General features: G+C 49.7%; 4 protein-coding genes and 1 long non-coding RNA gene across 10 annotated transcripts in view; 3 read left to right on the forward strand and 2 right to left on the reverse strand.

The window, feature by feature from the left end:
- Positions 1-19,004: 19,004 nt before the first annotated feature.
- Positions 19,005-86,401, forward strand: Slc9a8 (solute carrier family 9 member A8). Of its 4 annotated transcripts, none has more exons than XM_075963131.1 (16): positions 19,009-19,290; positions 21,708-21,886; positions 34,692-34,772; positions 38,401-38,459; positions 39,232-39,315; positions 41,216-41,317; positions 42,263-42,297; positions 46,740-46,883; positions 65,562-65,700; positions 67,777-67,882; positions 73,717-73,833; positions 76,014-76,096; positions 77,919-78,030; positions 80,669-80,889; positions 82,685-82,831; positions 83,419-86,401. In XM_075963131.1, the coding sequence occupies exons 1-16, from the start codon at positions 19,265-19,267 to the stop codon at positions 83,524-83,526; spliced, it is 1,743 nt and encodes a 580-aa protein (XP_075819246.1). In that variant the 5' UTR covers positions 19,009-19,264; the 3' UTR covers positions 83,527-86,401. The 4 variants fall into 4 exon arrangements, with proteins under 4 accessions (XP_075819247.1, XP_075819246.1, XP_075819248.1 ...); XM_075963134.1 differs by having other exon boundaries at positions 19,267-19,363; XM_075963132.1 differs by lacking the exon at positions 46,740-46,883 and having other exon boundaries at positions 19,005-19,290.
- Positions 64,086-79,992, reverse strand: LOC142844537 (uncharacterized). The gene is made up of 4 exons (XR_012909738.1): positions 79,905-79,992; positions 68,664-68,802; positions 64,491-67,631; positions 64,086-64,413 (listed from the first exon to the last, which is right to left on the reverse strand). It is a non-coding gene; the product is annotated as an uncharacterized LOC142844537 (long non-coding RNA).
- A 4,607-nt stretch (positions 86,402-91,008) lies between the features above and the next one.
- Spata2 (spermatogenesis associated 2) lies at positions 91,009-102,186 on the reverse strand. Of its 3 annotated transcripts, none has more exons than XM_075963135.1 (3): positions 101,909-102,186; positions 94,760-95,194; positions 91,009-94,148 (listed from the first exon to the last, which is right to left on the reverse strand). In XM_075963135.1, exons 2-3 carry the CDS (start codon positions 95,075-95,077, stop codon positions 92,934-92,936), a joined length of 1,533 nt encoding a protein of 510 aa, XP_075819250.1. In that variant the 5' UTR covers positions 95,078-95,194; positions 101,909-102,186; the 3' UTR covers positions 91,009-92,933. The 3 variants fall into 3 exon arrangements, with proteins under 3 accessions (XP_075819250.1, XP_075819251.1, XP_075819252.1); XM_075963136.1 differs by lacking the exon at positions 101,909-102,186 and adding an exon at positions 101,347-101,554; XM_075963137.1 differs by lacking the exon at positions 101,909-102,186 and adding an exon at positions 95,544-95,623.
- An 11,406-nt stretch (positions 102,187-113,592) lies between these two features.
- Positions 113,593-128,174, forward strand: Rnf114 (ring finger protein 114). The gene is made up of 6 exons (XM_075963138.1): positions 113,593-113,761; positions 118,004-118,154; positions 121,769-121,875; positions 122,428-122,542; positions 124,389-124,496; positions 126,646-128,174. Exons 1-6 carry the CDS (start codon positions 113,619-113,621, stop codon positions 126,709-126,711), a joined length of 690 nt encoding a protein of 229 aa, XP_075819253.1. The 5' UTR covers positions 113,593-113,618; the 3' UTR covers positions 126,712-128,174.
- Positions 128,175-141,298: 13,124 nt separating this feature from the next.
- Positions 141,299-141,341, forward strand: part of Snai1 (snail family transcriptional repressor 1) — a 4,273-nt gene continuing 4,230 nt past the window's right edge. Inside the window, exon 1 of the mRNA XM_075963139.1 lies at positions 141,299-141,341. This exon is cut by the window's right edge and continues 131 nt beyond it. The gene's annotated coding sequence lies outside the window, so the exon portion shown is untranslated.

Consider the following 141,341-nt stretch of genomic DNA (forward strand, 5'->3'; position numbering starts at 1 on the left):
CAGCAGATCATGGTCACCATTAACCCCCTCTCTTGAAATGAATGCACTGTGCTCTCCTATCCCGCCCCGTTCCCTGGCCAGCTGGACCCACTCGGATGCAGAGTGCTGTGTGACATCAGAAAGGTGATATTCCCTTTCTGGACCTGGGGCGATATCAGCCTGTGCAGCTATATGAAGCTTGGGTCTGGGCCACCGTCCCTGGGCTGGGAGGGGAGGTCACACTCTGCTCGCAGGCTCACCACCCAGGAGTCACTCCTTGTTCTTCCGACATTTACAGAGTGCCTGCTGTGCACAGGTACTGCAGTCAGCTCAGGGGACATTGCAGGAAACAGAGCCAATGAACGACCAGGCAGCCAGTAAGCAGGTGAGCCACGAAGGAGCAGAAGGGGTGGCCATCGGTCACCGGTCCAGAGAGGGCAGGTGGCAGAGAAGACGCAGAGGTGAGGGATTTCTTCATATTGTCATCACCCTTGAAGGCCATGACAGTTCTACCTCAGCCTGCTGATGAAGGCGCTCTCGTCACCAGGTTTCTCCTGATCTCATTGTTGGGTCTGGGGCCCCTCAAGTTATCACACAGAGTCTGCCAAATCTCAGGAGATGGGGCTCCTCCTGTCCCCCAGACAAGGACAGAGAGGCCCAGAGAGGTGAGGTGAACAGCCAATGGTCACACAGCCAGGAAGTAGCAGTCAGGAATTGGGTGGGAGAAGAAGGGTGACCAATGCCAGGTGGGTGTCCCAAAGCCACTCCTGGAAGGCACCAGGCAGGCACCAGGCAGGGCTTGGATGGGGTCAGCTGGACAGAGCTGGGTGGAGAGCCAGCTGGGACCAAAGCCTTAGCAGCCACAGGTTATGGCCCTTGGGCCCCAGATAGGGTGACAGCCACACCCAGGCTCAGAACTGGCCATGCCTCCTGCTGGAACATGAAATACTCAGATTAGAGACTCAAAATAGAACGCACCAAGCCTGGGGTGCCTGGTCTAAGGGAAGGGCCAAGTCAAGTCCTTCGAGCCTGGGGCTATGGGCTAGAGGTTCTCGAGTACCCTGAGTCAGAACTGGGTCTCCCTGGTGCCATTCTCCTGATAAGACTCCCAAGATGTCAGCGCCTTTCATGATGAAACCAGCTCCTCAGACAGTTGTGTGGCCTCTGGTACAACCTCTACGAGACTCAAGAGCCATTATCTGCCATGGTCTTGTCCAGTCCCTCAGTCATCTTACAAGCTTGTCTGGGAGCTGATTAGGAACCTGGACTCATTAGAGAGCAAAACAGACCCCAAACTGTGCCCTGGCAGAGAGGTCAAACCTACAGGGAGGGTACCAGGGATACCGAGCACCTGTGGTGGAGGGGACCAACCAGGAAACGGAACACAGAGATAGCTCCAAAGGAGTTCAGGGAAAGTTTTACCCACAGAGACCAAGACAAGGAGGGGAGAGTGCACCCGAGGGAAGACTGTTCTGTGTGACTGCATCAGCCGTGACTGGAAGTTTTGAAGGACACTGGAGGGGGAAGCACAGGGATGGCAGGAGAGGGCTAAGGAAAGATCTAGAGTCATTCATGGTTCAGGGATCTCTAAGATACTGGGAAACGCAGATATTTACATTCTAATTCGTAACAGCAGCAAAATTACGATTATGAAATAGCAACGAAAATAATATTATGGTTGGCGGTCACCACAGCATGAGGAACTGTATTAAAGGGTCGCAGCACTAGGAAGGTTGAGAACCACTGGCTCATGGCAAGGGTGTCTGTGGGTTGGCAGGGCTCCCTCCCACCCTCAGCTTCCTGGAACTCACAGGAGATCAAGTTAGCAGTCCAGACTGGAACCCACAACTCCCGCCCAGCCACGAAACCCTTCTGGGAAAGTTGCTACAGGTGTTAGGAAACCATGAGGAATGTAAGCCTCCAGGCCGGGATGGACAGCGCCCAAGGACTCAGGGGGTCAGCACCAGACCACTGCCTGCCCACATGTGGAATCTCTCAACCTGTTGACCAGGGTAAACGGTGTTCCTAGCCGTGGAGTGGGGAGGAGGGACTTCCCGTGCCCCACCCCAGTTCACACTCTTTACGGAGCAGCTACCCTGTGTGCATTGCCAGCACCTCCCCGGGGCCACAGGTACCACACAGCCCCACACACACATTGCACAAGAGGGGGCTGACTTGTCCCGTAGCACATATACACCAGGGGAGGGGAGATGCGCCTGCAAGAGCAGCAGAGAGTGGGCAGACAGCGTGCAGGACTGGCTCAGGGACAAGCAGGCATCCCTCATTCCCATTACTTACAGGGCAACCGGGCCTGTGCTGGGAGGTGGGTGTGCAGCCTAGAGCAAAACAGCCGGATCCCCCACCTGTGCCACAGCTGCATTCCAGAGGAGGGAGACAGAAGAGAAACTAGATAAACAAGAGGGTAACTTCTAGAAAGTTCTAGGTAGGAGGCAAGAGGGGTTGGTCAGGAAGGGCCTCTGTGAACTGTGACCTGGAACAGAGAAGATTGTGGATGGAGCTGGGGAGCAGAACGTGCTAAGGTCCTGGGGCAACATAGTGGGGTGTTGCAGGGGTGAGGCTAGTGTGGTTGTGAGAGGAAAGATAGATGTGAGAGGGGTTGGGGACAGAGCTGGGGTGCACAGCCTTACAGCCTCTGAAGTCGTTCTGCTGAGAGAGTTGGAGCCCTGCAGGGTTCTGTGGAAACCCTGTCCTGGAAGAGCAAGAGCAAAGGCAGAAGGACCTGCTGCAGACAGCAGTGGTGGACAGCGTGGGCCGAGAGACCCAGGCACTTGGATGAGCCTAGTGGTGGGGCTTGTGGGGAGAAGGAATGGAAACCCAGGTGTGAGGTCCCAGTCCTCCTGTGGCAGGCTGACTCTGTCCCCAGGCGCCTCTGGAAACAGGTCTCAGATGAGGAAGTAGGGTCTTTGCCAAAAACTCCACTTTTGCCAGTAGGGAGTCTCATAGCCCACACCCTCAGGCAGAAGTATTTAAGACAGAGGCAAACACTGCCCATTGGGCACCCCACCATCCCTGGCTTCTTGGTTTCTAGGGTGCCTTCTGCCTCTCTTCTCCACACTGCTATGTCATCGCCTTGGACCCTCTGACCCCAAAACACAAACTCCAGCTGGAAACGGAGCAGATGGGGAAACTGAGGCCTTGAGAGGACACTGTACCCCGTGATGGCCCCAGAAAGCATTGAGTCTTCCCTCTGACTTTCCTGATGTCTAGGACAGTGTTCACCCAGAAACACAGTAACCTTCAGGGGTACAGCCCAACTGTGATTGGTCCACCCTTGGGCAGATTACTCTACCCTGGGGCCTCAGTTTCCTCATCTGAGAAAAGGGGTCGTGTTGAATGATGCTCCACAGGGCATTTGCAGAGATGGGACACCGGGATTTGTGGTGAGGTTTGACCTGAAACCCAGGAGCTCTTCACTCACGCCATCCATAAGGCTGCAGTGTGGTTAAGGCTCCCTTGTGGCTGCCTAGCCTTAGACTTCATTTGGGACAGTCTGTGGCAGGAAAGACCCCCCAAACTCTTGTTCACGGCTGCCTAAACCTCAGGGCCATAGAGAAGTAAAAGACGGAGGAGGTGGCCAAGGCCAGGCCTGTGAGATAACTCCGAGCCTTGACTGTACCCATCCTCCGAGGCCACTGCCTGTCCACAAAAGGGATGCCACATCTTGCACAACACAGGAAGTGGGGCCTGGACCTCATGTCCACCCAGCTGCAGACAGGACAGTCAAGGGAAGCCCCCACCAGGCTTCCTGTGTGCTGAGCACATTGGAGAGAAAGCAGAAGTGGATTGTAGGGTCACAGGGCAATCCCGGCAGCACCTTCCCCTCCCTAGCCAACTGCTCCATCTGCCTGTCCTTGACTCAGGGGTCCTGGGTTCAAATACCAGCTCTGTCACTTACCAGCAGTGTGATTCTAAATGCCACAGCTCATACACACACTGTGGCTATAATCTTCCTTTCAAAGCCTCAGATAATTGTTACCTGTTATGCTTGAAGATGTTAAAGTACCTTAGGAGAGGGTAAACTGAGGCCCTACTGGATGAGTAGACATAAACAGGAGACCCTTGAGACCCCATCCTTGCTCCCAGGCCCACATCAGGCCTTACTAATCAATGAGGATCCCATTTCCCAGGAGTCCTGATGCAGACTCAGCAAGGCTTAACACCACACTCCAGCGCTACCAGCAGGGACAGCATAGCATCTGTAAACCGGATCTGCTCGCTCCAGTGGTGACAAAGTGGATGGAGCCGGACACTGGGCCTCGAGACCCTGGTACAGGCAGCTGGCCGACCCCTTCCTGCCTGACCATCTCCCTGGGACCAGGATCCTCAGGGTTACTTCCTCAGGGCAGAAGTGGTTCAGTGGCAGGCAGGGGTTCAGGCCATAGTGAGCTTGGGGTGGGGAGGCAGCAGCTGCTCCAGGGATGGGGTCCAGGGCTGACCCTAGAGATGCTGCAGGCTCCTTGGCAGTGCCAGGGAAAGTCCGCTGACCCACAGCCTCAGCCAGTGGTGCGAGAGGAAAGCAGATAGGAAAACAGAGCATGGCCCCTCGCCAGCTCTGGCCCTGTGCCTGTGTTGATGGCTGTCTCCCGAGTCCATGCCTGGACATCTGTGCTTATCTCCAGTCTGCCTCCCTGCTGTCCCCTGTCCCCACACACTGCCAGGGGGCCATGGGTACAAACTCCTTAACTGCTCCTCCGACCCTCCCCAAGTCTCCTAAGGGTCCCTTCCATCTCTCTCTCTCTCTCTCTCTCTCTCTCTCTCTCTCTCTCTCTCTCTCTCTCTCTCTCACACACACACACACACACACACACACACACTGCACTGTACCCTTGCTGGTCCCTCTCCCTGCAGCACACTGCTTCCTCGGAGTCTCTCCTGAGACACTGGCCGCCACCCTCCCCATGAGCCTCCGTGTCTGAAGTTATCATTGTGTGATGTGGGCCCACCGCAGACAGCAGAAAGCACATTGTTCAGGTGGTGTGTGGAACAACAGTCCTTAGAAACCGTGACTCCATGGTCCCTAAGACACCCCTGAGGAGGGGACTCAGCATGTTTAGCAGGTGGTGGTGTCAGGTAAAGAAATGCTGTGCCTTCTGGGGAGGGAGAAACACACACACACACACACACGCACACACATGCACACACACATGCATATGCACACACGCGCACGCACATGCACACACACGCACATGCACACAGCACACACACATACACACTCGAGCACACACACTCACACACGCGCACACACACTCACACATGCGCACACACGCACACACATGCACACACACTCAAAGCTTCTGTTTGTCTTGTTTGTCTTTTAAATCACAGTTTTATTTATTAGGCGGAGGGCGCATGCACACCACAGCAGGCATGTGGAGTCAGAGGACAACCTGCAAGAGTTGGTTCTCTCCTCCCACCATGTGGGTCCCGGGGATTGAACTCGGGTCCTGAGGCTTGGCAGCCAGCACCTTCCATCCATTGAGTCTTTTTGAGGACTTTGGGTTGGATTAGTTAGGTCTCAGCCAGGCTGACCTCAAACTCATAATCCTCCTGCCTCAGTCTTTCCAGTATTGGGATTACAGGCCTGTGCCACTACACCTGACTAGACACAATTTATTTTATTTTATTGCTTTATTTTGAGACAGAATCTGACACGATAGCTGAGACTAAGTTCCAGACACAACTGTGCCAAACCAATTCAAATTTGACCAGATCCAGGTGCAATTAAAATATATAAGTAATAATTATTCTTTTATTATACATTATTTATTTTATATAATTATATATAGTATATACTATATATAATTATATACACACACATATATATGACAAGGTCAGCCAACCTTGTCAGATGGATAAACTGAGTCTGGGATCTTCCCAGGGTACCACCCATTTCCTCGCACCCAGAGAAAAAGGGAAGGAGGCATTGGTCAGCCAGGAAGAGTCTGGGCTGGGAATGGACAGGGTGGGGATGGATAGAGGCCCTGTTTCCATTTAACCACAGCCCTGGGACTGTCCCAAAAGGGAAGCAAAAGCTGCTTGTCCTCATGTCCTGAGCTCCGAGGGGGAGGGCTGTGTACCTGGGGTCTGGGGAGGCTGCAGTCACAGGGCCTCCTAGCTGCTCTTCCTCTGCTGCGTCCACCACAGAACTCTTGCTATGCTGAGGGCCCTTGTTCCCTCTTTCCCATACATCTAGCTCTGCTCACTGATCTGCTCTCAGCTCAGCCCCTTCCTGGCCTCCCTAAACTCCCAGCCTCCTCCCCATCCCTGTCACCTGTCATCCTGAACTGACCCCCCCACCCCCGGGAAGGAATCATCAGCTGACCAGACTACGTCATGAACACTGGCTGAGTGAGTGAGTGAGTGAGTGAGTGAGTGAGTGAGTGGAGGAGGAATAGAATATACAAGTCACCCCTCCCTGCCCCATAGCCCATTCTGGCCTTCATCTCTGCCCTGCCACCCTGGTGGGTGCCCTGTTTCTACAAGGCCACCTCTGTCACTCACTCCTGGTTTCAAATGCCTCCCCCCTCACCTCTCAGCCCATCCTGTCTGGATAGATAGAAGGACAGGTTCCAGTCAGGTATCTGGGAGGTTCCAGGCGTTGTTGCCTTTGCAGATTTGGGACTCCCCTCCAACCCACTCAGGACACTCCACCACCCTCAGACAGTGTTCTGATCCCCTGACCCACACACTTGCATTCTGGCACAAAGCAACACCCAGATCTCTGTAGGAGCTCACTCAGGGTAGACAGGGCCAGGAGCCCACAGGAGCCAACACCTAGATCCTCAGGTCCCAGCACAGTAGTGGTCTTCAGATTCCTTAGCTGGATGCTTTTATTCTCCTGGAAAGAAAAACAACAACAACAAAAACAAAAACCCTGCACCAACCTCAGTTTTGGGGAGTTTTCCTTTTCAGCAGGTTATATCTGATCAAATGAAAGTCATTTGTTAGAAGAAAAAGTCATTTGATGGAAGAGAAAAGAGGAGAGGGAGAAAGGAGAGGGAAGAGGAGAGGTGTTCTAACATTGTAGAAATAAGGAACTCACTCCCTCAGGTCACTGACCTGCTCACTCTCCCCAAACACTCCAACCTCAGCCTTCCCATCCCACCTTCTCTATATAGTCATGGGATCATTTTGAAGAGATCAGCATTTGCTGTTGTGTTGGAGGAGGCTACTTGTTGGTTCCTGGCTGCTCAGCCCCAAAATAATGACACAGTAACCATATTATTTAAATCACTGGTTGGCCCATTAACTCTAGCTTCTTATTGGCTAACTCTTAAATCTTAGTTTAACCCATCTCCACTAATCTGTGCATCACCACGAGGTTGTGGCCTACCAGCAAAGTTTCAGTGTGTCTGTCTCCGGCGGCTCCATGGCTTCTCTGACTCTGCCCTTCTTCTTCCCAGCATTCAGTTTTCCCTGCCTAGCTCTGTTTACCCTATCAGGTCAAGCCAGTTTCTTTATTCATTAACCAATAAAAGCAACACATAGACAGAAGGACCTCCCACACCATTATTGTGACTGTAGAAACGACCACCTCAGCTGAGTCCCAGGGCAAGCCTCTGCTGCATATGCAATTCTGCATATTTCTCTCTGGTCCTTAGTTAACAACTGTTTTACTCCCCTCTAACTTCTCTGCCTTAATCTGCAGTGTTGGTTACCAGTTCAATTCCATATTCTATCAATATCATGCCCTTTAACTGATTTCCAAGGAATTCTCCCATCCGCCATTCTGGGATCTCCCCACACTATCATCTAGGATTCTCTCTAGTGCTGGCTTTTGTTGCAGAATATTATTTTAACTGTGTAAAGGTGTGTTACATTTGCTTATGGTACATTTGTTTAATTATGTAAAGGTGTGTTGCATTTGTTCTACCTTGCCTGCCTAAGGCACCTGATTGGTCACTAGCTAGGCAATAGAAGGATAGCTGGGCAGACGGGCAGAGAGAAGCAGGAGTAGGAGACATCTAGGCTGGGATAATAAGAGAAGAGAGAATGAGGAAGAAAGAGAGGGACACGCCCAGGGCCAGAAGCCAAGCAGCTGCCAGGAAGACGTGAGGAAATAGGAAAGTAAGATACACAGAATTGTTGGGCAGTGGTGGCACACGCCTTTAATCCCAGCACCTGGGAGACAGAGGCAGGGGGATCTCTGTGAGTTAGAGGCCAACAGGGTCTACAGAGCGAGTTCCAGGACAGGCTCCAAAGCTACAAATAAGCCCTGACTCAAAGAAAAAAAAAGTAAAAATCCCTGAGGCTAAATGTAGACAGATAAGAAGAAACAGATTAAAACAAGAGTTAAGAAAGGCTGAATTCATAACTAATAAGTCTCCATGTCATGATTTGGGAGCTGGTTTGGAGACCCAAAAGAAAGCCTACTCAAAGCTTTCCTTTGCTTGGTCACGTGTCTCATTCTTCCTTGCTTGATACACCCCCCTCTCATGGTAGCACAGCCTTTACCACCCTGAGAAAGAGTGTAAATAAGGTAGGCAGTCTGAGATTTTCAGATCTGAGAATGGTTTTAAATTACATCTATTTGTTTATGGATGGGGTTCATGTGTCATGGCACAAGCATGAGGTCAGGGGACAACTGGGTAGAGTGTTCTCTCCTTTCTTTACGTGGGTCCAGGATCTGACTCAGGCCTCCTGACTCAGGCCTCCAGGCTCCCGCATGAGTCATTTTGGATCTGGCCTGTGTTTCTCTGCCTCCTGAGTGCTGGCTTCCAGGACTCACCCATCTCTCTCAGTGTGGAGCCTCTATTCTCTGTTCTCTCTAGAAGACCACGGGGTCTTTGTTCTGAGCTCAAGTTTCACAGTGATGCATCTTGGCTGGACCAGAAAACCAGCTTCTTAAATAGACTTATTTCTTTGTTTTATACTTTGTCCCCATAGGTCCCCACCCTTCAGCTTTACTTCCAGAGGCCCCTGGTGCATCTCTAAGTCTTTTAGAACTTTGATTTATGGGTGCTGTTTGTTTTGTTTCATTTGATTTTATTTTTCTGAGACAAGGTTTGTTTGTGTACTAGTCCTGGCTGTCCTGGAACTCACTCTGTAGACTAGGCTAGCCTTGAATTCACAGATCCACCCTCCCAAGTGCTGACATTAAAGGCGTGCGTGACCACCACCCAGCCTGTCTGAAATTTTTTTAAAAGATTTGGGGGACTGAAAGATGGTTCAGTGGTTAAAAGCACTGGATATTCTTGCAGAGGACCCAGATTCAATTCCCATGACCTCCATGGGCACCAGATATGCAGGTGAAGCATTCATGTACACAAAACAAATAACAACCTTCTATTCAGACTTTTCTTATAAAAATTATTGACTTGTGTGGGTGTAATTTACGTGTGTGTGTGTGTGTGTGTGTGTGAGAGAGAGAGAACTACAGCTCATATGTGGATAGTCATGTGTGGATGTCGGAAGACAACTTGAGAGAGTAGGTTCTTGCTTTTCACCATGTGAGTCTCTGGGATTGAACTCAGGTCCTCAGACTTGCTAACAAGCACCTTGACCAACTTATATTATAGTAACGGCACAGTTTAAGTTTTAGACTAGGCAGGCAAGCAGGAAGTACCGTATATACCATAGTAATGGCGCAGCTCAAGTTTTAAGAAGCACTTAGCATTTTAAAAAGCACTCCTGGACAGTAAATAATTACAGATATGCAATAAAGACAAGTTCAGATGATTCATAGTGATGGATAAGTCTTTAAAGAGAGAGAGTACAGATAGTCATAAATTAAAAGTAAAGAAAAATAAGCCATGCAAAAATGGAAAATTCAGAGTCTGAATTATGTGTATTGTGTTATCTTTGAATTTTTTGACTGTGAAGGAGCTAAATACAGAGAGACATATCATTGTACAGACTGTTAAACTAAACCAGCATATATACTTTAAAGGTATTTTGTCTTCAAAATATGGACTAGGTATATGTTGCTTTGGAAAAGAGGTTTTTCTTTTATTTCCACAGAGGATGAGACCTTGTGGAATGCTTCCAGATTAATATTGTTTGGTGGATCAAGATCCCCTTAAAGGTTGCCCTGACCACCCCTCAAAAAATTATTTCGCCCAATAAACAGCAGGAAGTAGTTTGGACAGAATTACGCCCTTATCCCAAATATTATCTATAAATGTTTCTTTACATTTAAAGGGGGATATACTACAGAGATTTGCATTGGTATGGATCTTGGTTTATTGATAAAAATTTAAGGTCAATTTTGTTATATGTATATTTCTGCTTTTGATTAAGGTATCATGTCTGTGTAGCTCATTTAAAAATGTAATGTATAATTAAGAAATCTAGACTAATAGATAATCATCTATAATAGCCAAAGCTTATAGTTATATTAGTTAAATTTTCTAGATGTACAGAGATGTATTTCAGATAGATAGGTATTCTTCAAACCTTTCAAAGACTACAGAATATGGCATTTAAAATGTTTTAAGAATTTAAGATTTATCATGACAATGAAATACATATGCTCCTGGCAGCACCAATTACTTCAAGAGGAAGATGGGCATTGAAGAGGCTCTTTATGGTGCTGGTTAACCATTTGGACAAGAAACTGCTCTTGCCTGGATGGCATGATGAACTAGACATGCAGGACCTGCAGAGAAATGACTGCTGAACTTGCCAAAAGGTGAGGTGATCCTTCGGGGTTCCTGCTTCATGAAAGACTCTGCAAGACATTCTGCAGAACACAGAAGAAAGTGATTGACAAACAGGTGGACTTGTCTTTAAATTTTCCTGCTTCTTGGAAAAGTCTGCTAGATACTATGGGCCTGTGGGCTGAATATGGATGCCCCAATGGTACAGAAGAACTCTGGGTGACTGTCCAGGTAACAAGATGTCTCTGTCATTCCTAGAGTTTTGGAGTTGCTTACAATGTACTTTCTGTTTACTTAGGTAATATTATAACCTTTTAGAGTCTTTGATGGAGTTGAAGAATTTATAATTATAGTTCTAGTTTTCCTTAGTTATGATAAAAGATAAAGTAGATATAAATATTGTAACTGTAATTCTTGTTTGATACATGTTTAGTTTTGTGTAATTTTACTATGTTAAAGTTAAAACCTTCCTTTTTATTTAAACAGAAAAGAGGAGGTGATGTGGGAGTCCCCTCTGTGTGCTGTGATTACCATTAATGAATAAAGAAACTGCTATGGACCTACAGCAAGGCAGAACTTAGCTAGGTGGGGAAAGCTAGGTTGAATGCTGGGAGAAAGAAGAGCAGAGTCAGAGAGAAGCCATGGAGCCGCTGCCAGAGTCAGACATGCCGAAACTTTGCCTGTAAGCCACTGCCACCTGGCCATACACAGATTAATAGAAATGGGTTAAATTAATATGTAAGAATTAGCCAATAAGAACCTAGAGCTAATGGGTCAAGCAGTGATTTAATTAATACAGTTTCTGTGTGATTATTTTGGGGGTCTGTGCAGCTGGGAAACAAACAAGCGGCCAAGTGACCTCCTCCTACACCTACTGAATCATCTAACCAGCCCAAAATACTGGCAGTGAATATATATTTTTTGATACCATGTAGCCCTGTTGGGCTTGGCATTTGCTACGTAGACTAGGCTGGCCTGGAACACACAAAGATCTGCCTGTGTCTGGTCTCCTAATGCTGGAATGGAACATGTGTGCCATCACATCTTGTGCTGGACTTTCCCCCCTGCTACTAGTGGATTGAGCCTAAGACCTCCTGAGTGCTAGGCAAGAGCTCTACTACAGAGCTATATCCTCCAGTTCAAGCCTTTCAATGCTTAAAGGTTTTAGCAGAAGCCAGCTGATCCGTTGGCATTTGCATATTGTGAAGTTGAGGCTATGCCCCACAGGGTGCCAGGCCCCAAATCCCACAGTACTTCCTGCCAGCTCTTTAGAGACAAGTCTCAGCATGAACAATCAGGGAGGGCTTTCCAGAGGTGGCGACCTTTCAACTGAGACAACAAAGGCTTAATGACAAGGAGGGGAACATTAAAGGCCACGCAGAGAACACGGGCAAGAGCTTGCCCTGTAACCGGACAGCACAGACAGCAGCCTTCCAGGGAGGGATGTCAGGGCCGCAGGCTAGTGCTCTGTGGTTGTGCTGTGGCCTCTGCAGCTGAGAAACAGGACCTGGTGCCAGGACTGGCTGTGCTCCTTTTTGGTTTTTCAGGACAGGGTTTCTCTGTGTAACAGTTCTAGCTGTCCTGGAACTAGCATTGTAGACCAGGCTGACTTCGAACTCACAGGGATCCACCTGCCTCTGCCTCCCAAGTGCTGGGATTAAAGACGTGCGCCACCACCGCACCAGCCCAGCTCCAGCTGTGCTCTTTAACACTAACCTCAGCCTGGCACAGCACACGCTCAAGTTCAAAGACTCTATTTGCCTCCCTGGGGAAATAACCCAGGAATAGGTGACAAGAGCCTTGGCATTTACACATGAGCCAGAGGGCAGGTGCAGAGCAGCCCCAGGGTTGGCTGAGGTTGGTGTTAGGCCCAGCAGAGGCGTGGCTGGGTGGCCTCTGGCTGCAGGCTCTGTAAGGGCAGTGGGCGGGTAGGGAGGGTAGTGGGTGGGGAGGGAGGGTAGTGGGTGGGGAGGGAGGGCCGCCCGCAGGGAATTACAGTTAGGTCTCTGCCACTAGAAGAGTGACCTCGTGCCCACAGTTGACAAGTGTGACCTGTTAAGAGACCCAGTCTCCACCCAGGCAAACTAAGGCAGTCTGGAGCAGCAAAATTCTGTCAAAACCAGACTGTACCAGAATCCTAATCACAACAGTAGCTCGCTGTGTGACAGCAGGTTTGGCTTCTTTGCGACTTTTGGATATTTTACTATCTGCTGGGATGACGCATAAGGAATTAAGGAAACCATAAAGAAGACCACACCTACAGGAAGGACTAGGTGTCAAACTGGCCCATCTTAACCACTGTGTCAGTGTGTTTTTGACCACAGTCCTAAGAGACCTTGGCGGTTGGAGGGCTGGTTCAGCCACTAGGCCCAAACTAGACTTTAGTCTGCACTAGGAGGCCACTCGTTCCTGTCACCTCCACCCTGTCACCCTGCCATCACTAGCTCTGTGTGGGTCACTGCACAAGGCTCCTGGTTCAGGGCTGCCACCCTAAGTCCCACCAACCCCAGTCAACTCTCCCCAAGCAGCTAACATTTTTCTTCTCTTTCAAAGAAAACCCTCTAAGTTCGAGACCAGCCTGGTCTACAAGAGCTAGTTCCAGGACAGGCTCCAAAACCACAGAGAAACCCTGTCTCGAAAAAAAAAAAAAAAAAAAAAACCAAACAAAAAAAACCCTCTATGACTTTTTTTTTTTTTTTTGAGACTGAGTCTCTGTCCTGGAACTCACTAGGTAGACCAGGCTGGCCTTGAACTCACAAAGATCTGCTTGCTTCTGCCTTGAAAGCGCTGGGTCTAAAAAGCATGTGCCATCACACCTGGCTGACTTATTTTAAATTTTTTATTTACAGTATGCATGTACATGGGTGCGGGGGTCAGAGGACAACTCTGTGGAGCTGGCTCCCCTTCCACCTTTTCGCTATTGACGATCAAATGCAGGCTGCCATCTTGCTGGGAAGCACCTTTTGCTGCCGAGCCTTCTCCCAGGCAGGCCCCTTGCTTCACTTCCTAACACACCCAGGATAAACTTATTTGCATTTATTCTGTGAGGATGGAAAGAAGGCTCAGCGGTTAAGAGCACTTGTTGCTTTCTCAGAGGACCTGGGTTCAATTCCCAGCACCCGAATAGTGGATCACAACCGTCCATTGCTCCAGTTTCAGGGAACCTGAAGTCCTGACTTCTGGAGGGAACAGATTTGGCTACGTAAGCTTGGCTGGCCTGGAGAACTGGATACTTACAGCAGGTAGACCTTGAATTTATATTGATCTGCCTTCTGAGTAGTAGATCCAGGGCCCAACACCCATACCCTCCCCCCTTTCTAGACAGGGTCTTGCTATACTGGCCAGATTGGCCTCAAAGTTCAGAGTGCTGGGATTAGAGAGGTAGAGGCTATCTTACTACTGGTGGCCTTAGAGTATACCCGAGACACAAGGCAGTTCTATACTGCCTCCTGCAGTTCTTTCTAGAGATTTCTTATCAGGTAAATCTAGGAAGAATTCCTTTTCTCTTTTGGAGACAGGGTCTCACACAACCCAGACTGGCCTCCAGCTCACTAACCATCAGGGAAAGACCTTTGACCCTCTGACTTTTCTGCCTCAGTCTCCCCAGGGCGAGGCCTTGATCAAACCCAGGGCTTCACACACTTCGGCAAACATTCTACCAACTGACCTATAATCTCAGTCCCAAGATTCAGAAGAAAAAAGCAAAACAAAACCACATTTATCTATCTGTCAGAGGTATACAGGCACACACAGCACACGTACAGAGGTTAAAGAACAAAGGTTTCTTTCCGTCCACCATGTGGGTCCCAGGGAAGAAACTCAGGTCCTCGGGCTTGGTAGCAGGTGCGTTCAACCCACTGAGTCAACCTGCCAGCCTGGCCCCAGGATTTTTGACTCAGCCCCAGAATTTCAAGATGAGTATGATGACGTTTCTTTTGACATTTCTGTGTGTGCACTCTCCCATGTGTAGGTCAGAGGTCAGCTTTCAGGAATCAGTTCTCCTCTGAAGGGCCTGGCATCCAACACTTACCTGCTAAGCCATTTCATTGTCCCCTTAGAGGTTTTTCTTCACACACACACACACACACGGGTTTAAGAAAGACATCCAGGAACAAGCAATGTTGGCACATACTTGGGAGGCAGAGGCAAGCAGATATCTGAGCTTCAGGCCAGCCTGGTCTACAGAGAAAATTCCAGAACAGCCAGAACTACACAGAGAAATTATGCTTTGAAAAACCAAAACTAAAAAAAAAAAATCAAAAAAAGAGAAAAGAGCCGGGCGGTGGTGGCGCACGCCTTTAATCCCAGCACTTGGGAGGCAGAGGCAGGCGGATCTCTGGGAGTTCGAGGCCAGCCTGGTCTACAAGAGCTAGTTCCAGGACAGGCACCAAAGCTACAGAGAAACCCTGTTTCGAAAAACAAAAAAAAAGAAAAAAGAAAAGAAAGCAAAGTGTCTAGGAAGGGGTAAGGCCCACCTGAAAGTGTGTGAAAAGTGTGGGTTTGGGCTTCTCCAGAGAGCTGGCTGTCTTTACAAAAACTAGCTACCTGGCTTTGGTGGCTTCTAAAGTCAGGGCTCACAGGGTGGCTAAGGAATTTCTTGGGTGGAGAACATCAATCATAGGGTGGTTGGTTCCTGACGTGCCAAGGACAGGATTGTAGCTGATTAGGTAAAACCCTCCTTCCCAAGGGCTGCACGGGAAATTCAAGTGCTTTCAAGGTACTTTTGGGAGAGTCCCAGAAAATGTGAGTAGGAAGTGAGGCCATAGTTACTGTAGTCTATGCTCAAGCCTTAAGAACGCTTTGCTGCGGTGGGCTGCAGAGGGCTCATGGCTTTAGCTAGCAAGCTAGAGCCACTACTGTGCATGCCAAGCCTGAAGACTTGAGTTCAGTACCTCGAATCCACATAAAGGTGGGGGAGGAGAGGCTCCACGAAGGTGTCCTCTGCTGGGAATGGAACCTAGGTTCTCTGGAACAGGAGTCAATGTTCTCAACCACTGAGCCAACTCTTCAGTCTCCGTTATTTATAAATTTTCCTATTTATGTGTATGGGTGTTTTGCCTGCATATATACCTGTATGTTACGTACATGCAGGGCCTGCAGAGGCCAGAAGGCAATGCTGAATCTCCCAGAACTAGAGTTACAGCTCTAAGTGGTGCTAGGATTGGAAGCCAGGTCCTCTGGAAGAGCAGCCAGTGCTCTTATCCACGGAGTAATCTCGAAGCCCTTATTTATTATTATTACTTCTTCTTCTTCTCCTCTTCCTCCTCCTCCTCCTCCTCCTCCTCCTCCTTCTTGTGAGCCACCATGTGGTTGCTGGGAATTGAACTCAAGACAATGCTCTTAACCGCTGAGCCATCTCTCCAGCCCCCTTTTTTGTTTGTTTGGTTTTTTTAGATTTATTTATTTATTATGTACACAGTGTTCAGCCTCCATGTCCAGGCCAGAAGAGGGCGCCAGATCTCATTACAGATGGCTGTGAGCCACCATGTGGGTTGCTGGGAATTGAACTCAGGACCTCTGGAAGAGCAGTCAGTGGTCTTAACCTCTGAGCCATCTCTCCAGCCCCCCCTTTTTTGGTTTTTCAAGACAGGGTTTATCTGTGTAACAGTCCTTGCTGTCCTGGAACTCACTCTGTAGACCAGGCTGGCCTCAAACTCAAAGATCTGCCTGTCACTATCTCCCAAATGCTGGGATTAACAATGCGTACCACTGCCCAGCTGGCTTACTGTCTTTTAAAATTCCTTGTAAAAATTACATATATTCTTTCTTTTTTCTTTTTAAGATTTATTATGTATAGTGTTCTGCCTGCATGTATGTCTGTGGGCCAGAAGAGGGCACCAAACCTCATGATGGATGGTTGTGAGATACCACGTGGTTGCTGGGAATTGAACTCAGGACCTCTAGAAAAGAAACCAACGCCTTTAACCACTGAGTCATCTCTCCAGCCCTAGTCAGGGTTTCTTTTGCTGGGATGAAACACTATGATCAAAGCAACTTAGGGAGGAAAGGGTTAATTTGGCTTACACTTCCACATTACTGTTCATCATCCAAGGAAGTCAGGGCAGGAGGTGATGTAGAGGCCATGGACGGGTGCTGCTTACCGGCTTGCTGAGCCATCTTACAGAACTCAGGACCACCAGCACAGGGATGGCGTCACCTACAGTGATTTGAAAAATGCCCTACAGCTGGATCTTACTGAGGCATTTTCTCAAATGAGCTTCCCTCCTCTCAGATGCCTCTAGCTTATTTGGCGTAAGACTAGCCAGCCCAGTGTGAGTGCGGACATGTGTCATACCACGCGTGTGGAGGGCAGAGGACAGTTTGCAGGGGTCAGCTCTCTCCTTTACCATGAGTGTCAAAGGAACTGAGTTAAGGTCACGAGGCAGTCCTATTTTTAACATTTACCTTTGAAAATGTCCTATGTGGGAGGCCTTCTTGGCAAACATTAATTGTGCTAGAATTCTTAGCATCGGTGGGAGGCTTCAATTACACTCTGCATGGCCTTCCCGGGCCCATTTAATTTTCTTTATTTTGCCTAATATCTGTGTATCTTGTTCCTTGAGCCTCGACTTCAGAACACCTAAGGATACAGCAGGTCTCTTCTCAGAACTCAGGCATGTTAGCTCAGCAGAGACCACCTACCCACCTTGCCTTAGGCTCCATCCCTGCACCACAATAGACAGACGGCTGCCTGAGTTGAAGGGGGCTCTCACACTCAAATCCCAACTGCTCAGAGGCTGAGGAAGAAGGATCATTTTTGGAGGAGGGGGACAGAGCAATTATTTATTATGGTTCATTAAACTTTAAGGGGGAAAGGACTACTACTCAGGGTGGGAGAGGCTCTGGAGACCCAATACTGAGAAGGTCCCTTAAAGACCTCGGCAGTGCCAGGCCAGCTTGGGCAATATAAACGTTGCAGCTCAGATGGAAAGGGATCCTGGCAGTCAGGAGCCAAGGAATACTCAGTGCTATAGCTCAGATGGACAAGTATTCTGGCAGTGGGGGGCCAGGGAATACTGAGTGTTACAGCTTGGGTGGAAGAGTATTCTGGCAGTCAGGGCTCAGTAAGCATAGCCGGTTACAGCCCTGCTCTAGGTAGGGAAAGGCTTCCCCGGTGTAACAGCTCTGCTCTGGCAGGACAGGGCTTCCCCAGTGAAGTTGTTACAGCTCGGCTCTGTAGCAACACTGCTCTGCTAGGAGAGGGTCCCCCAGTGAAAGTGTGCAAGAGATTTATTGGGAGGGAAGAACCAGGAGACTGGCTGCCTTTTCCAGGGTAGAAGAGCAGCTGCAAACTGAACAGGCACAGGGCTTATATAGGGCTTCTTAGGAGGAGTTTTCCCAGGGAGAAGAGGAATTGGTTAGTTTAGTTGGTCGGGGCAAAGATGGCTGATTTCAGAGCCAAACTGTGTTTCTTTCACTGGCCTTTTTAAAGCTTTTCGGCTCCAGTTTTGGGGCCAGGGCATATTTCCTTCACTGACTCTGTTCCTAGGGCCAACGTGTGTTTCTTTGGCACAGGTTTCAGGGTCAGGGCGTGTTTCTTTGGTTCTGGGTTCAGGACTAAAGCATTTCTTTCACTGGCTTGGGTTTCAGAGTCAGGGTGTGTTTCTTTTACTGGTTCTGGTTTCAGGGCCAAGGTGGGTTTCTTTGGCTAGCCCTTTCCCCCTACAGTCAACAGAGTAAGGCTGTCACAGAAATTAAAGTTACCCGTGTTTAAAGCCCAGTGGGTAAAGCATTTACTGGGAAAGCATAAACGCTGGAGTTCATATCCCAAACGCCCACATAAAAGCCAAGCAGAGCTGCTGTCAATTGTAACTCTAGGGCTAGAGAGACCCAGAATGGAGGGAGGATCAGTAAGTTGCTGACCAGCCAGTATATCAGATCTCCAGCTTCAGTGCAGGTGGAGACTCTGTCTCATAAATTAAGACGGAGCACGAGCAAGGAAGACGTCTGACAACAATCTCGGGCCTCCTAATGCACCCACACACCTCACACACAGGTTAGTAAGAATTATTGGGTGGTGAGATAGAACAATGAGTAAAGGTGCTTGCTGCCAAGCCTCACTACCAGAGTTCATTATCAAGGACCCACATGGTGGAAGGCGAAAATCAAAGCCCTCAAGATGTCCTGGATCTCCCTATTTACACAAAAACCACACAAACCAATGAACCAACGTAGGGGTTGGTGAATGCCCAGCCCGTACATCCCCTGCACTCACTTTTACACTAGGGATGTTCCAAAAGCCCTCTGCTTGTTCCTCCCATAGCTGGGGAAACTGAAGTTGACACAGGACGCGCCCCTTGGCACAGCCTGCCCGGATGCCCACAAAGTCCGTCCCCCTCTATTCTTAGCCCTGTGAATTCCAAGCGGGGAGGACGGTTTTGCTCACAGCTGAGTCACCGGGATCTCAGAAGAGTTTCCCCCACGTCCTTCCCGCCCGGTGACCGGAAAAAGCCGGACAGTTCAGGGGCCAGATCGTCACATGGCTCGGAAGGAACAGGCGTAGAGAAAACCCCCGAGATCGTCCCACTCTTGGGCCACCGAGACGACGGGGCAGAGGGTCTCCCTGGGCGGCTAAGCCCCGCCTCCGCCCGCAGCGGAAGCCGGAAGCAGCCGCAGGCCCCGCTAGCCCCGCGGCGTCCAACTCGGTAGTCTCGGAGGCTCGCAGGATGGGGGAGAAGATGGCGGAGGAGGAGTGAGTGCGCTGCTCCGGGTGGCGGAGGCGGCAGGGCCGGGCCGGCGGGCGACAACGGGCCTCGGGCGCCCGGGTAGAGTGGCTCTGGCCCAGCCGGCCGGGGTCGGCGGGGGGCGGGATGAGGACTCGGGCCCTGCGGCCTCCCCGAGGTCATACATCGGCCTCCGCGCGCAGGCCTGTAGCGTAGCCGGGCGGAAGCGCGAACACAGATCCCGCTCCCAGTTTCCGGTTATCTGAGGTGCCCCAGGCGCTCCTCCTCCAGGAAGTCCTCCCACTGCCACACAAGCGGCTCGCGTCCTCCTTAACCATCTGCAGCTTCAGTGTTGATGTCTGTCCCCAGACTGTTTCATTCATTCATTAGCTGCTGGTTGTCCCCTCCGCTCGCCTTTGGGCGCCAGGAGCTGCCCGCAGGGAGCGGCCGTTCTGCTGTCGTGGGAGGCTTTGTGTATGCAAGGTGTTTTCCTACCGTGCCAAATGTTTGGAAGGAAAATGTGTAGTGTGAGGGGCGGGGAGTCAGCCCTGGAAGAAAAATATCTTGTGACCCAAACCTTGAGTCCCCAGGAGAGATAGGTGGGTGACAAGTTCCCAAGCCTGAACCAAGAAAGGGCTGTCGTTCCGTGAGTCCCCAGTCCTCATCTCAGGCAGGAAAGAAAAGGGAGAGGGCCAGTACTTTGGAGTGAGGCCCTGGCCGCTGGTTGACAGTGTAGAGAGCATCTTTCATAACTAGGTGAGCTTCCCCTCTCTGAGCATGTGCCGCTGTTAGTCCATCTTCCTGCTTGGCAGGCTCTTGCGGTATGTTACAAATTCCGTCTTTGGAATGAGCTCCTGAAAATGAACAAGGAACCCCTCTAAATGATACTGAACTTGTACTGGGATCATTAATTTCAGGTATCTCTTGGCCAGTCAGGTACCAAGTCATAAACTCACTTACTGTGTATGCGTGCTGTCCCAGATGCCAAAGTAGGCCTTGGCCGTTCAAGACTAAAGAGATAATGTGGGGTCGAATGGTTCAAAGTGTGTGTTTGAAGCTTGGTCAGTTATGGAGTCTCTAGAGATCTGCTGTGTGACTGGATGCTGGACTGAAGCCATGCTCGGTGGATACCACCTGTTACACTCCCAACTGGGCCACTACTGCTTTCCAAGGAGAGCAAGGACTGAAGCCTTGGGTAGCGTGCAGTTTGCCAGAGCTGGCAACCCGAGCCTTCTGACATTTGAGAAGGGTTTGGCAGGGTAGGTTAGGGCACTCTGAGCACAACAGCTGGGCAAACTCAGGTGACTTTTTCAGTTTATGGACATAATCCCAGAAGGACTGGGATCTAAATTGTAGAGCCTTGCCGGCCACACACAAGGTCCTGGGTTCAAGCCCGAGTAACATACAGAATCCAGCAGAAATGTGACTAGCACAGGAAAGGTTCCCAGTAAATAGTGTAGAACCTGGGGTGTGGGAGACCCCAGTCCCACTCTGGGAAACTGTTTTGTTTTTCCTTTTTGAGACTGTCTCATGTAGCCCACAGGGCTGATCCTCAGCTCACTGTGTGTATCATCACTGTGTAGCCCAAGGAGCCCTTGGCCTTGAACTCCTAACTTTCCCGCCTGTCTCCCAAGTGCAGGGATTGCAAGCATTGGGTTGCCATACCCTGCTACCCTCACTAAGTTCAAAGGACAGACAGCATTTCTTCTTTTGTGTTGTTATTTTTATTGGAAAGAAAGGGGCCTACTGAGGATTGACCTGTAGGGCCTGGTGCATGCTGAGCGAGCCCTCTACGGCCAAGCTGTTCTTAGTCATGTATTTGAGATGGTTTCAGTACGCAGCAAACTTGTTATCCTCTGCTGGTATTACAGGCGGGTGCCACTGTGCCATTTCCTCCTTTACTTATTTTGAGAAAGGGTCTCACCAAGTTTCTTAGGCTGACATTGAACTCACTACCCCCTGCAGATTTTTAACTTGTGGTCCTCCTGCCTAACTGACTGTTTGGTAACCTTAGGCTCAGCATTTTTGATTTGTTAGGGTTTCATGTTGCCCAAGCTGGTCTTTTAGCTGAAAATGACCTCAAACTCTTGATCTTTCTCCTCTTCCTACTGAGTACTGGGATTATAGGCCTGTGCCACACACACCTGGTTTGTACAGTACTGGGAATCAAACCCAGGGCCTCATTGCCAGCCCTACCAGCTGATCTACATCCCTGGCCTAGACCCAGCCTTTGCATTTCTTTCTCCACAGGCCTGACCCCCTTCTTCCTGACCTCTGGATGACCAAGGTCAAAGATGCTAGAGGTCACTGGCTGGGGCGTTTGTAGGCAGGGCTTCTCTCCCTCTTGGAGACCTGCCTGTAGTTTGTACCCTCAGGGCTTTGCTCTGTCCTCAGTCAGTCAAGATGTGATTTGATCCCCTGACTCCCACTTGTGTGCTTCCAACAGGTTCTCCAACACAACCCATGAAAGCTTCAACTTCACCCTTCACACCACCCTGGGTGTCACCACGAGGCTGGTGCTCCCGACACCTGCCAAACCCATCCTTCCGGTGCAGACAGGGGAGCAGGCCCAGCAGGAGGAACAGTCGAGTGGCATGACCATTTTCTTCAGCCTTCTCGTCCTAGGTGAGCACGCCCAGGGCTCTTAGTTACCTGCCACATCAGAGGTCTAGCAGTTCTGAAAACCTTTAGTGCAATGGCTTAGCTTTTGAGAAAAAGAAAATTTTAAGACAGGATCTCTCTATGTAAAGCCCTTGTTGTCCTAGAGCTTTCTTTGTAGACCAGGCAAGCCTCAAACTCACAGAGATCCTCCCGCCTCTGCCTCCAATGTGTTGGGATTACAGGTGTGCGCCACCATCCTGGCCATGAAAGAGCTTTTGATCTGGACAGGGGTGGTGGCTTGCATTTGTAATCCCTTGCTGGGATGGCAAAGACAGGAAGATCCCTTAGGGTTGTTGGCTAGTCAGTCTACTTGAATCAGTAAGCCCCAGGCTGGTTGGAGACCCTGTTTCAAAGAAGGTGGGAAGCATTTCTGAAGATAATCCCCAACATCTCTTCTAGCTTCTACCAGAAAAATTTACATTGTGAATCAGAATGTCATGCCCAAGTTTCTGGTTCCCAAATAAATTCACGGAGCCTGATTTCCGATGCAAATTACATGAGGGTTTTTAATAATATTCAAACTTAAATTTGGACCAATACCTTTCCAGCACCCCAGCGTGGTGGGTGCAGAAAGTGTGGCAGGGAGCCCTGGGAGGGTAGAACTTTTAAAGGGGAAATGTCATAATCAGGGGAGTTCATGTCTTGTTGTCTTGGGACTGGGTAAGGAGTACATAGGATAAGGTAGTTAGTTTCTGAACCCATTGCAGACCACGGTATCTTCAAGGACAGGATGCCTCCCAAGAACATCTGAACTTTATTAAATTTTATGGCCTGCTCCCTATCTTCTTAATTGGCCATTTTTAGGGTATCTGTTCAAATTTCTGATATGGCAGCACATTTCTGGAACAGATCACCCACCCCCCAGCTCGTTATATGGCTTAAGATGAAGCCCCTTCTTTAAAATGGACTTTGCAAACTCAGGTCCTCACAAGAACAGTAACAAAATTACAGTTATGAAATAGCAATGAAAATAATTTTATGGTTGGGGGTCAGCACATGAGAAACTGTATTGAAAAGGTCCCAGCGTTAGGAAGGTTGAGAAGCACTGCTTAGATTATCTCAGGGATAAGGAAAAGGCTTAGGAAATGTGACACAAGCCTGTGCTCTGCCAGGCAGTGATGCTGCCGCATTTCCTGCTCTGCCTTTCTTTTTTTGCACATTTTTGGAGACAGGGTCTCAGGATGCTCAGGCTAGTCAGTCTTTACCTCCCAGTGCTACGATTATGGAGGTGTACCACCACCCCAGCCTTATTTAACATCTGCTCTTCTTTGGTAATACCAGAGTCATCTTTTGGGTTATACATTTCCAGGAGAGCAGAAGGCAGAACTGGGTTTTTAGTATTTCCTGAGACAGGATCTCTGCCAGTTCAGGCTGGCCTCAAACTTTGTACCTTAGAGTAACTGACCTTGAGCTTCTGATCCTCCTGCTTCTGCCTTCCTGTTGCTAGGATCGCAGGTTACCATCATACCCCGTTTGAGCATTTCTCTGATGCTTGCTAGGACTAGGTCTTGAAGACAAATGCATTTTTTTCTGTATTTACATTCATACTGTAGTAAATAGTCAACTGAACATCATAGTAATGACTGACTGATGTTTTGTTTTTGTGAGGCTCAGGCTGGCCTCAAACTCCCCACTGTCCACCTGCCTTTTCCTTCCCAGGGTTGGCTCACAGGTGGGCAGACGCCACCACACCCTGGCTTTTGTGACACTCCTGGAACAGCAAACTTTTTATCAGATTAAGAAATCTTTAATGTCTGAAATTTTCTTTGCAGGTGTTGATCAATGGTCGCAGTTAGAGGCTTTGAGAGACCTGCCAGAAAGGACTTTTGCAGCCCCTTTGTTGTGGAGGGTGCTGCGCGGGGGATGATGAAGGTCACTTTCAAGGTGTGGAACACTTAAGCTTAGTTTGACTGGAGACCACCTTAGCTTGTAGCTGCTAATCCCCCTGGGGGCAGAAAGGACTGCAAGGTACTCAGAGGCTCCAGGTTCTCTTGGCTTCTTGTTTGTTTGTTTGTTTGAGACTGGGTCTCACTGTATAGCTTTACCTGGCCTGGAACTCCTAGACGTAGCTACCTCTGCCTTCCCAGGTGCTAGGATTAAAAGTGTCTGCCACCTTGCCAGGCTCCAAGGATGATTTTGAACTCCTGCTCCTCTTTGCCTTCACCTCTCTGGACCACTGCAATGTGGCACTACACCTCACTCAAAGGTATGGGTTTTCCTGTGTCCCTGTGTTATCGCCATCCATTCCTGATTAGCTATCTGGACAAACAAAGTCAACCTGATAAGGGGAAACTATTAATTAGTGACTGAAGAACTTGCTAACCCTAGTGTCCTAGTGTTTTCTAGACCTTGGGAACCCCGTTCTGGCCACACAGCTCCCACTTTTGTTTCTATTTGAGAGAAGTCATTAGAATTGTAACTTGGTGTTCTTTAAGTTTGTCACAGCAGTCCACCATGGCCCCTGAGCTGAGAAGGAAGGCTTTACCTTGAATTTAACCCTGCCTGAGCTTTGGCGACAGGGAACAGTGACTCAGTTAACATTTAACTCTGGCTGGCACAAGTGGTCTAGTTAGTGAGTCCTCACCAAGTGTTCTGGGCAGGAAGGTGCAGGAGCTGGTTAGCACCAAATAGATGTGACTGAACACCAATCCCTGAGCTGCCTCAGAATCTTGTCAATCCCAGAACTTGATCAAGATCAGACCACAAAAAGCACACCTGAGTAAATCATTATAACTTTAGGAATTTAGAAACCGTAACGATCAAATAACATGTTAAGTCCTACTTCCCCTAACTTTGTTCATGACTTTATCCTTATCAGTTATTTTTCACTCTCATGGCAAAAATCGTACAAAAATTTATCCTGACCCAAAATATCTTGAAGGTCTGCTGTTGCCTCATTAATGTAGGGAGAATAAAATTAAATAAATCATCTTGGAGGTCTGTTGTTGCCTCCTTAGTCTGAAAAAGGAGACGCAGTGATATCCAGAGGGCTTTATTGGTGTTGCTTTAGTTGGTGTATACCATGCGGTCACCTTAACCAAGATAATAGTGAAGTCCCATAGCATGCCCTCTCTTTAACCTTAGTGATGACAGCTGCTGCACACATGGGTGCTTCCTTCCTGGTGAGGTCATCAGTCAGGGTGGCGGCAGGCCATGGTGCTGTTTACTCTATGGTGAGCCCATCAGGAACTGCCTCTTTTTCTTTTTTAAAAACATCTATTTTCCTAAACAAGAATTGAATCCAAGTTCCATAGAAGCATGCTGTAGCAAATTAAGATTACCTATGTATAGTTTTTTTTTCTTTTAACCATCAACTGTTTCTTTTACAAGTTTGAAGCTAACTTAGTTAAAGAGTTTACAGTTCTTTTAAACCACACCCCAGTGAATTACAAATCCTGGGATATAGAAGTTTATACTTTAGCAAAAGTTTTAGAGATATTGGGAGTGTATTCAGAGAGTTAGAGCTAGGAAACAGAAATGAGAAAAGGGCTGAAACGAGCAGCAGCAGCTCCTGCTGGGAATAGACTACTTCTTACTGTTTCAACATAGGGTGTTTGCCTCTGCTGCTCTGTTTGGCTCTCCTCCCTGTCACAGAGTTAGATGGCCAGCCTGACCAGGACAGAGACTTTGTGTTGGGTCCATGGGAGTTGTGGAAAGATAGGGACAGACCACCAAAGTCTAATAATCTATCTGTATGTATGCCTGCAGGCCAGAAGAGGGCACCAGACCCCATTACAGATGGTTGTGAGCCACCATGTGATTGCTGGGAATTGAACTCAAGACCTTTGGAAGAGCAGGCAATGCTCTTAACCTCTGAGCCACCTCTCCAGCCCAGTCTAATAATCTAGAAGCAAACTTTATTCCAGGAAAAAAATAATTAAAAAATAAATCTCCATGGGGCACAAAAAGCTTATCAGCTAGCTGAGACCACAGCCAGAGATGGACTTGTAAGGCTGTGGCAAGACCAGTTTCTGAACTCCTTTTATAGCAAGCATTAGGCAATAACAAAAGAATTTTTACAATCTCAAGGTAAAACTCAGTTACAAATTGCCCTTCTTTGCATTTTCCATTAACAGAGCTTTTCAGTTAAACTAGTGTTTGTACTTAATCTATTGTCTTCCCTGGCATTCCTTGATAGTGTTTACCAAGGCTCTACACTTCCCCTGACACTGCCAGTTTCGCAAAGCAGGGAAGGGTATGGGACAATATAAAACCAAAAAGTCAAAAGTCATATACATCCCATCATTTAAAAGTTAACTCAGCTCACATCAATTTATGGTCATGAGTGGCTGGGGGCGGGGTATCTAAAGGCAGAACCAACCTAAGTTTGCAGAGGGCTGCTTCAGCCTTACAAATAGAGCTATGGGTTGTAAAGCAGAGTAATCCACTATTAGTAGTTAATCCTTAAGCTGCTGAGAAGGCTGCTGATGCTCTTATTCTCCTAGCTTACAACTTGAGACTTATTTATTTCTACTTATTTTGGGGATCTACATTTTTTTATTCTTATTCTTGGACTCTTCACTTTGGAAGAAAAACAAGCATGCTTGGGTCTGGAGAGGGGGGCCAAATCTGAGCTCCAGAGTCTGCCTTTTTAATAAAGTAGAACAGCACGTGGCAATTGTTAATATCATCCATATCCAAAGACATTTGAATCCCTACAAACAGAATTCAGTGATGAATGAGGTAGAGACTAGATCAGAGAGCAGAGAAGGGATTCTTTCTTGTGTGTGGCAGAAGTTGTGAGAATCTGAAATTGAGCGTGCCATATTTTGGCCATTGAGATTGATTATTTAGTTTACACTGAGGCCAGCCTTTCACAATACAACAGCAGGCTGAATTCAAGGAGGGATAGAGAATAGAGGTGGTGAGGAGTCATGAGGCTACTTCTGAATGGGAAGAGCTTGTGGTTAGAGGCAGGAGCAAGCTGAAAAAAAGAGAAGACATCCTTTGGAAGCAGAGTGAGGAGGAGGTGGGAGAGAGTTAGGGGAAGGGTCACAAGCAGGAACTCTGCCAGAGTGGGGAATCCAATATTGTACGGCCTGGGATGGCAGAGAGAAGCTGCCTGATTACCTGCACAGCTCTATGGGGTAAGCTCCAGGAGCCAAGAGAGAGAGAGACAGCGGGTTCCAGCAAGCCAGGGAGAGGGCCAAGACGGAACAGACTGCTCCTAGTGTGAGGCAAGGAGAGACAGTTAGCCGTGGTATAAAGGTCCCTGGGTCAGTCCTAGGTTTCAACACCAAATAGAACTGATGGTGCAGAGAAACTACTAGACTGCTCTGCTGGTAGAAAGGTTTATTGGGGATCAAATTGCTAAAACCAGTGGGCAGGGGTGCAGAGAGAAGAGTAAATTGTAGAAAGGCAAACATGTTATGTCAGGTGGGGATCTGACCTAATACAGGGTGTTGGGATTCACTAGAACTAGATGCCTTTGCTAGAGGTCATTGACCTTTTGGGGGAAGATTAAGGGAGCTTCTTGGAGGACTAAGGGTAGTTTCTGACAACCAGGAACCCAGTTTAGGGATCTGCTTTTCTGGTAAACAGAAACCTGCTTAAAGGCTTGTTTACCAGGTAACAATCCTTCTGTTTACCCAGCCAAAGTTCTTGTATAAACTGACATGACCACTCCTTAGTGTGCTTAAGAAGGGGGTTTATTGTAGATATAAGAGAACAGCCAGAGGCTTCTGGAAGAGTCCAGAGCAGAGGGAAAGTGAAATACAAACATGGCCAGGGCTATCTGAGAGAGGGAGCATAGTGGGGGATAGGAATAGAGAAAACATAGAAAAACATGGGCAGAGCATAAAGAGAAAGTAAGCGTGGAAGGGTTATAAGGAGAATGAGTAGCTGGGGAGAGGGAAGCCTATGAGCTGGAGAGAGTTTTGGGTATGATGAGAGCGGTGAGAAGGACTAGGGTGCTAGCATGGGTTGAAATGTGTAGCAGGTACTTGAGATACTGAGGGAGCATGGGGGCTGTGCACTTTGATATACTAGTAGGTGGGAAGTGACTCCTTTGGTAGATGGGCAAAGTTTAGTTCCTGAGGAATGCTGGTTTTTATCTAACCACCAGAAATGCTCCTGTAGTCCCTGTTGAGCTTACTGGACTGCCTTTTGGAGTTATGGGAATTGGAGTTTCCTTTGGATCTAAAGAACCCCAAATCATTGGTGTTTATCACACCCATAGTGTTGCTATTCCTTTATCTGTACCATGGCCAGCTCTCAAATAACAATAGGAAATTTAATTATGAATGCTTGACCTTAGCTTAGTTTCTAACTAGGTCTTTTTTGTTTGTTTGTTTGTTTATTTGTTTGTTTGGTTTGGTTTGTTGTTTTGTTTTGCTTTTCAAGACAGGGTTTCTCTGTAGCTTTGGAGCCTGTCCTGGAACTAGCTCTGTAAACCAGGTTGTCCTCAAACTCACAGAGATCCACATGCTTCTGCCTCCTGAGTGCTGGGATTAAAGGCATGCACACCTGTCGATTGCCTTGGCGGGCTACTTAGTCTAGGGTTAGTAGCCCGCCTGGCAGTTCAGTTATTCCAGGGTCACGGAGAGGCACTACCTGGAAGATATGGGCTAGGAGAAAGGAAGAAGGCCATGCAAAGTTTGTCAGAGCCTCCGTTTATTAGGGACGAGATACAACTTTTTATAGGGTAAGGAGTTGGGGGATGGGCACAGGGGCCTGGTCTCTTGCCACGTGGTTCACGTTGGTCACATGGTCCGAGTTGGTCACATAGGCAGGAGGTTATCTTCAGTCAAGTCACTGTAGGCCTGGAAGTTGACACACCTAGCTCCCTAGATAGTTTGGAATGTGGGGTGGGTTCCGCTAACAGATAGCTCTCATTAACAGCCAATTTGGGTGTGGGGTAGGCTTTGTCAATAGAACGATTCCTAACACAATTATGGGTGTGGGGTTCTCTGCAGACTCCCCAGGGTGATGGTTCCTGTAATGATTTTAGGAGGAAATTGGCTCCTGACACACACCACTGCTTGGCCCTAACCAGTTTTTTTTTTTAAGATTTATTTATTTATTTTGTTTACAGTGTTCTGTTTGCATGTGTGCCCGCAGGCCAGAAGAGGGTACCAGATTTCATTACAGATGGTTGTGAGCCACCATGTGGTTGCTGGGTATTGAACTCAGGGCCTCTGGAAGAACTATCAGTGCTCTTAACCTCTGAGCCATCTCTCCAGCCCCCCTAACCAGTTTTTATAATTAAACCATTTATATTAATCTGTGTCCTGCTTTGTGGCTCAGTTACCTCATTGCCGCACTACCCACCCTGCTTTCTCTGCATTTGGCTTGTGTGTCTGCCTTTCTCCTCCTAGAGTTCTCTCTGTCCCCAGAAGTCCTGCCTAACCTTTTCTTGCCTAACTGTTGGCCATTTAGCTCTTTATTAAACCAATCAGAAGGCGCTTTAGGCAGAAACACATCATTACAGTGTATACAAATATTCTACAACAATCTCGACCATCTACTTCTACAAAACAGTCATCACCCAAGGAGAAATCTCAGTCCAGGCTATGGCTAGCTATGATGTGATGTTCCCTTTTCTGGCAGCCAGCACATTGATCATGCTGTCTTGGGAGTTGCCAGATGAGTTAGCTCTTATAAGTGGAACTGAACTACATCTTGATCTTCAGGTAACAGGAAGTGAACTGTGACATTGGATGTAGCTTGAGCATAGGATACCTAAAAGCCCACCTCCACCAGTGACACACTTCCTCCAACAAGACTATGCCTCCTAATAGTGTCATTCTGTTTGGGGGCCATTTTCTTTCAAACCACTGTCTGATTTCCGTGTGTACCCCCTGCATGTTTGCATACAGACAAACAGACAGATTATAAGCAGCAGAGACCTCCATTCTCATCTAGTGTTTTAGTGGTTCCTGTGCTTATTTGGCTCTGGCTCAGCAAGAGAGTGCAGGATTTTCTAATCATTCTAATTGTTAATTTGACACTTCTAATTCTAGGTGTCAAACCCAGGACAAACAGGACAGAAATAACATATCTAAGCAGACCTGGCCGGCAGGTTCTCCCAGCATTCTTGCAGCCCTACCTGTTGCAGAGTATGGATAACATACAACTCCCCCTCCTGCCTCCGTAGCCCAGAGGCTTTTCCCTCCATAATCCAGACGTTTTGGTTACCACCTCTTTTTGTGACTTATAGCCTCCTGGCTGCTACACCTGGTTCTCCTCTCCCACTCCTTCACCCCTTTCCTCACATGGGCTAGCTCAGTCTACTTATGATCACTTTGGACTCTCCAACTTGGTATCTGACTGTGGCTATTGTTGTAATCTGCTGGCCTGGTCTGTTACCTGGGTACCCTGGACCTTTAAGAGACAGCTCTGCCCACTTCCAACCTCCCCTACCCTTTGCCAAGGCAAGCTGTCTCCCACCTCCTCTCCAGTCCCCACCCTCTCCCTCTCCCTCTCCCTTCCTTCTCTCTCTCTCTCTCTTTCTCTCTGTCTGCCCTTCTTCTGTAGAGGCAGCTTCTACCTCTCTCCTCCCCCCTTTTCCCCTTACTCTTCCCTTTCCCCTCCATAACCCACTAAATAAACTCTATACCCAAATTCTCTTGGGTTATACACCTCCACCCCTCATGGCACCACTCGTGGTCCCACTTCTTTAAAAATGATAACAATGTTCTTCCTTTCATTTGTAATAAACTTTCTCCTCCATGGTACTTAGGAACAGTCATATCCTTTTCTTTCCTTTTTATTTTTTTTTTCATTCACTAACTAGGTTAAATATTTACAGTGAAACAACATCACAAATTGATAGCTTACAGTGCAGAAGGAAAAGAGGACCAGACTTCTGAATTGACAGTGTTTTCTTTGGCCATCTGGTACTTTTTGATGGGATTGAAGAAACCAAAGTTGTCAGTACAAACTCTGAGGGTGGTCTGTTAGCAGCTCCGCACAGTCAGAGCTTCCCTCTCTCTCTCTCTCTCTCTCTCTCTCAATTTGTGTGTGTGCGTGTATTTTATGTGTGTGTTTGGGGTATGAGTGCAGTGTGTGCATATCTGTATATACTCACATGCCTGTGGAAGATGGAAGTCCATTACAGGTGTCTTCCTCAACTGCTCTCACTGACAGGTCTCTTGGGGACCCTGGAGCTCACTGGCACAGCCAGGCTGGTAGGAGTCCCAGGGACACTTCTGTTTTCACTTCCCCAGTGCTGGGATTGCAGAGATGTGTACCAGCTCGGCTCTGAGCTCAACTCATGCTTATGTGGCAAGCACTTCACCCACTTCCTTACCCCATTTGAACATTTTCTTTTAACAATTATTTTCGCCCGGTGGTAGTAGCACATACTTTTAATCCCAGCACTCGGGAGAGATAGGCGGATCACTGTGAGTTCAAGGCCAGCCTGGTCTACAGAGCTAATTACAGGACAGGCTCCAAAGATACAGAGAAACCCTGTCTCGATCCGCCCCCCACCCAAAAAAAAGTATATTTCTAGGAGCTGGAGAGATGCTTCAGTGGTTAAGAGCGTTGACTGTTCCTTCAGAGGACTTGGGTTCAACTCCCAACACCCACATGGCAGCTTATAACTGTCTATAACTCCAGTTTCAGGTGATCTGACACCTTCACACAGATATACATACAGGCAAATAAGTGCACATAAAATAAAAATAAATTAAAAAAAATATTTCTAGAGGTGAGCATGGTAACAACTCTCTGTAATCCCAATACTTGAGCATCTGCAGCAGGACACTGCTATGAGTTCAAGACCATGGCTAGCCTTAGTCATGTCATAAGACCCTGCTGGTGCTGTTCTGTGGATAGCGAGCTGAGGTGTGGCCTGTGGCTGGAGAGCCATGCACACTAGCATCTGAACCATGAAGTGACATTTAGAGTGGTGCAAATGCACGAAAGTGGGGTTTGGGGCCAGGAGTTTTTATTATTTTTATTAGTGTGTTTGTGCTTATACATATGTGAAAGTTAGAAGATGACTTTCAGGAGTTGGTTTCTCATCAAAAAATGTTGTTGAACAAGTATCCCCGATCCCCCCAACCATCTCTCTGGCTTTTCTCCTGCCCCCTAAGATGAGGTGTTTCATTGTGCAGCCCTGACTGTCCTCACTATGTAAAACAGTCTGGTTTTGAACTCAGAGATCCACTTGCCTCTGTCTCCAGGAGAGCTGCGATTAAAGGTGTATGTGACCATACCCAGTGTGTGTGTGTGTGTTTTAAGGCTGGGTCTTGCCATATGACCTGTTGTATTATTTAGTCAGGGAATGTAGATTAGTTGATTAAGATCTTGCCTAGCACACAAAGCCCTGGGTTCAGTCCCTAGCATAAACTGGGCACCTATAATCTCAACACTAAGAAGGTAGAGGCAAAAATATCAGAAATTGGTAGTCCTGTCCAGACACCTAAGAAGCAAGATGTGACCTGTCCTGCTGAAAAAGGAAATAAGATGCTGTGGATTCATTCTGAGTTTAAAAAAAAAAAATCAGGTTTGATCGAGGAAGACCACCTGAGAAATCTCTGGTAGGAACAGATGGCCCAGATGTCTGAGTTCTACATCCAGAACAGATTCAAGACTGCTGCCTGAGATGATGAAGACTCATAGGATACTCCAGTCAGGACTTGATCATAATTCTAAATTTTCTTTAGGTCCCCATTAAGATTATCAGCGCAGCCGGGCGGTGGTGGCGCACGCCTTTAATCCCAGCACTCGGGAGGCAGAAGCAGGCGGATCTCTGTGAGTTTGAGACCAGCCTGGTCTACAAGAGCTAGTTCCAGAACAGGCTCCAAAACCACAGAGAAACCCTGTCTGAAAACCCAAAAATAAAAAGATTATCAGTGCCCCCAACCAGCAGGAAGTAGCCTGGAAAACTATGCCCACATTCCCAAAAAATGGACTATGGATATTTTCCTTTGTTTAAAAAAAAAAAAAGAGGGGGAAGTGGTGTAGGACAATCCTGTATTCTGTCAATTATGTTTTGGATGAACGCTGATTGGTCAGTAGCCAGGCAGGAAGTATGGGTGGGACAACCAGACAGAAAGTAGAGGCGGGTCAATGAGAACAGTTCTGGGAAGGAGGAGGCCCATTCCTCCGCAGTCCTGTCCAGACACCTAAGAAGCAGGATGTGACCTGCCTCCCTGAAAAAGGTACTGAGCCATGTGGCTAACATAGATAAGAATAATGAGCTGATATAAGTTATAAGAGCTAATACAAAGCCTGAGCTAATGGGCCAATCAGTTTATAACTTAAAAAAAAATCAGAAATTGATGGTCATCCTCCCATACTCCTGTACATAACAAATATAGCAGCATAGGCTATCTGAGACCAAGGCTTAAAATACAACAACAAAACTAGGTGGTGGTGGTGCATGCCTTTAATCTCCCAGCAGATGCAGGGATCTCTGAGTTCGAGGCCAGCCTTGTGTACACAGTGAGTTCCAGGATAACCAAGGCTACACAGAGAAAATCTGTCTTGAAAATCAAAAAAAAAAAAAAAAACCCAAAAAAACAACAACTCAGCAACAAAAAGAAGAAAGCAGGACATCTATTATAATCAGGAAAATGTGAACCTTTTTAAGTGGCTGTCAAATGCTAGGTGGTGGTGGCACAGCCTTTAATCCCAGCACTTGGGAGGCAGAGATAGGTGGGTCTCTTGAGTTCGAGGCCAGCAGGTCTACAGAGCAAGTTTCAGGAGAGACTCCAAAGCTACGGAGAAACCCTGTCTCAAAAAACACTCCCCCCCCCCCAAATGGCTGTCAAAGCTATAACTTTCTAAAAATCTGTTATTAGAGGGCCTGCAAGGTAGCTCAGCAGGTAGAGACACTCGCCACACAAGCCTGGTGACCCGAGTTCCATCCTGAGAACCCATGTAAAGCTCCAAGGAGAGGGCTGTAGCCAGAGCTATACCTTCTGTGTTATGCCCCACAGTTATTTTAGAAATAAGTGCTATCCACCTTTAGCCCCAGGAGACAGAGGCAGGCAGAGCTCTATTAGTTTGAAGCCAGCCTGGTCAGACAAATGAGGGCTATATAGTGAGACCCTGTCCCCCCCCAAAAAAATCAGCCGGGCGGTGGTAGCGCACGCCTTTAATCCCAGCACTCAGGAGGCAGAGGCAGGCGGATCTCTGTGAGTTCGAGACCAGCCTGGTCTATAAGAGCTAGTTCCAGGACAGGCTCCAAAACCACAGAGAAACCCTGTCTCGAAAAACCAAAAAAAAAAAAAAAAATCAAAAACATATATGTATACACACACACAAACCATTTGTGGGACTGGAGATGGCTCAGTGGTTAAGAGCATTTCTTGCAAAGGACTGAAGTTCAAATTCCCAGCACCCACACAATGGCTCACAGTGACTTCTAACTTCAGTTCTAGGGGATCTAGTGCCCTCTTCTGGCCTCCATTGGGAATTGCGTTCACATGGCGCACATACATACATGTAGGCACTCACATGTATACACAAAATAAAGATCATGCATGCGTGTGTATATATGCAGCAAATGTACACTCAGAGGTCTGAAAGAAATCTGAGACAGACCTCAGAAGGAGAGAGTCTCTCCTGCGTGTTGGTCATGGTAATCAAACTCTGGTTGTCAGGTTTATCAGAAATGCCTTTGTCTGCTGAGCCATCTCACAGACTCTACAAGTAGTCTATTGTTGTTTAAAAAAAAAAAAGGAAGAAGACACTAAAAATATGACCACTGGTCATTGTTTGTTTGCCAAATGTCTGTTTGCTGACATTTAGCAAGCCCTGAGCTTGCTGTCTCTTACCTGATGGGGCTTTTACACAGTTCTTGTGCCTCTCACAGCCATCTGCATCATCCTGGTGCACCTGCTGATCCGGTACCGACTGCACTTCCTGCCTGAGAGTGTGGCTGTCGTTTCTCTAGGTAAGTGATACTGGCAGTCCAGAACACTGCACTGGTACACAATAACACTCTTTCTCTTGGGGTCACCTTTCCACAGTTCACCACAGGGCCTTAGAGTCCATTTTACAATGTGTGTTGGGGGCAGGGAGGAATCTGAGAGGGGTGCCGACCCCCTAAAGATGATGGAAAAGCCATCTTTCTGTGGCCTACTGCTTCTCACCTGACAGTGTCCTGCTCCACTAAGTTGGCTGGCTTTAGCTTGCAAAGTCACAGTTAGAGCTAGAAGGACCCCGGCCTTACAGCTGGCTAATGGCTCCTGTAGACCAGAGCCTCCCTCCCTTTCTGGGGCATTTCAGAAAGGGGTTAAAAAGCTGCTTCAGGGAGTGGACAGTTTCCTGAATAGCTGGGGTGTTTTGTTTTGTTTTTTCTTTTTGGTTTTTTGAAACAGGGTTTCTTTGTAGTTTTGGAGGCCTGTTCTTTTAGACCAGGCTGGCCTTGAACTCTCAGAGATTCACTTGCCTGTGCCTCCTGAGTGCTGGGATTAAAGGCATGTGCCGCCACAGCCTGGCTTTTCCTGAATAGTTTTACCAGTTATTAAGAATAAATATTAGTGGACTGGCGAGGTGGCTTAGCAGTTAAGAGCATAGGCTTCTCTTCCGCAGGATCTGGATTCAATTCCCAGTACCCACATGGCAGCTCAGAACTGCCTGCTACTCTAGTTCTAGGAGATTTGCCATCCTCTTCTGGCCTCTTAGAACACTGCACACAGGTGATGCACAGACATATGTGAGGACAAAACACTTGTTTGCCCAATAAAAATAAATAAATGTTCAGCTGGGCGCACACCTTCAATCCTAACACTTAGGAAGCAGAGGCAGGCAGGTCTATATTGGTTCAAGAGCTGCCTGGTCTATGTATCAAGTTATAGGACAGTTAGGGCTACATAGAGGGTTACCCTGTCTGGGGTGGGGGAAAAGAGCAAAAATTGGTTTAGCAGTTAATAGCATTGGCTGCTTTTACAGAAGGCCTGGATTCAGTTCCCAGCACTTATATGGTAGCTCATAACCATCCAGGGAACCTGATGCCCTTAGACAACAGACATGCTTGTGGTACAGACATATATGCAGACAAAACACACATAAAATTAAAAAAAAAGAATCTTTTAAAAAATTAAAAATTAGGGACAAGAGAGATGTCTCAGTGGTTAAGAACACTTGCTGCTTTTTTTGGGGCACACAGTTGAGTTCCCAACACCCACATCATGTGGTTCAGAGCTGGCTGTGACTTCAGTGGGTCCAGTACCTACTTGTAGGCATATGCACACATAGGTATACAGACAGACTGTTAAGTGTGGGTGCTATGACTCCTGACTCCGGCACTGGCCCTCAGGCTCTCGGCAGACATGGCTGCCTGGCAAGAGCCTTTGCCACTTGTTTTGTTCCTGGAAATAAAACTATCTTGTACGTGGTTTTTGCTGCTGGGAACTGAATCCAGGGCACCACAGGCAGGTGTATGCTCTCCCACTAAGCAGTATTCCCACCCACCTTTGGTTTTTTGAGGTAGGTTTTCTCTGTGTAACCCTGATTGTCTTGGCACTCCCTCTGTAGACCAGGCTGGCTCCAAACTCAGAGATCTGCCAGCCTCTGCCTCCTATGTGCTAGGATTAAAGGTGTGCGCCAATGGAATCCTCATTTTGATCAGGCATCTTGCCATGGTGCCCAAGGAGGAAGGAGGTGCTCAGATAGTTTTAGTCCTGGCTATCATGATATCACATGTTTCTTTGCTCTGATTGGTTGAGGGGATAAGACAGTCGGGCCAAAGGGACGTGTTCCAGGGTGGTGGGGTTTGGTTCTCCTTCCTGGTAGAAGTGAGAGAAGTTAGCACCCCCTTTCTTTGGGATGTGATGCCTGGAACACTGTAGTCATCTTGCAATTACAGGGCGCAAAGACAAAAGCCAGAATACTGAGTCTGTCCAATGGGACAGATGGGAAGGCTGGAGTCTTGGTTTATTGTTGTCTTGAACTGACAGCCCTCTGTAACCTGGGGCTGGTGAGACGGTTCAGTGGGTAAAAGTGCTTGCTGCTAGGCCTTCAGCCTGAGTTTAATCCTCAGCTTGCACACGGGGTAGAAGGAAACAACTGACTTCTTCAAGTTGTCCTCTGAGCTCCACTATAGCACGGATGCCACTCCTCCATAAAATATATTAACTAATTTTTAAATGATGGGAAATGGACTTCTCCAGCTGGAGCATGGTGTCACATATGTTGAGGTGGCTCCTTCAGGACTGTCTGACTCTTGTGCCAAAAACAACTCCAAGGAGGCTGAAAGGAAGCAGACATGTTCCCTTGGGTATATGTGGCCTTAATCACTTAGCGCATATTGGCCTTTTGTGTTAAGAGGACCTCCATCCACACTTAAAAGCACTTCCCCTTCCACTTTCCTGTGCTTTGAGCGAAGGCCTAGCTGTCTTTTTACTTGCTCCAGAAAACAGTTCCAGTTGTACATCCTTAAGAGGGTTCCTTGGTCCTGGTTCAGAGCTGTCTGGCTGTCCCTGTGTTTAGGAGCAGAGCTGACTCAAAGACAGCAGCATCACCAAAGCCTACCCCAGCATGGGCTGCAGCTTAGCAGGTACAGCTGGCATTTCCAGGCAGCTCAGCTGATCTCTGCTCCTTCCAGACAGCTCACAGCTGCTGGAAGAGAGAGGGAAAGGCAGGCTTTTTAAAGGGGAATGGCCCCTGGTAGAAGGCCCCATATCTAAGAGAATATATGGGTAACATATGGACTTGATAATTTTGCTTTGTTTGTTTGTTTTTCCAGACAAAATCTCACTTTGTAGCCCAGGCTGTCCTGGAACTCTCTATGTAGACCAGGCTGGCCTCAAATTCACAGAGATACATCTGCTTCTGCCTCCTGAGGTGGGATTAAAGGTGTGCATCACTGTTGCCCGTGTGTTTTTTAAAAAAATAAGAGGGCACAAAGTTGAATAGCATTGCAGAAAATAAAGAAAAACAAACAAACAAAAATCAGAGGTAGAAGGATCAGGATTCAAGGCTCTCCTAGCTACAGTTTGAGGCCGGTTTCTAAACCAGCTTGTGCTCACCTCTACCTGCCTTCCACTGTAAACCACACCCAACAGTTGTTTGTGTGCCCTTGCTGCTGTGCCACGTCAGGTCAGAGGACAGCTTCTGGGAGTCGGTGTCTTTGTAGCAGTGAGTCCTGGGTTAGAACTCACATCATCAGGCTTTACCAGCTGAGCCCCTCCACCCCACCCCCATTTGTGAACGACAGGACTAAGACTAAGCAGTGTAGGATGGGCCTGGCCTATAACCTTCTGCTGTTTTCCGTTGAAACTGGATGGTCTTGAGAGGGTGACCAGCTGTGAGCCCTCACACCTGGCATAGCAGTGACAAGAGTTTTCTTCTCCCCACGTATCTTAAATTTTGCCGTGGTGTGTTTGCCTGAGACATAAGTGGGAAACTCGGTGATTTACCCCACTTCCTGGCAATTCCTGTTCTTATTCTCAGACCCGGACCTGCAGAGCTCTAGGACAGCCTGCTCTAGTGGGTACCACCCAGTCTAGGGCACTGCCCAGTCCAGCCAGGCAACCTTAGGCTGTATTTCTACTCAACTTTGCTTTTTTCCCTTCTAGGTATTCTCATGGGAGCAGTTATAAAAATTATAGAGTTTAAAAAGCTGGCAAATTGGAAGGTAGGTTTGACATAATCACAGCTCTGCTTGTCATTGTGTGTGTGGATGCATGAGCACTTGTGTGGAGACCAGAGGCCAATAGTCTTGGGTGTCACATGTTCCTCTGATGCTGTCCACCTTATTTTTTGAGAAAGGTCTCTCCTGGCCTAGAACTCATTATGTAGGCCAGGTGGGAAGGCCATGAAACTAGAAACCATCATGTCTCTGCATCCCTGGTGCTGGGATTCCAAGCATGCATCTATCTTTATTTTGCCTAATTGCCGGGGATAGAGATTCTTCTGTCTCCTGAGTGCTGAGATTAAAGGAGTTGCCACCAGACTTGGCCTGGTTTATTTCTTTCAAAACAGGGTCTCTCTATATCCAGGAATTGTCGATCTTCCTGCCTCAGCCTCCCAAGTAACTGGGACTACAGGTGAATGCCATGGACCCTACTGGGCGATCATTCGTTTAATGTGGTGCTGAGGATGGAACTCAGGGCCTTGAGCATGCTAAGCATGGACTTCACCACTGAGCTGTACCCCTATAGCCTATATTTGTTTTTCTAAGTTGATTAGATGCAGATGAAGTCGGGTACTCCAGGGGCAGAACCTAGTACTGTAGCCTGAGCTACAGATTAAGGTGCTTGTGAATACTTAGGGTTTGAAAAGACCCAAGGGGGTGTGGGTGGAGAGATGACTGTGGTTAAGAATACTTGCTCTATTGTGGGGACTGATAGCTAGGTCTCATGGTTATGCACTCGCACTCCTGAGCGTCTCCCTTTTTGACTTCATAGGAAGAAGAAATGTTTCGCCCCAACATGTTTTTCCTTCTCTTGCTCCCACCCATCATCTTTGAGTCAGGATATTCACTGCACAAGGTAAGGTTCACCTGGAGCTTAGGTGGGGGTGGGGTGCTCCTTCGAGTTCAGTAACTTTAACCGCAGTGAACCCTCGTGCCTGGGGAAGAACTGACTGACATGCTGATCCTTCACACAGTCTGAGCTTCTGGGGCAGCAGTTTGAAGGTTGGCGGCCATGACAGGGTGCAGCAGGCTACAGGAGCAGAAGGCCCACCCCCCCTTTTTTTTTTTTTGAGATAAGATCTCACTGTGTGGTCCTGGTTAGCCTGGACCTCACTTTGTCTCTGCTGCCTGGGTGGTAGGATTAAAAGCCACAGTACATCCTCTTAACTTTAAACCATTTCTACTCCCACCCCCACCCCAGAGGCTACTCTTGAAGTAAACCTGACCCTAGTAACAAGGAGCAGAAGTCTTGGTCACTGAAACCCTTGATGCCTCCTAAGTGGAGCCTGTGAGGGTCTAATAGCTTCATTTCCTTCTTGTGTGGAAATGTCGGAACTTCCATGCTGCCAGAACTGAAATACTTTCTCTTTTATGGTTTAGGTTCTTTAGAGTTAGGGTCTCACGTAGCCCAGGCAGGCCTGGCACTTTCCATGCGGCTGAGAATGACCTTGCACTTCTGATCCTCCTGCTTACACCTCCCAGGTGCTAGGATTACAGGCATATGTCCCAGCACCTGGTGTGTGCAGTGCTGGGGTAACCCAAGGCTTCATGCATGCGAGGCAAGCACTTTACAGTTTAGCCCTGCCCCAGCCGAGACTTCTGCCTATTTCATGCTGCTAATACAGCATAAAGGTCTTTCTGACTGAGTGAAAGTGAGGGCATGGCCCCTCCTAGGTATGGTTAAGGAGAAGGCCTTTAAATATGAGGGAGAGGACAGCCAGAGGCATCAAGAAAGGTCCAGACCGACCATGACTAGCAGAATAGACAGGGTCACGAGAGGAGAGAAAAAGGGGGAGCGAGAGAGGGGCAAGCTGATCAAGGGAGATCCAAGAGCAGAGCCCAGAGCCTGTAGCCAAATGGCTGAAGAAAGAGAAGTGGGGGGAGGGAAGGGGAGCTCAGGGACGGGGTGAGAAGTGCTGGGAGGAGCCTGTAACAGGTGTTTGTGATGCTGAAGAGCCTGGCAGTCAGCTTCTGCTTTGATGTGGTAATAGGCACTCAGCCTTTGTCCCAGGTTTCTTTGGTACCTAACACTGACTATTGTTCTGATCTTTGAGTTTAGGTGACTTCAGAATGCACCTTTTAATTGAATAAAAGAAAACTGTGATAGTGTGGATTTATTCTTTCCACACCTGTGAATTGAGCATCATCCATATGACTGATGTCATTGTTCCTCCTGAACCTTCAGCCCTTTCAGAAAGGCACTTGTCAGTCAGCTTTACATAAGTGAGCGCTGCAGTGCAGCTGGCATTGAAAGAACACAGCCAGATCCCTTATGAGAGCCAGTGGAGGTGGGGGGGGGGGGAGCAGGCCCAGGGAAGACTGCTCTGCAGGAGGTTTCAGGGCACACCCCTGTGACTGGGACCCAGGCAACAGGCATGCTGATTCAGGAAGGCACAAGCCTTCCCAGGTTCAGCTAGGGTTGGGGCTCACTGGCATCTCAAGTGCAAGTGGCAATCAAGGCAGAGGCAGCACCATCAGACTGAGCTTTTGCAGATTACTCTGGAAGCAGTACACAGTAGAGGAAAAGGGACTGGGAACAGGTGAGACTGGTTAGCTCTTGCCTTGGGTCAGGATAAGGGACCTGTGAGACAGGGAAGCCGGGAGACGGTGGCAGGGATTCCAGCCAGCAGGGCAGGCAGAGGTGCCCTGACCTTTGTAGGAGAGTCCATCCTTGGAGAAGGCACAGTTGGGAAAAGGCTATTTTGGCTTCCCTGGCTCACCAGTTGGCCTCTTGTCCCTCTGTTCCCCCTTCCCAGGGGAACTTCTTTCAGAACATCGGCTCCATCACCCTCTTTGCTGTCTTTGGAACGGCTATCTCTGCTTTTGTAGTAGGTGGAGGAATTTACTTTCTGGGTCAGGTAAGCAAAGCACCCCGATGACCTTGAAGATCTTCTATTGGAGGGTAGTGCAGGGTGGGGCAGGAGCTGCCTGGTAGTGTGTGCCCTCCTTGGAAGAAGTCCCCGCTCATGCATGTGTCTAGGGCATCTGGAATTGAGGGGACTGTAGTCACCCCCAGATACTTGATTCTACTTGCAAACCAGTCTTTTCCATTGGAATGCCATGAAGCAGAGTAGTGTGCAGTCCTGCACCCTGAAATGATACAATGGCAGTTGTGTTCTCAGGGCAACTGCAGTAGGGCCGAAAGCTGTTCTTGGGTGAATATTTGCCTTTAAACCAGAGCTGGCTATGAATCTGTTCTCTCAGTTCCCAGGATGCTCCTTGCCGTTGTGAGCCCTTCAATGAGGCAGCAGCCCAGGCTTTGGGCTTCACATTAGTTTACTTCAGCTAGAACGAAAGCCTCGGAAGGTGGCACTCAGACCTTCACGGTGTGTGCTGTGCAGCACCCGTTTTTGTGTCGTGTACAGAAAGCGGAGCCACCCGGTGCTGAGAACAGACCAAGCTGAGGATACAGCGGATTGCTGTCCATGTGGCTGCTGTTTCTCTTGGTAGCCACAGCCTATTCCTGCTGACTGTGTTACCTTCATGGCTGACTCAACAGCCAAGATCAAGTGTGCCGTGCAGCTTTCCTAGATGTTTGCCTTCTCTGTGTTCCCTCGGGGTCAAGGGAAGCCCCCTTTCGAGCAGAGAATCATAGCTGCCAGGCTAGAAGAAGGAGAATTGTGCCCATCTTTGGGTCTAGGTGCCCATGTATGCTCACAGCAGCCCTTTGGGGTTTCCTTTCAGTGGGGACTGAAGATAATGTCCTTATTAGTTGATAAGAAAGCACTGATGGACATTTTCTTGGCTGTTCTCCAGGGAATTTTTTTGTGTGTGTCTGTGTGTTTGTGTGTTTTATTTTACAGGCTGATGTAATCTTTAAACTCAACATGACAGACAGGTAAATCTTTCACACTGTAATTTTTTCATGCAACTGCTGTTCAGGCCTGGGACATTTTTTGCACGTGGCTTCCTGGGTGTGGTCCTTTCCTCTCTTCCCTCTGCCTGACTTGCCATTGTTTTCAGTATAGAATTTATTCTGAATTAATTATCTCTGAAATGAATCAAAATTATATTGAGACTTTTGAAGATCCCTGGTCACAACATGGTTGATTGAAATGATTGATCTCTTTGGAGGGAATGACTGGCCAGTTAACTACCCACCCGTATCCCAGTCACATCATATACTCTGTCCTTCCATTAGGAATTGTCTTCAGAGCTGGGAATGTATGTATAGCTCAGTGGCAGAGCCCTGGCCTGCCACTTATGAGGCCCTGGGTTTAGTCCCCAACACTGTAAAAGCAAACAAACAAAACCCTCAGTTTTCTTTATAGCCATTGTGGAAGGAGGTTGCCTTCCTAATAAGTATGGAATGGGAGAGAGTGACTCTGGAATTCCCACCAGGACTAGTGGAAGCAGGTAGTCTGGCCTTGGGATGGACGTCTTCTCAGTCTGAAGCCACTCCAGAAGACACTGCAGTGACCTTCTGCTCAGGAGGCTCTTAAAATCTTCTTAACCCGCTCAGGGAGCAGCAGCTTGGGCAGCCGCATCCCAGAAGACACCAGATCTAGAGTTCCAGAAGGACCCTAGCTCAGTGCAGTTGAGAAGTCTGGATTGTGCCTTGCCCTGTGTCCCTGTGTCCACTCTTAGCACCTATCAGTGGCCGAGTGGGGAGCTGAGGAAGAAAGCCAAGTAGTCAGTTCTAGATCATTCCTGTGAACTGAGAATGTCAGACTTTAGCTACAGTGTAGCACCCTGGACCAGAGCCTCAGAACCTGTTCATAGAAATGAGCCACTGATAACAAGCTTGGTCCCCAGTGCCCATCCTTCACCTACCCTAGGCAGGAGAATTGGAGCTTTTGTTGTTTAAAAAAAGAAAAAGTATTCCTTGTTTGTTTGTGACAAGGTCTTATTCTATAGCCCAGGTTGCTCTGGAACTCAATATGTAGCCCAGGCTGGCCCCCAAACTTGAGGCAGTCCTCATGCCTTAGCCTTCCAAATGTCGGGATTACAGAGGAGTGAGCAGCCCAGAAAGTTTGATACATAGCCAAGCAGCCGGAATCACCTTCCTACAGGAGGAGCCTGAAGTACAGTAGAACCAGGCCCTGGTATTTTCTAGGTGTGCTGGAAAGGAAAGGAAAGGGAAGGGAAAAGGAAAGGAAAGGACCAGAACACTCTTGGCATTAAGGAAGGTGTGGGCTCTGCCTGCTTTTGGGGATACTTGTGAAGAAGCAGTGTTGATCATTGTCTAGAATGAAGTTAAAGCCAGAAGTTGGACATTTGGGTGGAGAGACAAAAGCAATACTTTTGGCTGAGTGGGTAGACCTCCAGCCAGCCTCCCCCTGTGCAGATGCGCCCCTTTCTGTTGGACGCTCTGTGCATTGGATAGAGACTGCTGTATAGGACCGCAGAACTTTAACAGAGGGAAGTGACCAGGGTAATGGAGGTCTGATGGTGGCCACAGCCTACTGCAAGGGACAGCACTCCTCAGCTCCTCCTGATCGCCATGTGGACACATGGCCTGCAGTTACTAAATGTTTAAAAAGTTTTTTGGGGGCTGGAGAGACGGCTCAGAGGTTAAGAGCACTGACTGCTCTTCCAGAGGTCCTGAGTTCAATTCCCAGCAACCATATGGTGGCTCACAGCCATCGGTAGTGAGATCTGATGCCCTCTTCTGGGCTGCAGGCATATATGCCAGAACACTATATACATAATAAATAGATAAATCTTTTTTTTTAAAATAGTTTTTCTGTGCTGGGGGTAGAACCCAGGACCTCATGTGCTAGGCAGGTGCTACATGTATGTGCTGCTGCTCTGCTTTACAGAACCTTTAGAACGGACATAGTGACCATGCCTTTAATCCCGGCACTCCAGAGAGGTAGATTTCTGCGAATTTGCAGCCAGTCTAATCAGAGAGTTCCAGGATAGCCAGAGCTGTTATACAGAGAAACCCTGTCTTGGGGAAAAAAATAATATAAACAAACAAACAAGCAAATAAATAAATAAATATACTTATTAGCCAAAAGGAAGTCAGTTTCTGTCTGTCTCTCTCTCCCCCCCCTCCCCTTCTTCTTCCCCCTCTCTCCTTCCTTTCTTCCTTTCCCTCTCCTTCCCCCTCTCTCTCCTTTCCCCCCACACACAGATAAACATACACAGAGTGTGGATTTTAGAAAGCCAAGTTATAGGTGTTTCCCGGGACTTTTCCAATTTTGTTTTTGTTGGCTTCTTTTTTTAGGTGGTTTTTGATGTTGTCATGTAGAGCATCATGTAGCCCAGACTGACCTCAAACCTTCTGTGTAGCTAAGGATTACCTTGAATTTCTGATCAAGTGCTGGGATTATAAATGTATGCCACCATACCTTGCTTCAGTTTTACTGTTTGCTTTTTGAGACAGAACACCCCACTATGTAGCCCTGGCTGACCTAGAAGTCACTTTATACTTCAGGCTGGCCTTGAACTGGAACTTATGGAGGAGGTTCGCTGCCTCTGTCTGGCATTAATGTTGTGCCACGCCCAGCCCATTGCTCCAGTTTTTGAGTGTTGACAACACCACAGACCCACAGGCTGCTTGTCTCACCTCTGCTATTCTGAGAATACAGCCATGGCTCATGGTATGGGCCCGGCCACAGATATCTCTGCTGGCGAGAGTTAGCCGTTAGTAGATGGCAGCAGCTCTCCAGCTTGTCCCCGCTCCTCCCCAAGTCTCACCCGTCCATCTTTCCATGTTTGGTTGGTGTCACTAACTCTGAGGGAGAGAATAAAAGAGCATGGTTTTAGCTTGAGCCAGTTGCTTGAAGCCTTTCGAGGACTGGGTCCTAACGGTGGATGTGGAACCACTGCTGGCCAGACCCAGGCCTTTTGAGGCCTCGGGGCTCATGGTCAACCCTTACCAACTGAGTTCCCTGCAAGCACCACTGTCCTGTGCTGGCTTTTCCACAAGGCATGGCCCCAGTTTTGTATTCTGAAGAATATGACTCAAACATCGAGACCCTGTGTAGTGAGCACCTGCACCTACAGCTCCTCCTGGCCTTCATCTCCAGGATCTGTGTTAGCGCTCCCTCTGTCCATCCCTCCCCAGCCATGCCTGTGGGCCCTGATCCCAGAGTTCTGGTTAAGAGGCTGCAGTAACTAACAAAGTACCTTGGGCAGGCATCTCTCTGTGTACCTGCAACCCAGTAGGAATGAAGTTCACATCAAAAATGGTTGTTGGCTCATAGGGCTGAAGTGTCTCAAGCATGATGGCCCTAGCCCAGCACCCTCCAGGACACTCTCCTCTCAGGGGTCTCAGACCAGCTCTCCACTCACTGGTGTCCACCTCACGTGGAGCACAGACAGCTCCAGGCACTCTTCACTTAGGGTCAGTCCGCTCCTAGTGACCTGGCAAAACTGGTCCAACCTTGTGCACTGTACCCACTCCCTAGAAAGTGAGAAGACAGCACCCAGAGGCTGTGGGTGTTGGGCAGTAAGACCAGAGACTGTGTCTAATGCACTTCATACAAGACTCCTGCAGAGCACAGCCCACTGTGGCCTCCTTTGACACAGTTGAGCTATTCATCTTCCTTGATGTCCCTGTGGGTGATATCTCCCAAGTGCTGGGGTTACAAATGTGTACCCTCAGCTGTTTTGTGATGCTTGGGATCAAACCGAGGGCCTCCAGCATGCTTAGCAAGCACTGTAACCCAGTCAACATTGTGCTTCCTAAGTTGACCTGGGCCTTGCTTATTGCTACACCCTCCCTCAAGGCCAGAGGCACTGGCTCTGAGCTAGACAATCAGTGGTGAAGGGCTTGGGGCCAGATCCCACATGCTAAGGAAATGTTAACTGGTGAGCCCTAAGGGCTGAAAACCTGGTCGGCGGATGACCAGTATTTGGGCATTGGACCTTATAATCAAGCGCTACCTGTGAAACCTGAGGGCCCAACTTCCAGTCAGCAGCCCGGGCTGCATCCTCTGGTGGCTGCTTGCTTTGGGCACCTTCTTGGATATTGCAAATCTAAGTGGAGGCTGATCTTGGGCACAATTGGCACAGTTGACCTGGTGGTAGAACAGCGGTCAAAGCCTACTGTTTATATGATTTTCTGGCTGAGAAAGCTGGGCAGTGTGTGCTAGGGTAAGCAGTCTTCTGGACAGCGTTGGCCAGAACAGAGTACAGCACTGCTGCTGGGATGCAGGCACTCTCAGCACTGTGTCTAAGCTTCCCCGCTCCTGTGCTAGGCAGGGGTCGGTGGGAAAGCCCACCCTCTCTCCTGGCCCTTCAGCTGCCGTCTCAGCATCACGTCCAGAGCGCATCTGTGTGGACCCAGCACCATGCTTTACAGAATCTGCCTTGCTTTTCTCCTTGCAGTTTTGCATTTGGCTCCCTGATATCTGCGGTTGACCCAGTAGCCACTATCGCAATTTTCAATGCACTGCACGTGGACCCTGTGCTCAACATGCTGGTGTTTGGAGAAAGCATTCTCAACGATGCAGTCTCCATTGTCCTAACCAAGTAAGTAGGAGAGAGTGGAAGGTCCCAGCACCACTCTGACGCCAGTACAGAGGTTAGTCCCATGTGATCGGCTCTCTACTGCCTCTGCATCGACTGTGTCTCAGCCAGGCTGCTGAAGGGAGGTGTGTCTGTGTTTCTCAGCATCCTGGAAGGGCTTCTCAGAGGTGACATCCCAGGTTGTACCTCATAGCCTCTTTTGCAGTAGGTCTGTGGTATGCTCCCTTGATGACCAGTAGCAGCCAAGTGAGGGATTAGTGTTCAGGCAGCATTGCTGAAGTAGTGAATGCCATGTGGGCCAATGTTGCGGGCTTGCTCAACCCTGTAAGAGGCCGTGGTGCCATGTCCAGCTCCATAGAGACCAACAGCTTACAGAGGGCAGAAGTGGAGTTCCAAGTGATTGTGAACTGCAGTGTGGGTGCTGAGAATCAAACCAGAATCCTCTAACTGCTGAGCCATCTGTTCAGCTTCCTCCAGCTGTGAGATAAAGTCTCATGTAGCCCAGGCTAGCCTCAGATTGACTATGTAGCCAAGGATGACTGTGACCTGCTGTTCCTCCTGCCTCCACCTCTCATGTGCCAGGATAAGAGTCCTGCTCCACCACATGAGGTTGAAAAATGAAAGTTTTCATTTTCCCGGGGTTGCTGCCTTTGTTGGAATCTGAGATCTGACATGTTGCAAGGCAAAGCACAGGTTTTCCTGTTGACTCCACCCAGCCATGTGACTCTCTGCCTCTCTGAGCTCCCCAACAGATTATATCCCTCGTTATAATGTGATGGCAATATGGCCTTGGCCTCACCTTGAACTGAAGGACTGACTAGGTGGGTAAATGCAACGCCCGCCATTTGAGAGGCAGCCAGCTCCTCTAGCCCTGCCCTGTTCTTATGAAGTCACCTCTTCACCAGTTGCTGCAGGCAGGACTTGCCAAGCAGTGCTCAGGTACAGGAAGTCCTCCTCCTACCTTAAAACAGAGCCAGACGTCAGAATGTTCTGTTATTCTAAGGCTAATACATATTCCTCATAAAAAGGTAGAAAATGTTGGCACACAGTTATTATCCTTAAAGTGGAGGTAAGAGGGTAGAGAGTTCAAAGTCACTGGGCTTAGTGACTCACACCTCTAGTCTTAGCACTCGGGGGCAGAGGCAGACAGATCTCTGAGTTCGAGGCCAGCCTGATCTACTGAGTAAGTTCCAGGACAGCCAGGCTATACTGAGAAACACAGTCTCAAAATAAAATAAAACAAAAACTGTCTAGGGTATCATCATTTCCTGTACTGTCATGTCACCACTGCCCTCTCACTGTCCTCTCACTGTCCTCTCACTGTCCTCACTGTCCTCACTCTCCTCTCACTGTCCTCTCACTGTCCTCTCACTGTCCTCTCACTGTCCTCTCACTGTCCTCTCACTGTCCTCACTGTCCTCTCACTGTCCTCACTGTCCTCTCACTGTCCTCTCACTGTCATCTCACTGTCCTCTCACTGTCCTCTCACTGTCCTCACTGTCCTCTCACTGTCCTCTCACTGTCCTCACTGTCCTCTCACTGTCCTCACTGTCCTCTCACTGTCCTCTCACTGTCCTCTCACTGTCCTCTCACTGTCCTCACTGTCCTCTCACTGTCCTCACTCTCCTCTCACTGTCCTCTCACTGTCCTCTCACTGTCCTCTCACTGTCCTCTCACTGTCCTCACTGTCCTCTCACTGTCCTCACTGTCCTCTCACTGTCCTCACTGTCCTCTCACTGTCCTCTCACTGTCCTCACTGTCCTCTCACTGTCCTCTCACTGTCCTCTCACTGTCCTCTCACTGTCCTCACTGTCCTCTCACTGTCCTCTCACTGTCCTCTCACTGTCCTCACTGTCCTCTCACTGTCCTCACTGTCCTCTCACTGTCCTCACTGTCCTCTCACTGTCCTCACTGTCCTCTCACTGTCCTCTCACTGTCCTCTCACTGTCCTCTCACTGTCCTCTCACTGTCCTCACTGTCCTCACTGTCCTCTCACTGTCCTCTCACTGTCCTCACTGTCCTCACTGTCCTCTCACTGTTCTCACTGTCCTCACTGTCCTCTCACTGTCCTCACTGTCCTCACTGTCCTCTCACTGTCCTCACTGTCCTCACTGTCCTCACTGTCCTCTCACTGTCCTCACTGTCCTCTCACTGTCCTCACTGTCCTCACTGTCCTCACTGTCCTCACTGTCCTCACTGTCCTCTCACTGTCCTCACTGTCCTCACTGTCCTCTCACTGTCCTCACTGTCCTCTCACTGTCCTCACTGTCCTCACTGTCCTCACTGTCCTCACTGTCCTCTCACTGTCCTCACTGTCCTCTCACTGTCCTCACTGTCCTCACTGTCCTCTCACTGTCCTCACTGTCCTCTCACTGTCCTCACTGTCCTCTCACTGTCCTCTCACTGTCCTCACTGTCCTCTCACTGTCCTCACTGTCCTCTCACTGTCCTCTCACTGTCCTCACTGTCCTCTCACTGTCCTCACTGTCCTCTCACTGTCCTCTCACTGTCCTCACTGTCCTCTCACTGTCCTCACTGTCCTCTCACTGTCCTCTCACTGTCCTCACTGTCCTCTCACTGTCCTCACTGTCCTCTCACTGTCCTCACTGTCCTCACTGTCCTCTCACTGTCCTCACTGTCCTCTCACTGTCCTCACTGTCCTCTCACTGTCCTCTCACTGTCCTCACTGTCCTCTCACTGTCCTCACTGTCCTCTCACTGTCCTCTCACTGTCCTCACTGTCCTCTCACTGTCCTCACTGTCCTCTCACTGTCCTCTCACTGTCCTCACTGTCCTCACTGTCCTCACTGTCCTCACTGTCCTCTCACTGTCCTCACTGTCCTCTCACTGTCCTCACTGTCCTCACTGTCCTCTCACTGTCCTCACTGTCCTCTCACTGTCCTCTCACTGTCCTCACTGTCCTCACTGTCCTCTCACTGTCCTCTCACTGTCCTCACTGTCCTCTCACTGTCCTCACTGTCCTCACTGTCCTCACTGTCCTCTCACTGTCCTCACTGTCCTCTCACTGTCCTCACTGTCCTCACTGTCCTCACTGTCCTCTCACTGTCCTCTCACTGTCCTCACTGTCCTCACTGTCCTCTCACTGTCCTCTCACTGTCCTCACTGTCCTCTCACTGTCCTCACTGTCCTCTCACTGTCCTCTCACTGTCCTCACTGTCCTCACTGTCCTCTCACTGTCCTCACTGTCCTCTCACTGTCCTCACTGTCCTCTCACTGTCCTCTCACTGTCCTCACTGTCCTCTCACTGTCCTCTCACTGTCATCTCACTGTCCTCTCACTGTCCTCTCACTGTCCTCACTGTCCTCTCACTGTCCTCTCACTGTCCTCTCACTGTCCTCACTGTCCTCTCACTGTCCTCTCACTGTCCTCTCACTGTCCTCTCACTGTCCTCTCACTGTCCTCTCACTGTCCTCACTGTCCTCACTGTCCTCTCACTGTCCTCACTGTCCTCTCACTGTCCTCTCACTGTCCTCTCACTGTCCTCTCACTGTCCTCACTGTCCTCACTGTCCTCTCACTGTCCTCTCACTGTCCTCTCACTGTCCTCTCACTGTCCTCACTGTCCTCTCACTGTCCTCTCACTCTCCTCTCACTGTCCTCTCACTCTCCTCTCACTGTCCTCTCACTGTCCTCTCACTGTCCTCTCACTGTCCTCTCACTGTCCTCTCACTGTCCTCTCACTGTCCTCTCACTGTCCTCACTGTCCTCTCACTGTCCTCACTGTCCTCTCACTGTCCTCTCACTGTCCTCTCACTGTCCTCTCACTGTCATCTCACTGTCCTCTCACTGTCCTCTCACTGTCCTCTCACTGTCCTCACTGTCCTCTCACTGTCCTCACTGTCCTCTCACTGTCCTCACTGTCCTCTCACTGTCCTCTCACTGTCCTCTCACTGTCCTCTCACTGTCCTCACTGTCCTCTCACTGTCCTCACTCTCCTCTCACTGTCCTCTCACTGTCCTCTCACTGTCCTCTCACTGTCCTCTCACTGTCCTCACTGTCCTCTCACTGTCCTCACTGTCCTCTCACTGTCCTCACTGTCCTCTCACTGTCCTCTCACTGTCCTCACTGTCCTCTCACTGTCCTCTCACTGTCCTCTCACTGTCCTCTCACTGTCCTCACTGTCCTCTCACTGTCCTCTCACTGTCCTCTCACTGTCCTCACTGTCCTCTCACTGTCCTCACTGTCCTCTCACTGTCCTCACTGTCCTCAAACTGTCCTCACTGTCCTCTCACTGTCCTCTCACTGTCCTCTCACTGTCCTCTCACTGTCCTCTCACTGTCCTCACTGTCCTCACTGTCCTCTCACTGTCCTCTCACTGTCCTCACTGTCCTCACTGTCCTCTCACTGTTCTCACTGTCCTCACTGTCCTCTCACTGTCCTCACTGTCCTCACTGTCCTCTCACTGTCCTCACTGTCCTCACTGTCCTCACTGTCCTCTCACTGTCCTCACTGTCCTCTCACTGTCCTCACTGTCCTCACTGTCCTCACTGTCCTCACTGTCCTCACTGTCCTCTCACTGTCCTCTCACTGTCCTCACTGTCCTCACTGTCCTCTCACTGTCCTCACTGTCCTCTCACTGTCCTCACTGTCCTCACTGTCCTCACTGTCCTCTCACTGTCCTCACTGTCCTCTCACTGTCCTCACTGTCCTCACTGTCCTCTCACTGTCCTCACTGTCCTCTCACTGTCCTCACTGTCCTCTCACTGTCCTCTCACTGTCCTCACTGTCCTCACTGTCCTCTCACTGTCCTCTCACTGTCCTCACTGTCCTCACTGTCCTCACTGTCCTCACTGTCCTCTCACTGTCCTCACTGTCCTCTCACTGTCCTCACTGTCCTCACTGTCCTCTCACTGTCCTCACTGTCCTCTCACTGTCCTCTCACTGTCCTCACTGTCCTCACTGTCCTCTCACTGTCCTCTCACTGTCCTCACTGTCCTCTCACTGTCCTCACTGTCCTCACTGTCCTCACTGTCCTCTCACTGTCCTCACTGTCCTCTCACTGTCCTCACTGTCCTCACTGTCCTCTCACTGTCCTCACTGTCCTCTCACTGTCCTCACTGTCCTCTCACTGTCCTCTCACTGTCCTCACTGTCCTCACTGTCCTCTCACTGTCCTCACTGTCCTCTCACTGTCCTCACTGTCCTCTCACTGTCCTCTCACTGTCCTCACTGTCCTCTCACTGTCCTCTCACTGTCATCTCACTGTCCTCTCACTGTCCTCTCACTGTCCTCACTGTCCTCTCACTGTCCTCTCACTGTCCTCTCACTGTCCTCACTGTCCTCTCACTGTCCTCTCACTGTCCTCTCACTGTCCTCTCACTGTCCTCTCACTGTCCTCTCACTGTCCTCACTGTCCTCACTGTCCTCTCACTGTCCTCACTGTCCTCTCACTGTCCTCTCACTGTCCTCTCACTGTCCTCTCACTGTCCTCTCACTGTCCTCACTGTCCTCTCACTGTCCTCTCACTGTCCTCTCATTGTCCTCACTGTCCTCTCACTGTCCTCACTGTCCTCTCACTGTCCTCTCACTGTCCTCACTGTCATCTCACTGTCCTCTCACTGTCCTCACTGTCCTCTCACTGTCCTCACTGTCCTCTCACTGTCCTCTCACTGTCCTCACTGTCCTCTCACTGTCCTCTCACTGTCCTCACTGTCCTCTCACTGTCCTCTCACTGTCCTCACTGTCCTCACTGTCCTCACTGTCCTCACTGTCCTCTCACTGTCCTCTCACTGTCCTCACTGTCCTCACTGTCCTCACTGTCCTCTCACTGTCCTCTCACTGTCCCCTCACTGTCCTCTCACTGTCCTCACTGTCCTCACTGTCCTCACTGTCCTCTCACTGTCCTCACTGTCCTCTCACTGTCCTCACTGTCCTCTCACTGTCCTCTCACTGTCCTCACTGTCATCTCACTGTCCTCTCACTGTCCTCACTGTCCTCTCACTGTCCTCACTGTCCTCTCACTGTCCTCTCACTGTCCTCACTGTCCTCTCACTGTCCTCTCACTGTCCTCACTGTCCTCTCACTGTCCTCTCACTGTCCTCACTGTCATCACACTGTCCTCTCACTGTCCTCTCACTGTCCTCTCACTGTCCTCTCACTGTCCTCACTGTCCTCACTGTCCTCTCACTGTCCTCTCACTGTCCTCACTGTCCTCTCACTGTCCTCACTGTCCTCTCACTGTCCTCTCACTGTCCTCACTGTCCTCACTGTCCTCACTGTCCTCTCACTGTCTTCTCACTGTCCTCTCACTGTCCTCTCACTGTCCTCACTGTCCTCACTGTCCTCTCACTGTCCTCACTGTCATCTCACTGTCCTCTCACTGTCCTCTCACTGTCCTCTCACTGTCCTCACTGTCCTCACTGTCCTCACTGTCATCTCACTGTCCTCTCACTGTCCTCTCACTGTCCTCACTGTCCTCTCACTGTCCTCACTGTCCTCTCACTGTCCTCACTCTCCTCTCACTGTCCTCACTGTCCTCTCACTGTCCTCACTGTCCTCTCACTGTCCTCACTGTCCTCTCACTGTCCTCTCACTGTCCTCACTGTCCTCTCACTGTCCTCTCACTGTCCTCTCACTGTCCTCACTGTCCTCTCACTGTCCTCTCACTGTCCTCTCACTGTCCTCACTGTCCTCTCACTGTCCTCACTGTCCTCACTGTCCTCTCACTGTCCTCACTGTCCTCTCACTGTCCTCACTGTCCTCTCACTGTCCTCTCACTGTCCTCACTGTCCTCTCACTGTCCTCACTGTCATCTCACTGTCCTCTCACTGTCCTCTCACTGTCCTCACTGTCCTCTCACTGTCCTCACTGTCCTCTCACTGTCCTCTCACTGTCCTCACTGTCCTCTCACTGTCCTCTCACTGTCCTCTCACTGTCCTCACTGTCCTCTCACTGTCCTCACTGTCCTCACTGTCCTCTCACTGTCCTCTCACTGTCCTCACTGTCCTCTCACTGTCCTCTCACTGTCCTCACTGTCATCTCACTGTCCTCTCACTGTCCTCTCACTGTCCTCACTGTCCTCTCACTGTCCTCACTGTCCTCTCACTGTCCTCACTGTCCTCTCACTGTCCTCACTGTCCTCTCACTGTCCTCTCACTGTCCTCACTGTCCTCTCACTGTCCTCTCACTGTCCTCTCACTGTCCTCACTGTCCTCACTGTCCTCTCACTGTCCTCACTGTCCTCTCACTGTCCTCACTGTCCTCTCACTGTCCTCACTGTCCTCACTGTCCTCTCACTGTCCTCACTGTCCTCTCACTGTCCTCACTGTCATCTCACTCTCCTCTCACTGTCCTCTCACTGTCCTCTCACTGTCCTCTCACTGTCCTCTCACTGTCCTCTCACTCTCCTCTCACTGTCCTCTCACTCTCCTCTCACTGTCCTCTCACTGTCCTCTCACTGTCCTCTCACTCTCCTCTCACTGTCCTCTCACTGTCCTCACTGTCATCTCACTGTCCTCTCACTGTCCTCACTGTCCTCTCACTGTCCTCACTGTCATCACTGTCCTCACTGTCCTCTCACTGTCCTCTCACTGTCCTCACTGTCATCTCACTGTCCTCTCACTGTCCTCTCACTGTCCTCTCACTGTCCTCACTGTCCTCTCACTGTCCTCACTGTCCTCTCACTGTCCTCTCACTGCCCTCTCACTGTCCTCACTGTCCTCTCACTGTCCTCACTGTCCTCACTGTCCTCTCACTGTCCTCTCACTGTCCTCACTGTCCTCACTGTCCTCACTGTCCTCTCACTGTCCTCACTGTCCTCTCACTGTCCTCACTGTCCTCTCACTGTCCTCTCACTGTCCTCTCACTGTCCTCTCACTGTCCTCACTGTCCTCTCACTGTCCTCTCTGTCCTCTCACTGTCCTCACTGTCCTCACTGTCCTCACTGTCCTCTCACTGTCCTCTCACTGTCCTCACTGTCCTCACTGTCCTCTCACTGTCCTCACTGTCCTCTCACTGTCCTCACTGTCCTCACTGTCCTCACTGTCCTCTCACTGTCCTCACTGTCATCTCACTGTCCTCTCACTGTCCTCTCACTGTCCTCTCACTGTCCTCACTGTCCTCTCACTGTCCTCTCACTGCCCTCTCACTGTCCTCACTGTCCTCTCACTGTCCTCTCACTGCCCTCTCACTGTCCTCACTGTCCTCTCACTGTCCTCTCACTGTCCTCACTGTCCTCTCACTGTCCTCACTGTCCTCTCACTGTCCTCTCACTGCCCTCTCACTGTCCTCACTGTCCTCTCACTGTCCTCTCACTGTCCTCTCACTGTCCTCTCACTGTCCTCTCACTGTCCTCTCACTGTCCTCACTGTCCTCTCACTGTCCTCTCACTGTCCTCTCACTGTCCTCTCACTGTCCTCTCACTGTCCTCACTGTCCACTCACTGTCCTCTCACTGTCCTCTCACTGTCCTCACTGTCATCTCACTGTCCTCTCACTGTCCTCTCACTGTCCTCACTGTCCTCTCACTGTCCTCTCACTGCCCTCTCACTGTCCTCACTGTCCTCTCACTGTCCTCTCACTGTCCTCTCACTGTCCTCTCACTGTCCTCACTGTCCTCTCACTGTCCTCACTGTCCTCTCACTGTCCTCACTGTCCTCTCACTGTCCTCTCACTGTCCTCTCACTGTCCTCTCACTCTCCTCTCACTGTCCTCTCACTGTTCTCTCACTCTCCTCTCACTGTCCTCTCACTGTCCTCACTGTCCTCACTGTCCTCACTGTCCTCTCACTGTCCTCTCACTGTCCTCTCACTCTCCTCTCACTGTCCTCTCACTGTCCTCTCACTGTCCTCTCACTGTCCTCTCACTGTCCTCTCACTCTCCTCTCACTGTCCTCTCACTGTCCTCTCACTGTCCTCTCACTGTCCTCTCACTCTCCTCTCACTGTCCTCTCACTGTCCTCTCACTGTCCTCTCACTGTCCTCACTGTCCTCACTGTCCTCTCACTGTCCTCTCACTGTCCTCTCACTCTCCTCTCACTGTCCTCTCACTGTCCTCTCACTGTCCTCTCACTGTCCTCTCACTGTCCTCTCACTCTCCTCTCACTGTCCTCTCACTCTCCTCTCACTGTCCTCTCACTGTCCTCTCACTGTCCTCTCACTGTCCTCTCACTGTCCTCACTGTCCTCACTGTCTTCTCACTGTCCTCTCACTGTCCTCACTGTCCTCTCACTGTCCTCTCACTGTCCTCTCACTGTCCTCACTGTCATCTCACTGTCCTCTCACTGTCCTCTCACTCTCCTCTCACTCTCCTCTCACTCTCCTCTCACTGTCCTCACTGTCCTCACTGTCCTCACTGTCCTCTCACTGTCCTCTCACTGTCCTCTCACTGTCCTCTCACTGCCCTCTCACTGTCCTCTCACTGTCCTCACTGTCCTCACTGTCCTCTCACTGTCCTCTCACTGCCCTCTCACTGTCCTCACTGTCCTCACTGTCCTCTCACTGTCCTCACTGTCCTCTCACTGTCCTCACTGTCCTCTCACTGTCCTCACTGTCCTCTCACTGTCCTCACTGTCCTCTCACTGTCCTCACTGTCCTCTCACTGTCCTCACTGTCCTCTCACTGTCCTCTCACTGTCCTCTCACTGTCCTCACTGTCCTCTCACTGCCCTCTCACTGCCCTCTCACTGTCCTCTCACTGTCCTCACTGTCCTCACTGTCCTCTCACTGTCCTCTCACTGCCCTCTCACTGCCCTCTCACTGTCCTCTCACTGTCCTCACTGTCCTCTCACTGTCCTCTCACTGTCCTCTCACTCTCCTCTCACTGTCCTCACTGTCCTCTCACTGTCCTCTCACTGTCCTCACTGTCCTCACTGTCCTCTCACTGTCCTCTCACTGTCCTCTCACTGTCCTCTCACTGTCCTCTCACTGTCCTCTCACTGTCATCACTGTCCTCTCACTGTCCTCTCACTGTCCTCTCACTGTCATCACTGTCCTCTCACTGTCCTCTCACTGTCCTCTCACTCTCCTCTCACTGTCCTCACTGTCCTCTCACTGTCCTCTTACTGTCCTCTCACTCTCCTCTCACTGTCCTCACTGTCCTCACTGTCCTCTCACTGTCCTCTCACTGTCCTCTCACTGTCCTCTCACTGTCCTCTCACTGTCCTCTCACTGTCCTCTCACTGTCCTCTCACTGTCCTCACTGTCCTCTCACTGTCCTCTCACTGTCCTCTCACTCTCCTCTCACTGTCCTCACTGTCCTCTCACTGTCCTCTTACTGTCCTCTCACACTCCTCTCACTGTCCTCACTGTCCTCACTGTCCTCACTGTCCTCTCACTCTCCTCTCACTGTCCTCACTGTCCTCACTGTCCTCTCACTGTCCTCACTGTCCTCACTGTCCTCTCACTGTCCTCTCACTGTCCTCTCACTGTCCTCTCACTGTCCTCTCACTGTCCTCTCACTGTCCTCACTGTCCTCTCACTGTCCTCTCACTGTCCTCTCACTCTCCTCTCACTGTCCTCACTGTCCTCTCACTGTCCTCTCACTGTCCTCTCACTGTCCTCTCACTGTCCTCTCACTGTCCTCTTACTGTCCTCTCACTCTCCTCTCACTGTCCTCACTGTCCTCACTGTCCTCTCACTGTCCTCTCACTGTCCTCTCACTGTCCTCTCACTGTCCTCACTGTCCTCTCACTGTCCTCACTGTCATCTCACTGTCCTCTCACTGTCCTCTCACTGTCCTCTCACTGTCCTCACTGTCCTCTCACTGTCCTCTCACTGTCCTCTCACTGTCCTCTCACTGTCCTCTCACTGTCCTCTCACTGTCCTCTCACTGTCCTCACTGTCATCTCACTGTCCTCTCACTGTCCTCTCACTGTCCTCTCACTGTCCTCTCACTGTCCTCACTGTCCTCTCACTGTCCTCACTGTCCTCACTGTCCTCACTGTCCTCTCACTGTCCTCTCACTGTCCTCACTGTCCTCTCACTGTCCTCTCACTGTCCTCACTGTCCTCTCACTGTCCTCACTGTCCTCTCACTCTCCTCTCACTGTCCTCACTGTCATCTCACTGTCCTCTCACTGTCCTCTCACTGTCCTCACTGTCCTCTCACTGTCCTCTCACTGTCCTCTCACTGTCCTCTCACTGTCCTCTCACTGTCCTCACTGTCATCTCACTGTCCTCTCACTGTCCTCTCACTGTCCTCTCACTGTCCTCTCACTGTCCTCACTGTCCTCTCACTGTCCTCACTGTCCTCTCACTGTCCTCTCACTGTCCTCTCACTGTCCTCACTGTCCTCTCACTGTCCTCACTGTCCTCTCACTGTCCTCACTGTCCTCTCACTGTCCTCTCACTGTCCTCTCACTGTCCTCACTGTCCTCTCACTGTCCTCTCACTGTCCTCTCTGTCCTCTCACTGTCCTCACTGTCATCTCACTGTCCTCTCACTGTCCTCTCACTGTCCTCTCACTGTCCTCTCACTCTCCTCTCACTGTCCTCACTGTCCTCACTGTCCTCACTGTCCTCTCACTGTCCTCTCACTGTCCTCTCACTGTCCTCTCACTGTCCTCTCACTGTCCTCACTGTCCTCACTGTCCTCTCACTGTCCTCACTGTCCTCACTGTCCTCTCACTGTCCTCACTGTCCTCTCACTGTCCTCACTGTCCTCTCACTGTCCTCTCACTGTCCTCTCACTGTCCTCTCACTGTCCTCACTGTCCTCTCACTGTCCTCTCACTGTCCTCTCACTGCCCTCTCACTGTCCTCTCACTGTCCTCTCACTGTCCTCACTGTCCTCACTGTCCTCTCACTGTCCTCACTGTCCTCACTGTCCTCTCACTGTCCTCACTGTCCTCTCACTGTCCTCACTGTCCTCTCACTGTCCTCTCACTGTCCTCTCACTGTCCTCTCACTGTCCTCACTGTCCTCTCACTGTCCTCTCACTGTCCTCTCACTGCCCTCTCACTGCCCTCTCACTGTCCTCTCACTGTCCTCTCACTGTCCTCTCACTGTCCTCACTGTCCTCACTGTCCTCACTCTCCTCTCACTGTCCTCTCACTGTCCTCACTGTCTCCTCACTGTCCTCTCACTGTCCTCACTGTCCTCACTGTCCTCACTCTCCTCTCACTGTCCTCTCACTGTCCTCACTGTCTCCTCACTGTCCTCTCACTGTCCTCTCACTGTCCTCACTGTCCTCACTGTCCTCACTCTCCTCTCACTGTCCTCTCACTGTCCTCTCACTGTCCTCACTGTCCTCACTGTCCTCACTCTCCTCTCACTGTCCTCTCACTGTCCTCACTGTCTCCTCACTGTCCTCTCACTGTCCTCTCACTGTCCTCTCACTGCCCTCTCACTGTCCTCTCACTGTCCTCTCACTGTCCTCTCACTGTCCTCACTGTCCTCACTGTCCTCACTCTCCTCTCACTGTCCTCTCACTGTCCTCACTGTCTTCTCACTGTCCTCACTGTCCTCTCACTGTCCTCTCACTGTCCTCTCACTGTCCTCTCACTGTCCTCTCACTGTCCTCACTGTCCTCACTCTCCTCTCACTGTCCTCTCACTGTCCTCTCACTGTCCTCTCACTGTCCTCTCACTGTCCTCTCACTGTCCTCACTGTCCTCACTCTCCTCTCACTGTCCTCTCACTGTCCTCTCACTGTCCTCTCACTGTCCTCTCACTGTCCTCTCACTGTCCTCTCACTGTCCTCTCACTGTCCTCACTGTCCTCACTCTCCTCTCACTGTCCTCTCACTGTCCTCACTGTCCTCTCACTGTCCTCTCACTGTCCTCACTGTCCTCTCACTGTCCTCTCACTGTCCTCTCACTGTCCTCTCACTGTCCTCACTGTCATCTCACTGTCCTCACTGTCCTCACTCTCCTCTCACTGTCCTCTCACTGTCCTCACTGTCCTCTCACTGTCCTCTCACTGTCCTCACTGTCCTCTCACTGTCCTCTCACTGTCCTCTCACTGTCCTCTCACTGTCCTCTCACTGTCCTCTCACTGTCCTCACTGTCATCTCACTGTCCTCTCACTGTCCTCTCACTGTCCTCACTGTCCTCTCACTGTCCTCTCACTGTCCTCACTGTCCTCTCACTGTCCTCTCACTGTCCTCACTGTCCTCACTGTCCTCTCACTGTCCTCACTGTCCTCTCACTGTCCTCTCACTGTCCTCACTGTCCTCACTGTCCTCTCACTGTCCTCACTGTCCTCTCACTGTCCTCACTGTCCTCACTGTCCTCTCACTGTCCTCACTGTCCTCTCACTGTCCTCACTGTCATCTCACTGTCCTCTCACTGTCCTCTCACTGATCTCACTGTCCTCACTGTCCTCTCACTGTCCTCTCACTGTCCTCACTGTCCTCTCACTGTCCTCTCACTGTCCTCACTGTCCTCACTGTCCTCTCACTGTCCTCACTGTCCTCTCACTGTCCTCTCACTGTCCTCACTGTCCTCACTGTCCTCTCACTGTCCTCACTGTCCTCTCACTGTCCTCACTGTCCTCACTGTCCTCTCACTGTCCTCACTGTCCTCTCACTGTCCTCACTGTCATCTCACTGTCCTCTCACTGTCCTCTCACTGTCCTCACTGTCCTCACTGTCCTCTCACTGTCCTCTCACTGTCCTCACTGTCCTCTCACTGTCCTCTCACTGTCCTCACTGTCCTCACTGTCCTCTCACTGTCCTCACTGTCCTCTCACTGTCCTCACTGTCCTCTCACTGTCCTCTCACTGTCCTCACTGTCCTCACTGTCCTCTCACTGTCCTCACTGTCCTCTCACTGTCCTCACTGTCCTCACTGTCATCTCACTGTCCTCTCACTATCCTCTCACTGTCCTCTCACTGTCCTCACTGTCCTCTCACTGTCCTCTCACTGTCCTCACTGTCCTCTCACTGTCCTCACTGTCCTCTCACTGTCCTCTCACTGTCCTCACTGTCCTCTCACTGTCCTCTCACTGTCCTCACTGTCCTCTCACTGTCCTCTCACTGTCCTCTCACTGTCCTCACTGTCCTCTCACTGTCCTCACTGTCCTCACTGTCCTCTCACTGTCCTCACTGTCCTCTCACTGTCCTCACTGTCCTCTCACTGTCCTCTCACTGTCCTCACTGTCCTCTCACTGTCCTCTCACTGTCCTCTCACTGTCCTCACTGTCCTCTCACTGTCCTCACTGTCCTCTCACTGTCCTCACTGTCCTCTCACTGTCCTCTCACTGTCCTCACTGTCCTCTCACTGTCCTCTCACTGTCCTCTCACTGTCCTCTCACTGTCCTCTCACTGTCCTCTCACTGTCCTCACTGTCCTCTCACTGTCCTCTCACTGTCCTCTCACTGTCCTCACTGTCCTCTCACTGTCCTCTCACTGTCCTCACTGTCCTCACTGTCCTCTCACTGCCCTCTCACTGTCCTCTCACTGTCCTCTCACTGTCCTCTCACTGTCCTCTCACTGTCCTCTCTGTCCTCTCACTGTCCTCTCACTGTCCTCTCACTGTCCTATCACTGTCCTCTCACTGTCCTCTCACTGTCCTCACTGTCCTCTCACTGTCCTCTCACTGTCCTCTCACTGTCCTCACTGTCCTCTCACTGTCCTCTCACTGTCCTCACTGTCCTCACTGTCCTCTCACTGCCCTCTCACTGTCCTCTCACTGTCCTCTCACTGTCCTCTCACTGTCCTCTCACTGTCCTCTCACTGTCCTCTCACTGTCCTCTCACTGTCCTCTCACTGTCCTCTCACTGTCCTCTCACTGTCCTCACTGTCCTCACTGTCCTCTCACTGTCCTCTCACTGTCCTCACTGTCCTCTCACTGTCCTCACTGTCCTCTCACTGTCCTCTCACTGTCCTCTCACTCTCCTCTCACTGTCCTCACTGTCCTCTCACTGTCCTCTCACTGCCTTCTCACACCCTCTTGATAGAAATGGTGAGCACCATGCATATGGTCTTTAGAGCTGGTTTCATTCTCTAAGATATTTCCTAAAAGTTTAACTTAGTTGGTACAGTGCTTACCCAACATGTACAAAACCCTGGGTTCGTTCAGTGCAGCACATACAACGTGCGTGGCAGCACATACCTATAATTCCAGAATTTGGGAAATAGATGCCAGAGGACCAAAAGTTAAAGGTTATCCTCTACTACATAAGGAATTTGAGGCTAGCCTGGGCTACATGGGACCCTGTGTCCAAAATAGATTCTTTTCTAAAAGCTTCTTAGGTCTTTGCCCACATCCCATCTCCTGGTGCACACACTAAGTGATATGGTAAGGAATTGCCTGCTTGTAGGTGATGGCATGAGCTGTTTCTATGGTTAGGAGCAGAACTCAAATGCTTTGCCTCTGATTTCTTTGAAAACAAGTCTGTCAGTAGGAAAATAACAGTTTTCTCAGGCCTCTGTTGCACAACTGCCAAGTTGAAGAGATATTTTTAAAACAAATGGAAAAGGTTGTCATCATTACACATCTTACTGGAAGAGTGGCTTCAACGGCCACCCACATTAGTTCCTGCAGGTGGCTCTGGATTATGTATATCTAGAATGGGCAACTTCCTTTTTATTGTCAGGGCCATCTCCGTTACAGTCAGATTCTCTGGACAGCAAATGCTCTAAAGGTTGTCTACCTTCTGCCTATGTGGTTTAGATTTTAGTTGGATGTGACTTACTTGGTCCATGGTGGGCCAAAGAGAAGTGGCACGCAAGAGAGGGGCAGAGGCAGGAATGCCATGGAGGATTCCAGAAAGGGTGTCTTCTGCTCCAGGCCAGTGAGCATTTTCAGACAGAAGCAGGAAGAATGGAGATAGAAGGCTTGTCCCCTTTTCATTGGCCTCTGAACTTCCAAAGCCCAGCTGCTGTCCCTCCTGGTTCCAAGGGGGTGCTTGTGAACAACAGTTCTTTCCAAAGTGCTCAGGCCCCTCACCTACGTACGCCAATGCAGGGCCTCCTTTCAGTGTTGCCAGAAAGCAAAGCCCTTCTGGTTCTTCTTTAACTCCTGGGTTGTTTTTAGCTTTATTTATTTACTTGGTTGTTTGGGGTTTTTGTTTGTTTGTTTTTGTTTTTTTGAGACAGTCTCCTGACACAAGCTGGTCTTGAACTCCTGATCTTTCTACCTCAACCTCCTAGTAGCTCCTTTCTAGCTTTAATTTGCTGTTATCACAGTTTTTCCTTTTGTCAGTTTCTGGGAAGGAAACCCCATCTTATACCCTGAGGGTGTCAGTCTGCTTTAATTTCTTTGGTATTCCTGTAGGCAGAGGAATGTTTGTTTGTTTCCCGACTGCCCACACCTGAAATAATCACACAGAAACTATATTAACTACAACACTGCTTGGCTAATCGCTTAATCATATCGCTAGCTAGCTCTTATATCTTAAATTAACCCATTTTCATTATTTTATATTTTACTACGAGGCTCAAGGTTTACCGGTAAGGTTCCTGAGATCAGTCTGCTTCAGTGGCTACATGGCATCTCTCCAACTCCACTTTCTTTTTTCCTCAATCTCTGGTTAGAATTCCTGCCTTGCTCTATTCTGCACTGTAATAGGCCCACAACAGCTTCTTTATTAACCAATGGTAATAAAACATATTCACAGCATACAGAGGGGAATCCCACATCATGATCCCAAGCCACCTGCTGGTCCTTGGCTATGACAGCCAGTTATTCTCTGGAACTCTGCTCCCTGCTCTAGTAAGCAGGCAGCAGATTTGTGTGTTCCAGCCAGAAACACAGAATGCTGAGCTGCACAGGGAGATTTGAGATGGAGTGTGTTCATGAGGGACACTGAGATGGATCACTAGGGCGATAAGTAGTTTATTGGGAAAGTTGCTAACACTGTGGATACCAAAGGCCATGGTGGGGGCTCCAAGAACCTTTCAGGCTTTAGCATCAGAGATACCATACAGGGTCTGGAGGAATCAACCCATGAGGCAGAAGTAGGAGTTTAATTTTTACACTGTTCTAAGAATGGAAATGTTTCACAACATAAGCCTGGGTGGAGGCTCTCTGATTCCCAGGTAGGAGGCAGGGGAGGGAGTGGGAGCAGCATGTATGGCCACCAATAGGTCCTGGTTCAGGAAGTCTGTTATCCAGGGACTCCCAGTGTCTCTGCAGGATGTCTGTAGGTAAAGGTGGAGGGGAGGGGCTGCTACAGGTAAGTCCTGAGCAGCAGCTGGGCTCTCCCACTGCATTCTTACACACAGGTGTGGGTGTGGTCCAGTGAGGATTTGGTCAACCAAATCAGCTTCCAGCGAGAGCCCTTGTTGCTCCCACATTCCCTACTTGATCTGCTGGGAAAGGAGAAGTCGGGGATATGACACAGGAGCTCAGGAAACTTAGGTGATGAGTTCTTTTCAGTTAATACTTTTATTTATTTTATATGTATGTGTGCACTTATATGCACACAGTCCAAAATTGAAACTCAGAGCACATCCTTCAGCAGTTGATGTTCAGGTTTTGCCGCAGGCACCTCTGTCTTCTGGGCCATCTGGCTGCCCTCTGAGGGCAGACTTTATTTGTGAGACCTCTCAGAACTGCTTCATGTTCCTCCAGCCTGTGCATCTGTCACCAGGGATCTGAGGTCACCTGACCAATTTATCTCTTCATCATAGGTCGGTCTCCTGTCAGATAGAATACCAGTTAGTGAAGCTGAATGGCTCTTAGTTTGTTGCCTGATTCCACAGACACGCATGAGTACCTCTGATAGGCTGCACTGTGCTTTGGCCTGGGACAGAACAGGATGGAGTCCCACTGTAGTTGCCACACGCTCTGAAGGAAGAGCTGGCTCAGAGGGACCTGGAAATGAGTTGACCTGCTCAGGAAAGGTGTTTCAGGGAAAGAGGGGACTGTCCCAAAGGACAGGTAAGTTAGTTAGCAGAGCCAGGGACAGTGAAGAATGCCCTGTAGAAAAAGGCCAGTGCCCATGTAGGACACCACAGAGGAGAAAGAACTGGACAGAGCTGTCAGGGATCGGCCATGCTGAAGCTTTGGAGCAGCTGTTCCTTGGCAAGTGTGTGTTAAGGGGATCACTTCAGCTGCTGATGCAGACCTGACTTGAAGACAGATGTGGCTCAGAGAAGGGTGGAGGTGTGACCTGTGAACAGATAGACCCAGGACGGAGAGCAGAGAACCCTGTGTGATGTTATCAAGAGCAGCTCTCTATTAGTGGTGCTCTTCCCTTTGGGAACAAAGCCACTTTGACTGGCTTCCCACAGCTGCTTTGGCACAGTGAAAGGGAGGACCTTCCAGCTCATCTCTGGGCTCCCTGAGTTCTCCTCTCAGCCCGAAGCCCTGTCTGGGGCTTTATGGTAGGATTCCTATACTCAGAATGGTTGAGAGGATGAGGCCTTTCAGGGTGAACCGCTGGCCCTCCCACTGTCTATGGGCCCTGCACTGGCTGCTGCTCTGCTATGTCCACCCCTGGGCAGTTTCCTCAGCCTGAGAACCCTTTCTCTTAAGTGGAAACCCAGTCTACATTGCGTCAGGAACCTTCCTCAGTCACCCTCTCCCCAGTCTGAGTTAGATGCCCACCCTGTTTTCACAGCCCTTGGCCCTTCCCCCTCATTTCCAGGGCAGCTCCTGAGGACATCACCTTTGCCCTCACCTCTGAGCCCCAGAAACCACCTGGACAAGTAGGTGACCATAGAACATGGAGTGATGGACAGAATGCGGGAAAGAAGGGGGATCTGAAAGGAAGAGTTATGCTCAGAGCTGAGACTGAGGACTCCGTCTACAGCACTTTAACTTTCTCTGTTTCCTTCTCTCCTAGCACGGCTGAAGGTCTAACAAGAAAACATATGTCGGATGTCAGTGGGTGGCAAACGTTCTCACAGGCCCTCGGCTACTTCCTCAAAATGTTCTTTGGCTCTGCAGCACTTGGCACTCTGACGGGCTTGATTTCTGCATTGATATCCTTTTAGCATGGGAGCACGAGGTACAGGGATCACATGGATGGCGTCCACTCTCACTATTTTCTCCTCTTCCTCAAGGGTCCAATTTTAATCTAAAGCTTTTTAAAGGAAGGTTTTGTGCTAAACTGTGGTTTGAGAAAGACTCTAAACTCAAGGACTCTTAAATTCAACCTCTGAAGTGTTGGGAGGACACTTTCTCTTCTAGACATCAGCTGGCCTTAAGCTTTGTGTCCTGCTGAAATGACAGATCTTACCACCATTGTTCAAGGACGCCAGTTTCTTTAATTCATTTGGTTCTTTTTTTTTTTTTTTTTTTTTTTTTTGAGACAGGGTGTCCATATAGCCCTAGCTGTCCTGGAACTCAGTATGTCTGACTAGGCTGGCCTTAAACTCACAAAAATCCATCTGCCTCTGCCTCCCAAGAGCTGGGATTCGAGGTGTGTACTACCACTCCTGGCACGGATGGCATTCTCAAAGCCTTGCTATTAGGGTGGCGGATTTGATCTGACCTGCTGCTGCTGCAGGCTGAGAACCACAGACAAATGACGTCATTCTATCACTGCTATGGTTCTCACACCCAGAAAACTGGAAATTTTCTTAGCAACTGTAGGTTGTATGTGGATTTTGTTTGTTTTTATTTAAGATTTATTTTTAGCCAGGTGGTGGTAGTGCTTGCCTTTAATCCCAGCACTTGGGAGGGAGAGGCAGGTGGATCTCTGAGTTCAAGGCCAACCTGGTTTACAGGTCCCAAGACAGCCAGAGCTGTGTAGAGACTGTCTCAGAGAGAGAAAGAGAACAGTTGTGAGCTGCTGATAAGGGTGCTAGGAACTGAACTCAGTGAGGTGGCTCTTCACCACAGAGCCATCTCCCTAGCCTAGAAGTGTGGTGCTCCGACCATCCTCCCTGGATGAGAGTTTATCTGGAAGGATGGCAAGGGCTTTCAGGAAGTACCACCCACATGGGCTTTCAGGAAGTACTGCCCTCATGGTTTGCACTGTGAATTGCTTCCCAGATGAGGACTGTCAGCCAGAGAACAGGACCCTATGGCAATGAGACATTATTGCTGGTGACAGTTTATCTGCAGAAATAGGACAGCATCCAGAGAGGTTGGGCAACTGGCCCATGTCCCCAGAATGGCCAGATGGCCCTCCTGAAGCAGTTTGTCTCTCAGCTAGCTGGAACACTCTTGCCTGGTTCTGAGTATGTTTCTTACTGCACTGGCTATGTTCTGGTCTGTTCCTCTGTCCAGAAGTTGAAGGCTGATTGAGTTGATGAACAGCTGTCAATAAGCAGAATGAGGATGTAGCGTTTCCTCCACACTTAGAGCTCAGCAATTAAGAGCACTTGCTGCTCCTACAGAGGATCCACGTTTAGTTCCCAGCACCCATGTGACAGCTCACAACTACTTGAAACTCCAGTTCCAGGGGATCAGACACCATCTTCTGGCCTCTGTGGGCAGTGTACATATGTGGTACACAGGCATACAGGCAAAACACTCATACACATAAAATGTAAAAAAAAAATTAAAAACATGCCAGAGATAGTGATACATGCCTATAATCCTAGCATTCAGGAGACTGAGGCAGATGGATTCCCACAAGTTTGAGGCCAGCAATGCTGCATAATAAGATCCTGTCTGAAAGAGAGGCAAAAGGAAGAGGAAGGGGCAGAGAAGGACAGAAAGCAAACAGCAGTGATGTGGCTGCCTTCAAGGAGCACATATTAATGAGGCAAGAACATGGGAACTCCGCTTCAGTCAGGGCCTGGGAACACGGGCCCTCGGCTCCTAGGGGCATGAGTGGTATTCTGCAGGGACAGGAAGGACAGGCCTTTCAGCAGGGCGATGAGTCCTTGAAGAGTAAGCAGTTGAGTGAGCTGTCTGCAGCCACAGATAATGCAGTCTCTGAATGTCTGTCAGGTTCTTGTTCCTACAAAGAAAAACAATTCTATAGTGAGAAATTCCCCACTGTAACTGCAGATCAGTGTCTTTCTCACTGCTCCTCTGCTTTATATGTGTGCTTTGCCTTGCGTTCCTCCAGTGCCCTGAGCCTTTCTCCTTGACACCTGTGCCACGTGCTGAAGCACATTGACCTGAGGAGAACACCCTCCCTGGAGTTTGGCATGATGATCATTTTTGCTTACCTGCCATATGGGCTGGCAGAGGGAATCTCACTCTCAGGTAAGGTATAGTAACCAGCACACTGTGACCGTGGCTAGAGACAGTAACCAGCACACTGTGACTGTGGCTAGAGACAATAACCAGCACACTGTGACCATGGCTCAGTGTTTTACCTGGTGATAGAGGTTTTGTCAGGTGAGTTGCTTTCTCTTGGCAGAGGTAACGGTGCTGTGATGGCCCCAGTTTTATCACAAGAAAACCTGAGGTTGAAGTGTAGTACACTGGGGGTGGGGCAAAAGGGTCCGGAGTTCAAGGTTGTATTCCACCACACAGCGCGCTTAGCCTGGGCTTCATGAGATTCTGCCTCAGAAACACTCAAACTCTGAGATGGCTCAGCAAGTGCAGGCAGCTGCCACCAAAACTGATGGCCTTAATAATTCCCATAGTGGAAGGTTGAGAACCAACTCCAGCATTTGTCCTCTGCCCTCTGCGTGTGCACACACTCCCGAAAACATAGACAGAGGGCAGACAGACAAAGTAGCTAAATCAGTGTACTCTATTTAAAACGTCAGGGGCTGGGGCTGGAGAGATGGCTCAGAGGTTAAGAGCATTGCCTGGTCTTCCAAAGGTCCTGAGTTCAATTCCCGGCAACCACATGGTGGCTCACAACCATCTGTAATGAGGTCTGGTGCCCTCTTCTGGCCTGCAGGCATACACACAGACAGAACACTGTATACATAATAAATAAATAAATATTTTTTAAAAAACGTCAGGGGCTAGAGAGATGGGTCAGTTGGTAAAGTGATCGCTGTGGAACATGAGGATGTGTGTTTGAACCCACCTTGCTCAAGTGAAAGCTAGGTGTACAACGTGCGTGTGTCTGTAGCCCCAGCACTGGGGCGCTGAGACGTAGAGATTCTCAGAGCTTGCTGGCCAGTCAGTCTAGCAGAATTGATGAACTCCAGGTTCAATGAGAAGCCCTGCATTAAAAATGAGATCAATAGCAGAAGACACCTGAAGTCAAACTCCAACCTCCACATGCACATACATACAAACAGGCGTGCAGATGCCCATACGGAGCGTGTATACACGTGTACACAGCACAAAAGCAAAGCAAAACACTTGCTGCTGTCGCAGCTGGAATTAGAGCTTAGAGCAGTGATGTCTGGACCCCTGAACTGAGGCTCAGAACCGGCTTATCCAGCTCCCTCCAGCAAGCTTCTCATGAAACCACACGCTGCAACAGGATAACAGTGGGGCTGACACGCAGTAAAATGTTTTCTTTTTGGTTTTTTTGTTTTGTTTTGTTTTGTTTTTTGAGACAGGGTTTTTCCCTGTCCTGGAACTAGCTCTTGTAGACCAGGCTGGCCTCATATTTGTTTTGATTTTTGAAGTGGGAATTTAGCCCAGGCTAGCTTTGAACTCAAAATCTTCCTGCCTCAGCCTCCTTCATAGATGTGTGTTCCCTCGCTGGCTGGCACTTAGGTTTTAACCTCGCCACCCCTGGAGTGGGTATCCAGTTGACTCCTTACTCAAGATTGTGAGGTTATGAGACTTAAACACTGGCTCCCTGAACCCCATACATCCCAGGTGCATATTTCCCTGCTGTAGGAGGAGGGGCTGTCCACTGAGCACTGGTTCCTGCAGCCTTCCATGCTGTGGGATGAGTCAGCAGCCTGTCAGCCATTGATGTATGGTGTTGTGTTGAGTTTTGATGGATGTGTGTAGTCACAGGGCCCTGGTCAGATCCGTGTCTTCTGCGGTCACCATGAACTGCATTGTTAATAGTTCTTTCCCAGATGTCACTAGGTGACGTTATGCAACATCTAGTCGTTGGTACCTGACTCTGTCTATGACAGAGGTGGCAGGAAGCACTAGCGCACAACCATCTCATTCAAGGGGTGATCAGGGTCTCCGCTTTGGCCTGTGAATATTCTGGAATGTTTTGATTATGTGATGTTGCTAGGTGATGTGATGCATATCAGTTTTACTTTTTTGTTGTTATTGTTTGTTTGTTTTTTTTGTTTTTTTTTTTTTTTTTGGTTTTTTCAAGACAGGGTTTCTCTGTGGTTTTTGGAGCCCGTCCTGGAACTAGCTCTTGTAGACCAGGCTGGTCTCGAACTCACAGAGATCCGCCTGCCTCTGCCTCCCGAGTGCTGGGATTAAAGGCGTGCGCCACCACCGCCCGGCTGTTATTGTTTGTTTTGAGACAGGGTTTCTCTGTCACTGTAGAACCTGTCCTGAAACTCGCTCTGTAGACCAGGCTGGCCTTGAACTCACAGAGATCTGCCTGCCTTTGCCTCCTGAGTGCTGGCAGTAAAGGCAGGCACCACCACTGCCCAGCCTCAGTTTTACTTTGTTAAGAACTGTTGAGTGTTTGACAGTCAGGCCTACAGAGAGAAACCCTGTCTCGAAAATCAAAAAAACAAACAAACAAACAAAAACCCACTTCCTTGTGTTTTTCCAGCAGATCATGGGCATATAAAATTTTTTAAAAAGGTTTTTTTTGAATGTAGCTAATTCACGTATTTTCCCAAAAGTAAGCCTCAGTGGCGCCATCCCCGACCTCTGATTCTTTGGGCCTGTATAGGTGACGATTTAAGTAGGTGAGATCATCTAAGGGTCAGGGTGGTGGGGTGTGGAGAGGCTTCATGGGCAGACTCCTGAGCTGTCCTCTGGAGTGCCCGTCTGCACTCCCTTCGGTCAGACTCAGCATCCATGTGGTAAGAAACTCCATCTCAGAAGTGAAGATGCTGCCCAGCAGGGCTGCAGCTCCCTATTTAAGAGAGAGAGCTGTGCATTTGTCCTGGTGGCCGCTGCTCTGGTACTCTTCCCATACCAAGTGTTTTTGGTGTACTTAACCCTGGTCCAGTGCAACATGGCCACCTGCAGCCCTTTGCCTAGACTGCCCCCTACTGGAACTGAGAAACACTGTTCTAGACAGATCCTGGGAAATTTCCACACAGGCTGCTCTCTGAGCCTTAGCTCTCTGGAGCAAGTATTTATAGCCCCTTCTGCCAATCACAACAGCCTCTCTTTGTAGCATGATGGAGCTGTGGTTCAGCTGATGGGGGCATTGTAGCTTGGGTTAACATTATATTGAGATGAAAAGCATGTTGATGGCCTTTGTCTAAGGCAGCCCTGTGAGCACTGGACTTAAGAGGGCCAGAGAGCTTGAGACCACTCCCTGTTATGTATGGCCTCTCTCCTAGTGCATGGGTGCTTCTTGGTACTGGTTGCTGATATAGTGCTGGACCGAGGGGCCCAAGGCCAGGACCTCACATGTGCTGAACATGACTTTCCAAACCTGCATCCCTGCCTGCTGTCACATTTTTGTAAATTTTTATTTATTTTATTTATTAATTTTTAGATTATTTTTGCATGTTTTGTTTTTTGATAAGATGGGCTTTCTATTGTGTAGCTCTGAGTTTTCTGAAACTCATTACAGATCCGCCTGCCTCTTTCTCTTGAGTACTGGGATTAAAGGTTTGCCTTTAATTAAAGGCTTGCCACCATGCCTGGCTAATGGGGAAATTCTGTCAACCAATCACATCTAGTTAAGGCATAGCTACCAGGGCCCAGGAAGAAAAACTGGGAGGATCTAGGTGCTCGCTCTCTCTGAGCGGTGCCCACCGGGCAGATAGGAAGTCAGACCTCCCTCTCTTATAGCATGAGTTTCCTCATTAAACCATTAAAATATAATTGTTATTCTTGAGCTGGCCTGGTTATTTAATGGACTGACCTAATTCGCAACACTTGGCTAGATTTATTGTTGTGTATGATTGTGCACCACATAAATGCTTAGGAATTGTGCGTGATTGTTAGCTACCACATGGGTGCTAGGGCTCACACCCAGGTCCTTTGCAAGAGCAACAAGTACCCTTAACCACCAAGCCATCTTGCCAGCCTCTGGTGTTTGATGGCTGTGGTGATGCTGCAGGATGAGGGAGGGCCAGCTTTCCTAGAGAACACCTGCAGGGACACAATGAGAGCAGGCAAAGATGGGGAGTGCTGGGGATTCTTTGTCCACTGTAGCTCTAGGAAAAGCCCACTTTGTACTCACTGCCCCTTCCCTTTGTTCGTCTGCTCAGGATTATCTCCTTGTCTGTCCCCTTTTGCAGACAAAATGGGAGCATAAAGGAAAGGGCTGCTTCCTGGGAGTTTGGGGATACAACATTCCAGTCCTTCTGTCATGTACACAGCACAGCCCTGTGGGGATTTCCAAGAGCAGGTGCTCTGTGGGGATTTCCAAGAGCAGGTAACCTGTTTTGCAGGGCTTAGTGTGTGGTCAGTTCAGTGGCTAAAGTGTGACAAAGCTTGTGATCTTTGTCTTGCACAAGTGTAGTTGGCCAGTTTTAACTGCTTCTCCAAAATGGTGGAAGCAAATTAAAATTTGGCTTATTAAGTTTGATTTGTAGTTTCTGTATTGGCATCTTCGGTGGCTTTTTAAAAAAAAAAAAAAAAACCTCAGTTTCCTTCTGCTCAGATGGGACTGAGAGTATCTTAAAGGTCCATGAGGCCACCCTTTATATCCTGGTTCTTAGGTGACAGTACCAGCCACACAGCCATGGAACTGTGTGTGGCAAGTCTTCCTCTGTCCTGGCAGCCAGCTCCCAAATCACAATAAGGATACTTCTTATTAATTATGAAAGCTCAGTCGATAGCTTGGACTTGTTTCTAACTAGCTCTTACAACTTAACCCATTTCTGTTAATCTGTGTGCTGCCCCAGGCTCGTTAACCTCATCCACATTCTGTCCATCTTGCTTTCCTGCTTCCTCCATGTCTGTCTCTCGACTTCTGTCTTCTTCCCAGCATCTTCTCTGCCCTGGAAATCCTGTCTAGCTATTAGCTTTTTATTAAACCAGTCACAGTGACACATTTTCACACAGTATAAAGGAATATTCCACAACTGATGTTCAGTTCGTATCTCTCTTTTTTTTAAAAAGATTTATCTATTTATTATGTATACAACATTCTGCCTTGATGTATGCCTGCACACCAGAGGAGGGCGCCAGATCTCAGTACAGATGGTTTTGAGCCACCATGTGGTTGCTGGGAATTGAACTCAGGACCTCTGGAAGAGCAGCCAGTGCTCTTAACATCTGAGCCATCTCTCCAGCCCCCTTAGTTCGTATCTCTCACTCATCCCTGACTGTTGTGGGAGCAGGGACTGTACCACCGAGAAAACTACAGCGTGGAGATGGGGAGCCACTTGACTAATGTCACCAGCTGGCAGAGAGAGGCAAGACCCTGGCCATTTCTCTGTAGCTTCTGAAAGGCCTCAGGATTGTATGTCTGCAGCCCCCCTTCTCTCCCTGCCTCTGTCTCTCCCCACACCTTGTTCCTCACTTTCTTTCTGTCTCCTCCTCATTTTTGAGTTTCATGTAGCCCAGGCTGCCCTCAAACTTGCTATTTAGCCGATGATAACCTTGAATTTCTGACCTGCTGCCTACTTCCCAGTTGGTGAGATTGCCGGTGTGTGCCACCACATCTGGTTATGTACCACTAGGGATGGGACCCAGGACTTCTCGCGTGCTAGGCAAGACAGTCTACCAACTGAAACTGCATCCCAGTTTCTGTGGTCTTTTCTTTCCTTTTTGTGCACCTGGGTGCTTTGCCTGAGTGTGTGTCTTTGTACCGCTTGCAAAGCTGGTGTTCATGGAAGCCAGAAGAGGGTGTAGGGTCCTCTGGAACTGGAGTCACACATAGTTATAAACTGCCTTGTAGGTGTTGGAAACCAAATGTGGGTCCTGTGGAAGAGTAGCCACTGCTTTTTACCTCTGAGTCATCTTTCCAGACCCTCCTTTTCTTAAATCCCTAATATTTGGGGTTCTGGGATCCAGGGAAGAGTCCCTGTGCTGTGTGTCATGTCTTCCCTCTGCCCTCTCTCCAGGCATCATGGCTATCCTGTTCTCTGGTATCGTGATGTCACATTACACACACCACAACCTCTCCCCAGTCACCCAGATCCTCATGCAGCAGACCCTCCGGACAGTGGCCTTCCTATGTGGTGAGTCCCACCTCTGAGTGTCCACACAAACTGGGATTCCTGTCCTGATGGGGTGTAAGCTAGGATTTTTCCTTGGCAGCAGGGCCCAGAATCCTTCCAAGCCCAAGCAAGTACCATGCTCCTAACTTCTGGGTTGGCTCCTGTGGTTTTGTGATTCCATAGAAAATGTATAATACTTAAGAAATGGACATTTGGTGCCTGCAGTTTATGGCCAAAAATGGAACTGCTGCTGAACATTCCGGATGTTAATGTGGAGATCTCCACAGATGTTCCTTAGAGATGCTGCTGAGGGTGGTCAAATGGCCCCACTCTTGAGTGGCGGGGTCTTAGGCTTTCCATCTAGGGCACTGTGAGCATCTAAATGAGAGCATCCTAGCCCTGGGGGAAATTCCAGAGCCGTGTTCCCCTGGGATGAATATGAGGCCTGTCAAGCAGTGACAGTTGGAGCTTCTTCCCCCTCCATGTACCACATACCCACTCCTGTTCATACCTGGAGTAAAGATGCTATCTTTAACCATCCCTCTAAACTGCTCAGGCATGCATATGCTCTGAGGCTAGACCTCAGCTGCAATTTTAGCATTCCCTGGTGTTGAGGGGCCTTGTTTCACTTTGGAGCCGGGGATGGCAGGGTTGTCTGCAAGGTAGGGAAGCTGGGTAAGGAGAGGCCAGATAGCCCATTGCCAAGGTACAAGCTAGAAGACAGCCCTCTAGTGCCCCAATGGCTGTTTGATCCACAGCTCCACCCCCCGCCCCCAAGACAGGGTTTCTCTGTGGCTTTGGACCCTTTCCTGGAACTAGCTCTTGTAGACCAGGCTGCCCTCGAACTCACAGAGATCCACCTGCCTCTACCTCCTGAGTGCTGGGATTAAAGGCATGCGTCACCACCACCCGGCTGATCCGCAGCTCTTACCAGAAAGCCTTTGCCAAAGGCTCTGACCTGGTCCTCACAGGGTGGAGCAGAGAACAGCACACCTCTTGGCTTCTGTTTTGTGCCCCTGACCAGCTCTAGTTAGTACTCAGTTCTGGGACTGTACATGCATACCATCTCCTCTGAAACTCCATCACAGCATTCATGAGAATTCACCAGGCGTGTGCTTTCTCCTGACCTGCTCTCCATGAGGAGGTTAGCCAGCGCACTAGGCTGCCTTCATGTAGCTTGCATTGCCAGAAGCAGCTTATGTGGCCACTCTGAAAGGATGGCTTAAGTCCACCACACTTCCCGCTGCTAGGGAGAAGTGGAGTAGGCCTGAATGCACTGGCTTGAAGGATCGCACATTATTATATAAGGTGTCTCAGGGAGGGGAGGGACAAGCACCCTGCTAGTGCTGTGTTGAAGAATACACAAGCCACTGCAAATGCCACTGAAGTGATTTAAATAGCCTCAGCAGCTGATGTGCACATTTTAAAATGCAATCCCTGTCTCCTTAGGTGTTGGGCTCTTCTTTTGGGCCCTGTAGTTTAATCAGGAGCCTGGAAATTTATGAGGTGCTCTTTTTAGCACACACAAGTTTTTGCACCAAGTGTGACTAAGCCTGCAAATGGGTCCTTCCCACAAGCTAACCCTGTGGATTTGCTGCCTCTTGAACCTCCAGCCAACACCAGTACATTCTGTCCACCAGTGGGTGCTGTCAGCACGATGAACTGGGAGGGAGTTAACTAAAGCCCCCTTTCTCACTTGTCATATGCACCTACATTCAAATGCTTGGAATTCTTGCCACTTTGAGCCATGTAGGACCCTGACTGATTCAGTGTTCAGCAGATACATGGGTGGGAGCTTGTTTATTTGCATACAATATCTGACAGCTTACTCATTATGTTGGGAAATTGTCAATAGCAGAGACACATTGCCTATGTGACAGTAAAGGGGGAAGCTGGTCATGGTGGTTCACACCTGCAATCCCAGCACTCAGATTGCATCTAGGCCAGCCTGGGCCAGATAGCAAGACCTTATCTCAACCCATCTACCCCCATCTAGGCCAGCCTAGGCCAAATAGCAGGACCTTATCTCATTCCATCTACCCCGCCCCCCAAAAAAAATACCAAGTACAAAGTCTAACCACAGTATCTAGTGCAAGAAAATAAGATGGCTGTTGGTGTGGCTTTGGGAATGCCTGCTTAAGTTACTACTGGGTTGTAAGAAAGGAACTGGGGTGAATAATCCATTCTTTGATTTCTTTCAGAAACATGTGTGTTTGCATTTCTTGGCCTGTCCATTTTTAGTTTCCCTCACAAGTTTGAAATTTCCTTTGTCATTTGGTGCATAGTAAGTATTTTCTTGTTTTTATTGAATGTTTATTGTTAGAATATCAACTACATGGTCTGGAACCATCTATATAACTGTGACCAGTTCAGAGCCGACAACTACAGAGACATGATTCTGTTGAAAATGTCTTTTCTTTAAAAAAATCCCAGACATAAGCATCTGGACGTTTTACATTTTCAGTGTCCTTGAATGGTGTTGTCGCCTTCAAACAGTACAGTCTTAGCCAGAGCATGTCAGTGGGTGCCCATAACCCCAGCACTTGGGAAATGGAGGCAGGAGGATTAAGAGTTTAAGGCCAGCTGGGTGTGATGCTGCACGCCCTTAATCCCAACACTTGGGAAGCAAAAGCAGGCAGATCTCTGTGAGTTTAAGGCCACTCCGGTCTGTGTAGCAAGTTCCAGGCTACATACCCAATGAGACTCTGTCTCAAGAAAAGACAATAAAAATGTTTTTTAATGATTTATTTATTTTTATTTTTATGTGCACTGATCTTCTCTCCAGGCCCCCAGGAAGAAGTCTTAAAGGCAGTTTTTTTTTTTTTTTTTTCGAGACAGGGTTTCTCTGTGGATTTGGAGCCTATCCTGGAACTAGCTCTGTAGACCAGGCTGGTCTCGAACTCCCAGAGATCCGCCTGCCTCTGCCTCCCGAGTGCTGGGATTAAAGGCATGTGCCACCATCGCCCGGCCTTAAGGGCAGTTTTAACTACATGGCACGTTCAAGCACAGCCTAGGCTCACAGGCAGAACCTGCCTCAAAGGAAAGGAGAAATGTGTTCAACTGAATGAGACCCCAGTTTTCTTGGGTCCTTTTGACTCTTTCCTGTTCCCATGTGACCTCCATTTAGAGTGGCTGCCTGCCTATTTCAGTCTGTCCTGTGAGCACAGGTCTGGGGGAAAGCCTTGGGGAAGGCCTTTCACAGAAACTCTGACAGTTTCTGAGTTGCTGGGATCTAGTCCAGGGCCTTGTGCAGAAGCAAATGCTTGGAGCACAGCCCTTACCCCAGCTCCTTGGAGCTGTGGTTGGTTAAAGTAGGAGGCTTTACCCCACAATAGACCCAGGACTTGAGCCACCTTTGTGCTCCCAGGTAGGCCTCACTCAGCCCGTCCTCCTAGCTCTGAGGAGCCAGACCCCAGAGCAAAGGCAGAAGTAACTGCGTCCCCTTCCCCACAGTGCCACAGTGGGGAGGATTAGCAGAAGCCCATCCCATTATGGATTCCTTTTTGTCTCTAGGCCCCACTGGGAGCCTGGTGTGGTGCTGCCTTTGTTCTGAGGCTGTGTGACTAAAACCTAGGATGATGCTTCTAGCCTCTTTTAGCATCTGAGACAAAAGGTCAGACTGAAAAGCTCCACCCAGGCCGAGCCAGGGCTAGCAGCACACGTGTGAGGCTCTGACTGTTGGAGCCTCTCTAGCTGAAGACAGGACTACCTTAGACAGGTGTGTTACACTGATGTTGGTCTCTAGCTGAAGGCAGGACTACCTTAGACAGGTGTTACACTGATGTTGGTCTCTAGCTGAAGGCAGGACTACCTTAGACAGGTGTGTTACACTGATGTTGGTCTCTAGCTGAAGACAGGACTAGCTTAGACAGGTGTGTTACACTGATGTTGGTCTCTAGCTGAAGACAGGACTAGCTTAGACAGGTGTGTTACACTGATGTTGGTCTCTAGCTGAAGGCAGGACTACCTTAGACAGGTGTGTTACACTGATGTTGTTCTCTAGCTGAAGACAGGACTACCTTAGACAGGTGTGTTACACTGATGTTGGCCTGAAGGTGCAGTGGATTCCGCCTGCATTGAGCACATTGATACATTGATATCAACAGGTACTGGTACTGTTCGGCAGAGCTGTCAACATCTTCCCTCTGTCCTACCTGCTGAACTTCTTCCGAGATCACAAAATTACCCCCAAGATGATGTTCATCATGTGGTTCAGTGGTGAGTGGCAGCCAGGGTGGGCGGGCCTAAACCTGGGCTGCATACATGGGCCCCTGGCAAGCCAGGCTCCAACAGGTGTTACCAAATGGCACCTTGTCACAGCACCATGAAGTGGTTGGCCCTTTTCCAACTCTGGAATGAGGATGCTCAGGTTCCAGGAAGGCAAAGATGATGCCTAGCATCCAGGAACCCTTGGAGGCAAAGCAAGAACCTGTCCAGCTCCATGCACAGCCTTGGCAAGCCTGTGTAGCATGGTGTGTGGGGTGGGGTGGTGCTGAGCATGGGGATTTGACCCACAGCCTCCTGATGCTATCCAGTTACTACTTCTGCTGCTGCAGGGCCCATAGCTGAATCTTGAGCCTTGCAGCTTCCTGTCAATCACACTTCTCTACTTTCTCAAGATTAGAGTGACTTTGTCAATATTCAGCTCTAAAGCACCAGTCCCTTAGGAACTTTAACTCTCTGGACTCTTCCTATTTAAGTCATTAGTCAGGTGTGGAGGCACAGGCCATGATCCCAGCAGGGACAGGCAGATCTCTGTGAGTTCCAGGCCAGCCAGGGCTACAGAGTGAGACCATCTCAAAAAATAAAATAAGTAAATATAACTGAATATTTCCATGTGGGTTGAAGTGCTTCATAATGTTTACTACAATTTGCCTCATAATTCTTTTTCTTCAAAAAGGCCTTATTATAAAAACTGAGCTAAGTACACTGGCACTTAACTGTAATGCCAGCTACTTGGAAGAACAGGGCAGATGGATTTCTAGCTTGAGTCCAACCTGAACCCGTCTCACATAAACATGTAGAGGTCTAGCTGACCCGAAACTTGCAATGGAGTCTAGGTTTGAACTTGCAGCCATTCTCCTTGCCTCTGCCTTCCAAGTGCTGGAATTATCATTTAAACAGTTAATGTCTCCTCCCAGTCAAAACCAAGGCTACTCTCCCAGCCTCAGCTCCTCACTCTGTCCTCATTTTCTCCACCTCTGTTCCTGTCTGCTGTGCTGGCCTTGGCCCTAAGCAGCTCTCCAGTGGCTTCTACAGAATCAACCCATGACCTAGTGTATCTGCTGGGCTTCAGGCTCCCTCTTCCTACTACTGTTGCCAGTATACCAAAGACACCTCCCCAGCCTCCCACTCAGCCCTTCCCACACCGACCCCAGACAGGGGCATCCTGGGTCCTGGCCCCACCTCTTTCTGAACCTGTGTTCTGACAGTATTGGACTTCCTGATCTGGCCTTTCCATCTGTCCTGCTCTCCAAACCAGCCCTTCCTTTGGAACCCAGTTCCTACTCCTTTCTACTTCTGGGTGTCATGGGCCACAGTGAGTTCCTTGAGCCAGAGCCCACTGCCTGCCTGCTGCTTAGCTTGCCCTCCCTTCCATGGGAAGCAGCACGGTGGATTGGTATATATCGCTCCCTTCCTAGCCCTGCTAGGCATATGTGCACACTGAGCCTGTCACATGTGTCAGGTCCCCTCATCCTGTGATCCTTGTAGGTTTGGAGAAGAGTAGCTCGCCCTGCTTATATCTCTGAATCCTGGCCTCCTGGCCATCTCAGGTCTGGACTCCTGCAGCAGCCAAGCTTCTCAGAGCCCTCCCCCCCCCTTACATGTCTGAGCTGCCCCACTGTGGTCTCTTTTCCCAGTGACTCTCCTGAATTTAGTGTTGTGTTTACTGACCTAGCTGTAGTAATAGGGAGCGGCGGGGCTGCATCCCCAACACCCCAGCCGCCTGCTCGGCTAGCTTATGCCCCGAAATAACAACACACAAACTGTATTCATTTAATCACTGCCTGGCCCTTTAGCTTTTGCCCTTACTGGCTAATTCTGATATACCGATGAACCCATCTCTAATAATCTGTGCGCACCGGTCTTACCGGGAAGATTCTAGGTCGGAGCTTCATCGCGTGTGTCTGCCCGGGAGCGGGGCATGGCGTCTCTCTCTGAGGCGTCTGCTCCCGAGAGGAGAGCTGTCGAGTCTGAGCTCACTTCCTCTTCCTCCCAGCGTTTTGTTCTGTCTACTCCTCCCACCTATCTTCTAACCAATGAAATGGGCCAAGGCAGTTCCTTTATTAGCCAATGACCTTCCTCCATCACCTAGCTGCTCTGGGAGCTTCTGGAGCTCTGTGTGTATGGTACAGAGCAACTGGCTCCAGCTCTGCCCACACCCTAGTCCTGTCATCGTTGCCAGTAAGCTCTACCGATAGGAGAGTCACTAGGCAAATCACACTCTCACTGCTGCCTGGGTCTGCTGCACATACTCTAGGCTGGTCCCCGCCTGGGCTCTGTGGAGAGTGGCAGCACCTGCTAGGCAGGTTTCTGTGGCAGACAGCCCTGTCTGTGCACAGAACACCTAGTTGGGGGCCTGGGACTCCCAGGTAGGACTCAGCTACCATCTCTGTCATATGACAGATCTGATGAGTCCCCAAGTACGCCTGCTACACAGTGCCATGGCTGTGGTCACCTTGTCTGGAACCAGCCATGCAGAACATACAAGGGACTTGAACCTGTCTGCCCTGCTATCTCACATCCTAGGCCATTTCTGCAGGTCCTGCTGTTAGTGGTGCTAAGCTAGAGCCACTTTCTTCTCTCTTCTCTCCCTGCTTCTGGCTTGGCCCTGAATCTCCATTTACTGTTCTAGGCCTTCGAGGGGCCATCCCCTATGCCCTGAGCTTGCATCTCGGCCTGGAGCCCATGGAGAAGCGACAGCTCATCGGCACAACCACCATTGTCATTGTGCTCTTCACCATCTTGCTCCTGGGAGGCAGCACCATGCCTCTCATCCGCCTTGTGGACATTGAGGATGCCCGGGCACGCCGCAGGAACAAGAAGGACGTCAACCTCAGCAAGACTGAGAAGATGGTTAGTGCAGCGGTGGGCCCTGTGGCCTGTCTGCCAGGGAGAGCAAGTCAGGCTCTTGCATATGCATTTACTTACCCCAGCGTCAGCAGTACAGGCCTGAGAACAGGTGCGGCAACTTGGCTTCTGAAGCATAACTCTCTGGGGTAGGATGTGTACCAGCCTTGTGACCTGCTGAAGCCATAGCAGCTGAGAACTGATGCCATCTGTAGCTCAGGACATTTGAAGTAGAGCCTGGTCTTATGCCAGAGTCCTGGGAGAGTGCCTCAGCCATCAGGAGCTGAGCCAGAAGCCCAGGTCAGGGACCAGATGGTTTCAAAATTAGGTATTCTTCAGTGTGCATTTATACCTCTCGATAGGAGGGACCAAGAGAGTGATGGCTTATAGCTGAGGGGTCAGCTCAAGGTGGCATCCTCAAGGACACAGGGGTCATGGTTTAGGGATAGAGGGGTTCACAGCCCAGACATTGGAAACTGAGGCTTCTGTGTCCCCTTGCACATCTCTGCTTCCTGAGAGTCACCTCCTGCTGCCTACTCTCAGGCTGGGACCACCTTGCATTGGCTCCCTGCCCTTCCTTCCTCAACAGCAACCCTGACTCCTGACCTACCCTTCCGCCCATCCTCTGCATTCTGAGGTGCATTTCCTTCTAGTCTCCCTCTTTGAGGAAGATGTCAGTAACTTGGGTCAGTCATCAAAGTGCTATCTGGAATGGGAGAGTCAGGGCCATTGGTCCAGGGCCTTTCCTCTAGGTAGCCAGCCTTGGATTCTGCAGGTCCTTCTCATGCCCAGAGCCCTTTCTTCCCATCTTCTGGCTAACCAGTTTACTTGGGGTTGTGTTGTGATTTTTACTTTTTTGTTCTTGTTGTTTTTGTTTCCTTATTTTCAACTTTGTAAAAGTCTGTATCTGTCTGTGTGTGTGTAAGAGCTGTGTGTGTGCTCACCTGTGCACGCACGTGTACATGTACTCATGCCCATGAATGCAATAAGAAAGCATTAGATCCTCCAGAACTGGAGCTACAAGCAATGATGAGCCTAACATGGGTACTGGGAACTGAACTGCAGTCCTCTGGAAAAGCAGCAAGCATTCAGAATGACTGAGCCATCTTTCCAGCCCATTTTTGTGTTTTGATATGGGCTCACTGTAGATTAAGCTGGGCTTGACTGTGTTGTGGCTACAGCTGCCTTGCAATGTTTTTGCCTCTACCTCCCAAGTACTGGGAATTACAGATGGGATCCTTGTGTAGGTTGACATTTCTGCCAAGGCTATAGTCCCTCTTGGACAACCATAACAGTGTTGTGGCTAAGGCACTTGGACTCTACAGGAAGCAGGGACTTTCATAGTCCCCAATCTGCAGGTGAGAAGGACACCGAGGCATGAAAAAGGTTCCAGTCAGAGCCTGTTCTAACTAGGTTTTGAGCGGAGAGCCGCCAAACCAGCAGCAGTATAGGAAGTTAGTAAGTGTGCAGATGTGGTAGCCTTCCCGCTAACCTGCTGTTGCAGGAATTACAGCTGGGGCTGAAATGTGTAGCATCTTCAGGGCTCTCAGACCCCAGAGATTGACCATGCACTCCTCCACTGTCCTCTGCACTGTAGGCCCAGGCAAGCAGGGCTTTACAACTTAGGAGACTCCTATGCTCCAAACCTGTCGTTGGACCTCCCTGCAGAGAGTAAGCTTTGCGAGCCCTTTGGTGATCACCTATACTAGGGTAGCATGTGTTAGGGGTGGCATTCTGGAAGGAAGGCAGAGTGGGGGCTCCCAGGGAAGTGCCTGCTCACACTGCCAGCTCTGTCACACAGGGCAATGCCATTGAGTCAGAGCACCTGTCTGAGCTCACCGAGGAGGAATATGAAGCCCACTACATCAGACAGCAGGACCTCAAAGGCTTCATGTGGCTGGACGCCAAGTACCTGAACCCCTTCTTCACACGGCGGCTGACACAGGAGGTGGGCATATCAGGAATCCCTTGACTCCAGCGTCAGGCCTGCAGTGGCCAGGGGTGGGGAGGGAAGTCGCTGCTGGAGGCTAGTAAGCAGCCTAGCTCTGACCCTGCTGCCTTTCCTTCGCTACACGCCTTGGAAGATGGCTAACAACAGTTTAGATTTCCCTGCTGCCCTCAGGGACATGAATCAGCTTCTGATGCTGAGCCAAGAAGTCTTAGATCAGCCTGTGACCCTGGCCCTCCAGGCACTGCAGCTGCCTCCTCCAGGAGTGGCGGGCTCTCCTGGCTGCTCTCCCTCTCTCCACAGCAGCCCCTCACACCCCCAAGACCATGTCCTCCAACAGCTAAGCAGCAAAGCATGTTATCTCATTTGACAGCATGGGAAAGTGAGGCCCAGGGAAAGCTCACATGCACAGGGCAACATGTTCCAAAGCTGGCAGATGATGCTTACCTAATTCCTATGGTTGAGTTTCTAAAATGCCATTTCCCCTCCATCCCTCAGTTCTCAGCAGGCCCTCCTGTTACCTCCAACCTTCACAGCAGCCTCTTGTTCCCTGACCTTGTCACTGACGCTTACCTGTCTTGCTCCAGGACCTCCACCATGGGCGCATCCAGATGAAAAGCCTCACCAACAAGTGGTATGAGGAGGTCCGCCAGGGCCCGTCGGGCTCTGAGGATGATGAGCAGGAGCTGTTCTGAGCCCATGGTGTTCTAGGCCCAGAAGATGATGCCTCGTGCAGCCTCCTCAGAACACGGGATGGTAGGTTGAGGGCTAGTCTTAGCTAGGAAGCCTCAGGCCCTTGGAGAGTGCTGACTTTGGGAATGTGACTGGCCTCCATGGCTCATGAGCCAGACCTGCCCTGGTGTTGTATCTGGGCTTGCAGATCTGAGGAGGGCAGCTTCTGTGCCAGGCCCAGAGAAAACTTGGGAGGCTGGCTTGCTCAGCTCACACCGTGCCAGGGCCACACCTTCCTCACACCTCTGGAGCAGCTGTTGGCAGGCACATCTGCTGTTTGTCTCTGCATTGTCAAGGTGCCTTGGTGGTGGTGGCAGCGGCGGCAGCAGCAGTCTCAGGCCTGGTGCCAAGGCTGAGAGACTTTAAAAGCCCCACAGTCCCTGTCCTGTGTCCCCTAAAAGAAAGGCTGAAGGACCTTTTTTTTGCCATGGAACTGGCACCTCTCAGGCCTGCCTTTGGGCAGACAGTTGCAGCCCTCTTGTGGGCATACTGCAAATGTTTACACTGGTGCCTGGTAGGGATCAGCCTGCAGGCTTCTAGGAAAGGTGTTGTTGGCCTATCCCCTGGGTTTGGATGGACTACTCTCCAAAGAGACAAAGGGGGTCTTTTGACCCTGGAAGCACAGAATCCTTGGGGGCACCTTTCTCAAGTGTCGGAACTACTTCCATATCCTCTCTCCTCTTCACCACTGCCTCCTCCCTCACCTTGTCCTCTGTCCTCCGTGCCAGGACCCCAAATCTCCAAGACACTGGGGTAGGGGCCAGAGCACAGCCGCTGAGACCAGGGCTCCCTACTCCAGCCAATTGCCTCTTGGGATGCCAGGGACTTTGGGTCACACAAACACACTCCCATGCATGTGTCAGTGTAAGGCGTGCTGGATCACACCACAGGCAATGGTTACTGCCTCATGTCCTCACCTGCCCCTTTATAGCTGCTGCAGTCTCCCCTTCCATGGCCCTTCAGCAACTACTCATGTGGCCATAGTACTTCCTTGCACCCCAGGTGGCTTAGTTGTTGTGTATGGCCTTGTCCTCACAATGGGAACACAGTGGGCCTGAGTGGGTTAGTTGCAGGTGTGTCCCACCTCAGGTGCTGTGGTTCTGCTGTTAGAAGACAGCTCTCCACCTCACTTGCTGCAGAAGGTGGCAGAGTTGGAAGCGTGTAGTTTGTTTCTGTACATAAGGTCACTTATCCTTGGCATAGCCAAGATATGGTCCTCTCCCTTGTCTCTCACTTTAACCCTGGAGCTGGAGCCACCCGTGGCCTTGTGTAATTGGGGATGGGACTGAGGTCAGGCTGGATTCTTCTCTTTCCAGAACTCAGGCTCTGTCTCTAAGATGGAAGTTGCTTTCCAAGCTCAGTGCTTTCCTTGAGCAGTGAGGCACCGGGGTGTCACTTACTCAGCCCTTGTCACCAGGTCTCTGACACGGCATTCTTGGCCAAGACATGAAGTGATCTTCTGGGAACTTGGTGGGAGGACTGTTGCACCAGCCCTGAACACCAGCAGGCACCTCTGCCCCTTCCTGGGGAATGTGGGCTTAGCAGCTGGGAGAGTGCCCAGCCCTCAAGGGCCCATGGCCAGGGAGCATAGCCATAGAGGGGATTTCTCAGAAGAGAAACAAATGGTTACTACCACCTTCTCAGACCTGCCCATCCTGTTGTGTGCAGCGGTGGATGTGTATGGTAGAAGAGGACCCAGATGTACTGCAGATTTCAGGTCTAGGCCAAGGGACAGGCCAGCTGAGCACACAGAAGGTAATACTTCAGAGTGAGGGGCATGGCTGCCCTTGGAGATCTGGCACTTTAGCCAGTGGGCAGCCCCACCCTGAAGTTCCTGGTGGCACATCCCTGCAGTGTGTCTGAGCCAATTCTTGGGATCAGTGACCTTTCTGCAATGTTAAGGGTTCCTCTGAACAGCTTCCAGCACTTTGGGGTGAAACCTGACAGGCTGACGGCCTGATGTACAGATTCGTTTCTGTGCAGTAGAATGCCAAGACTGAGCAGAGAAGCCTTCTTAAAACCCACCCTAAGGACTACTAGGTCTACATGTCCACAGTAGGTTCTGAGCTGGGTGGCTGCTGCCCAGACCCCTCCCCCTTAGCTGTGGAGGTACATATGATAGAGGTCAGCTGTTCCTGGCTCCCATGTGAGGAGGAATTCAGTAGCTGTCTGCCATCCATGAGGTTTCTAAGATGCCACATGGAGACAGGAGCCCTTCCCATTCTCTCAGAAATAGCAGCTTGATTTCTCTGCTGGCTGGTGCCCAGGAAACCAGGTCCAAGCGGTGGCAGCAGCAAGTCACTGGGTTCTCTCAGGGTCCCAGAACCAGGCTGTGTTACCTAAAACTGAATGGTAGGAGGGAGGGAGGGCCTTGTGGTGCCCCTGCTTCTTCACCTAGCCCTCCCACCTGTCCACCCAGTTTCAGACGAGGGAGGTGCTATGGCCTCCTCACCGAGGCACGATCATGTGCAGTCATGGTGGGACAGGCCACTGTTGATAGCTGTAGCCCTGATCTCCAGCCATGGTACTGGGTGGGGACTGGTGGAGTCCCCTACCTCACCAGAGAGAGGTTAAAGGCTCTCTTCACAAACCTGGGTTCCTTTATTCTCTGACAGTGGAAGGTTTTGGAGGAGCAATGTTTCTGTTGTTTGGGGAGGCAGGTGGGAGCCATGTGTGTGAAGTCCCTGGGACCTGAGGGACCCTTTGCTGCTTTCTGGAAGGGGCCTGGGCCTGAGCAGTGCGAATTGTGTCACTCTGCTGGAGTCCCCCCTCACCTGCCTGCCTCCCTCCCCTCACCACGTCCCTGAATAGTTAGAAATAAAAGGCTGTGGAACCAGAGCTGCTCAGTTGTGTCAGTGACTTTGCAAAAGCTGGGTTTGCACACTCCTGGATGTGGCTTTGGGTCCCCACAGCTCTCCAGGACAGCATTAGGCATGTTCCAAGAAGTGCAATGTTTAAGAGTACATCTCTGGTCCTCAATGAGCCACATGCGAGGCAGAATGCTCATATCAACCATGGCTTCCTCCCAGAGCTCCAGGCCTCTCAGTGCCTACTGCTGCTTGGTTGCCCATTGATTTTACAGCTGTCTACCTGCAGAAAAATGGAAAACTTCTCCATTAAATCCACATCACTGAGGAGCCAGAGCCTCTCTGGTCCTCAACTCATGAAGGGAGGCCTTATGTAAGGTCCTGTGCATGCACACACAGGGCAAAAACCAATTTCCTGGTTTCTAGCTCTGAGATTTCCCCCACCCCCACCTGCAGCTGAGAGACTGAGGGGGCACCCATATCTACCTGGCGCCGCCAGCTGCAGGCTGACGATGCACCAAGGATGCAGGACACGAGGGCCTCTCTGTAGCCTGGCCCTGTCAGGGAAAGCTGCCCTAGCCCTAGTGTGCCATCTCCCAGCGCAGTAACTTAATTAGCTTAAGTCAGGGGACACACAAGTGAGCAACAGACCAACGTCTCAGGGTGCCTTGGCCTTGAAGATGACTACGAGTTTCTCTGAGTAGTGCCAGCCTGGAGGAGAGGGCTCAATCCCACTGAAAGATAACCTGGGCAACTCCAGAGAAAGCCCTCAAGGTAGAGGGGAGAAACAGGAAGAAATAACTTCCACTGAGACCAGAAGCAGTGGAGCAAAGGGTCCCAGAGCCTCCAAACCATCCCATGAAGGGACTTAGTCTGAGGAAGAGTATGCACACTTAGTGCACGCTAAAAACATGCTGTATTGGGTGTGGTGGTGCATGCCTTCGTCCCAGCACTTGGGAGACAGAGGCAGAAATCTGAGTTGGAAGCCAGCTTGGCCTACATAGCAAATTCCAGGCCAACCAGGGCTACACACTATGCTGCCAGACATACTGGTGTATAACCATAATCAACACTAAAGAGGCTGAGACAGAAAGATGGCCTCAATTTTGAGCCATCCTTGATTAGACAAAATTAGTTCAAAAAAAGGCAAAGCAGAAAAGACACACATACTACTACAAACTACACTTGAGTTCTCCGTGGTGTCTCTGGGCCTTTGGCTTTGATGGGTCTCTGAAAAGCTAGGCACAGTCCCAGGCCAGCACTCCTGTCAGTCTCTTTGTTGAGGAAGGCCTCAGACCCAGCGTAGCAAGAGAGAGCAGCACTCATGGTTCCTCCCCTTATACGCAGGTGTAAAACTTGGACTTACGGCAGCCATTCTGAAGCCCAGAAGGGAGGGTTCATGAGGATGGCAGAGCATTTTTTTGGTTTGTGTTTTGAGACAGAATTTCTCTGTGTATTCCTATCTGTCCTCAAATTCAGAGATCCACCTGTCTCCTGAGTGCTGGGCTTAAAGGCGTGTGCCACTATGAGCTGGAATTACAGGTAGCCACACAAGAGTGGCAAGCAGTCTCCAAGACATCTCTAGTCCCACATCTGGCATTCTAATGTGTGTTTGGGGGAACAAATCGGGTTTTTATAATCGAGGCAAACATTTTAACCAAATGAGCCATCTCCCCAGAACAGTTTGTTTCACATGCAGCTATGGTATGGTGGTAGGTACTTAAAATTCAAGCATTTGCTTCAAGTTTGAGACCAGCCTGGGTTCCATGAACACCAGCTAACAATGATTAGAGAGACATTCTTGCAAAAACCAGAAAATGTTTATGTGGTTTGTGTGTTCCTTCAGTTCAGTGTGGTTTTTCACATCTAGATTCACACCACCACAGGGAGTCCTTTTCTAGAAGAGACAGCAATGATCCAGTTGCTAATAGAACTGGAGTACCTACATGTTAGCATTGAGTGAAATGACAGCTAAGTAGGGAATAGTGGCCTCAATGGGCTCACCATGCCTCCTGCTGAAGCAGTCTGTCTGTCTATCTGAACACTGGCTGTTCTCACAGAGGACTGGGCTCCAGTCCCAGCAGATCTGGCTCTCAGCCAGCTACCTTAACTCCAATTCCAAGGGATTCCATGCCCTCTTCTGGCCTCAGTGGGTACTGCATGCATATAATACACAAACATACAGACAAAAATACCCATTAAAAAAAAAAAAACCAAAAAACAAATATTTGGGGCGGGGAGGTGGCTATAGAGATGGCTCAGGTTATTAAGTCCTGAGTTCAATTCTCAGCAACCAAATGGCTCACAACCGTCTACAATGAGATCTGTGCGCTCTTCCGGCATGTAGGCAGAACACTATATACAGAAAAAAATAAGATTTTTAAGCCAGGCAGTGGTGGTACACGCCTGTGATCCCAGCACTCCGGAGGTGGATCTTTGTGAGTTCAAGGCCAGCCTGGTCTACAGAGCAAGTTCCAGGACAGCCAGGCTACACAGAGAAACCCTGTCTCAAAATAAAAGATTAAAATAAATTCTTTTAGAAATAAGCCTTGCCGGGCGGTGGTGGCGCACGCCTTTAATCCCAGCACTCGGGAGGCAGAGGCAGGCGGATCTCTGTGAGTTCGAGGCCAGCCTGGTCTAGAGAGCTAGTTCCAGGACAGGCTCCAAAGCCGCAGAGAAACCCTGTCTCGAAAAACCAAAAAAAAAAAAAAAAAAAAAAAAAAAAAAGAAATAAGCCTTACACACATGAATTAGAACTGGACCCCTGCATGACCCACTATCCCACATCACCCTCCTCCACCTGTCCACACAGACCCTGAAATGTTGCCAGTGAAGACTGGAGTGTCAGAACCAGGCTACGCTTCACTTATGCGCTAAGCTGGCCCACTGTAAGGAAGGGCTTGTCCTCAGCTGTTGTGGGAGCTGCGGGCTGTGTTCCTGCCGCCCCAGCTCCTGGTCGCCCGGCTAGCTCAGTCAGTAGAGCATGAGACTCTTAATAATCTCAGGGTTGTGGATTCGGGCCCCACATTGGGCGCCAGATGAAGGCGTAAATCATAAACAATCCCACACCAGTTTGGAATTATGATTAATAGGGTGGTATTTATTTAAAGGGGAAAAAACTTACAGATCACCGTCCCAGACAACAGCCCTCTGCACAATCAGGAAGAAGTCGCCGGAACCGGAGCAGGAAGTAAAGAGAGCGAGAAGGGAAATAGCCGCTTTTTTAAAGGGAGAGAGACCACGCCCCAATGGGCTATTGGCTGGAGGAGTGGAAGGACCCTCGCAACACCTCAGCCAAGGTGGCACCTGGGAACAAAGCATGACTATAGGAAGGAATTGGGAGGGTCTAGAACATGTGACAGCAGGATTGGACTAAGCAAAGCTCAGACACTGGTAAGCCTGTCAAACCAGCTTCTGTGAGACTCACTATATCCATGGGCTCTGGGTTTAACCGATACCACACCTCAATGAAGGTGGAGAGCTATCACACCAAGGGCTTGCACATATGCATGTGCACGTGCAAACATGCAGACATACATACCTCTCTCGCACAACAGAAAAGGCCCTGCAGGGCAGCCTCGGTAGCAAAGGCATCTTAGAGACACATCAGTCTGGGCTGGCACAGACTAGTTGAGCAGCACATCACTTGTCTAACATAGCATAGGCCCTGACTTCAACACCCCCCCACACCCCAGAATGTAACAGACTTGAGCTTGATGGAAACAAAAACACACATGAAACAATTTTTAAAATTTTGTGTGTGGGTGTTTTGCCTGCATATATGTATGTATGTATGCACCAGAGGCCAGAAGAGGGTGTTGAGAATTGATCCTGGGTCCTTGGAAGAACAGCCAGTATTCTTAACCATTTTTTTTTTTTTTTTGGTTTTTTGAGACAGGATTTCTCTGTGGCTTTGGAGCCTGTCCTGGAACTAGCTCTGTAGACCAGGCTGGTCTCAAACTCACAGAGATCCGCCTGCCTCTGCCTCCCAAGTGCTGGGATTAAAGGCGTGCGCCACCACCGCCCGGCTTTTTTTGTTTGTTTGTTTGTTTTTTTGAGACAGGGTTTCTCTGTGGTTTTGGAGCCCGTCCTGGAACTAGCTCTTGTAGACCAGGCTGGTCTCGAACTCACAGAGATCTGCCTGCCTCTGCCTCCCAATTCTTAACCATTGTTAACCTTTTTTTTTTTAAGTTAAAAAAGAAAAAGGAAGCTGGGCAGTGGTGGCGCGAGGCTTTAATCCCAGGCAGAGGCAGGTGGATCTCTGTGAGTTCAAGGCCAGCCTGGTCTACAAGAGCTAGTTCCAGGACAGACTCCAAAGCTACAGAGAAGCCCTGACTCAAAAAACCAAAAAAAGAAAGAAGGAGTCACTGACCGGGTGTGGTGTGGTAGAGCATGCCTTTAATTAGAGAAATCTGGAGGGAGGGATCTTAATGTCTGTAGCCACCAACAATGATTACTCCCAGAGGACACAACCCCCACTTTGGGGAAATGGGCAGCTTGACCCTTGAGCCTGGTTCCCATCTCCCCCAGATGACTGTCTAGTTTCTGAGTCCTGTCACTTGAATGGACAATGGCTTAGAGGCCAGTGTTGCTGCAAATGAGGGAAACCACAAAAGGGAGCTATAACACCATCAACACTTTGTTTAACAATGGAAGACACTTTATTTAGTTTTTTTTAAAATCTCTGAACATTTCAACTCTGTAGAAATCAAACGCAAAATAATGTGCATTTTAAATTAGCATATACTTAACTCTCCGGATCACAGCAATCTCCTATGGTGAGACACACCTAGGAGGGTGAGGCCATGCCAGTCTGTACACACAATATTTCCTGGGAGAAAGTACACTGGACTAACCTGGGCAACCTGGCCTCCATCTTAGAGTCCCTGCAATGCTGGAGCAAACTGGAATGGAAAACTAGAGCTCTCAGGAGTGTGCCAGGCATCGCCAGTTCCAAAGCATGGAGGGAACTTCAAAGACCGATGCCCAGGGAGGCTAGTCTCAGTAATAAAATTGCTCAAATTTAGCTGTATATACACCTATCTACATGTAATCTATCAGCTAGAGATTTAAAAAAAGAGCCATATAAGATTTGAAAACCTTAAAATCACTCCAGTAAATCGGAAGAACACCAGCAAATTCACAGTGGCTCAGGGTTTGGCCAGAGTCAAGCCTGCTCTAGAGCTGAACGCCTTCTTTCTTGGGGAAAACCCCACTAGCATATATGTCCCACACAGCATACGTCACAGCTGCCTATGGCTAAAGTGTGCTACCAGTTCACAAGAAAGTGACAGTTTCAAATTCCTGCCCTACTCCTGTCTCTGCTCCCCAAAAAAGGAAAATTGAGAGGTGGGTAATTTATACAAGGAGTCGTGGACACTCAGCTGCGTACTGGAGAAGCATTTATCCGATGGGCACATACCACCTCTGCCCACCCTAGTGCAAAAAGACTGAGAGCTACTGCTGAGAGCCCCGCAAACCAGTGAGGAAGGCTTAGATGGGGGTGGAGGGAACCCCACCTGAATTTCCTTCTGAAATGAACTTGAGGTTTGGGGTGCGAGATCATGCTCAGCAGGCACCAAGTCCAGAGCTGTAGATGTGAGGGCTGAGGTCTCCACCTTGTCACTGGGGTCACTGCAGCCCTCGGCACCGTGCTAACCCCACGTGCACACTGGAGGTAGGTGTATAATATTAACTGTAGGGAAGGGCAGCCGCCCTCTACCCATACAAGAAGGACCATGGGCTTTGTCAGTCCCCTACCCCGAGGCTCTTGGTTCCACCCTAGAAGTGGAGACCACCCCCCTTGGAAGACTAAAGGACCCAGGGCACCTTTATAAATACCGTTATCATTAATTTCTTTCACCATATTGAAATACACAGCAAGCTGAATACTCACTTAAAAATAACCTCAAACTCTGTATATACAGTACAGTCGGGGGGAGGGGTGCAAACAGGAAGGAACATCAGTCCTGCTGTGGAGTCCACTTTCCAATCGCTGAGCAGAGCTCGCCAACACTGTGGGCTGATTGAGTGGAGCTGGCAAGATGGCATTCAGCTAATACTGAACTTGCTCCCCTTTGATACCAGTTGGAGGGAGGTAGGGGACGGGACATCTGCCTAGGGATCCTTGTATCAGGGGAGCAGGAAAAGAGGCGAGCCATCAGAGAGGCCCGGTATGGCAGGAGGGCTCATTTCACAAGCCAGCAGGCCTCTAGCTCGCCACTCCTGGTGGGCATTTAAAGGTGGCCCAAAGGATCCTTCCCAGTCCAAGCTGGCTTTGCGGTGGGAGGGGTAGATGTGGCAAGAGTCCCAGAGACAGAGACCTTCTTTCAAAGGAACCAGAACCCAAACCCAAACCAGCTGAGCAGGGAGTGGAGAGGTCAGCGGAATGACTGAATGGAAGTGCCACCCTGTCCCTCAGACCGAAAGTGTGAAGGAGCAGTGACCCTGGCTGCTTCCGTGGTCAAGCTCAGATCCCAGATTCTGATGCTGCTCTGCTACCTCTGGACGGGACCAAGCCAGGTCAGCGGTGTAGCCCTTGTAGCGGAAGATGGGGGTGGGGCCTATCTGTACACGAGATGGGAGAACTGAGTGGATTTGTAGTTTAGCTGGTTGTTGGGCATGAACTTGTGCAGCTCACTCTTTCTGCAGCACGGGTCGTAGTGGTAGGCGCCGAGGCAGGCGTCACAGGAGACTTTTGAACACTGGGTGCAGGTATTGGTGGCACCCACACGGTTACAAAAGCCACAGCGGGAGGTGGCTGTGGTGGAGGGCTTGGGCTTTGAGTGGACAGGTGGCAGCCGGTCAAGGCCCTGAGTCTGACCCACATACTTCTCCCGCATAGGTGCCCCATGGACCAGGCTGTCGTGACTAGATGCCTTGCTGGGAAAGGCGCTGGGCTTGGAGGCCAGTAGACTGTCACAGCGCTGGCAGAGGGCAGAGCTGCAGGACAGGCCGCAGTTTTGGCACTTGGATAGAGCAGACTCTTTGGTGGGGGGTGAACGCTTGTGGTAGATGGGGTGGGCATCATTTTTGAGCAGCCATACGTCCGGCCGCAGAGCATCCTGCCTCCGATAAGTGGCCCTGGGTTCTGAGTCCGTATACAGGTCCACATCATCCTGAGTGGAAAAGTACGGACTGCGCAGCAGGCCAAGTCCGTTGGTGGGGGAGATGGATGGAAGGTCATCAGGGCTGCCATGGGGGGAGCTGGACATGGTCAGCAAGGAGGGGGATGGGCGGATGATCTCATCCTTCAGGTCATCCCCTACATCCATGGCCAGGGGCTCCTTTCGCAGACTCAGTGAGGCCTTTGAGGGGAGCTTCCGGCTCTCCCAGTAGCTGTCATAGGCATCCACCGACCTGGAGGGTTTGGTCACTCGAGGCTTGTAGTAGTCCTTGGCTGCCCGCTCACTGGCTGACTTCTGCAGTGCCACACGAGCCATGGATGTGGTCAGGTGTTCCCTGCTCTCAGCCCGTCGCCGCAGAGCATCTGAGCACCCGTGCGCATCCTCTGTGCTGCTCTTGCGTTCAGTCACCACATCCAGCTCTGAGTAGCCCTTGTCCTTCACCTGCGAGTGGATCCCCAGCATCTGCTCACACTCAACCTTGGCCAGGAAGAGCTCAAAGGAGACCATCTTCACCTGGAGGGACTCCACAAGCTCCCTGAGTTTGTATGCAGTTCCCAACTCAGGCTCGTAGCCCATGAACCTCAGAATGGCTCGGATGTCCTCCTCCAGCAAAGTGGACTTGACATAGTAAACAAAAGGGCCTGTGTAGGTCTAGGGAGAAAGTGGGCAAAAAAAAAAAAAACAAAAACAAAAAAGAGGCATGCTACAGAGAGGCCTGTTCAAACCAAGTGCAGAGCAGGACCAGCAGGGAGAGAGACGGGAAGATCCTGCCTGCAGACCACAGAGGCAAGAGCATGCTAAATGATCACCACCAAGCAAGGGACACACATGGCCCCTATGAGCCCAACAAGGTCATCAGCTCTTTGTGTAGGCATGAAGGCTCTGCTCCACGAGGAAGCACAGGGGATGGGTCTATAGGGAGTGGGATACTAAACCCAGAGAACGTCCCTTTCGGGCCCTCGCCAAAGTTTGAAGAACACACGGAGCCTGGGGATATGGCTTGGGATACAGCATGCACTACAGGTTTAATCCCACCACAATAAACACACACAAAACATGCCACGGTTCCAGCCTGGCCTGGGGCAGTCTCTACTCACCCCCATTCCCCTGCTATGGAATCTTCTCTCAACCCCCCCCCCCCCACCTTCCCCAACTGGAGCTTTGGTCCACACCAGCTCCCAGCTGCTTGGAGCCCATGGAATGAGAACAGGGTATGTGCACTCAGGAGGGAACAGCAGGCAGAGGCGGCCACCCCACCTCACCTTGATGCTGCGGAATTCCTTCTTCCAGGGGAACAGGAAGAGGTTGATGGCCACCGTCTCTAGCACGCTGAAGGCGCAGTGCAGAGCACTCAGGCTGGAGCTGCTCAGTGAGCGCAGGGAGCTCTCTACCACTTCATAAAACCGGATCAGCCGAAATCGGTGCAAGGGGTCCACCTTGTGCAGGCTGAGCAGGGTGGCGGCTGCCACTCGCAGGTACTCATCGCTGCCAGGCTGCTGCTTGCTGGGGGTGGTGTCCACTTTGCCCTCATGGAACTGCACGTACTTCCGAAATAAATCATCCTTGTACTTCGTATCCATTGAACTGGGCTTCCCCAATCAAACCCAAGGGCTACCTCATCTCCCCCATGGCCCTGGAACTGGAGGCTGGCACATCACATGAAGAACTGGCATGGTGCCCATGGACCAGCGCATGCTCTGAAAAGGGAGGAACAAGAAGCCATTATCCATCTGACGGTCCCTACCCCAGCTTCAGAATGCTGAGGACAGCAAAGCCCAGAGCTGGCCTAGGCTATGCTGGCTCTTTAGCCCAGATGGTCACCATATGCTCTTCCACCTGGCACAGATACGGTACACATACGTGGTGCAAGGAAGAGAAAACACACCAGGTCCTGGGTCCAGCAGCTCACAGGAGTGACTAATGCCTTGGAGGCAGGGTCAGGGAGCTGGTGCAAGTTTTGGCCTTGGTGTCACAGAGGAGGAGTTTGGGAAAGCCCCGAGGCAGAGTTAAACCTGAAGCACTGCCAGGCCAGGGTGTGACACTCACTGGAGGAGGCAGGAGGGAGGTGCTGAGCTGGCTCTGTAGAGCTCATCCCAGGCACTTAACTCCCTTACTCCTAAGCAAGGGGAGCACAGGGAGCTACTGTGGGTCCTGAAGACAGGCAGCTATTGAGAAAACTACCCAGGGTCACAAAGCTCCCAAGGCAAAGCTAAGGTCAGAGACCAGGCAGGCTCCAGAGTCCAGGCCCAGACCACCACACCCAGCTTTCCTGGAGCAGGAAGTAGCTTGGCACCAACAGAAAGGAGGCTGCTAAAGAGCAGGCACAAGAGGAGATGGGGGAAGGTTGGAGAAGGCTGACTACTCACGGGGCACACCAACCCCTGTCCTGGTGGTGGGGGCTGGGACTGTAGTGATCTATGTGGAGAGACCCTGGGTCCCACTTCCAGCAGGGTTTCAGTGAATGGCCACTGGGGAGTTTAGCTCAAGGGTCTGAAGAGGGACCTCAGAGAACAGACAGACTGCTGTCCCCTTCACCTTAGATGGGGCCAGAATGCACATCAGCCCAGCAGCTCACAGGCAACCTTGGGTAAAAAGAGCAGCATTCACACTGCCACACATGGCTCAAAAGGGTGCACCAGGACCAATGAGGCAGCAATGCAGGGGCTCCCAAGCCTGAGTTCAGAGCCCTGGTCCACGTCACTGGGACAATCCCTCAACCTCTGGGCTCCTTTTTCATGAACCCTGATCAGCACACATAGCTCTGCAAACGTGGCCAAGTAAGGACTTATACTTGTTTAGCGAGATGGTGACAGGACCTTCTCCACCCTGGCAAGGTGCCCACTCGCAAGACACCAGGCTCTCAAGAAGGCTCCAGCAGAGTGGATGTGAACCACACCTGACACTTTCCTGGCCTGAACCCCAGAGTATGGGTGGTGACCACCTTACTCTAAGCGAGCCCCTGCACCTGCCCAGGTGGGACAAGAGTTCATCAGCATCACTGAGACTGTGGGAGGAAAAAGGGCAGGGGGGAGGTAGGAAGGCTGGCCTGTGGGGTCCTCTAGCAAATATGTGCTCTGACAAAAACCACAAGGTCCATAGAACCACCCTGGCCTCAGTAAGCCACAGCTCAGGAGCTCTGGTTTGGAGAGATGTCTGGCAGCATTAACAGTAGGGTAAGTGGTGGAACACACAGCAAAACTGGGGGCACACAATGGATGTGGGGGCACACTCTGGAGGTAAGGCATGATAGCCTTGGTTACAGAGTGAGGTTGGAACAAAACAGACACTTAAGGACCTGAAAGACCCCCTTCTTCTACCCACTGTCCTTGAGGGCACCCAGCACTTTAGAAACAAATGTACTGAGTGCCCAAAACACAGGCAAACACAGGGCTCCAATGGTGAGTGCTAACTCCAGACCAAGGCCAGAGGCCCTCTGGGGTCCCACTTGCACTCACAGCGGTCTAACACCCTCGCAGCAACAGCCATACAGTCCCTTGCTCCTCAGCTGTCAGGATGGCTCTACAGCAGAACGCTTGCACATGCATGGTTTTTCTGTTCTTTCTGACTCTTGGGTGACTGGCTCACTGCATCAAGCAGGCCTCAGCTCCAACATAGAGCTGCTGCTGCTGCTGCATCACACCGAGTAAATCCCACCTCAATGCCACGTAACACTACGAGAGCCACAATATGAAAATATCAACCTTATTCTTTTACTTGCTTCCTCTCAGTTCCTCCCTCATAACCTGTAACTCCCACCGAGTCAGAGGTCACCACAGCACTTAGTGTTGATGCAGTTCAAAGTAGGCACCTAATACATGGAGCAATGCATGATGTAAGGAATTCACGCACACACACACAGTGACCTTCACCTCTCAGCAGGGTCATGAGACCAGCTGGAGGAGAAGTTGCAAATATGGCATGCCATGCAGCCTGAAGTTCAGGGTGAGCCTGTGCCTGGACAACCATGAAGTCCATGTCACACCAATGTTTTACAAAGCACCTACCTTCTGCCTGGCCTGGTTATGAGTGGGGGACAGGAATTGTAGAAGCCATCAGTGAGGAAGACAGTGTGGACCAGTTCTACCTAGGACAGCTTAGCAGCCACCCGAGCATGCACATCCTCTCAATATAAACTCACATTTGCAGCTGCTCTAGATAATAAATATGGGGTTTAGCTATGAGACGCTCCCTCCCGCTTACGAAGCTCAACTGGTTTTGTTAAGTTTGAAAACCAAAAAGAATATCAAGTGGATGGGGGTGACTCAGTGGTGGAGCACCTGCCTACATGCATGAGACCCTGAATCCCATCATAAGCTCTAGACAGGGTCTCATGCAGCTTACATGTCTCATGTAAAGCAAGCTGACCTCAAATCTGCTATACTGCTGAGGATGACTTTGAACTTCTGATCCTCCTGCCTCAGCCTTCCAGGTCCTAAGATAAATATTAATGAGAAGGGCTGAAGGTTTAAGTACTCTGGCAGCTCTTACAAAGGACCCAAGCTTTGATTCCCAGCACCCACATGGCAACACTGCCTATAACTCCAATCCCAGGGGATCTGATGGCCTCTTCTGACCTTTGAGAGCCCTGCATGCAAACGATGTACAAGCCTATATACAGGCAAATCACCCATACACATAAGACAGACATGGGCCACACACACCTTTAATCCCAGCACTCAGGAAGCAGGCAGGTGGATCTCTGTGAGTTCCAGGCCAGCCAGGGCTACACAGAAACAGTCTTGTTGAGGAGGAGGGCAGCAGTGGGGTGGCTACCATGCGTCTCCCTAAACATTGCTATTTTCTTCTCTCCATAGAAGCCAGCCCTGAGCTCCAAACAGGTGATATTTTCAAAGTGAGCCACCTTTCTACCCTGATCAGTTCAGAGGTGCTGTTTGGCAATGGCTCCTCAAGCCACACTCTTGTTTTTTTGGTGGCAAACAACAAACGAGGAAAGGAGACCAACAACTTCAGTGGGTGCTCACAGTCCTAAAATAAGGGTGAATAACACACGTAGGAAGAATCCTGAAGCTGAGCGTAGCAGCAGACACACCTAGAAACCCTAGAGAGGCTGAGGCAGGAGGATTGCTATGCACATAAGCACAGTATAGACTACTCTCAAGAAAATCTCAAATAGGCATAGTAGGGGAGGAGAAAGGCAAAGAAAATGAATGCCTGTAATCCCAGCACTCAGGAGGTTAGAACAGGAAGATCTCTTAAGAGTCCAAAGCCAGCCTAGGTACAGAGTAAGACCCTGCACAAAAAAGGACAGAGGGACAGGGAGATGGCTCAGCAGTGCTTTCCATGCAAGCGAGAGGGACTGAGTTCAGCACTCAGCAGGGCACTGTGCACACTGTAGAGGCAGGAGGATCTCTGTGAGTTCGAGGCCAGCCTAGTCTACAGGAGTTAGTTCCAAAACTACAGAGAAACCCTGACTCGAAAAACCAAAACAAAAAAAAAAAACAAAAACAAAAGAAAGAAGAAGAAGAAGAAGAAGAAGAAGAAGAAGAAGAAGAAGAAAAATGGGAGCTGCACACTCAGTGAGAGGCTCTCTCTCTCTCTCCCTCTTAAGTAAAATTAAAAGATGGGCATGGTGGCACATACCTTTGATCCCAGTGCCAGGAGGAAGAGGCAGGTGGATCTCTGAGTTTGAGGCCAGCCTGGTCTACAGAGAGAGTTCCAGGGCAGTCAAGGCTACAGAGAGACACCCTATCTTGAAAATAAAATAAAATAAAGAGAGCCTAGTTCCAGGGCTACACAGCAATACCCAATCTCATAAAAAAAAGAAAGAAAGAAAGAAAGAAAGAAAGAAAGAGAGGTGGCGGCAGCTAGAGGGGCTCAGTGGTTAAAAACACCTGTTCTTGCAGGCATCTGTGTTTGATTCCCAGCACCCATATGTCAGCTAACAATTGTCTATAACTCCAGTTCCAGGGGCTCTGACACCCTCTTCTGACCTCCGTGGGCATCTGGCATGCCTAGAATGTGGACTGACATACAAACAAAATACCTACACACATTAAAACAAACAAACTTTTTTTTAGTGGGGGAAGGGGCTGGAGAGATGGCTCAGTGGCTAAGAGCCCTGGCTGAGGACCTGGATTTAATTCCCAGAACCTACATAGGGGCTTACCACAGTCTGTAACACCAACCCCAGGGGATCTGACATCCCCTTCGGGCCTCTAAGGCACACACATGGTCCATAGACATGTGTGAAGGCAAAACACCCAACCATATAAATAAAAATAAATAGAAAAAATTCTTAAAATGCAGAGATAAGAGAAAGTCATGCAGTCTCTGGCTTCCTCTATAGATATATGCGCAGGTGTGAAGACCGGATGACCACACATGGCAGGGTAAGAGAATGGAACAGTGAACAGTGAATAGTGGGCCTACTAAGTCCCAAGTGACATGGCAGGCTCCCCACTTCATTTACATCTCCCATTTCATCCTGACAGCAGCTGAGGAAACCAATACCCTCAACATCTCCAGCAGGGCCAAAAGGGCCAACAAGTTGCGAGGACTGGCTCGCTTCCATTCAGCTCACTCGTTTTGGGCTGTAATTGGTACCAGGATATGCAGGTCCCTGTGCCGGCTGTTCAAAAACCAGAAAGATCACAGGACGGCCCCAATATTCAAGACAAAACTGAGCACAGAGAGGTAACTCACTTGTCCTAAGTCACAGAGCCAAGAAGACATGGATATGAGACCTGAACTTGAATCTAACCCTAGGCAAAAGCCATCTTGTTCATCTTCAGGAGTGGGCCCCTTGAAGGGCTTAATCAGTCAAAATGCCCTGCAGCCCGGGAATCCAAATCTGACAGTAGCAAAACTGCCATCTTCCCACACTGAATGGGCTGGGAGAGCCACCAGCCTCTTTATGATGTAAGCTCAAGGGCCCAGGAGAGAGGTTGTTGGCCAGAGACCAGCCAGCAGTGAGGCAGTTACATCATCCCTGCTGAACACATTCCCTAAGAATACAAGGCTGCCTTGTGGCTGGCCCTAACTGGTGTCTTTTCTGAGCACAGAGCCAGCAATTTATTCCCAACACTCTGGAAAGCACAACAAAAAAACACGCTCTCTGCAAAACACAGCCTGGTTACGGGAGAGCAAGACAGCCCAGCGACAGAAGCTGCTAATTTCTCCAAGCAACCCAAAGACTGGAATGCCAAGCCATACTAGGCTGGCAGGGGGAAAATACAGCTCTGAGAATATCCGGAACACAGAAGCAGAAGGATGGATGCCTAGTGTCGTCGGCTCTGGATGGCACCTCCTGCACCCACAATCTGGGCCCCTTTGTAGAGCAGTGCACAGGGAGGGAGGGGCCTTAACCAACAATTATTCTTTAAACATCCAACGGGGAAAGCCGAACGCGTTTAAAGTTCGCCCGAATAAAACCCAAATAATTTGGGAAGTGGAACATCGGTTCGGCTTTATCTCTGCTGGCCCTTTTGAGCAGAATGTGTCCCGTGGCAGCACTGAAACGCACTCCCTCCCTACACTGGCAGATGCTATTTGGGTCCCAGTTCTCCAATCTACATGTTTACACACCCCTGGTTCAGCTTCGACCTCCAAATAGGATCAGAGCGACGCGGCTCCACCTCTCTTCTCTCTACCCAGCCTCTAAGCACTCATTCTAAGCCAGAGGTTCCCAGACCTCTCGGCGGCATCTCCTGCTGACTGTAGAACACTACAGGAACTCCCCACCGCTTCTAGCCTCCAGAAACACTATCACCGGCCTTCCAAAGCTCTGAAAACAACTTGGGCTGTACTGGAACATGGCTTCTCTGCCCACGGCTGCTTCTCCTAAGGGTTCTGAAGGGAGCTACGTCCCTTCTCTGCAGGGGACGCAAACCTGCGGCGGCTTCTCCCGACTGGGTGAGTCGCCTGCTTCTGACCGCCATAGCGGCGCGGAAAACGCCCCAGGTTCAGGGGCAGGCGCGTACGGTCTTTTGTCGGTGGTGCTGGGAACTGGAGGCAGAAACCAGAGCACCGCACACGCTGGGCAAGCTCTCGCTAACGCCCTTCCCTCTGCCAATGAAGTACCGGGACCTGTCACTGGACACTTGCATACCCCGGCACCGTGCAACGCCTGCGTCCTCTCATTCCACGCCCACCGCAGCCCCGGAAGGCCGCCGCGTCCCTCCTCACAGACCCGGAGACTGAGACTCCTGAGGCGGAGCGACTCAGGCAAGGTCACTACTCCGTGAGCCCAAAGCCAGGTCCGCCTCCCCTCCCAGCCGCGGGTCGCGCGCGGTGCCTGCCCCCGGGGCTACCGGGGGCGCGTGTGCAGTCTCACCCGGGAACGAGTGCTGGGGCCGGCCGCAAATAGCAGCTACGGCCGCGGGGACGGAGCCGAGGGCCTGGCCAGCGACAACGCCCACAGGGACCTGTCCTCCCGCCTGCCCCGCACTCACCCGCCGCTGCCCGCCAGAGAAGCGAACGCCGCCGGAGCACGGCCCCCGTACGGCCCCGCCGCTCCCGCCGGCTCCGGGGACCGAGACCAGGACCCGAGCCAGCGGCGACCCGGAAGCACTCAGCCCGGAGGTGACGGCCAAGGAGGCGGGCTCTGCGAGAGGCTGGGTCGCGGCTGCGCGCTGAGCCTAGGAAAGACCGGCGCAAACCTGTGGCCAGCAGATGAACGCGAGGAACGGAGGCGGCGGGAGACGGGGTGGGGAGCACTTCTCCACGGAACCCGACTTCTCCCCTTCGGGACCGTCGAGGAGGCACAAGCGGAATCCGGAAGCAAATGAACTGGAAGTGACGCGCAGCGCTTTGCCCGCAGACGCTGGTTAACCGGGTTGTCATGGAAACGGGTACTAGCGCGGGGAGATTGGTTTTTCCACCTGGCCGGCTTTCCCCTGGTCAGGACAGTGCTTGAGAGCCCGGACTGACGTCGAGACCCGCGATCGCGACAAAACCGCTGGGGATAGCGACAAAACGTAGGCGGAGGTCACGTGAGACTGGAGAGCGGACCTTGAGTGTTAACTACAGGCGACCGAAGTTAATGATGCAGATGGGGGGGGGGGGGGCATAGGGGACTAAGGAGAAGGCCCCGCGTTTAGGAACACTTGTCACTTTCAGAGGACCCAGGTTCGATTCTCAGAACCGCGTGGAGGCTCACAACCATCGATAACAGTTCTAGGGAATCTGATGCCCTCTCTGACCTCCACGGGTACCAGTCACGCACGTGGTGCACATACATAATTGCAGGCAACACATAACGTAAAATAAAAATAAGTCGCTACATAGCGAAACTCTGTCTCAAGTGATAATAATCCATTATTCCCATTAATCCATAGATTGAACCTCACTAATCCCAACTATTCTGAAGGCTGAGTCAGGAGGAGTGTGAGTTTAAGGCTAACATGAATAGTTTAGCGAGCTCCTGTCTAAAATAATAATAATAGGCTGGGGCTGTAGCAGGCCTAGAACCCTTGCCTAGCCTTGAACAAGCCACTTAACCTCTCTGAGCCTCATCATAATACCTTTTAAAAGCAGTAATAATAACAATATCAGCTGCCTAGTGAGCTGTAGTCAGAATGAACTACTACGTAGAAACTACTTAGTACATAGCACAGACTAAAAATCTAAAGGAGTTGTTTTTGAGACAGGTAGCCCTGGCTAGTCTAGAGCTTACTATGTATTCTGGCCTGGAACTCACTTGTAACCTGTGGAAAGCTTTCCTAAGGACACTGGCTACCTCGTGGAGCTCAGCCCGCCTCTGTCTCCTGAATGAAGCTGGCTTCTGTTCTGTAACCATGGAAACCAGAGGGGCAAAAGCAGTCCACCCAATTCCCTTTGAGACCTGCTGTCTACACTGGCTTATGTCCTAACAGCTTGCCACTTGACTTTTCATAGGTTTCTCTAACTCCTGTTTGTCACATTGACCAGGAGCTCCCTGAGAGATAACTTCGGGGGGCTATACTGGAGAAATGGCTCAGCCTTTAAGGGATGCTGCTCAAGGACCTGGTTCAGTTCCCCAGAACCGCATGCCAGTCACAGGAAATTAGACGCCCTCTTCTGGCCTCCGAGAGGGCACTGCACACATGTGGTGAACAGCCATACATTCAGGCAAAAAGAAAAAATGATCATACACATGAAATATTTTTTTAAGCCAGGCAGTGGTGGCGCACGCCTTTAATTCCAGCACTTGGGAGGCAGAGGCAGGCGGATCTCTCTGAGTTCGAGACCAGCCTGGTCTACAAGAGCTAGTTTCAGGACAGGCTCCAAAGCCACCGAGAAACCCTGTCTCAGAAATATATATATTTTAACTTACGAGAGAGAGATGATTTGCTGCAGAATCCCTAGAGTTTGCCAAGTGCCAGATACATGAATTAGGCATAGAGCATCATTTTTGACTGGCTGGAATTTTTGTTTTCTCAAGACAGTCTCAATGTGTAACCTTGACTATCCTGGAACTATGTAGACCAGGCTGGCCTCAAACTAACAGATCCACCTGCCTCTGCCTCTTGAGTGCTGAGATTAAAGGTGTGTGCCCCTATACCTTGTTTGTTCACCCCTCTGGCCTCTCCACACCCTGCTGCCTGGTAATGGATAATGAATGCCCTTCCCTGTCTTGCTTTCTTCCTGGCTTCTTCTGATTTCTCCAGCTAAAAGATCCAGAGCACTTCTCTTCTGGCTTCCCACAACACTCTTTCGGAATTGTATCTCAGCACTCCAGGCCACATATGTATCCAGCCTGCTATCTGCACCAGGACCCACATCCCTTTTCACCTGTGTTCCCCAGGAGCTCTGTGCATGTCTGATCAGGAGCCATCCAACTGGTGTTCCCTGGTTGTATGAGTCACTCTTAGAACCAGGGTGACACCAAGAAAATAAAGCCAGTAAGGTTTGTCAGAAAGCTTGATGTAAACACGCGTAAGTTTAGGTTAGAAGTGTGCACTGCTTTTTCAGATGATCCAAGTTCGGTTTGTAGCTCCCACATCAGGCTCTTCACAACCATAACTCCAACTCCAGGGGGTCCAACTCTTTCTTCTGGCTTTACCTCTGAGAGCACCTGCAGACACAGACATATAATTGAAAAATAAATCTTTTCCAGCCAGGAGTGGTGGTGCATGCCTATAGTCTCTCAGAACTCAGGAGATAGAGGCAGGAGAATCAGGAGCTCGAGGCTGTCCTTGCCTAATAGTAGGTTGGGACCAGCCTGAGCTACATGAGACTCTGTCTCAATTCCCCAAACAAAGAAAGGAAATAAAAGCTCTCTCAGCAAGTGTGACAAGCTTGCCTTTTCACATGAGGCTTCGAGAAAGTCCCTTCCACCTCTGTGGTTCTGTGACAGCCAAGAGGGAAGCCCTGGTGATGGAAACATGTGACATTTCCTGTTAGAAAAGACCCAAGGTCTCAAGAGAGGCACATTTTTCATCCTTGACACAAATGAAGACTTGGGACTTCTGTGCTTAGTATCCAGACTTTATTACATAATGATTAGCAGGTTACATAATGATCATGTGACAACCGTCAGGCACCCTCACTTTTTAGGAGCCAACACTCTACCTACCTCTTTCTATTTTTTATGATTTTTTTTTCTGTAAATCACAAAAGTAGCAGGAGTCCAACAATACAGAAGCACACATAATGAAAACCAAAAGAGGAGCTACCCTGTGACCCAGGAGTGGGCTTTCTTGGCCTCTGAGAGAGAAACCCAAGCGCAGGAAGCTGTATGATTACAGTGGCAGACAAAGGAGGTGGGTTCTACACAGCAGCAGGTGAGTGGTGTACCTGCCTAACCAACCGGCACCTGCAGAGGATGATGGACCTCTACGATGCCTCAAAACACAGTACAAGGAAAAGACACTGCGCAGCAAAAACAAAACAAGCATCAGCCAGCTTTACTGAGTTTAGGTTCATGTAAATATCAAAGCCAGCCAGAGACAGGAATATAGACCAGATGCTTGTTTTCCCTGTCGTTCCAGTCCCCGCACTGAGGCCAAGGCAGAAGAATGAATGTGAGTTCAATACCAACCTGAGACCTAAGCAGTGAAAAGTGGTCTGGTTGGGGGTAGAGGTGGCGCTCCACAGTTAAGAACCCTTGCTGTTCTTCCAGAGGGTCAAAGTACAATTCTCAGCACCCACATTACGAAGTCCACAATCACTTATAACTCCAGCTCTGGGGGATCTGACGCCCAGCTGCACATAAAGAATCTCGGACAGGTGGTGTGGTACTTGCCTTTAATCCCAGCACTCAAGAGGTAGAGGTGGACGATCTCTGTGAGTTTGAGCCCAGCCTGGTCTACAGAGGGAGTTCCAGAACAACCAGGGCTACACAGAGAAACCCTGTCTCAAAAAACAAGCAAAGACAATTTGTTTTAAGTTATTTTATGTGCATGGGTATTTTGCCTGCATGTTTATCTGTGTACCACGTGGATGTCTGGTGCCCACAGAAGCCAGAGAGGTCAGAGCAATCAGATCATCTAGAACTAGAGTTACAGACGGTTGTGAACTTCCATGCGGGTGCTGGGAGTTGAACCTGAGTCCTCTGGAAGGGCAAACAGCGTACTTCCTGTGGTTGCAGAGCACTTGCCTCACAGCACGAGGCTTTAGGTTCAGCCCCTGGGACTCAAGTAATAAGTTCCATAGTTTTTTGTTGAGTTTTGAGCTTATGCACAGGTCTGGCCTTCCTTTCAGCTGGAGGGAAGAAAGCAGTCAGGCAAGAAAGATCCAGGAGATGAGACCCCAGCTGCTGGCAACCACAGAACAAGTACTTTAGTACTAGAACCTGGAACGCACTGTGCTGGGCGTAGTAGGGATGGCGTCTTCCAGAGTGCTAGCTCACAGTGTCTGATGAGCACTAGGGAGCCTGAAGCCTCTGCCTCAGGCTCCTGGCTGTCAGCTTCCGGATGACCACAGCACCCACAGCATGCAGCTGACGGCAGGTGGTCCACACAAGCACTAAGCACTCAGCAACATCTGTCATTACTGGGGGTTGGATGGTAGCAGCTCTTACTCACCTAAAACATGCTATGTTGCCTAGGCTGGCCTCGGACTCTGCCTCCACTTCCTAGGTGCAGGGGTAACAGGTGTGTGCAACCACCTTCCAGCTTGACCTTTTTGTTTGTTTTTACATTTAGTAATTGTGTTTGTGGGTGCTGGGTGGAGGGGGGGCGTCGCTGCATACCACAGCATGTGTGGAGGTCAAAGGACAGCTTGAGGGAATCAGTTCTCATCTTCTGCCACCAAGACCCTGGGGATCCAACTGAGGTCATCAAGCACCTAACGCACCTTGCCAACCTTCCATCTGTCTTTATCCCCATCCCTACAAAAGAGCTGAGAGCCACAACACTACACCCAATTCTTCTCCTTATAGTCTTTTTTTTTTCTTCAGAAGTTTTTTGTTTGGTTGGTTTTGGTTTTTCAAGACAGGGTTTCTTTGTGTAACATCTCTAACTCTCCAGAACTCACTCTGTAGACCAGGCTGGCCTTGAACTTTCAGAGCTGTGCCTGCCTCTGCCTCCCGAGTGCTAGGATTAAAGGCAAGGTGTGTGCCACTGCCTGGCTCCTTGAGAGTTTTACACTGTAACCCTCGCTGAGTACTATGTAGCACCATGCCGTTCCTGAACTCAAGGCAATTTTACTGCCTCAGCCTGCCTGCATTGTAGATGTGGGTCCTGAGAGCTGACTGTTCCTTTTGATTGAATGAAACATCTCTGGATCATCTTTCAAGGACCCTCCCTCTGGATGATAAGCCTTTTGTTGCTGTTGTTTTTTGAAGATTTATTTTTTTAAGAATTTTAATTTATTCATTTTGTGTTTGCAAGTGTGTATGTGTACTATGTATGTGCTTGGTGCCCCTGGAAGTCAGAGGGAGCATTGGATCTCTTGGAACTGGAGTTATGGACAGTTGTAAGCCAACATGTGGGTGTTGGGAATTGAACTTGGATCCTTTGCAAGAGCAATAAGTTCTCTTCTAAATCATCTCTCCAGCCCCTAAGTTTTAAAGATTTATTTATTTTAATTTATATGGGTAGGTGTTTTGCCCGCATGTATTCTGTGTGCCTCATTTGTGTCTGGTGCCCACAAAGGACAGAAGAGGGGGTCCGGTTCCTTGGGGCTGGAGTTGCAGTTGGTTGTGAGCTGCCTGATGTGTCAGGTCCTCTGAAAGAGCAGTAGATGCTGAGCTCTCTGCTCAGACTGTTGAGCCTACTTCTGCCTGCCTGCTTGTAGGCTGTCTCTGACTGTGAGTGCAGTGGCATTTCATCTGTATTTTAATAAATAAAGCATGTCTGAGGATCAGAAAAGTAACACAGCCACACTGGCCAGCCTTTCGGATCAGACAGCAACAACACACGCCTTTAATCCCAGTAGCCACACTAGCTTGCCATAGTAACCAGGTGGTAGTGGTGCATGCCCTTAATCCCAGAACTAGAGATAATTATAAAACAGGAGGAGACAGCTCTCAGGCTCAGGCTCATTCTGAGATTCCTGGAGGCAGGATCGCCATTTCGGACTGAGGTTGAGGTAAAAGCCAGTGGCTGACTGTTTTGCTTTTCTGACCTTCAGGTTGAACCCCGATTTCTGTCTCTTGAGTTTTTATTAGTTGTGCTTCCTGTGAGTATATGCTTCAACTTGGATTTCTTAACCTGGATTCACAGTCCCTTCCTCAAGGTTATCTTTTTTTAAAGTATTTATTTATTTATTATGGATACAATATTCTGTTTTGCATATATGCCTGCAGGATAGAAGAGGGACAGCAGACCTCATTACAGATGGTTGTGAGCCTCCATGTGGTTGCTGGAACCGAACTCGGGTCCTTTGGAAGAGCATGCAATGCTCTTAACCACTGAGCCATCTCTCCAGACCCCTAAAGGTTATCTTGATTTGGTTTGTCTTTGTCTTCATTGTTGGAGACAGGCGTCACACTCAGCCCAGGCTGGCCTAGAGCTGCTCTGCGGACAAGGTTGACCTTGAACTCCCAACCCAACCTTTCCCTCTGGACAACTGGGATTAGAGGAGTGCCCCACCTTGGTCACTATGGGTCACTTAAGCAGGGCAGGCAAGTGCTCCACCAACTGAGCCACTTCTCCAGCCCTCAGAAGGTTATCTTGCCCACTGGATAAGATACCAGGAGGAAAGAACTTCACCTGAGCCTGCCAGGGAATGAGTCCACAATAGGTGTTAACCTGTGAGGCTACTGTCCTCACAAGCTGAATTTGCTGGAGGCTGAGGAAGCCACCTAGTTCCTCAGTTGACTTGGGGGAGGCTATCACCCCAAAGCAAGCACGTGTGTTCTCTGGTTCTTTCACAACACTTTCTTCCCCTTTTCTCCCTAAATATAACCCTAACTGCCAAGGCTTCAAAGCCTTCATGCCACCCCCAAGTCCAAAGGTAACTAGTGGCTAAGAGCTGTTATTACTGGGGACCCGCCCTTCGCAATCCACCTCCAAGGAGACAGAGCTCACACACAAGGTTGGATGTTGATCTCAACTGGGTGCTGCCTAATTGCTCTGAAAACAGTGCCCAGAGGTCAAGTCTTCTACTGTGTACAGTGCAGCTCTTCAAGCGCCAGGCTTCAAAGAGCTGTCTGCAGAACATAAGAATCTTTGCCCTCGTTATATATCAGTATCATCCCTTGGTAGGAAGAAAGGGGAAGGAGGGGGCTGGAGTCAGGAGTCAGCAGTCAGTAGCTGAACCAGAGTTCAGATCCCTGCACCCTCACGGTGTGTGTGGGGGGGGGGGGGCTGGGGGTACGACTCAAAACAGCCAGGAACTCCGGCTCCAGGTAACAGAACACCTCTTGGTCTCTGCTGGCACCTGCACACACAGGTGCATAAATACACATATATGAATAAAATCTTCTTTAAAAAGGAAGGCAATCAGGCTGGCACAAGTACAGTAAGCTCTGGGCCCAAGGGCCTAAATTCAGAGCGCCACTCAGCCACTCATCATCTGTGTGACCCTGGACAAGCTATGTAGCCACTCTGGGCCTCCATTTCCCTGTCAGTAAAGTGGGACTGACTGTATCCCAAGACTAGAGATCTAGTTTGTGATTCTTCATGAGCCAGGTACCTTTTTTTCCCCCAAAGTTGGGGCTCAAGCCCAGGGCCCCATGCATGCTCAACTACACACATCCCAGGGCCTCATGCTCAACTACACACATCCTGTCACACCCAGGGCCTCATGCATGCTCAACTACACACATCCTGTCACACCCAGGGCCTCATGCATGCTCAACTACACACATCCCAGGGCCTCATGCATGCTCAACTACACACATCCTGTCACACCCAGGGCCTCATGCATGCTCAACTACACACATCCCAGGGCCTCATGCATGCTCAACTACACACATCCCAGGGCCTCTGCATGCTCAACTACACACATCCCAGGGCCTCTGCATGCTCAACTACACACATCCCAGGGCCTCATGCTCAACTACACACATCCTGTCACACCCAGGGCCTCATGCATGCTCAACTACACACATCCTGTCACACCCAGGGCCTCATGCATGCTCAACTACACACATCCCAGGGCCTCTGCATGCTCAACTACACACATCCCAGGGCCTCTGCATGCTCAACTACACACATCCCAGGGCCTCTGCATGCTCAACTACACACATCCCAGGGCCTCTGCATGCTCAACTACACACATCCCAGGGCCTCTGCATGCTCAACTACACACATCCCAGGGCCTCTGCATGCTCAACTACACACATCCCAGGGCCCCATGCATGCTCAACTACACACATCCTGTCACACCCAGGGCCTCATGCATGCTCAACTACACACATCCTGTCACACCCAGGGCCTCATGCATGCTCAACTACACACATCCCAGGGCCCCATGCATGCTCAACTACACACATCCTGTCACACCCAGGGCCTCATGCATGCTCAACTACACACATCCTGTCACACCCAGGGCCCCATGCATGCTCAACTACACACATCCCAGGGCCTCATGCATGCTCAACTACACACATCCTGTCACACCCAGGGCCCCATGCATGCTCAACTACACACATCCCAGGGCCTCATGCATGCTCAACTACACACATCCTGTCACACCCAGGGCCCCATGCATGCTCAACTACACACATCCCAGGGCCTCATGCATGCTCAACTACACACATCCCAGGGCCTCATGCATGCTCAACTACACACATCCTGTCACACCCAGGGCCCCATGCATGCTCAACTACACACATCCCAGGGCCCCATGCATGCTCAACTACACACATCCTGTCACACCCAGGGCCCCATGCATGCTCAACTACACACATCCCAGGGCCCCATGCATGCTCAACTACACACATCCCAGGGCCTCATGCTCAACTACACACATCCTGTCACACCCAGGGCCTCATGCATGCTCAACTACACACATCCCAGGGCCCCATGCATGCTCAACTACACACATCCCAGGGCCTCATGCATGCTCAACTACACACATCCCAGGGCCTCATGCATGCTCAACTACACACATCCCAGGGCCTCATGCATGCTCAACTACACACATCCTGTCACACCCAGGGCCTCATGCATGCTCAACTACACACATCCCAGGGCCTCATGCATGCTCAACTACACACATCCCAGGGCCTCTGCATGCTCAACTACACACATCCCAGGGCCTCTGCATGCTCAACTACACACATCCCAGGGCCTCATGCTCAACTACACACATCCTGTCACACCCAGGGCCTCATGCATGCTCAACTACACACATCCTGTCACACCCAGGGCCTCATGCATGCTCAACTACACACATCCCAGGGCCTCTGCATGCTCAACTACACACATCCCAGGGCCTCTGCATGCTCAACTACACACATCCCAGGGCCTCTGCATGCTCAACTACACACATCCCAGGGCCTCTGCATGCTCAACTACACACATCCCAGGGCCTCTGCATGCTCAACTACACACATCCCAGGGCCTCATGCTCAACTACACACATCCTGTCACACCCAGGGCCTCATGCATGCTCAACTATACACATCCCAGGGCCTCATGCATGCTCAACTACACACATCCTGTCACACCCAGGGCCTCATGCATGCTCAACTACACACATCCCAGGGCCTCATGCATGCTCAACTACACACATCCTGTCACACCCAGGGCCTCAATCATGCTCAACTACACACATCCCAGGGCCTCATGCATGCTCAACTACACACATCCCAGGGCCTCATGCATGCTCAACTACACACATCCTGTCACACCCAGGGCCTCATGCATGCTCAACTACACACATCCCAGGGCCTCTTGCATGCTCAACTACACACATCCCAGGGCCTCATGCATGCTCAACTACACACATCCTGTCACACCCAGGGCCTCATGCATGCTCAACTACACACATCCCAGGGCCTCATGCATGCTCAACTACACACATCCCAGGGCCTCATGCATGCTCAACTACACACATCCTGTCACACCCAGGGCCTCATGCATGCTCAACTACACACATCCCAGGGCCTCTGCATGCTCAACTACACACATCCCAGGGCCTCTGCATGCTCAACTACACACATCCCAGGGCCTCATGCATGCTCAACTATATACATCCCAGGGCCTCATGCATGCTCAACTATACACATCCCAGGGCCTCATGCATGCTCAACTATACACATCCCAGGGCCTCATGCATGCTCAACTACACACATCCTGTCACACCCAGGGCCTCATGCATGGTAAACTATACACATCCCAGGGCCCCATGCATGCTCAACTACACACATCCTGTCACACCCAGGGCCTCATGCATGCTCAACTACACACATCCTGTCACACCCAGGGCCTCATGCATGCTCAACTACACACATCCTGTCACACCCAGGGCCTCATGCATGCTCAACTACACACATCCCAGGGCCTCATGCATGCTCAACTACACACATCCCAGGGCCTCTGCATGCTCAACTACACACATCCTGTCACACCCAGGGCCTCATGCATGGTAAACTATAGTCTCACAGTGAAGCACAACTTTCTAGAACCTTTTTTATTGATTTTGCTTTTGAGACAGGGTACCTCTAAGGAATCCAGGCTACCTAAATCCTAAAGCTCCTCCTGCCTCAGCCTCCCAGAAAGTTTTGAGATGTATAGGTGAGTACTATCATATATCCTAGGCCGGTATCAAGCTTACTGTCAAGTCCAGGATGACCTTCACCTGGTCCTCCTGCCTTCACCTCACAAGTGCTAGAGATTATGAGTGTGAGCTGTCACACCTGGCATATTCAGGGATGGAACGCAGGGCCCAGGGTGCATGCAAGAACTATACCTACTTGGCCACGCCCCAGTCCTAGACACAGTTGTTGGAAATTAATCACTGCCAATACCCTACACCTGCCAGAACTTTTTAAATATTTTTTTATTTATTTATTTATTCATTATGTATACAGTGTTCTGTTTCCATGTATGCCCATATGCCAGAAGAGGACACCAGATCTCATTATAGATGGTTGTGAACCACCATGTGATTGCTGGGCACTGAACTCAGGACCTCTGGAAGAGCAGCCAGTGCTCTTAACCTCTGAGCCATCTCTCCAGCCCCTTGCCAGAACTCTTGGCACCTGGAAGTTACTGGCTGGTTGTACACAGTCCAGGGCCTTCCTGTTATACTTCCTTCCAGTCCAAGCCTCTGTCTTTATTTTCCCGGGATGTACAAACCATAGAGAAAGGGAGACCTGGAAAGATTGAAGGCAAGTAGTGTCCAGCTATAGGCCAGGTGAGTATGTGACATACCCGTGTACCTCCTTAGAAGAAATCCTGCCTCCTCATTTCCAGTCAGGAAAAATCTTAAGAAACCTGATAAAAATCATCTGGCTACCCCTGGTGGTGCCATCTATATCTCCAACTACTTGGTAGGTTGAGGCAGGAGGCTGGAAAGTTCAAAGCTCGCCTGGGAAAGTTGGTGAGTTGGTTAAGGTCAAGGGTAACAATACACATTCCTGGTGCGAGTTTTTGTGGGCTTGGAGTGACTGGGTGGCCGCCTGGGGAGAACCTAGCTCCACCGGGCCGCCACAGCACACCTGCACGACTGCGGCTTTCAACCCCGCCCACCTCCCCGGGCCCGCCCCTTGCGCGTGCGCAGACGCCAACAGTCCCGCCCCCCGGCGGTTCTTTCTCTCGCCGAGCGGCGCTCCTCAGCGGCAAGATGGCGGCGGCGCAGCAGGGAGCCAGCGGTGTAGCCGCGCAGTTGGTAACGCCCGCGTCCGATACTGACCCCCTCAGCCGCTTCACGTGTCCGGTGTGCCTGGAAGTGTTCGAGAAGCCGATGCAGGTGCCCTGCGGACACGTGTAAGTGGCGGGCGCCGGGCGGGACGGGACGGGGCGGCCGGTCGGTGCCCTCGAGCCTCGGCGTCACGCCCCACCCGCCGCGGACCGTGCTGCCGAAGTGTGCGCGTGACTGCCGGGCGGTCAAGCTGGGCCCCCACCGGGCGGCTAGAATCGACAGCGGGCACCGGGCGAGCCCCGAACGGAGGGGAAGCGTCGGGGGGGCTTGGCCTTAGCCGCGGCCCGGAGGCGGGACGCTCACGGGGGCGCACTTCGTTCCGGCCGTAGCAAAGCCCGCGTGTCCCGGAGCCCCGTGTCACTGTCCGGGCTGTGTCAGCCGGTTCCGGAGCTGAGCGCGGGCGGCGTGGGCTGTCCTCGGGGCTGGGACCGTACAGCGGGGTTTCAGTTCCACCCTGGCACATTGACCCTCCCCTCAGCTGCAGGGACTGGGGACACGCCACCACCTGCTTCATTTTCTCCGTGGCCCCTCTCACCGATTGTTACCTAGGCTTGGTCCTGGCGAACCCCCGCAACGCCGGCACCCTCTGGGCCCCGCAGGCGTTCCCACTGCCGTCCTGTGCCGGCCGGCCAGCCTTTCCCAAGTGAATAAACTTTGAAGGTCGGCATGGAGCCGCCTCACCTGCCCGGCTGTCCCCAGGTGGCTCTCCAGGTCTGGTTTAGCCCAGACCCTCTGCCCGCGCGGGGCCAGGCCAGCCTTCCCAGCAGCCAGGAACCCCGAGCTCCTTCCCAGCTGTAGTTGAGGTGTAGGTGACCTGGCCCCATCCCCTCCCCACCAGTGTTCATGCTTCGGCCCGGCATAGATGACCTCTCTCCCTGCTCTTTTGTGGAGGCTTTGCTTGCTTTTCAGTACCCGGAGCACCATGTAGGGACCACAAGAACAGGGGTGCCATGCCTCCTCCCCCTTAATGTAATCCTTTGCTCAGCGCTGTAGGTGTCCCCTAGACCCCTCGCAGTCAACTGGAGTGTCTGTCTGCATGCCCTCTGTGTGTTGGCTTCGGGGTACAGTAAGAAGGCGATTTGATGCTAAGGTTGACAGCCCAGGAAGATGTTAGTAGGTAGTGGCCGGTGAGATGGCTGACCAAACCTGATGACGGTTCACTCCTGGGGAGCCACGTGGTAGAATTGACTCCTAAAAGTGGCATACACATTTGCCCTCGCGCGCATTCGTGATACACACACACAGTTTTTAAAAAAGTGCTAATGATGAAGCTGTGGTGTCGGTCGCATGCAGTAGGAAAGCATTGCAAGAGTGGTGTGCAGCTGTTAACTTTGCGAACAAACTTAACCAGATTGAAAAGCAGCCAAATTGGAGGCTTCCTTGACTTTTTCCTAGGTCAGAGGTCAGTTTGGTGTTGCCCGAAGTCAGACACACCTTGAGGGAGCCTTCTCCACGTGCCCTCTGCTCTACCTAGTTGATTGTTCACAGCTGTGGTCGGGACCTTTGCTTTTTATGAAACTCGGATCCAGCCCCGAGTGGCTACATCCTCTGTGGTCTGAGTGGAGTGCAGATAGCTGGAGCTAAAGAAACAGCCCCATTTCTAGGAAGTAGAAACTGAAAGCTCAGGGCACGGGCAGCTTAGAAGCTGCTTCCTTGTCAGGATATAACTCAGGCATACCCAAGGCGGGTGAGCTTGTGATAGGCCATTAAATAAGCTGCGTTATCTGCATGCTGGATGGGCTTCCTCTGTTGTCTGGAGTTACTCTTTGGGTGGGCTTTTGCAAAGGCCCTGCCTTCCTTGCCTTTTCTCTGTGTGATCTGCCACATCGCTGTCCCAAAGGTCTTCTTGTCTACTCTTGACACTTTCCATCATGTTTGGTGTCATCTCTGTGACACTCTTTGTCCAGGTCTTTGTGACCTGCAGTTCAGTGTCACCTCTTCAGAGGCACTTCCTGTGGTGTTATCCTTATTCTTCATCACCGTAAGAAGTGACTGTGGTTTCTTCAATTTAAAAATATAACATTGTTCAAAAAAAAAAAAGCCGGGCAGTGGTGGCGCACATCTTTAATCTCCCAGCACTCAGAAGGCAGAGGCAGGCAGATCTCTGTGAGTTCAAGGCCAGCCTGGTCTACAAGAGCTAGTTCCAGGACAGGAACCAAAAGCTACGGAGAAACCCTGTCTCGAAAATAATCCAAAAATAAAATAAAATAACATTGTGGTCAGTGTCTTTAATCCCAGCATTCAGGAGGCAGAGACAGGCAGCTCTCTGTGAGTTCAAAGCCAGCCTAGTCTACAAATCAAGTTCCAAGACAGCCAGGATTGTTACACAGAGAAACGCTGTCTCAAAACAAAATTTATGTGTACATGTGTATATCATCATAAAGACTCACCACTCTGCCCTCAGGTAAATGACTAGGACTCCCAGGCTATACTAGAATTTTGCCTAACAAATGATAAAGATTTCTTTTTTTCTTTTTTTCTTTTTTTTTTTTTTGGGTTTTTCGAGACAGGGTTTCTCTGTGATTTTTGGAGCCTGTCCTGGAACTAGCTCTTGTAGACCTGGTCTCGAACTCCCAGAGATCTGCCTGCCTCTGCCTCCCGAGTGTAAAGATTTCTTTTTTTTTTTTTTTTTTTTTGGTTTTTCGAGACAGGGTTTCTCTGTGGTTTTGGAGCCTGTCCTGGAACTAGCTCTTGTAGACCAGGCTGGTCTCGAACTCACAGAGATCCGCCTGCCTCTGCCTCCCAAGTGCTGGGATTAAAGGCGTGCGCCACCACCGCCCGGCTAAAGATTTCTTAAAAGAAAGTAAAAAACGGATCAGCTGTGCTTTAAATATGCATATCCTGGGCTCTTCATCAGATTTTGTCAATGGAACTGTACAATGTGTCAGTGGCTGAGTAGTGTGGTGCCCTGGCCTTCATAGCCATTCTTCCTGTGTTTCTCCTCAGCATCACCACCTTGCTCTTCTCTTCTTCCAACTCAGTGAGCCAACAGGTGCTGCCTCTGGCTCACAGTGTGCTTCTGTGACTGCCCGAGTCACTCGTTAGGGTTGCACTGTCTTCCTCGTCAGTCAGTCTTCACATTCACAAAGTGTGCTGCTGTCTGCAGTGCACCAGAACCGATTTCCTGAAACTTGGATTTGATGTTAGTATCTTGCTTTAAACCTTTGACCTGCTTTTGAGAAAAACTTTTGCCTCCCAAGTATTGGAATTGAAGGTATGCACTACCACCACCTTTCGAGAAACACTTTAGAATTTGGTTTCCTGAGTACTTAGAGAATTTTCAGCCTGAACGCCCCCTCCCCCCAATATCCTCTTTTCACTGTTTAGTTTGCATCCCTGTGAGTAAAGTTCCCTTGACACTTTTGAATTTGGAATTGATATTTGTTTGCTTTGTTTTTTGAGGCAGGGTCCCTCCCTCTGTGTAGCCCTGGCAGTCCTGGAACTTGCTATATAAACCAGGTTGGCCTCGAACTCAGAGCCTCCTACCTCTGCCGCCCGAGTGCTAGGACTGAAAAAAATTTTTTTTCTTTTTCTTCCCCCACATGTGCCATGCATAGACTGAAAAACAATTTTTGGCTTGAGGTCATAGAGTATTCTTCCTTTGTCTATTGCAGGGTTTTTTGTTGTTGTTGTTGTTTGTTTTTTCAGTTTTTTGAGACAGGGTTTCTCTGTAGCTTTGGAGCCTGTCCTGGAACTAGCTCTTGTAGACCAGGCTGGTCTCGAACTCACAGAGATCTGCCTGCCTCTGCCTCCTGAGTTCTGGGATTAAAGGCGCGCGCCACCACCACCCAGCGGTCTATTGCAATTTTTTAAAGGCTGATCCAGAGGCTGCCTCTGAGGTCTGATGGGCCCCAAGAAGTTATAATTAGCTCCCCTGGGTTTGTGTGTACCCGTGCTTTTCGTTCACCTCTGAGAGTTAGCAGTTCCACATACTGTATCACACATGCATGACACCCAGCTAAATGTTTGCTATTCATGGGCTGTTCTCCAGCAATACTCCAGGTGGGTATGATGTCTTCAATTTCACACAGAAGCATATGGGGTCAGGAAACCCCACCAAGACTCCCTATCCCTAGTGACAGGAACTAAGCTTTGAAGGCTCAAGCATAATAAGCATAATTCCTTTTTCTACATAGTGTAGAGTGTGTGTGCAGTTTTTTTCTGTCCTGAAAGCACTTAGTGTTTTATTTGAATGAGTAGGAAGTAGGCTGTTCAAATCCATTATTCATTGGTGTCTTTTAAAGAGTTGATCCACTTTTGTTGTCTTGTCTCTTTGCATGACAGGTTCTCTGTATGTCTTGTTCTAGCTTTTGCTCTGCATGCCTGCAGGAATGTCTGAAGCCGAAGAAACCTGTCTGTGGGGTGTGTCGCAGCGCTCTGGCACCTGGCGTCCGAGCTGTGGAGCTCGAGCGACAGATCGAGAGCACAGAGACTTCTTGCCATGGCTGCCGTAAGAATGTATGTGGACATACGTGGAGAGTCCTTGTCTTTCAGTGATGAGATGGTAAAACAGTACAAATGTCTAAAGTTAGAGCCGAGGAGTGACTAACCGCGCAAATGCATGCCTGCTGTTTGTGGTGGTTGCTGTGCTGCTGGGTTGGGGGTTTTTTTCCCCCCATAACCTTGCTGGGTTTTTTCCACCTATGACCTTGCTGGGTGGTTTTTTTCCCCATGAGTTGATTTAGTTTAGCAATTTATACATTTTACCTTTGAAATTTATAGAAATAAACCCCCACCCTCATAAAAGACCCATCTTCAGCTGGGGAGTGGTAAACACTTCTACTCTAAGGACTTGGGGACAGAAGCAGCAAAGCCAGGAGTCCTAAATCAGCTTGGGTTACAGAAGACCTACGTGAGAAAGTGTTAACTCTCTTGTTTGCATTCTATTTCAATAGGATATAAGGGTATTTCATTATTTTTAAAAAATATAAAATGAAATTAGTGGCTCAAAACATCTGGTGCTGTGGGTATAATTCAGTAGAGTACTTACTAGCGTGCAAGAAGCCCTAGGTTCCATCCCAGCACCCTGTGTGGTAATAGGAGGATCTGAAATTCAGAGCCAACCTGGTATACATGAGACTGCTTCAAAAAAAGAAAAAAATCATCACTAGAGTTATAAATGTACTGGATCTGTTTTAGCCCTCAAAAGACTCCTGAGTAGATGTGAGGTGGAGCACGTACCACCGGTGTCTACCTACCAGTGGAATGTGGTTGTGCTGTGCATTTTCTCAGGGACACATCACTGTGCCCTGTGCTTGCACTAATCACTACTGCTGGGAGCACAGATAACTTGTACTTTATCTTCCTTGTTGGTTTTAAGTCATACAATTTTTTATTCTAGACAGTAAAATAAATAAATAAAACACCACTGTGTGTTCCATCATAGATCCCCTCTTGAAAGGGGGGTCAGTTTGCTATGTGGTGGTGTACACTGGTAATCCTGGTACCCAGGCTGAGGCTGGAGAAGAGTTTTACATTTAAAAAGCTGCTCAGCACTTTGTACCCTTTAGGCAGACATCAGTGTAAATGTGTACAAACACACAGTGAGGGTACACTCTTGCTTCTTTCATCTTTTTATATTTGAAATTCTTGTTTTACTAACTAGATAGCTTTGTATGTCATCTTGTTATTTTTAGTTTTGCTTTTTTAGGCAAGGTCTCACCATGTAATCCTGGCTAGCTCAAACTTACTAAACTCAGAGTTCCACCTGCCTCTGCCTCTTAAGTGCTGCAAAATTAATAGGCACAAGTCACCACAACCATCTGAATCTCATTATCTTTTGTTTATTCTGACAATCTCAATGCTAATCCCTGGTTGGCTTATTTGGTTTGTTGGCTTTATTTTTGTTCTTTTTTATTTCGTTTTTGTTTTCGAGACAGGGTTTCTCTGTGTTGCTTTGGAGCCAGTCCTGGAACTAGCTCTTGTAGACCAGGCTGACCTCGAACTCACAGAGATCCATCTGCCTCTGCCTCCCAAGTGTGCTGCCACCACCACCAACTGGTTTTGGTTTTTGGTTTGTTTTTGTTTTTGTCTTTGTTTTAAGATAAGGTTACTCTGTATAGTCCTGATTGTCCTGGAGCTCTTTGTGTCGTAGACAAGGCTGGCCTGAGATTCATGGAGATTCACCTGCCTTTGCCTCCTGAGTGCTGGGATTAAATGTTTACACCACCATGCACAGGTTGGTGGTTTATTGTTTTGTTTGTTTTTTTTTGTTGTTGTTTTTTATGTATACAATATTCTGTCTACATGTATCCCTACAGGCCAGAAGAGGGCACCAGACCTCATTACAGATGGTTGTGAGCCACCATGTGGGTTGCTGGGAATTGAACTCAGGACCTTTGGAAGAGCAGGCAATGCTCTTAACCTCTGAGCCATATCTCCAGCCCTTTATTGTTTTTTAAAAAGTAAAAACAAAATAAAATAGTCTCATATGACCAAGGTTGGCTTTAAACTGATCTTCTGCCTCTACTTCTGAAGTGCTGGGATTACGAATGTGAGTGATCATACCTAGCAAGTTTCAGTCCCCCCTCCCTTTTATTTTAAGATTTATTTTATGTGTATTGGTGTTTTGCCTTCATGTATGTCTGCATGAAGATGCCAGATGTCCTGAAATTGTAACTATAGACAGCTGCCCATTGGGTGCTGGGAATTGAACCTGGGTCCTCTAGAAGAGCTGACCTAGCTCTCAACCACTGAGCCTTCTCTCCAGCTCTTCTCTTCGTTCTTTTACCCAGGATCTCGTACAGCTTTGGCTGGTCTCAGACTCAGTATATAGGGGAATTACCTTGAATTCTGAACTTTGAGTGTTGTAGTGTAGATGGCTGTAGAATGGATACAGCTTTCTCCTCCATCTATTCAGAGGGCTTTAGTTTTGGGTGTACAGTGAGACTCTTATAGGCTCGTTCCCACATTTATTCTCAAGCTCCTGGGTGGACAGCTCCAAGGTTGGCATCTGAGTTAGTGCGCTCTGGCCAGTGCCTGCAGATCTGGGATCGGAACCCTGTATCCTCACAGTTTCATTTTGAATCTCAACAAACTGACTTCAATCTTTCTTTTCTCATGCACACTCTTCTCCCCTGTGTGCTTTAATTTTTCTCTGTTTGTAAGGTTTGTAAAGCAGTATGTTATTGGCACGTGCCTGCAATACCAACCAACACTGGGAAGGTAGAGGCAGGAGTATTGCAAGTTCCGGGTCAGCCTGAACTATATGAGACCCTGTCACAAAGCAAAATAAAAATAGATGGTTGTATGTTAGATGTGCCCCCCAAATCTTTCTCTCCTTTCTCATTTTGCATATTTAAGAGTTCTCACATAAGTGTGTTAGCATGTGTCTATATTCTTTCCTGGGGAGGCTGTGAGACAAGAGGATTTCTTCAGGCCAACTTGGGTAATAAATGCAAAACAACAAAGGTACAGTTGGAAGCAGACCAAAGTACGATTCATCTCTGTGTAGGTTAAACTAGCCTGGAACTCTTGGTAGTCTTCCTGTCTTACCCTCCCAGAGTCCTTGAGATCACAGATGTGCGCCACCATGCCTAGGTAAGAGAAATTCAAATGTGTGAGTGTAGGGCCAGTGAGATGACTTAGCAGTTAATGGTGCTTGGTGCCTAATTCTGACACCTGAGTCCTGAGTTCAGAGAGATGGCAATAGCAGAATCTGTAATTCCACAGGAGAATCAGCAGAAGCTTGTGGGACATCCAGCCTGGCTTACATAGTCATGAAAGTCCTTGTTTCAAGGTAGAGGACCAGCACCTTGTGTGTCCTCCACACAGATCACACACACGCACAAAATAGAGTTTAGAATACTTTTTAAAGCATCACTGGATTTGGAAAATGTCAGTAAGCCAAGAGCAAATGGTGAGAGTGACCTCATAGTGGAAGCAGATATAAGCAAGGTGAAACAGCCATCCTGCTATAGAGAAAGGCTGCAGCTGTTTGGTTTCTGCCCACTGGCATAGTCAGGAGTTCTCTGATTGTTAACCCATCATGTGATCTAGTTATCCTACCCCTAGTTTGGGATCATTTCTTAATAGTTCCTCACTAACTCTTGGTCCCGCTCTTTATATTCAAGTTCATCCTATCTAAGATCCGAGCCCACGTGGCTTCATGTTCCAAATACCAGAATTACATCATGGAAGGTGTGAAGGCTACCACCAAGGATGCGTCCCTTCAGCCAAGGTAATGAATGACTCACTCGCCCCAGAAAGATGTGAGATGCTTGTGTTGGAGGAGGATTTAGGTGTGAAGATATGGGGAATTGGAGAGATGTGATCACTGGTGCTGGCTAAGGATGAGAGGTTCTGGGGTGGGGGAATGTCTTCATGTGTTAACTGTGCTGATATCAAAACACTCAATTCTGGCGCGTGATGGCCTTGGTTCTGAAAGGTAGTCCATGCCCCTATATTAAATCTTTCCACTGATGCAATAAATCATATCAGGCCGAACTAATAAAACCAAGTTTAATTTGAGCAAAGCAACTCCCAGTGTGTGGGAAGGGTGGGTGGGGAGGGTTGGGGGAGAACAGGACTGCTTCTTAAATACCCTGTGGGCATGGTCTTGAGCATCTCAGGGGGAGGAGCCACCTGTGGCAGGCTTTCTGAGGGTAGGGTTTGGAGAGGGAGGAGGGGGAACTGAGGTGGAACCTCCACTCAAACAGGTTCATTGGAGTGGGCAATGGTTGAGATTGTATAGAATGGTTCTCAGGGTGCTCTTTTGTATCTCACTTCCCAGAAATATCCCAAACCGATACACCTTTCCTTGTCCTTACTGTCCTGAGAAGAACTTTGATCAGGAAGGACTTGTGGAGCACTGCAAACTGTCACACAGCACGGATACCAAGTCTGTGGTAAGAATTACCTTTTCTTTGAGTAGGTAAAAAATCAGACATGCAGAAAATTACTAGATTGTACAATGAAGTCTTAGCCTTCACCTCACAGCAGTTTGCTAAAATGTGCTTAACTGTGTTTGTGTTCTATACATATATGTATGATTTTGATGAGCCATTTAGGAAGTTACAGATACTATGACCTTTTCCCTCTTAAGTTCTTCAGCATATATCTTAGTGTTTTCTTTAAAAATCACTTAAGCAACAACAAAGAGTCTCGAGTAGGTTATGCTGGCTTCAAACTCATCTTGTAGCCAGGGGTGATTTTGAATTTTTGATCCTCCTGCTTCACCTTCCAAGTGACAGGATTGCACTGAGCCACCATGCCCAGCTCTGGATATTTTGTTTTTATTTCTTTGTTGTCCTGGTGGTTGAACCCTGCCTTACCTATTATAGGCAAGTGTTTTGCCATTAAGCCATGTCACCAGCTCAGAAGCTGTCAAGATAAGTGTGGTGCTGTCATAATTGGTAGAGGTGATGCAAGCTCTTAGCCCTATTCAAGTTCTGCCTCCTGATCTAGCTAGGCTCACAGCTATTGGCTCCAGACTTGACCATCCCAGCACCTACCAGGGGTCTGCAATCAGCTCAAGAAAGGGAGGCCAGGGGGCTGGAGAGATGGCTCAGAGGTTAAGAGCATTGGCTGCTCTTCCAAAGGTCCTGAGTTCAATTCCCAGCAACCACATGGTGGCTCACAACCATCTGTAATGAGGTCTGGTGCCCTCTTCTGGCTTGCAGGCATACACACAGACAGAATATTGTATACATAATAAACACATATTTAAAAAAAAAAAAAAAGAAGGGGAGGCCAGCTCCAGCTAAGGATGGTCTTCCAGGTTCCAAAGTGAAAGGTGACCTCTGAAAGGCCTGAAAGTAGGGTGACCAAGCTTAGTTAAGGCAGGGGTATGTTGAACTTGGAGAGCTGAAATGGAGTTGGTGGCTTGGATTCAAGGAGGCAAACATGAGCGCTTTTGAGTTTAAGGAAACCGTGTTTGCCTCTTGGACTAAGGAGGAAGCTGGGATGGTGTGCAGGTGAGGAAGTCTGCTGCCTGTTGAGTTCAGTAAAGAGAGCTGGGAAATCAAGGGGAGAGTCAGGAGCTGGCCACATGCAATGTTCGTCCCAGTGCTTCTCCACTCTCATCTGAGCCAGGGCAGCATGCTCTGTCATTGCCCCCAAATCACTTCTTTTTTTTTTTTTTAACTTTTATTTATTTATTTATTTATTTAACTTTATTATGTTCATTGGTGTGAAGGTGTCAGATCTCATGGAACTGCATTTTCAGACAGTTGTGAGCTGCCATGTGGGTGCTGGGAATTGAACCCGGGTCCTCTGGAAGAGCAGTCAGTGCTCTTAACCACTGAGCCATCTCTCCAGCCCCCCCCCCCCCCAAATCACTTCTATAGCCCATGCTGGTCTTGAACTCCCTGATCCTCTTTCCTCTCCCTCTTTGGTGCTGGGGTTAGAGGTATATTCTATGTGCCTGCTCAGATTGGCTTTTCGTGTGCATACTTTAGGCCTTATCTTTGTCATTCAGGCCTTTACTTTGTTAGCATTAGTGTAAAGCTGAATTTTACTTTGTGGGGATCAGTCATTTCATCATTTTACGAGCCCGTACCCATTCCCACGTCTTGTTTGAATTGAATAGACAGTATTTTCTGGGTTGCTTCATGTTTATGGGGTAGAGTGACCAGGCCTTGTACCTGGACTTGTCAGTAAAGCTGTCCTAGAAGAAAGGGGGCTGAGCAGAGGTCACAGAGGGCCAGGTTTAGCTCAGGCATCAGGTCACAGCACCTTGCTTCCTCCTGGCAGGTTTGTCCCATATGTGCCTCTATGCCTTGGGGAGACCCCAGCTACCGCAGCGCCAACTTCATGGAACATATCCAACGCCGCCACCGCTTTTCCTATGATACTTTTGTGGTGAGTCTTTACCCACCCCAGGGGACAACACTGTTGCTTAATTTTCTGGAAGGAGCAGCAGCCTGGGGCACTATTCAGGCTTAAAGAACTCTCGGTCCCAGAGGGAAGTTGCACAATGTCTCTTCACGGGTGTCAGAGTAGGACTTAAGATGTCCTGGCAGTTTTCCAGCTGTGAGACTTCCTCTTTTCTTTTCCCTACTCTGCCTCCCAATTTTGCCCACTTTTGCTGTGTTTGATTTCCTTAGAGGACTTAGTTGGTTTACACTCAGGTTGACTGTCCAAGGACAAGGCAGTGAATAGAAATGGCCCACAAACTGACAGGGATTGCAACTCCAACTACCTGGAAGTGTAAATGTGTCCTTGGAATATGGCTTAGTGGTAGAGCCTTTGCCATGCAAGACATCCTGGGTTTTGTCCCCAGCGATGTAAGACAGTAACACAAAACGGCCCTGCTAGAGCGGCAGCATTGAAGAGCACATGCTGCTCTTGAAGAGGGCCCAGCACACCTTTAACTCCAGCTCTAGAGATCTAGCACCCTCTTCTGGATTCTGCTGATACCTGCACACGTGACATTCTCCCCTCTATCCTCCACACACGTATACACATAAATACATTAATGAAAGTAAATCTAACCAGGGATGGCAGTACACACCTTTAATCCCAGCACTTGGGAGGCAGAGGCTGGTGGATCTCTTGAGTTTGAGGCCAGCCTCGTCTACACTTTTGTATGTGTTTTGGATTTTTTTTTTTTTTTTTTTGAGACAGTGTTTCTCTGTAGCTTTGGAGCCTGTCCTGGAAGTAGCTCTTGTAAACCAGGCTGGCCTCAAACTCACAGAAATCCACCTGCCTCTGCCTCTCCAGTGCTGGGATTAAAGGTGTATACCATCACCTGGCAAAAGGCAGTTACACCTTAACTTACTGGCACACTCTTGTTTTCCTAGCACTTGGTAACTGGGGGCAGAAGGATCAGGAATTCAAGACCAGCCCAGACTACATGAGATTTGTTTCAGAGGGGAAAGGAAAGCCAAATGTAGTGGCGCATTCCTTTAATCACAACACTTGGGAGGCAGAGGCCTCTCTGATTTCGAGGCCAGCCTGGTCTACAAAGAGAGTTCCAGGACAGCTAGGACTGTTACATGGAGAAACCTTGTCTCAAAAACAAAGAACAAAACGTATTCTCAGTATAATATTTGGAACAAACTTGAAGGCTCTCCTTACTGTCCCTGTAGAGATGATTGTTTTACTGCTCAGGTAGGTTTCTGCCTCACCCAGATGGCTGTTTAACTGTAGTGCCCACTGTGCCTCTGAAGCCTCTTGGGAATGGCACCTCAGTTGAGTGTACGTGTGTTTGTCTTATTTCTGCACCCATGAACTGAATTAGGCATTTGAGTACTTAGTGTTAGGTGTGTGTACTCTCTGGGACACTGAGTTCTCATTGGGGAAGGAATGGAATTTTGTTTTGTTGTTTGCTGGAGAGTGTTCATGTGCATGCGTGATCTGTGCATGCATGAACAGAGGCCAGGTATCAACATCAGATGCCTTTTATCAGTCTCCACCCTATTCTTGAAACAGGGTATCTCCACTTGGACTAGTCTGTTAAGTGAGGGCAAGTCTTTGTGATCCCTGTCTCCTTAGTAGAGCACTGGATTAATGGTGTGCACCTCAACACCCTCAACCTCCTTTTACATGGGTGGTGGAAATCTGAACTTGGTTTTTGTGCTTGACACAGCAGGCACTTTGCCAACTGAGTCATCTCTGCAGCCCCAGGAATTACTTTTTATTTTTTAGACTATATGTATGTCTGTACACCACATATGTGCAGTGCCTGCAGAGACCAGAAGTGCCCAATCCTCTGGGACTGGAGTTAATAGGGGTTGTTGTAATCCACTATGAGTGATGGGAATTGAACCTGGGTCCCCTGGAAAAGCAACCAGTGCTCTTAACCACCAAGCTGTCTCTCCAGCCCCAAGCTGTTAACTTTTATTTAATGATGAAACAGCAGAGACGCTGAGAAATGAAGTAATTTTCCCGGTTTCACGGCATCTAAACAGTAGCCTGGGGTCCTTAGCAGACTGTCTTGCTAGGTTCCTGGTGAAGTTGAATCTTCTGAGTGTGAACAGTTACTTAGACTGCTGTCTTCTGCCCTCAGGATTATGATGTTGATGAAGATGACATGATGAACCAGGTGTTGCAACGATCCATCATTGACCAGTGAGCAGGGTCCTCACTGTCCACCTCATTCTAGAGCTTCCAATACGCATTAGGTTGTGAGCCCTTGACTCTTACACCTCACATGTAATGCAGATCTGGAAATGAGCCATGGCACTGGACAGGGTCACTTCTCCCAGAGTGACAAGGTCCTAGGGCAGAGCCCTGTTTTCTTTGGGCTCTTAATGACTTTGTCTTCCCCACTGGTAACCTTGTTTGTCCCATGGTCTTCTCTCACACACCTCAGAGCTTCTGTCCCTACATTCATCCTACTGCCCTGTGTTCGTCTCCTAGGTCCTCCTAGCCAGCCAGGCCCTTCCCTGGGCCGTGAATAGCACAATAAAATAGGGACTCCTTTCCTTGGCCCTTGAGGTACCTGGGTTCTGCTGTGTACCAGGACAGGGCTGTGCTCATCTTTTCCTCTTGGGTGACCTTGGGCTTTCACAAACTGATGCTGGAAGTTTGGGTTACTGCTGTGTCCCTACACCTGTACATCCATAGAACTGATGGCTTCTGTCTTAAATGCCTGACAGTGCCTTTATAGGATAAGGTATCACCATAGAAATGTAGTGGGAATGCTGGGTAGCAAAGCTGGGGTGCATTCATCTGTAATTGGGGAGAAAGTGGAGTGGTGTGGCTTTTGGTTCTCTGTCACTCTGAGTGTTCCAGGTGGCTGGGTCCTGGGCCCCTCTGTTGGGTATCTGCTAATAGTCTTGCTCTGAAGAATGAGAGCCCTTGGGTAATGGGAGGAGGGAAGGCACTGACTATTGTATGTGCTGCTTGGTAACTTGATGAACCTGAGCATTCCTGCTGTCCTACAGCCCTCCTTGCTCAAGTGTGTGTTTTAAAACCCTGCCTTTCAGTGCACAGGCTATGGCAAAACCAGGGTCCTACCCACTTGTCTCTTCAAAGCCCCTGCTGGGAAGTTAAGGAAGCTAGGCCTCTGCCAAAGTTGAGAAAGGCAGTCTGCTGGAGGCTCTGTCGAGCAGCTGCTCTGCTCTAAACGCTGGAAGTCCAGCACATTTACAGAGTACAGTATGGGCACCACCAGGCCAATCTGCAGAACAGACCCTCTGACAGACCTAGGGCTTGGGGGTAAGTCATCTTTCCTGTCCTGTAGCTCTGGTGTAGCTGAGACCTCTGCCTGCCAGGAAGAGCTAGCTCAGATCCTCCTAACCTGCAGAGTCGGGCAGAATCACTTTCCCAGGGTTACTGTGGGAAGAGCCCAGACATAACCACCTCTTTACTGTACCCTCTGGAAAGATTTGCTCAGGAGACGCCTGGAGGGAAGTCTGACTCAACCTTGACCTGAGGAACTGAGAAGAGCACAGCCATACCACAGTGCAACATGAACCTCTTGTCCTGTATCACGTTCACTAACTATTTCTAATACAGCAACTTTCTGGAAAGTGTCGTGTTATGTTCTGGCTTTTAAAAAGTGAAATATAAATAAATTTATAATTTATCCAACCAGCAGGCTGTAATGTGTTTTCATTAAATAGCTTTTTCTGGAGTCTGGACTTGGCAGCCTCCAGAAGGTTGTTACTCCAAGGGAGCATCCTTGTCTGTCCCCAAGTCAACCTGGCTTCTAGTCAATTCCGAGGCTTCATCAGCTGGGCCTGTCTTCTCTGAAAAATAGCAAAAATTGTCGCCCTCTCCTTTCTGAGTGGGGAGTTCACAGAAGCAGGTCAGACTCTAGACCCATCCCTGCAGTGACTTAAGTGAGACAGACAGTTAAGGGGTTCCAAGGGCTCAGACGTGGGGTCCTTGTAAGTATGCATATATGCCAGTTTCTGACCCCTTATGAACTAGGGTCGTGGTATGCAATGAGCCATCTAAAGGAGTGTGCAGAACGGTGCCCTGGATGCTCCCTGGGATCTGTAGGGCTGGCCTCCTGGGCTTTGTTCCTATCCTGGTTCTATAGAGACTTGAATATGGCCCAGAGGTCTCAGTGCATCCTGTCTCTACTTACTCTGAGGAGAAACACCTAGCGACTGAGAATGGCTCATTGCGACATCTCCAAGTTGAGCCTTGGACTCCGGTCAGTTTTCATTTATGTCCATTTGTTTCCTTGAGGTCTGTTGACAGTGGAAGTAAAATCCCTTGTAATACTAGAACAGATCCAAAAGTGACATTTGTCCAGGCAAGATGGCACACACTCTTAATCCCAACACTGAGGAGGTAGAGACAAGCATATGAGTCTGAGTTTGAGCTAGCCTGGGTTACATAGTAAGACTGTCTCAAAGGGGGAAAAAATTGAACTGAGTCCTGGATATAGCTGAGTTCAGAGGCCTATGATGACAAATGTTATTTACCCATGAAGCACTGCTAAGGTTCGAGGGTGGGGAGGGGAGGTTAGTAGAAGAGACTGAGCATGGGTAGGAGTCAGGTTGGAAGGTCCATTGACTGAGACCAGGCATTGGGGGTTCTGAGGGACATGGCCCAGCTTAGATGCAAGTAAGGCTCCTTGGACACATGGAGCAGACAGAGAGGCAACCACAGAAGTAGTGTGGTCGTTGCACCTGAGGTAGTCTCAGGTGTGTTTGGAAGGTGCAGTGTGAAGGCAAGAACCAGAAAGTGAACCTATAGTTGTCCCTGAGGGTCAGGTAAGCAGAGGTTTGAGAATTGAGCTCCAGGGTAACTTGGAAGGAGTCAGTTCTGTTTGTTACTGCTGCTGTAGGTTTTGTTCAGTGTGTTGAGCGAATCTCGCCCTGCAGTCTAAGCTGTCCTCTCAGCAGTCCACCACCTTAGCTTCCTTATCGCTAGAATTAGAAGCTGAACATCACTCCACTGTCCAGAAGAAGCAAGACCTGGAGCTGCCGAACTTTGTGCAGTTAACAAAGGGCCAACATGACTTTCGTGTGCCCCTCGTCACCCCACTTTCTGCCCGAGTGCCACACATCACAGCCCAACTTGCCAGCCTCAAGATAAGGACATCTCCCACTGTGACAATGTTCTGTTCTTGCATCTGCTAGCTAGTTGCTCAGGAATTAACCTGAATATCAACTTCAACTCTTGTACCTCAGTTCCCTGTTATTCCCAAATCTAGCTTTAGTTCCTGAGCAGAATATCTTTCTCCCATGCAGCTGTCTTCCAGCATCTTAAAAAGCCCGATCTCTAGCTGGGTGCAGGTAGAGATCTTTCATCCCCATCCCAGCACTCTGGAGGCAGAGGCTAGGCAGATCTCTGAGTTCAAGGCCAGCCTGGTCTACAGATCAAGTTCCAGGACAGCCAGGCTACACAAAGAAACTGTCACATAAAAACAAAACAAAAAATCTTGGAGTTGAAACTAACTAGGTGGTGTCTTTCTCTCTGATACAGCAACTTTCTGGAAAGTGTCTTGTTATGTCCTGGCTTTTAAAAGGTGAAATATAAATAAATTTATAATTTATCCAACCAGCAGGCTGTAATTCCAGCTCCATGGGATCCAACCCTTCCACACAGACATACATGCAGGCAAAACATCAATGTCTATCAAATACAAAAAAAAATATTTTTTAAAAAAATTTATGTGTGGGGGCTGGAGAGATGGCTCAGAGGTTAAGAGCACTGACTGTTCTTCCAGAGGTCCTGAGTTCAATTCCCAGCAACCACATGGTGGCTCACAGCCACCTGTAATGAGATCTGGTGCCTTCTTCTGGCCTGCAGACATACACACACACACACACACACACACACACACACACACACACACAGAGAGAGACAAAATATTGTATGCATAATAAATAAATAATTTTAAAAAAAAGCAAAAAAACCCCCAAAGTAACCCTAGCCTAGGACGGCAGGTGGTGAGGCAGTAAGGAGGGTGGGCAGGGAGAGAGGAGCGTGAAGGAGTGGCACCAGGCACACTTGTTGCAGAGGGAGCTGGTGAGCCGCTTAGGAACTTCTGGGAAGAACACTGTACAGAAGGGAGCCCTAGATGTAGGGTCCCTGAGGCTGGAACGTGCCTGGTGACAGGGACGCCAATGGAGGAGTGTGTCTGTGTATGCGTGTCTGTATGTAGTGTGTGTATTATGTGTGTGTGTGTGTGTTGTGTGTCTGTGTGTGCGTGTCTGTGTATCCTGTATCCTGAGGGCCTTTTGAGCCCTATCAGCTCTCCTAGGAGATGGGAGTGGGTAGTTTATGCACACAAGGGCAGTGTCCAAGGTTCAGCAGCAGAGTCCATCAACTGCTGCTTATTTTAATGAATATTTAAAATGTATTTAATATGATCATATTTGTGTGCAGTGTGTGTGTCGGTGTGCACTTGTCACAGTACTGTGGAGATCACTGGACAGCTCTGGGGACTCAGTTCTCTCCTTCCACTTTTACCTGGGTTCCAGGGATCAAATTCAGGTCAGCAGGCAGCAAGCACCTTCACCTGCTTAGCATTTCCTGGTCCTGCACTTTCACTTAGTTAACAACCCTCTATGGTCAGCACCAGGAAGGGCTCGGGTTTGAGAGCGTGTGCTGCTCTAGTAGAGGATCCCAGTTTGGCTCCCAGCACCCACACGGGGTGGCTCACTACCACCTTAACTCCAGTTCAAGGGTTGCTGGTGCCTCTGGCCTGCACTGGTCCCTCATCTATCTCTCTCTCTCTCTCTCTCTCTCTCTCTCTCTCTCTCTCTCTCTCTCTCACACACACACACACACACACACACACACACAAAATTAAAAATAAATCTTTTGAAAAGCGCAAGAGAAGTCTCAGTGGTTAAGAGAGCGCTCGCTGCTTTTGTAGAAGACATGGGTTCAATTCCCAGCACCACATGGAGGTTCACAACCATCCCTAACTCCAGTTTTAGGGGATCTGACACCCTCTTTTGAACTCTGATAGTAGCAGCTGCACATGTGATCTATATAAAATGCATATGCAAATTATAACACAATGCCAGCCAAAGCACCAAACTAGGCGGCTGAGCTGGAGCTGAGAGGTAGAACTCTCGCCCAGCAGGTAGAAAGCTCCAGGTTCAACCTCCGGTGCCACAGAAAAATAAACAATATAACTTAAGAACGGGAAAGATGTGTAATGTAGCCGGGCGATGGTGGCGCACGCCTTTAATCCCAGCACTCGGGAGGCAGAGGCAGGCGGATCTCTGTGAGTTCGAGACCAGCCTGGTCTACAGAGCTAGTTCCAGGACAGGCTCCAAAGCCACAAAGAAACCCTGTCTCGAAAAAACAAACAAACAAAAAAAAGATGTGTAATGTAGCAAAGGGCTCCCCCTCCACCCTGCTTCCCCTCCCTAGAAACGTCCTCCCCAGATTCTAGTCCCCTTGAAAGCCTTTTAGGTCCCTAACAACCTTACAATTTCTCCTTCTCATATGCAAACGAGCCCACTGTGCTGCAATTACCTATGCTGCTGCCTCCACCTCCATTACCTTCCTTCTGCCAGGCAATAGGGCCTTGGAGGCGCTGGCTGGCCTTCACTTGGGCCAGTTTGGAATGCTATAGGGACCCAGCTGGGACTGTACCTCCTCCACGGAGCCTGGTCCGTTCCTAGCAGATGCCCCACTGTTGGTAACAAGAGGCTGGTAGGAGGCCCACGACCCAGAAGCCAGCCTCCGGAAAAGCAGTCTGTATCTACCGGCCAGTGAGGAGGGTCTGTTCTCTAAAGATGGAGGCAGGAGCTGAGGCTGAACTTTGTTCTCTCACCGTCCCCATTGTCCTTCCAGTCAAGGTCAGCTCTGGCCCCCCAATCCCTTCCTCTGATCAGCAGCCCAGTGAAAATCAGCCAGCAGCACTCTGGGAAACTGGAAATCCCTGGCCAGGCCTGTGGTAGGACAAGACCCCAAGGATTCTGGAAGGCTGAGGGAGGTCAATGGTCAGGGTCAGCCTGAGCAACTTTCCCAGGGCTCTGGGAGAAGGACAGGTGGTTGAAGGAGCTTGCTGCCAGAGCCACAGTGACGTGTGGGGTGTGCCTGCTTCAGGGAAAAGGGCTGGGGATGGAAATCAGAGGTGACTGACTTTAATCTTAACCCAGTTCTTCTGGAAAAAAAAAAATAATGCAGAGTCAGGTTGAACTCTCTTGAGTTCTAAGCCAGCCTGATCTATATACCAAGTTCCAGGCCAGCCAGGGCTACATCGTGAGACTTTATCTATAAAGAAGAAGAAAAAGAAGTCGTCAACTTGCTGACCGAAAGGACTTGAAAAGTACTTTAGAATACAAGGAAATAGAAACAGCTCTGGGTACTGGAAAGGTGTCTCCATTACTCTTCTGTCCTGTGGTGGCATGGGCTGATACAAGATGCCATGCCCCTCCCCCACCAATACCTGAGGCAGGTGGGAGAGGTGGCCCTGAGGTCTTAAGAGTGGGAGAGCTGTCCCTGCCCCCATCTGCTGCAGCACTGCAGAGAGTCCCCTTCACACCGCGACTGGACAACACAGTAGAGTTGGCCCCGAAGGTATAGATTTGGGAGATCCAACCTTGAGGATGGGAAAGCAGAACCGGCCCTGCCCCCTGCTCTTCTCTGTAGAAAGTGAACTAGCCTAGTCAATGCGGGAGAGCGCACCCTGGTGGTGAGGACAAGGGAGAGCTGCCGGGCTGATCAATCCTGTAACTTCCCAGAACCAGGGTTATGTGTTGGTCCACCCCAACACCCTCTCCATCTGTGATCTGCCGGAGCACATGAAGAGACGGGTTCTGCAGACCCAAAGCTGAGGATCTCCACAACCCAGGGCAGCAGCAGGACAACCAAGAGGAGTTCCCGTGAGGGCCCAGCATCAATAGTGCAGCAGAAACCAGGCCTCGAACCAGACCACTGACTCCTTGGACATACAGATACATGGGTAGAAGTGCTTACTGCGTGGCTCACTGTCAACTACAGCTTCCATGATGAGATCCCTCCCCCCAATTTTTTTTCTTAAATTTTATGGGGGAGGGTACTGCCAGGGCAGGAAGCAGAAAATGAAAAGGGTTGAGATCCTGATGTGAATGACACAAAGAATGGAAAACCAAAACAAACAAACCCGCTCTGGATGTAAATGCCCAGGGTGACTCAGACAAACCCCAAAAGAAGCAAAAGCTGGCTGTGTGAAGTGCAAATCCCAGCCGGAGGCCCCATCTCAGAAGGTAGAGATAAAAAGGAAGAGACCACAGCCAGTGTGGGCCCAGGAATCCTCCACTCCCTGCTGAAGGGGATTCAGGTTAACCTTTCTGGAGGACATTCAGCCATCAAGTTTTTTGTTTGTTATTTTTTTCAAGACAAGGATTCTCTGTAGCTTTGGAACCTTTCCTGGAACTAGCTCTAGTAGACCAGGCTGCCTTGAACTCACAGAGATCCACCTGCCTCTGCCTCCTAAGTGCTGGGATTAAAGGCGTGTGTCACCACCACCTGGCCGTAAAACGGGAAATTTTTTTTTTTTTTCCTTTTAATCACTGCTTGGCCCTTAGCTCTAGCCCTTACTGGCTAATTCTGATATCCCAATCAACCCATCACTAACAATTTGTGAGCACCGGTCTTACCGGGAAAAAACGGGAAATTTTTATAGTGGGGCATCGTCTAGCATCGAGATGGCCTCTGTGGTGACAGAGGATGCTGTATTGATAAACAAGTGTGTATGTAACCATCTCCTTGTCTATTACAACGGTGGAGATCTAGGGCGGAGGGAGACTTTGGTTGGTTGTAAATGACGGGTTTAGTGAAGAGACACCTGAAGAGATGCAGTCATGCATTTAAATTATTCTGCCTTTCCTATTTACATTAAATGGTCCCAGGTTGCTCTCCTAGGAAGGGGAGACGCAGGGAGACACTTCGGCCAGCAGAGGGCGCAGGAGGACTGCGCCCCAGGCTAGGGGCACGGTCGGCGTGGGGAGCCTTCTGAGAACTTGTGGGAGAATCAAAAAGGTCACTTGCAATTCCTGTACCCAGGAGGCTGAGGCAGAAGAACAGCGATCAGGAGACTAGCCTGCTAGTAAGACCTTGTCTTAAAAATAGACGAAGTTACTGGGCGTGGCGACACAGGCCTTTTAATCCCAGCACTCAGGAGGCAGAGGGCAGCCTGGTCTACAGAGTGAGTTCCAGGCCGGCCAGGGGTAAACAGAGAAACCCTGTCTCAGAAACTCCCCTCCCGACAACAAACAAAACAAATCACGAAGTCACTTGGACTTGTTATGCACCTCAGAGCCTGCCCCTTCATTCGTTCCCTGGGCCTGGCCTTAGAGTGCTCAGTCTCACCTTGTGGGGTGGGGTGGGGGTCTACCTCAGCCTCCAGCAGGGACATTCAGGATGGCTCACTCAGATCTATGCCTGGTGGGGAAGATCTGCTCCAACTTCCTTTGCAGCCTCTCCTGGGTAGGGTACCCCAAGACCTGCTAGGTCTCCTTAGCAGGTGCCTCAGCAAGTGGGGCCTCTAGTCTCACTCAGCTGTTCTGACATCTTCAGGAGATAGCAGCCACCAGGGTCTCTTTTTATTAAATAAATAATTTATTTACTTTTATTTCATTTGCATTAGTATTTGCCTCAATGTATGTCTGTGAGGGTGTCAGATCTTGGCATTAAAGACAGCTACCATGTGGGTGCTGGGAATTGAACCCAAGTCCTCTGATAGAGCAGCCAGTGCTTTTAACTGTTGAGCCATCTCTCCAGCCCCCAGCCTTGGACCCTTATTGGTGAGGATGACTTCAGTGCTCTGCCTCTACCTTAGTGCAGGGATTAGAGGCATGCACCGCCACTCCAGGCTAGTCACCTAGATTTTGGTTTTGTTTGTTTGCTTGCTTGTTTGTTTGCAAGACTCTGTGTAACAGCCCTGGCTGTCCTGGAACTCGCTCTGTAGACCAGGCTGGCCTCAAACTCACAGAGATCCACCTGCCTCTGCCTCCCAACTGCTGGGATTAAAGATGTGCACCACCACTGCCCAGCTGCCACCTAGTTTTGCAGTCATGGCTTCCACCTGGAGAAACCTACCTCAGTTGGAGTCCGTCACCCAGCGCTGGCCAGGGGTCCTGCACCCAGCTCTGACCACAGAGTGGAGCCTAATGGACATGAGCGAGCACTGAGGGGGGCGTCGGCTCTGTGAAGGTTTCCTGGAGGTGATGAGAAAGTTTTGGGAGTGGGAACACAAAAGATTTAACCCAACGCCTCCTGAATATTAAGATTTTTTTTGTTTGTTTGTTTCTCGAGACAGAGTTTCTCTGTGGTTTTGGAGCCTGTCCTGGAACTAGCTCTGTAGACCAGGCTGGTCTCGAACTCACAGAGATCCGCCTGCCTCTGCCTCCCAAGTGCTGGGATTAAAGGCGTGGGCCACCACCGCCTTTTTTTTTTTATCTTTTTTTTTTTTTTTTTGGTTTTTTGAGACAGGGTTTCTCTGTGGTTTTGGAACTAGACAGAAGTTTTTTTTTTTTTTTAAAGATTTTCTTGTTTGGCTGGGCAGTGGTGGCACATGCCTTTAATCCCAGCACTCAGGAGGCAGAGACAGGTGGGTCTCTGGGTTTGAGGCCAGACTGGTCTACAGAGTGAGTTCCAGGACAGGCTCCAAAGCTACAGAGAAACCTTGTCTCAAAAAACCAAAAAAAAAAGAAAAAAAAAAGAAAAGAAAAAAAAGATTTTCTTGTTTAGGCTGGGAGTGTGGTAGCAGAGAGGCAGGTGTATCTCTGTGAGTTCAAAGTTAGTCTGGTCTACATAGCAAGTTCTAGGACAGCCACGACTACATAGAGCGTCTCTTTGTGTGTGTGTATGTATGTATATGTATGCATATAAACATATATGTATGTATAAATACACACATATATGTACACACTCATGTCTGTGCACCATGCACATGTAGTGCCTATGGACGCTGGAGAAGGCACTAGATCGCCTGGAATCAGGGTTACAGATGCTTGGAAGCTGTCACGTGTGTGTTGGGAACTGAACCCAGTGCTCTTGGCAACTAAGCCACCTCTCCTGAATATTATATTTTTTGTGTTAAATATGCCATCCTCAGGCTATTTAGATGGCTGCTCATTTGACAGGAGTGTTTGCCTGCTAGCAAACAGGAAGCCCTGGGTTTGATTCCCAACACAATATAAAACTGGGCATTGTGATACACACCTGTAATCCCAGCACATAGGAGACGGAGGCAGGAGGATCAAGGCTATTGTAGACTACAGAACAAGTTTGGAGGCCAGCCTGGGCTATATGATACCTGTCAGTTACCAATCTATCATATCAAAAGGCTTTGAACGGTCTATTTCAAGTTCAAAGGCTAATCATAAAAAACTTCCCTCTCGGGGGCTGGAGAGATTGCCTGCTTTTCCAAAGGTCCTGAGTTCAATTCTCAGCAACCACATGGTGGCTCACAACCATCTGTAATGAGGTCTGATGCCCTCTTCTGGCCTGCAGGCATACACACAGACAGAACACTGTATACATAATAAGTAAATAAATAAATATTTTTTTAAAAAAACCTTCCCTCTTCTGGGAAGCAAACCTCTCTTTTCCTCCTTCCCAACCTAACACCCTTCCTTCCATTACCTCCCAAAGCCTAGGAGAGGGACAGGAAGGATCAGGTGTCTAAGGTCATCCTTGATTATCTAGTTTGAGACTACCCTGGGCTACAGACCCTGTTTAAAAAAATATCAAAAAATAACAGTAGAAGAATTAGGGGCTCTGGGTGTAGCTCCCACAGCACTGGCTTTGCTCACCGGCACTGCATACTCTGGGTTGGTGGTCCATACATATGATCTCAGCACTGGAGAGATGGAGACAGGTGGGCCTGGAATTCAAGGAAACCCTATGTCAAAAATAGAAAAAAAAATTGGGCTGGAGAGATGGCTCAATGGTTAAGAGCACCGGCTGCTCTTCCAGTAGGACCTGGCTTCAGCTCCCAGCACCCACATGGCAGCTCACAACGGTCTGTAACTCCAGTTCCCTGGGAGCTGACACCTTCACACCAATGCACATTAAAAGAAAAGTTAAAATAGCTTATTTTAAAAAGATAGAAAAAAGCATTGGTAGTGGCAGCACACACCTTTAATCCCAACGCTCAGGAAGAAGAAGCAGGTGGATCTCTGTGAATTCCAGGCTACCTGGTCTACAGTTTCATGACAACCAAGGTTACACAAAGAAGCCCTATCCTGAAAAAAAACAAAATAAATAGGAAAAAAAGCTGAAGCGATGACTCAGCAGTTAAGGGCACTAGCTTTTTGTTTGTTTGTTTGGTTGGTTGGTTGGTTGGGTTTTTTTTTTTTTTTTTTTTTGATTTTTTGAGACAGGGTTTCTCTGTATAGCTTTGGTGCCTGTCCTGGAACTGGCTCTTGTCAGTCTGGAAAGACAAGGCTGGCCTCGAACTCACAGAGATCCACCTGCCTCTACCTCTGTCTGGAGTGCTGGGATTAAAGGCTTGTGCACCACTGCCCTGATACACTGGCTCTTTCTTACAAAGGACCTGGCTGGGTTTGGTTCCCAGATCCACACAGTGGCTCATAACCACCTGTCACTCAAATGCCAGGGGAATCTGGCTTCTAAGGGCATCTGCATAGGTGGCATTCATTTCATAGGCACAGACACATAAATAAAAAATATAAAAACATAGTCAGGTAATGGTGGCATAAATCTTTAACCCCAGAACTCGAGAAGCAGAGGCAGGCCGATCTCTGAGTTTGAGGCCAGCTGGTATACAGAGAGAGTTCCAGGACAGTCAAGACTACTCAGAGAAACCCTGGCTCAAAAAACAAAACAAAACAAACAAATAAAAACCCAAAACAAAACAAAAAAGCCAAAGAAGTATAAATACACACACCTTTAATTCAAGCACTCAGGAGGCAGAGGCAGACAGATCTCTTCAAGTTTGAGCTCAGCCTGGTCTTAACCACTGAGCCATCTCTCTAGGCCCTAAAGATTTGTTTATTTTATGTGCATTGGTTTTTTGCCTGTGTTGAAGGTGTTGGATCCTTTGGAACTGGAATTATAGACAGTTGTAAGCTGCCATGCTGGGGAGGCCAGCCTAATTTACACAATGAATTCCAGGAAAGTCAGAACTACACAGTGATACTATGCCTCAAAAAATGACAACAATAAACAAATTTTAAAAAAGAAGCCCAGCAGTGGTATCACATACCTTTAATCCCAGCACTCCGGAGACAGAGGCAGGTGGATCTCTGCGAGTTCAAGATCAGCCTGCTCTACAAAAGCTAGCTCCAGGACAGGCTCCAAAGCCAAGAGAAACCCTATCTCAAAAAACCAAAAAAGAAGATTCTGCATTAAACATTTTCTTGACTTTCATTCTGTAAGTGGGTGTATCCCTGAATTATATACCATTCGGTTTGCCTACTCTGACCACCTCTAAATCCAGCTGCTGCACACCTTTTTCTGACTTTTGCTCATCACTGTGACTTGAGACTCATTCATTGGTCGTGGAACTGCTCATACTGTACCCTTCCTTCCTTTTCCTGGCAGGCTTTCACTATTCAGCCAAAGCTAGCTTTAAACCTCTGCGCTTCCTGCCCCTGCCTCCAACGTGAGATAAATACAGGTGTGTTCCCCAATCGGCTATGGTGATTTTTTGTTGCAGACTGGTCAGTTCATGTTATTAATCCAGTCTATTGATAGACATCTGAATGACTTGGGATCTTTTTGTTTTATTTCTTCTTTCTCTCTTTCTGATGCTACTATGAAAGCACAGGTGTCAGCTGGGTGGTGCTGGCACACACCTTTAATCCCAACACTGGGGAGGCAGAAGCAGGTGGATCTGAGTTCAAGGCCAACTGGTCTAGAGAGCGAGTTCCAGGACAGCCAGGGCTACACAGAGAAACCCTGTCTCCAAAAACAGAGAGAGAGAGAGAGAGAGAGAGAGAGAGAGAGAGAGAGAGAGAGAGAGAGAGAGAGAGAGAGAGAATGAGAGAACCCATGTTAGGCTGTCCTTTGTCCTCTCTGGTCTGGGTTTGAGGCCGGTCATGTATTCTTAGCTTTGGTAACGTTTTAAGTTAAGAGGCATCCAGTCGTTTTGTCGGTTTAAAAGCAGACGCCAGCAACCCCGCCCTAGATAATTAAATTAGGATGTGTCTGCAGGTGAAGGCGGGCAGGGCTTAGGTGTTTTTAGATACCCTTGAGGAAAAGCGCCTGCAAAGCCCTGGGTGGCAGTCTGCCTAGGAAGGCTTCCTGGGAGTGGGGATTCACCTGTCACCTGTTGGGGCTGAGTCACACCTTCTCTAAGTGGCTGCCAGCATTCATCAACACTTGACCAAGGGGCGGGTGTGAGGGTGTGAACTGGCCTTTCTCCTGTGCTCTTCATTTGTTTTTGTTTTTTCTTTTCCCACCTTACAAGGAGGCTGGGGGCGGGAGCTGGGGTTTGGGGAGGGGTGGGTTGCTCCGGAAACAAAGGATGAAAGGAAATTTAGCCAGGTGTAGATCGGGAAGAGAGAACAGAACCCGAGGCTGGAAGGCAGGTGCCAAGGTCCTGTGGTAGGAAAGCCCTGGTCATTGAGCATAGGGGAGGGAGAAACCCCGGTTAGCTGAGCTGCCAGTTGAGACAAGCAATAAAGGGTTAGGGGTAGGGGACTCAGTTTTCTACCTCTAGGCTCAAGGGGAGATGCAGGGATGAACCAAATTAACCCAGAGGGCAGAGTGCTCTGCAGGTCCTTTGCTGTTGTCTGATCTCCCTCTCGCCAGTGCTGGGAGGTCGATTCCATCCACTGTTGTTACCTTCAGCGCCTAGAGTCTCAGTTTTACAGGTGTTTGTAACGCCATACTGTGGGGTGTGGGCTTGATTTCCGGGGCCACCCTGGTGGTAGGCTGTTGTGACCCATCCAACACGGTTCTCAGGAAGCCAGGAGGCTCAGCCCTGGTCTTTGCTACCTCTCTCTGCCGTGCACCTGCCGTCAGTGGTGTTTCACAATGCAACTCTAAACAGGTCCTCAGCTGAAAGTCCTTCCGTGGCTCCCCAGTGCCCTTAAGGCAAAGTCCAAACTCCTCCGAGGACCCAAGGCCAGCAAATCCGACCCCCTCGGGGCTTGCCCACACCACCCCCACCCCTGGGAGCTGTTCTCAAAGGCTGGGCAGACAGAAGTTACTCTTACCTCGGGCCTTTCCCCTCCGTGTTTTCTCACTTCCCCTGGGAAGTCATAGACGCCCCCCCCCCGCCGTCAGGTGACCGTCCACCAGTCACAGCTGTCTCTCCCTCCCCACCTCTCCCCATCAAAGCACGCCTCCCTTTGCATTAGAATCGCCTATTTACTCCGTCGGCCTCCCCCACGGACGGGAAGCCATCCTTAGGTAGGACTATTTTATTCAGGGCTGGACACACAACTCCAGAACTCACTCAGCCGGGCTTAGAGCGGGCGCTCCCTAAGCACGTGCGAAGGGAGCGCTTCGGAGCATTTTCGGGGCGCGGGTCTGCAGCGACCCAAGGTCAGCCTCTGCGGGGGAGTGGGGGGCGCAGCACTCAGCGGAGGCCCGGCGCGGCCACCAGAGGGCGCCCGAGACGCTCGGACACCGCGCGGTCCGGCCCGGGAGGAGCCCAAGTCGAATCTCAGCGCCACGCGGCGGGAGCCCCTCCAGCCCAGGCGCACCTGCTCCTGTCCTGGTCTCGGGCCGCGCCGCCGCCCGCCATTGGTGCAGCCTTGACAAAGGGGCGTGGTCAGCGCGTCGGCCCCGCCCCCAGCCCTCCTACTTAAAGGAGTTTGCCGCTCCGAGGGGGAATCATAGTGCCGCGGTCCGGCCTCGCGAGCGGAGTAGCTTATC

This window comes from Microtus pennsylvanicus, chromosome 2 (assembly GCF_037038515.1).
Source record: "Microtus pennsylvanicus isolate mMicPen1 chromosome 2, mMicPen1.hap1, whole genome shotgun sequence".
Classification (NCBI taxonomy): domain Eukaryota; kingdom Metazoa; phylum Chordata; class Mammalia; order Rodentia; family Cricetidae; genus Microtus; species Microtus pennsylvanicus.

Coding starts and splice junctions, on each gene's coding strand:
- Rnf114 (XM_075963138.1), top strand. CDS start 113,619: ATGGCGGCGGCGCAGCAGGGAGCCAGCGGTGTAGCCGCGCAGTTGGTA. Junction 118,155..121,768: donor GCCATGGCTGCCGTAAGAAT/GTATGTGGACAT, acceptor TTTATATTCAAG/TTCATCCTATCTAAGATCCG. Junction 122,543..124,388: donor GCACGGATACCAAGTCTGTG/GTAAGAATTACC, acceptor TCCTCCTGGCAG/GTTTGTCCCATATGTGCCTC.
- Spata2 (XM_075963135.1), bottom strand. CDS start 95,077: ATGGATACGAAGTACAAGGATGATTTATTTCGGAAGTACGTGCAGTTC. Junction 94,149..94,759: donor AGGAATTCCGCAGCATCAAG/GTGAGGTGGGGT, acceptor CTTTCTCCCTAG/ACCTACACAGGCCCTTTTGT.
- Slc9a8 (XM_075963131.1), top strand. CDS start 19,265: ATGGGGGAGAAGATGGCGGAGGAGGA. Junction 19,291..21,707: donor GAGAAGATGGCGGAGGAGGA/GTGAGTGCGCTG, acceptor TGCTTCCAACAG/GTTCTCCAACACAACCCATG. Junction 38,460..39,231: donor AAAAGCTGGCAAATTGGAAG/GTAGGTTTGACA, acceptor TTGACTTCATAG/GAAGAAGAAATGTTTCGCCC.